Below are 141,917 nucleotides of genomic sequence, written 5' to 3' on the forward strand. Positions count from 1 at the left end.
TTTTGAACGATGAATTTGACTATTCGTCGGGAGATGACATTGATGTGGAAGCATCTACAGTTACCAGGCACCCCATGGCCTATGCTTATGAACCGATTCGGTCGAATAGAGTGGCATACGATCCGGAATACATTTTTTTAAAAAACACAATGCTAACAGTGAGCCTCTGAATTAGCCCCGAGCGAAAATACTAACCTATTACTGCACCGAAAATCACTCCTAGCTCCCTTATTACTTATCCTAGCCGCACATCCAACACATCGTTTATGATCGCAAGGAGACACAGAATCTAACGGTGCCCACCTCAACACTGAAAGATACAAACTCGCGAGGTTATCCACAAAAACGTACATCAAAACAAGTGGCGCTAGGTACTAACATACGCCAGGCTAACGGCTTACCTTCCTCATTGTCTGGTCTAAACTGGTCTTCAATGGCATTACAACGATAAAAACGATGATGTAGTTAATCCATAGGTTAATATCCAATGGGGCTGTGTCCCCTTTGAAATGTTCTGATAATCTATAAGCAATAAAACTGCAATTCCGTTATCTGCTGTCCGCTCTGTGCTCCGTGCGCTCTGGGTCCTGCAATACCATCCATCAATAGCAATACTAGCCTTTTTAGGGCTGTTTTCGACAGATGAGCGTGTGTATGCCAGTTTAATTAGTTGAGCTATAGAACACCCCCAATTCTCTATTGTGCGTCATAATAATAGCTACCATTTAGTTTGGACGCGATTGCGTTAATTAATAAGGTCACACTGTGTCAGTAAATACATGTGTGAGCTAGTAATCTGGTAGTGCTGCAATATTTACCTCTCTCTCGGCAGCTGAAGCAACTCGTTTGGTGGCTCAAACTTCACGTTTGTTGACACTGTCATTGTCTTGCGCGGCCGACGTGCTGGGACGGTCGGTGTTCCCGACTGCATACGTTGAGAAATCGAATATTGTGGGAACAGATCCTGGCTTCAAATCCAATGTTTTGTATTGAACCAGGCATCCAGACTGGACTTTGAGCAGCTTCTCATCCTTTAGTGGCAGCCTATGGAAATGTACTTCTTCCTTCTTTGTATAAAATCCATTTGTGCAGCCTGGGGCAATACAATAAACTCCTGACGACGACCGTTTTCTTGTAATGTAAACTACTGGTGCATTGCACGCCATGTTGTTTGTTATTGAGCTTTGGCCCAGGAAGCCGTACCCAGTCAGTGACGTCACTGGAAAAGTCCCGGAGCAATGGAAGCGCCCATGGTCATTAGGCACGTATTTCAAAAAGTAAATTCGCGTATCTCGATCGTTTACATTGGAAATAGACTAGATAAATACATTTCCTAATGGTAATATTGTCGCATGGAAAGCAGTTTGAAAAGTGTTTCCATTTCCCTTTAATGTCATTTCGTCCAACATGTTGAATTAGAGAAGAGGGGCTTCTAAACGGGATTGTATGCGGGGGTGGAGGGAGTTAAATATTAGATAAATATAAATTTGGTGCGTGTAAGAGTGAGTGTTTTTAGCAGAGCCATATTGTGTCCTTGTGATTCTGTTAATTATTACCTGTCTGTATAATGTTGCAGCTCAGCTGATTCTGGATTGGTGGCAAAGGGAGAGGGACTTAAGTGAGAGTGAAAACACAAGGTAAGTTTAATACTGTTTTATATAAGTAAACACCTTATCTCCCCAAGGCATTTCCCATCCAATAGGTGTGCTGTGTGTGTATAACCCTTTCTCCTGTCTGTTACTCCCTCTTTCAGCACAAGAACCAGAGGGGGATTCAATGGAGCCTGAATACCTGCACTGAGACCCTCACCCTGCACCATGAGTCTCAACTCTCAGTGTTTTTCAAGCCTTTCCCTGTTTTTTTGTATTAAACAAAACATTAAGTTTTCCCAATGGTGTGGTTTTCGTTTTGTGAAAAAGTGCAAATGCAGTGTTTGTATATAATTACATCACATATTTTGTTGCTGTTGGTCGTGAAATTGCTCCTGCTGACTTGAGCCAGACATTTTTTCCTCCGCTCTGTGTCAGTGGGGAAGCCGTACATTCGTACTCCTTTTTCTGAGCGATTTGAGCATCCCCAGGCAGCACAGCAAACCATGGTGGCTACTAGGAGGCAGCACAGCAAACCAGGACAACACTGAGGAAAAGGCACCGACAAACTGCATGATATGCTATTCAATGTTTATTGAATTCCATGTATTTGCAATGGATGTTCCTAAAACAACACATTTAACATCATCATTATCATCATATGCTGCTAGTCCTGCTGCTGCTGCTAGTCCTTTGATAGTCACCTGTCGGTCTCCTGTCCTTTCTGAAAGCCATAAAGATGACATTAGTCATTTAGATAACTTGTGTCCCCAATTACCAGGGGATTACTGAAACTACCATGAATTTAAGAAAATGGTAGAAATTAATCCAATCTGAATTTTAAAGCATTACTTTAGATCCCCTCCCTCTAAATGTATCAATAAACATTAGAAAGTGATGCTCCTGACTACCATACAAGTTTAAGAAGATAATATTGGTTTGAAAGAATTCAAAGCTATAAATAAACAGCAACAGGCTCTTTAACAAGGCACTGTTAGTAACATGTAAACTAGTTGTTCACACTAATCCTAATATTATCACTTAATATTAGCAAATTCGATTTTATTTTTTAAAACATATTGATGTAAATACATACACATATCGATTTGTTGTATAAATATTGCAAATCAAAACCTTTATTCACTAATAATTAACAAAAATCGTAGTTCTATCTCCTGTTATCAATGCATTCACATTGCCCGCCATGAACTTCCGGGGAACAATCCTCGTCTACATGAACCACGTGACGATAACCGTTTTTGGACTTCCGGTGTCGTAACTCTTCTATCTATATGGCGCTGGGCCGTCCCAAAGCTTGCCGCTGTATTTACTCCCTCCATCTGACAGGAGGGAGCCTCGTTGAGCTGCGAGTGTGGCTACAGGGCTACAGACGGAGTTCCCTCCGTCACGGAGGGGTAGGATCGAGGGAGTGGTTTGGGATTGGGCCTTACTTGCGATTTACTCCAATAGTATGAAGCTGCAGCGTCGGAGACAGCAGCATGACGTAGGACGCTGTCAAAGTGCACAAGTTATCACGCCAAACTCCAATCTAAAATGGGGTAATGACGTTGACAACAGGACCACTTAATGAAGAACTATATTTACTTTTTTGAAATGTAGGGATTCATTTTGAACTTTGGTGAAATCAAATTGAAGACTTAGCTAACAATGTAACACTTGAAAATGTCAAAAGTTGTCGTTGGTAAGTTGGTCATGTGCCATTTAAAGTCACAAATAAACCAAAACAAAAATATATATGTAAACATTGAGTTGTAGGACCCCTATGACCAGGGCCGCTTTAATGCACGGGCTGAAGCCCAGGGGCCTACGGAGATCAGGGGCCTATCATGAGCCAATACAAAAGTTTAAAAAAAAAAGTTAATTTAAAAAAATTTTTTTTTTTTATTTCTGACGTTTTTAAAAAACATTTAAATAAACAAAGTCTTGGCTTTCAGAATATGAAACTTTTATTTCCAAAATCACACGATAAATACATTTTTGAAGCTTGTAAAGGGAAGATGACAGATCTCACTCGCCACTCACTTACATTATGAATGTAAGGCGTTTAGTAATCATAGATAACACGGCAGGGTCCGTTACAGTTTGTTTTAATCTGGTTTCAAATAAACAAAGTCTTGGCTTTCAGAATATTAAAATTGTTTCGGCAAATTCAGATGATATCCGGGGTTTCTCGTGAGTGTTTTCCCCGAGAAACAAACACACACACTCGCGGGCTTCCCCCAGACCAGTAATCCAAACGAAAATATCTTCCCTCCGTAGTATTTTGATCATTTGCTCCGCTAATCAATCAGATCGATGGATTCCAGAGATGACTCCGAAACAGTCAGTGGGCACCACTTCACAGCCAATCAGAATGAGAATATGTTTCACATGTGACGTATTCAAATTGTGAGTGATTGAGTGACAGATGAAGGTTGTTTAGAAGAAAAAGTTTGAGAAGAAAAAGTTTGAGAGTGACGCTCGGGAAAAGAAATTGTTGAGGGAAAAGGAGTTTCGAGACAAGCAGCTATTACAAAAAATGCCGAAGTTTACAGGTTATTTAAAACCTGTAGGCCAGGATGAGGAGGAAGGACAGATGAGTTCTGTACCGAGCAGTAGCGGTGCCGGCCGTGGGGCCTCGGAGCCAAGTAGGCCGTCTGGTTCTGATAGCGATGGACTAGCGGCAGAGGAAAAACAGACAGGAGGGAGGGAGGGGAGGAGATGGAGAGGACAACGAGGACTTGCTACGTGGAGGGGAGCCAACGGCAACCCGACAAATACATGAGGGAGGCCCGATACGTCACTCATCTGGAGGAGAGGACCAGGCGCAGAGCAGAGTGGAGAAGTGCGATCACAGAGCCTGCCGAGGCTATACATGACTTTCATTTGTTGTTTAAATAGGGGGCCTACAAAACCTATCAGCCCCAGGGCCTGATGGCAGGATAAGGTGGGCCTGCCTATGACCCTAGTTTCAGGTCCTATGTGGTGCCAATGGAGGTCACAGTGGTTGTAAACCTAAACCAGACATCACAATGTAAGCTGGCGCACATCAGCAGGCTAGCCACAAGGTGGTGCTATTCGCATTGGTTTAGAACACTCCACAGACATGCATGCGTATTGACAGCCTGATATGACTGGGCATAATGACTCAAACGGCAATTTTCGGGAATTAAACACTGAAGTTATTGCTATATAAAAAAAACCCTTTTTTTCTGACATGTCGGTTGGTTGTTTTCTATGCGTCCTAACATAAGGATTCTGATCAACTGACCTGTGGAGTGTGGTCATGTGACAGAATGGAGGCGTCGCTGAAAACATTCACCCGTTCACCACATCCACACACCAACAGGAACCCATTTCACAATAAACGGATAAGGCGACACTTTTCAACTCAGTGAACAACGTTTATTTCCCCAACATCACAATGAAATGAGGGGAGCATGGGGGCCAAAGAGTCAAGGATAGGATTCCTGTCGTATGACGAGGCCGTCAAGAGAGGTAAGCCGAAAAGCAACGGGCTAAATCTATCTCAGTGGCGCTAGCTAAGCTAACTGTCAGCTCTGAGGCTAGTCCGGTACACAAGAGGACCAGACCTCCTATTAAAGTCTAGCGTTTAAGTGGCCCTGGTTATTGGATAAGGTAGACACCTGTCAAGAAATAACAAAGGGTCTCTACGGAACCGCTTGGATCCCTAAGTCATTTCGGCATATCAATATATCACTGAATCTAATGTATGTTAGGTTTAACAATAGCTAAGCCAATATGTTCTACAGTCGTATTCCTCCAAAATACACAACGTCGGGAGGCAGTTGGTCAGCGTTTCCTTGTAATCAAAGCATACATAATTCTGAGCTAAACGTCGTTGTACGGATTGTGTCCCTCCCGAACTGGGTTATTCTTCTTAGAAATATGGAATTATGTCTGACTGGTGTTTAAAGACACGCGTATCTTGTTTATAATCAAGGCCACGTTAAAAGTACAGATGTTTAGACGAGGCTTGGCGTGACTCTCTCCATAGCTACCAAAGCGTTGGTTATGGGGCTAATGTTGGCTAACGAGGAGGGATGGGCTGGCTTGACAGTATTTGGCAAAACAGTTGTGAAGACCGCTTTGAATGTCTGCTAACGTTTTTGCTGACAATACAGTGTGTCATATAGCCTAGCTTTTACCACCATATATCTAACGTTGAGTATGTATTTACTGCTACTAGCTTAATAGCTAGACAGTTGGGTTGCTAACGTTTACCGCTAGACCCAGAGGGAAATGCCTCTAGACTGTTTGATTTAGCCTTCATTCTTGCGGATTTGTAAGCCTAGCCATGTGGTATGGTCAACGTTAATTGTCAGTGTTTGTGCTTGAGGACTGTCAGTTTGCTAAAGTAACTGTATGCTAGGCTAGCTATGCAATTAGGGCGTTTGGCGGAACAACAAACGGTTTACGTTGCTGCTGCTGCATTTACTCCTTTAGCAATTAGCCTGTTGGTGTTTATTCGTGAACTGTGCGAGCCATTCATTGATTTATGATAAACCATGATTGTAGGCCAGATACAGCAACATGGAATCATAGTCGGCTTTCTAAAATAATTTGCTGTCAGATCTAGTATGGAAGATTATATCTAGATTTAACAAGCAAATTACAAAGCTGGTGAAAGCTGTTTTATAACTGATACACATTCTGAGTGTTAGTGTACGTGGTGTAGCTGAGCATGTATCAGGAAGCACATTAATCTCTTTCCTGATGGCCTTTTTCTTGCACTTTGCTCCCTGGCTTAGCTTAATTTTGCATGTGTTAATTCCAGGCTATGAGAGGTTGTTACACATCCATCCAGGGCATGACCATGTCTTAACCAGGGATCTACACGGAAGTTAAACAGATCTGTCTTTTGCATGAATATGTAAATGATTAAGTTCTGTTACTTATTTTCTACCAGGATTTTTCACAATTCCATCACTATTTGTGGGGTTTCTTTTGGGGTGTTTTTCCTTGTCTGCTAAGGACAGAAGATGACATTTTAGGTTATAGAGATTATAAAGCCCCATGAGACAAATGTGGGGGCTATACAAATAACATGTCATACTATTTTACACTGTTTAATCAAACCGTGACACAATGTTCCCTATTCTATCGTCTAAATTGATTTTTTTTTCAGCTCCTTGTGAGGTGGTTTGCATTCCTCAAGCTGATTGCCATTCCCACTCTGATCACATGTGACCACACACATGCATACACACACACACACACACACACACACACACACACACACACACACACACACACACACACACACACACACACACACACACACACACACACACACACACACACACACACACACACACACACACACACACACACACACACACACACACACACACACACACACACACACACACACTCTGTGGAATTATCCAGCCTTATCTGACCAGTCACATGGCAGCATTCCTAATTCCCACAGCAAGCTCGACTGCCGCAATTATGAGGTCAGTTTTCATGGATGTTCACTGTAGTAGTGCACCAGCGGGATAATGTTCCGCTTGGAAATGTTAGGCTTTGAAGTGTTCCTGTAGTAAATCCAGGATCATTCAGACTTTTCTCTAGAGTAATTCTGCAGGGTTGATAATGCACTCTGTCCACTTTGTTTACAGTTTTAAACCACAACACTTGGATAGAGTTGAACTAGTATTTTTTAAATTTGAGATATGCATTGACTCGAGACTTAAAGTAGGTTACTCAACTGTCTGATGCATACATATTTGCATCTCTTATCTTCTGCTATATGAGCATATTCTTAAATTGGAAATTGGACTTGGAACATGGCTGCATAAGATTTTAAAGAGTTAAATGGAAAAGAGATAAGAAAATGGTCCAAATCGGCTTCCGGGAAAAAAATGTATGACAGAATTACAAAAAAAAACGTTTAATCTCGTGGAAAGGAAACTGTCCAGGTTGATGATTTGAATGAAAAATTAGTAGGTGTGGTTACAATTATTTTGAAAACAAATCAAAAGCCCAAGAGTACTATGTACATTAAAAAGTAATCCCATATCCAAATATTGAATCAGCTGGGTCGCCTTCAAGGGTAAGTGGAGTATAGAGGTAGAGATTAAGCTGTGTAAAGGTCCTTACACACCACACACGTCGATGGATGTCGGGCCATCGATGAGCGTCGTGTCGCCCTACTCAGATTGGTGTGTACTGTACCGTTGTGTCTTTTCGGCCGTGCCGATTCGACATGTTGAATCGGTAGGCTGTCGGCCAAAGGCCAAATAAATCACTCTGATTGGCTGTTCAGCTTAGCGAATCAGTGCATGAGAAGCTAAACGGAAAAACAACCAAAAATAAATTACCAGATTGCGTTTTATTTAGTTTGGGTGCTGTTTATGGAGAGAAAGAAAGCTTAGGTTAGATGTTTTGTTTTTATTTATTTGTTTTCACCTTCTGCCGCCGATTCGACATGTTGATTCGACATGTTTTGTTTTTATTTATTTGTTTTGGTGTTTTCATGAGGCTAAACTGATTTACATCTGTCCTATAAAATGACACATCAGACGCTATGTGAAATGTGTGTTAGTATTAGGGCTGTCCCGAATACCATTTTTCGGGCTCCGGATATTCGGTAGTAATCAGCAGTGAATATTCGGTGCGGAGAGATGTTATTTTATTTCAAAAGGTTTCATAACACGCTCCGAATCCGAGACACCTGACAACACGCTGTTAAGCAGAAGCGCAGAAAGAGCATACTATTACGATTTATATGTATGTATTGTCTCAGTACTCGCATACATTAAAACTAAACGTGTCCTCTGCGTTTAACCCAGCCGCAGTGCAGCGCCCGTGGACCAAATCTTGTTCCAAATTCCGTCTAACGTTTTACAACCTGAAGATACAAAACACATATTTCTGTTATTACAACAATACTTTTAATAAAATAGCCGTAACAGTAGGCCTAACAGTGTAATACTTGTTACCGATACAGTAAACAGTATTTAAATAAATGAAGAACGAAAAATAAATGAACGAACTGTATGCCAATAATTGCCTTAGCCCCAGATGTTCCCACATTGCACCTATTATTTTCACTATTCGGATAAAATTTAAAAACTAATATAAAAAAACTATTTGGTTGCTTGCTTGCAACTATTTTCCAAGCAAATAAAGTGCACGATTTTATCATGTGTAACGTTACTGTTTAAACGGCGGATATAGCAGCTTCATCATGGCAACTTGACAACAGCTAAGCTAGGCTACTACTTACAGCATCCAGGTGACTTTTCAGAGTTGTTGTGCCACCGTGGTAGGCCAGTTTCTTGTCGCATATTTGGCACACTGCCTTCTTCTTACCGTCGTCCAATTTAAAATGGTCCCACACAGCTGAAGTCTTCGGCATTTTGTGTTCAGGTGTGTGAAGCGAGGTGAAGCGTGCTGTTTGCGTTCGTGACTGAGTGAACGCGATGTCAGGAGCACAGGCTGAGATTGTATATATTTCCGCATTTTAACAGTGCAATTCAAAAGTATAAATATAGTATAAGAATATGGAAATTCTCCTTTATTGATGGCATACATTTAGGAAAAAATAAATATGTTTTTGAAAAAAAATAAAAAAACGAATATCCGAATAATGAAATTGAAACCCGAATAGTTAGCCCTAGTTAGTATGCACTTGTTATTACCAATTAAAGGCCCCTGTGTGTGAGAGAAACTCCCTCTGGAGGGAACTTTTTGAGAATTCATCCTTTTTATCATTTACATGCACACAAATCTATACAACACACTACATGAAAGGGGAAACCCCAAAAAGCACAATAGGGCCTCTTTAAGATGACCTGGGTGTCCTGATATAAAATTGGATCATATTGCCAAGCCACTTCATTTTACCCTGATATTACTTTTGCTTGACGTTAAAGCCTATGCTAGCTTATGCTAAATAAATGTATATCAATATAAAGACTTGTAGAATGAGTTCATAATTGGATCTAAAAATAGCAATAATATTTTGTAGTTTTATGTGGATTTTCTCTTGTGGTCTAAGCAGCCGTCTCACGCTGAATGTTTGGTGTTACGCCTGCAGGATTAAACAAACTATTAAGAAGACAAATCTGAGATTTCATTTAACTCCAGCTCTCGACACAGGTTCGGGAAAGCCCCATGAGCTTCTCGACTGAAAATTGAACGCACACGCTATTTGTTGTTTGTTTATATCACGCAGTCTGTTCTTCTTCTCTCGGTGTATCACGCAGTCTGTCTTCCGGTTGTTGCCTCTTTTGAATGACGAATACACACTACTGCCGCCTGCTGGTAAGGAGAGTTATTGCCACTCATGCATGCACAGTTCGTACGTGCAACTTGGCCGTCGGCTGAAGTTTTTGCGGTGTGTTCCAGTCTATGGTTCCAGTGCGAAACATGGCCAAGACGCAGGAGACGTGAGGCAACGTGAGCCTGACGGGACGTGTTCTTTGGTGTGTAAGGAGCTTTAAAATGAAATACATTTAGCACTTTGAAAACATAGCGTTTTTAATGTTGGATCAGTTCTGGTGCAGAATTTGTTCCTGATTGAATGTTAAAGGTTTAATACAACTGAGTTTTATGCAACTGAATAAAGTTATTGTCAAAAAGGGAGATTTATTTTCTTTTTTGCTCTGTAGTCTGGAGGTTCCACAGCAGAAACCTCTGCATCTCTTTCTAGATGGCCTTATCCCATGCCAAGTTGTAATATTTCCTGTCACAATACTATGTATTGTTCTTCTTTAAAAGTTAACACTAACTGTGCTGGGAAATGTAGCTTTCTTAAGTTTTCTCCTTTTGAAAAAGTTGTGTTTACAACCATGTCAGGTTGTTTGTGATGCTGATTCCCAGGAACTGATTTCCAGGAACAAAACTGTTGACTTGCTTTACCACAGCTCCATTGGTGTAGACAACAGTATGTGTACCTCCCTTTTTCTAAAATACAAGATCTGTTTCTTGGTTTTAGTGACATTGAGAAGGAAGTTGTTTTCTGAGCTCCACTCACCAAATTTGCTTGCCAGTGGTGTTGAATTACCTTGAAGATATTTGTTAAGCAATGTATTAGATAGCTATTGTTAAGAGTGGTGCAGGAATGAGTCCTAAAACCCAGAATTAGTTATCATTTAGCACTTCCGTTTCGCTCGTCTCAAATTCATCGTTTTTTTGAAATTGTTTTCGTGAAGATGCCTGCGGTTATCTCAAGCTTACAAGTTATTCACGTTTTAGTTTTACAACATAAAGTATGTCAGTAAACACCCCAGTGTTTATTGTCTGAAGCTTGTATGTGTCCTAAATCAATTACTAAATGACACTTCTAGACTGAGACTACCCCAAATACAAGTTAACCTTTAGCTCAATGATGGTGACAGGAACTCATGTGATGTCATGTAGTTCATTTAAAGCATAACATTAGCTCTGTCGATTTGCATAAACACTATTATTATTACTAATACATTGCATTTAGCTGACGCTTTTATCCAAAGCGACTTACAATAAGTGCGTTCGACCAACGAAATACAAACTTGAAGAAAACAGAATCATATAAGTACATCAGGTTTCATAGAGCAAAAACATTTCAAGCGCTACTCAACTGGCTATAGATAAGCCAGTCCTTTATTAGTATATAAGTGCTTTGTTAATAGTTCTTTGCTCGAAGTGGAGTCGAAAGAGATGAGTTTTCAGTTTGCGCCGGAAGGTGTGTAAGCTTTCTGCTGTCCTGATGTCAATGGGGAGCTCATTCCACCATCTTGGAGCCAGGATAGCAAACCCACGTGTTTTTGCTGATGGGAACTTGGGTCCCCTTCGCAGCGAGGGTGCAGCGAGCCGTTTGGTTGATGCAGAGCGGAGTGCACGCGCTGGGGTGTACGGTTTAACCATGTCCTGGATGTAGGAAGGGCCAGATCCATTCGCAGCATGGTATGCAAGTACCAGTGTCTTGAAGTGGATTCTAGCAGTTACCGGAAGCCAGTGAAGTGAGCGGAGGAGCGGAGTGGTGTGGGAACATTTAGGAATGTTGAAGACCAGACGAGCCGCTGCATTCTGGATGAGCTGCAGAGGTCGGATGGCACATGCAGGTAGACCAGCCAGGAGGGAGTTGCAGTAGTCTAGGCGTGAGGTGATGAGAGCCTGGACCAGAACCTGCGTCGCTTTCTGGGTCAGCTGGGGACGCATCCTCCTGATGTTGTAAAGCGTGTATCTGCAGCAGCGGGTTGTAGCAGCGATGTTTGCAGTGAAGGACAGGTTGTTATCTAGGGTCACATCCAGATTCCTTGCAGTCTGAGTCGGGGAAACAACAGAGGTGCCGACACTACTATTATCATAGACATTTGTTTGCCAACGTTTTTTTTTAGCAATCATCTAAAAGCCCATTGAAAAATCCCTTTGGCTTTTTGTCGAGATAGCCATTGCGATGCTGATTTCCGGGTCCGCATACAACAATACTTGATCACTGCACCAATATATTGCATTGCTGAAACACCTTGCTATGGTACCCCTGTGTTCCATGTAAACATGCTCATAAAAAATCCCTCATGATGCTACATAACTGAAACATAGCCTTACTATATTTTATCAGGTTTGTAGGTTTTCTCGCAGAGTGTTGAATACCTTCACTGTCCATTTGAACCTTTGTGGTTGACCAACATAGTTTGGTAATGCAACAACCAGGGTCAGCGCTCTAACCACTCTGACACACAGCCTTACGGTCACCTGAGAACTACAATACCTCTGGTCCACGTCAGCAGGCCTTATCTGCCAAGGTGATAGACTGCTGCTTTACATTCTCACTTTGCTCCCTGGTTTGTCGATGTCGTTTATTCTCATGCTGCCACAAAGTCTTCCAGTAGGCCTATGGTGTTTTCATGAGGCACATCAGACGCTATGTGAAATGTGTGTTAGTCTGCACTTGTTATTACCAATTAAAGGCCCCTGTGTGTGAGAGAAACTCCCTCTGGAGGGAACTTTTTGAGAATGCATCCTTTTTACCATTTACATGCACACAAATCTATACAACACACTACATGAAAGGGGAAACCCCAAAAAGCACAATAGGGCCTCTTTAAGATGACCTGTGTGTCCTGATGTAAAATTGGATCATATTGCCAAGCCACTTCATTTTACCCTGATATTACTTTTGCTTGACGTTAAAGCCTATGCTAGCTTATGCTAAATAAATGTATATCAATATAAAGATTTGTAGAATGAGTTCATAATTGGATCTAAAAATAGCAATAATATATTGTAGTTTTATGTGGATTTTCTCTTGTGGTCTAAGCAGCCGTCTCACTCTGAATGTTTGGTGTTACGCCTGCAGGATTAATGGGCTTTTTAAGAACAGCACTCCCTGTATGTTTCTTCCTGCTTGTGTTTCTATTGACAGTTTATCATGACTGAAAGGTCACTTGCGCTCATGTGTGTTCAGTATTTGCATGCTGTTCATGACACCTTTCTGCTCCCTGTCTGGCTGTTTTCAGTCTTGCTGGTAGTACCAGGCAAGCCATACACTGCTTATTTCACAGGATGGCAAACATTAAGTCACAGCAAGAGGTTTTTCTGCCTGCAGTGCTATGTATCTTAAAAAGTATTGTATTTTATGTTCCTAGGCTTTGTCTGAAGACTGTGTCTGGATGGAAAGTGTGTGGGCAGTGGGAGAAATCAGACCCATTGTTTTCTCTGCATTGAATGGTAACAAGGTCCAGTTAATGCAGCCCAGTGTCTAAGAATACACCCATTGCATCACAGCATCAACAATACACAGTGTTCTGTATCATATGGACGGCTTTGTTTTCCTTTCCCATTTGTCGATCTAATTGTTACAATTTTGCTATTATCTGGTAGTACCACAAGTTGGGTCGGTAGTATAACAGAACATTTCTTGTTCTAATTTACTAGACATTTTCTCTACGTATTATTTGGATTGTCAGTATCAATGCCTTGACATGTTGCCGCCTAATTAAAATGTTAGACCAGATAAGACCCTCATATGAGAAGAAATGAGAGCCAGCTTAGATTGGAGTTCCAGTCGATTTCAGAAAATGTTGTTCAGCAGGATAATCTATACATATTAACACCAATTGTATGATTTTTGGAGCTTATATGCAATTGTCGGAACTTCTCGGAAGAAAAAGTAACATGACAAACGGTCGCATGGCTACGAATCACCACCATTAAACTAAAGACTTGTATTTGGCGTGATGACATTCAGAGGTCTTATTTGGTCACTTTTTAGCAACGGCCATTTAATGACACATGGAAGCTTTGGACATTCACCAGTGGGTTATTTACAGATTTTGTAGAAGAAAATGAGAAAAACTCCTAATCTTGTGTTTACCATATACGTCAAATATGTCATAAAATACATATTTTGTTTGTTAAGCCCTTTTTGTATGTGGTAGGCAGGCACTCATCAGTTACATCCACTGATGATGTTGCGACTGGGCTGATCCTTTCAAGGGCCATGACAGGTGGAACACGCATTGCATTTATCTTGATGTAAAGATAATCAGTGGGCCCGATTATTTTGAATTACATATATGTTTTCAACAGTGGCATGACCAATCAAAATGTTCAATCGTACTTGACAGATTGAAAAGGTTTAGTTGTACTTGACCGATCGATAATTTCACCAAGGATAAAAAAAAATCTTAAGCTATACTCCTTATTTCGATACCATGGCAATCAAACATATTCAGGATAGAAGTAAAATGGAGGTAGAGCTTCTTGGTCTTTTCAGCTTCTTCAAATGGAGCTTCACTGATTGACAGCCTGCTCTGGCTGAACCGTCAGCAGGCTGTACAATAACCACCGTGTCACTGGAGTGAGTCAGGCTTCATTGGAGTAAAAGGTTCAACATGCAGTCTAGATAAAGAGCACCTCACAACCACCACTGGGCTTCTGGTTATTTATGATACCTGTGTATGCGTGAGTCAGATGCTTGATCAGAAAGCTGCCACAGTAAATGATTAATGTTTGCAATGTGATTTCTATGATGATAAACTAGAGTATCTTGCTCTTCATCAAATCATATTAACATACTGTGTGCGTCACTGATTGTACAGGTGTTAACATTATTATGTTGGCGTGAAGGCTGCAAAGCGCTAGTGAGCACACTCATGGACTGTTCACCAGTTACTGTGCGGAGTGCAAAGCAGACCCTTCACGCGATAGCGAGGGGTAGAGCGAGGGATCGCAGATGCCGTCGTGCTCGCGGACTGATTAAATTAAACCTAAAGGGCTCGCAAATTATACTTTGGCGGACGTTAATATACCTGGGCGGCCCGCCCAAGTAAAGTCTGTGTGGGAAACCCTGCTATCTTACAAGTTTTTATGCAACTCGCAAATATATCTCTCTTCTCTCTCTCTCTCTCTCTCTCTCTCTCTCTCTCTCTCTCTCTCTCTCTCTCTCTCTCTCTCTCTCTCTCTCTCTCTCTCTCTATGTTGGTGCGCAAATGCGTCTTTTTTCAAATGATACGGTGCTCCTTTTTTGGCGGGGCATGCGCACCTGCACACCAGTTATGTGCATGTTATGGGCAGTACATGAGGATGGGTTCGACAATGCTTTGGTACAGTAGTAGGAGAAGAGGGGGGGGGGGGGGGAAACGTACAGTCCTTTGAGTTTACGGATGACGGATAATTTTTGTTAGCTCCTTTTGAAGATGTCGGTAGTATGTTGGTTGAAATTAAGTTTATTGTCCTGTGTTACTCCAAGGTATTTAAAGCTGTAGTGTCGACTGTTTCCACTGTTTGGTTTTGATAATAATGGGGTGCTGTGTTGTGGGGAGACCAAACATGATTTGTTTTGTTTTACTGACATTGAGGTGGAGATGGTTGTTCTCACACCATTTGGTGAAGTGTGTGATGGTGTTTTGGTAATCCAGGCTGGAGTGGTTTTCTGCGTGCAGGGCAAGAATGTCGTCTGAATACTTGAGGTAGATGGTGGTCGGTGACGACTGGTGCAGTCATTTGTGTAGAGTGTGTACAGGAATGGGCTCAGCACACAACCCTGGGGTGCTCCGGTGTTGAGTGCTGGTGATATCGTTTTGCCAACTCGCACTGTTTGCTGTAATTAATGCAACTTGTAAGTTAGCATTCAACAGTTTCTATGTGCTGGGGACCCCTACTATACATTTCTATCATAAATCTTTAGTGTACTCAGCATTTATAGGTTCAGTATAGGACTCTATGAGCTGGCAACTAGACTCAATTGTAATACAAACACCGAGCAGTTAGAAAGCATAGCCTCATACACTATTATCAAGGATGTTCTCATGTTTAATTAAGCTATGAAAGATGAGGTTTTTATTGCAGAAAATGTGGCATTAGAGAGGAAGGAGACGTGCTGCTGTCTCTGTTCGGAATTGTCTCTCTAGTCTCTATAGACGATTTCATGCCCATTGTCTTGTGAATACCAGCTCCTACCTTACATTACACACAAGGGGTGCTCTGATTTCTGCTGGTGGTGCTTTGGCACTCTGCTGATCCACATGTATGATTGGCTGCCTGTTGGGTTGCTAAAGCCTGTGATTCAGCACTCTGGGACTAATCAGTTCTGCACTCACTGGGTGGCCTTTTCCCCTCGCTCATAGATAAGTTAAACTTGGAATACATATTTTGTACTAGGGCTGCACGATCTAGAAACATTATTTTGACTTATATGATTCGCGATATTGGAGGGATTGAAAACGTTTTATTTCACATTATCATTCAAATATATATAAAATGATTATGAATGTTGTTGTTTTTTTAGAGGATCTGTACCAAATAAACATGTTTTGTTTGTTTGAAGAATACACTTTGTAGGATATGATATCCTGCAGTGCCACAAAACTTTAATAAAATAAATGGTATTTTAACATATCTCGACAAATAATTTGCCTCAGATTATTGTATTGGTCCATATTGCGATTTCAAACTAATTTGATTAATTTTCCAGCACTTTTTGGTATGGTTTAGGACAAAAACTTGCTGTTCTGGGACCAATTTCCTTTGGGTCTCTTAAAGTTAAACAATTACTCACACAGTTACACACAGATAACCTACACTGGCCCACAAAAGCGTATTGGCATACACAATTATGACAAAAGCCACTGCCAATACAATACAATTCCAAAAAAAATGAAAATTTAGAAAACTTGTATCAGTTAATAATAGTTATGCCATCTGGATATCATTTTACAACCTCTCTATATATCCAGGAAATACTGAACTTCAAATGCACCTGTAAACCGACAATAATATTCCAGAACCTGTCTGATACCTAAAAAATGTAGACAAATAGAAAAAGTGACCTCTTTGAATAAACAAACAAAAGCAGTTTACATCATTAGAGTGGATATAATTTATTAGGATCAATAAATCAGTTGCTTTGTGTCTCAGGAAAATGGAAAATTGGAAAATGCTCCTTTATTTTTAATGCAGCGCAGTGGGGATTTTTACAGCAGCTCCAATAAACAAAAGACTCAACATAGATGTGGCCGTAAATAACTGACATCTTCCGAGAAAAACACCTTATTTTATAATGATGGACATCTCGGAATTATTCATTGTTATTCTATGAGTTTGTCTCCTCAGTCCTTAACTTATTTGAATGAAAATGAAAAACAACTTTATTTCCAAATAGTGTTCATTTCAGTTTTGTTCGGGTGGTCTCTATTCCCTCATAATTCCACTTCATTAATATATCACCAAATTATCCTCGGTACCAAGTTGTGTCAGTCTGCTCCTGCTTTCCTTAGTTTTTGAGTCTTTTTTGAAGATTTTTCTTTTTTCTTCGTTTGTCTTTCCCTGTCATTCATTTTTCGCTTTTTGGACAACACCCCCTTTTCATAAATTGTTAAATAACCACTAACGGAGGGAAACAGCTAGGCTTGCTCTGTCCAAACTAGCTAAAACCCTACCATCATCTGTTAGGCTCACCATTTGAACAGGTCACCTTTGTTAAATTGGGAGAAAAACTTAAGTGTTAAAACAACACATGGCTGCATGCACGACTATTTTCTCACTGGGTCATGTCGTCACTTTGAGGTTGCCAGGCAGCCTATGGAAACTCCATAAAGTCACTGAAATAGTCCTTCACATAACCCCTGTAAAACCACACATTTGCATTTCTTATGCTGGTTCATTTGTAATAAAAACCTCCCACATACAGCACATTTAGGCAAATAAGAGAACCTGTAGATCTTAAATATAGCCCTTGTGTAAAATAAGTTAACTATCAGATTTTATTTTAAAGGCTGATTTATAATTCCCACCAATTCCCCATGAATAACCAAGCACATACATTCTGACACCAGCATCCTGTTATTGTTTGTTTCCTTTTGATTTATTTGCATAATTTGCTTCCTCATATCACATTGTTTGTATGGTAGGCAGTACATAAGGTAAGGATGACGTGTTTGGAAGAGAAAGAAGAAAAATACAAGTTGCGGATTGGTTTTTGAATGAATAAAATTCAGCCAAGGCTGTTCTTAAGGACATTTGCTTTTCCTTTTTGAAGCCAACTAACAGCAGTCAAAGTGAAACTGTATGAGTTGTTAATATTTACTATGGGCATTTTGTTTGACCTTCTCCTGCTTTGTTAAAGTCAGCAGTGAAGGAAGAGACAATTATTTTAATCCAGGTAAAACTAAACCCCTATGTTTTGCCATACACTGCGTGTGTGGGAGGTGTGCATGTCTGTACCAGCAGGGTAGTATAAACCTACAGTAAGGCCAGATGGACTCTATTGCCTCCTACAGGTTGGTGTCAAAAGAGCCTATAACCAGATGTAAACATCTTTTAAAATCAAAGACCAATGCATTTTTTTCCAATACCTGCTGGGGTGGTCATGCCTTCAGTGGAAGAAAGACTAACTTCAGCCCCACATGAAGTGATTGCTGCCTCTGGCTATTAGACTGTTAAACTTCTCCCTCATAGCATAAAGACAGCTTACACCCTAACTGTGCATTTCTGCTCTAAGATCTTATTAATACACCACTGTATAGCTTGTAATATTCTCATTTAACACATGTATTATTATTTATTTTACAATGTACTCCATTTTTTTATTAAACATTTTGTTTACCTTTTATTGCACAATTTTACTTTGACTTCATATGGTCATTTTCTAATATTCTTATTCCTTTTTTATTGTATTTTCTAAATCTTTTTATTGCACCTTTTTACTTGTTTATGTTTGTATACATACCTTTTATTACATTTAATAAATAAAAAAAGTTGTATTCTTAACTTATGCAACTGTCATGAAACACAATTATTCCCCTGGATGAATAAACTATTCTATAAACATAGTAAATACACTATTTTTACTTATTCCAAAGATTCAAAGGCTTTTTCTGTCGTATAGCTACAGGGGTTTTGGCTTTAGGAATGTTAAGTCCCAGTAGGATAAACTACTGCTTATTGAAATAAAATATGAATATGTGAACTGTAAACATATGTACTATTAATGCATTAGTTTAATTATAAATCCAGTGTCAATTGTATCAATGTTAAATCATTGGACATATTAACTTATCAAGGGATGGTGGCTGTAGCAGCTGTGTCACCTCTTCTCTACTGGTGAGTGGTGATGGTCCAGTTGAACAACAGCATGCTGCACACACTGCACAGTGTGAACTGGATGTAGTGACGATACAGCAACATGTTTCATTGTATCACACAAAAGCAGGCTTATATTAGCTGCTGGGACTCGTTGCATCCCAGCACTGTGACATGGCTTTGACCTGAAGTGGAAGCCTTTAGCAGAGGGCAGCAGAGGACAATAGAGTGTGTGTGTCGTATCAAGTGAGGCTAGCTCTGCACAAATACCAGGGTCCGTACGGTCATTAAAGACCTGGAAAAGTCATGGAAATGCAAAATGCAAATTCCAGGCCCTGGAAAAGTTTTGGAAAACAATATTTTTCCCAAAGTTTTGGAAAAGTCATGGAAATATAACTAAAGTTGCATCAAATATAATTGATATGTTATCTAATCGCCTAAATAGTAATACTATAATGATATTAAATACTGTATCGTAATGAAACGTAAAATGGCAACTGTCGCAGTATTTAGCTGGTCAGAGATGTTTACAATCACGCCCTCTAGTCTACAGTTCTTGCATTGATGCATTTGGCTTGGAGTTACTGTACTGTATTGTTGTGGTTGTCTTTGCCCCCGTGTGTGTGTGTAAGCGTATACAATGTAAGATGTGAGTATGTGTACCAGACTGTCAAAGTAAACTGTTACAGTGTTGTTCCGCAAATACCCTGGTTTAGGCAGCTTGTCCATTTTAGGCGGCAATCTATCCGGTTTTCTTTTTTAGGCTGTTTCAGCCAAACATCAAAGATCAGATCATTCTTCCCTCTTTCGCTGGTCAAATGCAGTGTTGAATATAGTCCGGATCGAATCATAGAAAGTTACACTCATCATTGATCATTCGAACTCCACATCAAATTGTATCTCTTGATAGAATGTTCTGGTAACTCAGGATAATCTAAATCTATAATCTAACATTGCTAAAGTTCAACAACTAGTATGGATTATTATATACTCTTGTTTTGGTTGTTGCTGTTATTACTGCAGGCCCTTTTAGAGTTTGATTTGAATGACATTTCTTGTCCTTTCTTTGTCTCTCCAGTCACTGATGTGGAATTGAAGCGGCTGAAAGATGCCTTCAAAAGAACCAGCGGCATCACCTATTACATGACCCAGCAGTGCTTCTACAGGGAAGTGCTGGGAGATGGAGTTCCCCATAAAGTTGCAGAGGTAAGAGTAATGTCGCACCATGGATCATTTACAATGATGGCTATAGTTACTGTGAAATGGTGGCTGGTGGCAAGGTGACCACCAAAATAGCCTAGTTAACGTCCGCAGAGCATCTAGTGTTCACTGAGATATAGATGGCTGATCTTGTAGAAAGATGAGAGATGATATCTGAATCAAAATAAAATAGATTTAAAACATATAAATCCTAAAAAGATACACATTGTACTACAATATATAACTTATACAACATATTATGTTCACCTACATATTTGCATTTTGTGTCTCTACTGTGACATGTCTCTGTGCTTTAATGTTCAAAAAGCTCTTTCTTGTTCTCATACTGCCTGTGCTGCAGCACCTCTTTCCACCCTCTGTCTGAAACCAGAGCCCAGCCTGCTCTGATTGGTTTGTTGGCCAGCTCTGTTGTGATTGATCAACAGCTTAGAGATGTCCGTCCTCTGATCACGTGCAATGGAATGTTGGACCAAAAGAATAGCAAGTGTTACTTAGTGGTGTCACCATGTTACAGAAGTAAACAAAGGAGTGTTTGGGGGAGAAACTCCCTCTGGAGGGATCCTTGGGACGTTGTCTTTGCAGCCCATTTACATGCACACAAACCTATACAACACACTAAAGGAAAGGGAAACTTCTTTAAGTTCATTCAAATTGAAAAGGACCTTGGTGGTTTACTTGAGTTTGTTGTGGGATGTACAGATCGATGCAGGCCCTTGATAGCATTACAGCTAGAGGCTCACTGGCAAAGGGGATATTGACAAGGAGGTAGCTGGAGCCCAGTGTCCTCCTCCCTAAATGAAATGACACACACACACACACACACACACACACACACACACACACACACACACACACACACACACACACACACACACACACACACACACACACACACACACACACCGGAGAAGGGATCCAGCACAGTACTATTTCTTAGCTGCAATCCTTCTTCTAAATGTCTTACCCAGCATAAAGTCCACCCCTACATACCACCAGAGGGTTTATAGGTCCCATGAAGGCATAATTACTTCCTTAATGTTATGTATTTCCTGTTTAAAGACAATGATGAGGCCCAACATTAGACAGCACAAATCAATCTTCGTTTACAATCAGTTTGTTATCACCAACACAGAAGCAGTCATAAAGAGGGTGCATTTGACAAAGAGTGCATTGGTTCAGAACTGCTATGAGGCAATATGAATGCTGTATAAACACAGTTGATTTACCATTGAACACTACATCACGTGTCGCCTTTCTTCTTTCTCCCAGCATCTCTGCTTCCTCTTTTCTTTGTCACCATGGCAGCAGTTTCCTGGGGTGAAAGCGGTGCAGATCTAAGGTTACTGCTGGTCTCTTCAAACGGTAACATGGCTGCTGCCTAATCTCACAGTTCAGAGGAAAATCCCGAGCCTAATCAGTCAGTCAGGACACAGAAATATTCTTTTTGATATTCAGTCATTTAAAGTCTAGCTTGCGTTTGAACAAATTCTTCTTTTAAACATTTGATTGTACGCTCGTTCTCTCTCCCTGCATCGATGGTAAATCGTGATAGACTCTCCTCAGTGAGTAGCATGATGGCGGAACATTTCATTCTCATATAGAACATGCTGTATGCATCAGCAGCAAGCAGAAGCACACTTCCTACAGCCTTAATAATAACTGAAAAGTTTGAATGTGTGTTGGACATTTCCATTAAATAAAACCCTTCCTATAAAAAAACACTCTACATTTTTATAAGTATAAATTAGGGATGGGAACGATTAATCGAATGTTCGAAATGATTCAGGTATGAGAATATGAGTTATGAATATTTTTATTGTAATTTTTCTTTTTTTGGAGGGGGGCCTAAGTTGATTACATATTATCAAATGGAATAATTCAATGTATACGACAGTGCCATAGCAAAGTGTGTTGGGTCTAAAGGTGTGTTTTTAAAAAAAAAAATGTAATAGGATATGTACATTTCGGTTAATCAGTTAACCGTTTTTGGGGGGTGGAATATTCGAATATACCTTTGCTTTCAAATTCCCATCCCTAGTATAAATACAAGTTTATTAGATAGTTGAAGCAATATAAACATTGTTCCTGCCTTGAAGAAGTGTGACAGACCGTAGCCTAATTCATGGTGTGAATATGTTTTTTTACCTCTGGAATTCAAATCCGTTAGAAATAATTGTATACTGATGAGGAATGAAATTAGGAAGACAAATATATATTTTGTAGTTTTTAGCACTACGAACACTGGCCCAGAAGCAACCTGAAATTAGAATTTAAAGGTGGGGTAGGTAAGAATGGAGAAACCAGCTCGAGTGCGCTAGAATATGAAAGTAGAAGAAAATCTGCCCCTTCCTTCAGACTTCCTCACAGAGCCCCTCCTCCAACACACACGAACGTGCACATGACCAATGAGGGCACGAGATAAGTTTGTGCACAGATGGAAGGCTGACAGGCAGGTAGGCCATCCAGTTATTTTAGCCGGGCCGGCTCAGATGATTGGTCGTGCTTTTTACAGAGCCACGGCTTCTACAGATGACATTTTTTTATGGATTTATTGTCAAAGCATTTCATGTATTCATTTCTACCGGGATGTTAAGAGCATTCCATGCAATATAACAAAAAGTGTTTCTGAAGTGAATTACCTACCCTACATTTAAGGATGACTTTAAATGTACATAACACTCCTAATGTTGGAAACATTTTAAAACATGTTTTTATATTTTGATATTGGCCTGTTGAAAATCCTTCTATATGTAAATTACCCAATTACATGTAGTGGAAATGAGAAAATGCTTTGATCAGCTGATCTATTCTGGGCCATGCATTTCCCTGCTGACGTTGTGAACATGACCACGTTGTTGTTTATGTGTTTTAGGTGATTTACTCCTCGTTTGGAGGCTCGTCTAAAGGGCTGCACTTCAACAATCTGATCGTTGGTCTGGTGCTTCTGACCAGAGGACGAGATGAGGAGAAGGCCAAGTGTAAGTCCTTTCTGATGAATAAAAGAATGTTTTTCTTTGATCTCTGACATTTCAAATATGTCAAAGTGTATAGATGTTTCCATCCAACAACAATCAAAACATTTTGTGAAAATAGAATCTGACATGTATGTACACAACTTACTCATGAACTGCAGGAGAACTGGTTTACAGTAAGATTTTTTTTTTCTTACTCAGTAAGCGACAAGCCTTTAGCAGCAATTTCGGGTTAGGTATCTTTCCCGAGGATACTTTAACATGTTGACTATTATTAGGATATTCCTTGTCCTCGCGTCCAGGAGAGAAACTTAAAATAAGGAGAAGGTTCAAATGGGTACTTTAATTAAGTAACGTGGTAATAGAACAAGCAGAAGGTGAAGAAGAGACAAATGCCGCTGTTGTCTCGGTGTTGTCTCGGTGTGGCAGCTGCGAAGGAAGAAGGGCAGAGCTGTGCTCAGCAGCCTCCTTATATGCTCTCGTGCTGTGATGAAAGGGGGGGCCCCCGCCTTAGTCTTCAATGTCCGACATCGCGTCAAACAGAGGATTTCGACATTTTACATTCATTGCTTACATCCACACGCCTTTTCTCCTCCTTATCTCTTTCATAACTTTTTATTTAATACATTATAACGGCTTTAAATAGTTACTTTAATAATACTGGAAGTACTTTATCATTTACGGTAGCCCCGGATGTCGTCATGAAGGATTTTCAGAATAAAAGCTTGCCATTAAGACTGTGCGAGAACTCCATTTTTTTCCAGAATAAAATAGCTTTTAAGCTGACGGTACGTCCAAACCAAGTCATGCCATAAAACATTGATTTGAATTTCTAACACTATATATTGTGGTTAGAAAAGGTTGTCAAATAAACTGCTGTTCCACTGGAGCCACGTTTTATTGCAGTTTGAATAGAGAGTTAGGAAGTACTTTCACCCGCTGTTATAGTCCCTAATTAATGATATCCTCAATGATCCCAATTTAAAAACGGAAGAGTCTTGGATAGTTGTATGATTTCAATTCATGTCATTTCAGCAAATCAGAGCTGCAGTCAATTCATACACTTTGATGTTCAAAGTCGTCCCACAATTTATCTTAATAGATTTATTATTAGATTTCCAGAAAATATGCACTCCATATGTCTTTCTCTCAGATTAAGATTCAAAAAGCTTTAATTTTTAATTAAAATTACAAATACAACCAGCATCCTTGCTTAAGCATATCATTTGGAAAATCTTGTGTTTTAATGCATTTCGAACAAAAAAAGCAGTATTACCGTGTGTTTTTCAGAGGGAACACATTGTACTTTTGAAAATGACCAAGAAAATCGAACTAAAAACATAAATTTCAGCAACTTTCCTTAAACCTGCCCCCGTTTTCCAAAAAAAGAACAGCAGGAATAATTGATTATTGTGCAGTACAACTGATAATATATACATACATGAAAAAAAAGAGGTTTGAGATGTGAGATCTTCCCCTCTCCCTCTTTCCTCTCCCAATGGCTGTGGTTCATGTGTTGCAGTGGGCTCATCCATCAGGACTTACTGCTGCTACTGGCAAGAAGCCTGCCTTCCTGCGATAAAGCTGAACTTGCCTTTTTGACACTGTGTGTGTGTGTGTTTCTGTGTGTGTGTTCACAGACCTCTTCAGCCTGTTTGCCAGTGATCTGGGTGGATATGCTGCCAGGGAAGATATAGAAGCAGTCCTGCAGGTCCTGGATGGAGAAATCCCAACCTCCCTCAAGAAGTGTTTCAGTGAGGTAGGCCAATATAGCAGCCTGTCCATCACCAAACGGATATGAATAATTATAGTGGAATCAGAGGTCGCGTTAACCGAATATATTCTGTCTATGACGGAATTCTTTTGACAATGACGGAAAAATCTGAAAGCAGTCCGCCCGGCTTCGGTGTTATGCCCTTATGTCGTTTCCAGACCTAACTATGCCGTACAAATCATTGAAATGTCTGGGAGTTTATGCTTTAGGCTGTGGCGCGCTCCCGCGAGGTGCAGTGGGCATGCACAACACGGCATAACACCAGCGCGCTAACATTTCACAAGGCCCCCCCCCCCCCCCGTTGACAGTTCACGAGCGTGCTCTCCCCCCCCCCCCCGCCCCCCGTCAGTTGTGTACAGATCGACGGGTAATAATGGATTTTGACAGAAATGTTACGATCCTGCAAATGACGGGCAGCGAAAAAGTGTAGCGCATCCTCTGAGTGGAATAGAATCAGTTGCAATATGTTTTATTTTAAAGTTATAAATCCAAACAAAATGAGAATTAATTCACAAAAACAAGTAAGAACACACATTTCCCAAAAATGTTTTGTCTCGGAACATTTACATTTTGTGAAATATATGTGCGTAATAAGGAGTTTATTTCTGGGGCACAATACAGTTGTCTTGCTATAGTTAGAACTTTATTATTTATTTTGATTTTATTTTGTTATTTATTTATACATTCATTTTATAAATGTTAATACTTAAATCATTTTCCGTCATCTGTAGCCTTGTAAGTGTTTTTCAGTGCACAAACATTCCATTTGAGCCAATTCGAATGGTGTCTATGAAAGTAACCAACTTTTCACTTGATTCATTATCTCAGAAATCCTTTTCCTGACAAGTTTATGCTCTTAATTTCTCAAACATCTGCCTTCTACTACAACTTCTAACAATAGATGGATACAAATCTCATACCTGGTCCCATCAACATTAAAAAGCCTGTTTCAAATGCATCAAGATTTCAGACAGGAACACATATAGAAGGTCGCATGTTGATACAGACTTTTGACAATGGAATGGTCAAGTGTGGCATCTTTTGCTTTTGACACACCAACAGATGAATTGTGTGTGTTGTGTTGTGGCAGGGTGACAAGGTGAACTATGAGCACTTCAGGTTCTGGCTCCTGCAGAACAAGGAGGCCTTCACTTTATCCAGATGGCTCCTGTCCGGAGGAGTGTGTGTCACGCTCACAGACGACAGCGACACCCCCACCTTCTACCAGACCCTGGCCGGAGTCACACACTGTAAGTCCAGAAAACACTCTGAATCAGTGTGTTACATTGCATCTCCATATAAGGCCAAGGGGATTTAGTGTCAAATGTACCTATGCTATTCCATATAAATACAAAATGGAAATTCAGAAAATGGACAGTCACTGATAAACGCTTGGCATACCTGTTATTAGGCTGTACGATTTGTTAAACAAGAACATATCATCATTATTTTGACCGGTATGGCAGTTGTGCTATGATTTAAAATTTAAAAAGGATTGAATGATTTTATATCATAACTAGCATTAGCATTTCTGTACAAAACACATATTATTTGTCACATGTTTAGCCTTTAACAATTATTGTGCTTCATGTAATTTGAATACTGCACTAGTCCATATTGCGATTTTCATACAATTGTAAATATTGTACAGCCCTACCTGTAATTAATATTACAAATAATAATCCTGTAATCGAAGTCAACAAAACCCAAACATTTTTGCAGTTCAAATGATTTGCAGTTGCTTTTAGTGATACATATCTGCAATAGTGTTGAGTCTTGTTTAGTAGCTTAAACAAAGTATGTACCGTATGTATTAATAATTATAGACAGCAGTAGCTTGTGAAACTAAGAGCAGAATGGTGATGGCTCTGTTGTTATACTGGGGGAATTATTGCTGTGGAAATGCACATGTTATTGAGTTATTCTGATTGGTTCCACACATTGAGATGGAGAGGTTTTAAACATGGGAAAAAGAGAGCACTATTGTCAGATACTTGCTATTAGCAGATGTGAATGACCAAATAGGTATATTGGAAGATCAAAGGTAAGTCTTTGCATCTGTACTCTAGTTTTAATTTTTATATAAAATAATAAGAATTAATTGAAACAAATCAAACAATACCAAGCTCCAGAAATGATATGGTTTTAGGTTGCACATATCATTACCTTAAACAATGTTTTCGGTTTTTCAAATAAGAAATGATATATGTGAATTTAGTCTTTCACAGTCTTGGTATTTTTGTTAAATTTTGTATGAAAAAATGTGTAGTTTCAAAAGAAGTTCTATTCTGCAGGGTTATACATCAACATTTACGTCTTTGTGATACCATAACCTTTAAAGATGGTAAACGAAAAATAAAAAATGTAGTTATACAGTTCTTTTAAGTTGCATACCGTGTAAATATAGTCAGGCTTTATCTTGCCAATTAAGGGCAGAGGGCTGGAAAAACCTGTCTTGTCCGGAGAACCTGGACGCCTTCTTTAATCTGCCTGCTCCTTCTTTATCCTCTTAACTAATGTGTGTGTGTGTGTGTGTGTGTGTGTGTGTGTGTGTGTGTGTGTGTGTGTGTGTGTGTGTGTGTGTGTGTGTGTGTGTGCTGGGGAGAGAGTGACACACTCCTGGTTCTAGCAGAGTAACACTTGACTCATGACAGAGCGTGGATCCTTTGCTAGCATGTCACAATATAATCAGTGTAAATGTGCTGGAGTACTGTAGCGGCCTTCAGGACAGGATGTTGTAGTTTCTGTGAGCGTTTGTCTCGGGGCAGTTTGCTATGGTTCACGCTGGCTGTGGCAGCACCTGTCTAAGGATGTTCCCTGGATAATGGTATGGTATCTCTGCTGTCACTCGGAGAGAGTCACACCTCTAGGTGGGTATCAGGCCGACACGGCACCTGCCATAGAGACAGATTAGAATCAGTAAATAGAGAGAATAATTAGTGTACAGTATTGCTGTATAATGTCGATAGATTGTTACATTTGTTCATTGTCACTGCTAGAAGAACTTCTTTTGAGATCTGAGTCCAACAGCACTAGTTTTTAAATATTTCAATTGAAATTCATCCCTACTCGTGAGTCATATTGATCTTTTCAAGAAATCCATATTAGCAGTGTTAGTATAAACAAACACTCTGATGATATGCTGGTCTTATGTATCATGAGGTTGGCCGTACTGCAAGATGTTGGGCTTATTTCCTACTACACATTTAAGATCCTTCAACATTTGCCAGAGCAAACAGCTAAACTCCAATTTGAATTCTGCCATCATAACAAAGATTCTAAATCCCACAAAGAAAGACTCGGTATAACCTCGAGTGCTACTTTGATGTTTGTAGAAGCAGGGAGCAACCCTGAGACGGAGATGGGCAGGAGGCGATCCATATTCCGGGTAATGAGTTTTATGGATTAGCAGTCGGATGGTAGAACAGCTTTGAATGAATAATGTTAAGCATGACAAACACAAGAATGTATTTTCCTTCTTGCCAGTCCTAATTATTTATGTTTTAACAAAATGAAACATGTTTTCTACATTTCACTTATGTTCAGAGCTAGATCGATGTGCTTTTTATAATCCTAACTTTGTTGTTTGGGACCACCATGTATTGTTTTATCATTATTACCTAGGAAGTGTTCTGTCCTGTTTTTGTTGAGTAAGCTTCACCTTTGAGAAAGGAAAGGTAGTCATGCCTTGCTCAGACCGTATAACGCTTAATTATTTATAAATCCCATGTATTTTCCTTCATGCCAGCTCCATTTAGCCCCCTTTATGATCCAAATCATTGATTTTGAACTCGGTGCTTCCTTTTAGTCTGTTACATTTGAAATATCTTGGACAGGAAGCAGAATTGAACATGACAGTAAAAAGAGGATTGATCGCTTTCAAGAAGGTTTTTATAGCCTGACTTGGAAGCCACAATCCAATTTCTACCAGGAAACAATTCCTATCTATGTGTCTGTGTTTTGACACCTGTCATATGTTTTGGATCCATGCCAAAGGCTAGCTTGCTAGCTGCCAAATCCTATTAGCTTAAGCTGCGGATAAGCATGTTGTAAGACAGAGGCTGGTTCATTGACCCTGGCAGAGCTTCATATGCTATATTGGTCTGATCTGTATCACTTTTTTGTTTTCGAGTCAAATTTCATTAAACCCACTGACCATTACCTCATCCCAACTTAACTCTGCTCCTCTCTGTCACAACATGTGTTATGACCTTGTGTATCTTTTAACTTGGTTGTTTCCATAATGGCAGCATGAGACAATTATTTTACGCATCTATTACTTTATTTATTACTTTGGTTTCTTCGATTTGTGGTTTGGTTTTTTAAATAAGTGAATGAAGCTTATAACAATATCCTAGTGCTTCACACTGCTTGTTTGGTATGACCAACATTTTAAAACCTGATCTATATTAGCAAATATTCACATTCGAAAAGCTGCTACCAGATTATTTCAGCTAAAAAGTCAATTTAGATGCCTTAGATCTACGTGCAAATCCAATAAATCATGGTTCTATAGCCCGAGTTTCTACCTTGGTTAAGCAGTTTTCTTTGCATCCTTTACCTATTTTAGGACAACACAAACATATTATATGATATTTTATCTTAAAAACACCAGATGTAGCCTTTTGTCAGCCGACTAATGTTAGGCTTCACATGGTTTGACACAAATTGATTTATTAAAATAATAAGAGAAATGTAAAATACAGTCTTAGTTGGAAAGCATTTAGGTTATGATGTTGCTTGAGTTATTGACTTGCTTTTAGCAAAATTGTCAGATTTTAACATTGCTGTTCATAGTTGTTATAAACTGAAAATTGCAGTTTTCTTGTATCTACCTATCGTGCAATGTACAGCTTTCTACACTAACTATATTTGTTATTAACACAGTTTACAGAGCCTTCTCTCTCACTACAAAAACTCACTTTTTCTCCTAAATCACGAACCACACACCTTTATGTTTTTATTTTTAGCACTGCAGTGTTGTATATATTTATTCCATGGACACGTGTGTTATATTATTATTCCTTTCCTTTACTGGTTACCTATTGTTTGTGTGTGTAAAACTATGCTGGTATGATAAAGATGTTGATATCCAATATAACCACCAACGAGTGTTCTTCATTGGTATGGGTAACACCAAAGAAGTTCAAACCTAAAGCTTAACACAGCTTTAAGCTAGGGTAATGAATACAGAAATGACACTTCCCATTGTTCTTCCTATACTAAACAAGAATATATCCCTATGAACAGTTTTGCCATGCTTGTATTTTTGACTTTGTCTCTTCTGTTTCCTATCGTGCAGTGGAGGAGTCAGACATTATAGACTTGGAGAAACGCTACTGGCTACTGAAAGCTCAGTCCAGAACCGGCCGCTTTGACTTGGAAACCTTTGTCCCACTGGTCTCTCCTCCTATCCATGCCTCACTGAGTGAAGGTAAGACAATATTCACCTATGTTTTTTGTAAGTCTCATAGGGGTATCAAGTTCATACACGTACCTCTATATATTAGATCATCATGGAGCTATTCAGGTCTTTAAACTAATCCCTCAGCAGAGATTAAACCCTCTTCACTTTCACTTTTTATTTGGATCCCTAGCACTAGCATTAGCATTGGCTATTCTTCCTGGGCTCTATACAGTCAAAGACACATTTACTCACCATTGCCATGGTTACACAACTACTATAAACAAACAACTGATCTCATGTAATCAACAATCAAGGATGGAACTGAAAGAAAATAATCATAAATAATTATTAACAATCCATCAATTAATCAATTATTAGTAACACACTTCTACCGCAAATTATAACTAGTTTATAACAAACTTAGTCCTCGTCGGGAATAACCTTAAAGGGCCCTATTATGCTAATGTTCAGGTTAATATTTGTATTTTGTGCCTCTACTGTGAAGTGTCTCCATGCTTTAATGTTCAAAAAGTCCTTTATGTTTCTGATACTGCCTGTGCTGCAGCACCTCTTTTCACCCTCTGTCTGAAACCAGAGCCCAGTCTGCTCTGATTGCTTAGCTGGCCGGCTCTGTTGTGATTGGTCAACGGCTTAGAGACTTCCCGCCCCTTAGCCTATCACATACAATGTGTTGGAAAGCTAGCCAATAGATGCGAGAGTGTCTCATAAGTCTTCACTATGTTACATAAGTTAACAAAGGAGAAAGATAAAACACTTTTAACATTCAAGTACATTAAACATGTCACAGTAGAGGCCCAAAACACAAATATGAGCTTGAAAATGTGTTAATAGGGCCTAGAAATAAAACATTTAATATTGCAAAAATGTAATCAAATTCTCTGCCATGGGTGATTTCTACTGTCACCCTTGTTAACATGTTGTTTCTTACACCATAACTCATAGATAATAGTATACATACACACAGACAGATTTCAGTTATAATTCCTGAAATGAAGATATTGTTTTAAATCAAATCAAATCAAAGAGCCCAGAATATCAACCTGGGAGGCTGGAGGTTGAGGTCCAAAAAAGATAACCTCAGTCTTGCTCTCATTGAGGTTGAGGACATTTTGGCTCAGCCAGGATTTGATCTCTGCTAAGCAGTCCATCAACTGCTGTAGTGAGTTGACATTTCGATTGAGTGGCAGATAGATCAGTACATCGTCGGCGTAGCAGTGGAAGGGGATGTGTTTTGTGAGAATTGAACCTCGGGGCAGTATGTACAGTAGAAAAAGGATGGGGCCCAGAATCGAGCCTTGGGGAACCCCACTCAGCTGCACTGAGAAGCTACGGTCTGTCAGGTAGGACCTGAACCATGCAAGGGCAGAGCCTGTGATGCCAGCGGACTGTTCAAGCCGTGACAACAGGATGCTATGGTCCACAGTGTCGAAGGCAGCTGTCAGGTCTAACAGCACCAGGACAGCTGGGCTACTTGAGTCGGCGGCTAGGAGTAGATCATTAAAAACTCTTAAAAGGGCTGTTTCAGTGCTGTGCATAGGTTTGAAGCCAGACTGAAACTTTTCATGGATGCCATGTGTGGTTAAGAACGACTGTAGCTGGAAGTAGACTACTCGCTCCAGGGCTTTAGATAAAAAAGGTAGCTGGGAGATGGGCCTAAAATCTGCGAGAATGGAAGGGTCGAGATTTTTTAAGTAGTGGCTTGACCACGGCATGTTTGAAGGCAGCTGGGACACATCCTGAGCTAAGAGAGGTAGTTTATAAGTAATAAAATACTTGCTCCAACTGATTCGAAAACATCTCTGAGAAGGCGAGAGGGAATGCTGTCTGAGGTGCAGTTTGTCGGCCAGAGGTGCTTGACTACATCCGAGAGGGATACAGGCTCAAAGTGGTCGAGGACAGCAGGGCACAGAAAAGGAGCAGGGTATCTGGGGTAGCACTAGTGTGGGCTAGCCTAAGAGCAGATACTTTTTCAATAAAAAATGTAAGAAACTTATCACAGAGAGTAGTCGATGGCACAATTGGAGAAACATCACAGGGATTAATGATCGAGTTGAGGACATTAAAAAGAACCTGAGGTTTATGGCTGTTTTTGGAGATTAACAGAAAAATGTGCTCCGTTTTGGCTGCTTTGACTGCCATCTGGTAATCGGAAAGGCAAGCACGAAGGATCTTCTTTAACAAAAGTTAGAAGCGATCTCTAGTATTCTCTTGAACAATATGTAATGAATTCCAACTGACTATGGCTCTGTACATGTTTAGATGTTTTTCTGTATCTTCAAAGACCTGCTCGGAGTAAATACTCTTTGTGTTTTAATCTTGTTTTCCAGGCTTGTTTCACGCCTTTGATGAGAATCGGGACAATCACATTGACTTTAAAGAGATATCATGCGGACTCTCTGCGTGCTGCAGGGGGCCCGTAGCTGAAAGGCAGAAATGTAAGCCATCATAGAATTACACTTCACATGACCTTACAGAGCTTTTTCATCAAAAGGAGTGCAAAATATTTCTTTTTTATTGCTGTTATCTGGAACTTTGAAGGTGTTGAAGTGTGCATCAATAACAATCATTGTTGTGATTGGAGTTTCAATTGGTCAGAAATGGATATTAATTGTAATTTTTGCTAAAGTACTAAACAGCACGATATTTGCTTCCCGGCACTGTGTTTAATAACTTTATTTGTATTCCACCACTCCATCCCTCTCTTTCACTACCAGTTTGCTTCAAAGTGTTTGATGTGGACCGCGATGGGGTTCTGTCTCGAAATGAACTTCATGAAATGGTGGTGGCCTTGCTGGAGGTGTGGAAGGACAATCGCACAGACACACTCCCTGTACGTATGCACACACACACACACACACACACACACACACACACACACACACACACACACACACACACACACACACACACACACACACACACACACACACACACACACACACACACACACACACACACAAGGTTGTACTAAACATCAAACGTTCCCTCATTCAGTATGTGGTCTGGTTGAGTCATGACTTTTTCCATGTATCACAGTTATATATATTTTTTGATGTATTTTATAATGTCAGGAACATCATAGGCAATCAAAACAATGATTGTTTTGTATTCCTCTGAAAGCACACTTGTACTGTTTATAGTTGTAGTTAGGATTTCTCTATTTAGTAAAAGTGCATTATGATGTTGGCCGAGGCGGTCTTTATCTCAGCCTGACCTATTTACACTGTGCAATCATCTGTTTGATCTGTACTTTTATAGATAGCAAATAACACAATGTGTGGTTGAAGGTGGAGTTAAGTGTTTTTGACAAACTGCATGTCTGGCTGGAGCTACGTTTTTGTTCTTTTTGCAGACACAATTAGATCAGACATTAGATTGATTTTAATCTTCTGATCTTATTCTGGAATACATATGTATTTTCTTAAATGTTGAACTAATAGTTTGAAGCCAAGATAGTTTGCTTTAGCTTATCAGATATATTTATGTGTTCGATAAACCATTCTAAATTAATGAATCTTACAATTAGTTTCAGATTTTGCCCCAAAGACCAGCATCAGGGAACAAGAAAAATACATTATACATGACCCACACCGGACATTTGATCAGTTGCTTAAATAATGCATTCCAAAATTGTATTTGAATAAGGATTTTCTCTTTTGCAGCCATTATTGACATCATGAATAGTGATTATCTTTTATAAATCATTAGATTTCTGGCAAGGTAATGTGATTTGTGACTATATTTGTTCAAGGCAAGCCTTTTCTTAAATGGGCCCTATGATGCAAATGTTCATGTTTGTATGCTGTGTCTCTACTGAGACATGTTTTCATGCTTTAATGTTCAAAAAGCTCTTTATTTGTCTCATACTGCCTGTGCTGCAGCACCTCTTTTCACCCTCTGTCTGAAACCAGAGCCCAGTCTGCTCTGATTGGTTAGCTGGCCGGTTCTGTTGTAATTGGTCAACCCAAGGAGATGTTCCGTCCCTTAGGCTGCATCTACACAGAGACGAAACGGAGAAAAAAACAAATTCGATATCAAAAAAATCTTCCGTTCACAAGGCATCGCCTCATGAAACGTGTCCAGATCGCTCTACCTCTGGAGACGCTGTAGTACATATGCCGGGCCTGTAAGTGGCGCTGTAGTACAAAATACACCAAAAGCAGCGAATAAGACCTCCAGAGTATGGTTGCCATGGTTGCCTGGTTGACGTTCTCCCCGGTAGTCCACCAGCAGATGAAAAACACCCACTTCTCCGCCTCTTCAAAGGGACGAGGGAACCGTGTGGGGGGGTCTGCTGGAGGTTCCTGCTGGGTACACTGTCCTGCGAGATACCGGGACCTGGCTCGAAACGTTAACAATTTTTTTTTTTCAACAAAGTTTTCACCGGACAAATAATTGGATTACTTCACAACCGACACCGTCATTCCGGTTCAGCTGCCTGGACAACACGACACAATCAACTGGAGATTGTCCCCACCTGCGCTCATCAAGACGGCGAATGGAGACGCAGAGAGCCAAGGCTGGGAAAGCAGCCGGGTATGTGCAGCATTACAACTAGATTGTATATTGGATACATTAAGCTGTATTGTACAATGGCATAGTAAATGGATTTAATGCTGCAATAATGCCAGCTGTTTGAAACAGCGCGCTGTCGGCAAACGGACAACTAGAAAACGAAACAGTGAACATTATGCCTGTCAATTCTGACGTTACGTCACAAGATGGCGCTGTTGGATTGGGATCTGTAATGGAAAAAAGGATTACCCAACGCATGGCCAAGAGATGGGAATTGTTTATTGTAAACTGTGAAAAAGCAAGAAACTTTAAATGCAAACAAGCTAAGAAGTTAATGGAAAGACTGAAAGAGCTTATGAATTCAAAGGACAATGCAAAAAGAAATACAGTTAAATCTGGTTGCATTGATTAAGTTCTGTAAAAGGAAAATCATGAGGCATTGGTGAACCTTCCACTTCCTGAAGAAGTTCCTCAGGAACCTGAGGAACATCAACCCGGACACCATGACCCTGGACCTCCAGCATCTTTCTTCCGCCAACTTCTCATCAGTAAATGAGTCAGTGGCATATTACAACCAGTCCCTTAACAGTCTCCTTGATCTGCACGCCCCACTCAAAACCAGGATGGTCACCTTCTCGCGCTCAGCCCCTTGGTACACCGCCGAGCTGCGGAGAATGAAGACAGCTGGGCGTGTCCTTGAGCGGTGGCTCAAGGCCTCAGGACTCACTGTTCACCGGTTAGCCTATCGTGAACACCAGAAGGCCTACGCACAGTCCCTCAGAGATGCACGGTCCCAGTACTACTCCTCCATCATCAACAACAGTGCTGGAAACTCCAAGCAACTCTTCTCCACCATAAACCACCTCCTAAAACCCCAAAGTCCTCTACACTCCGACTCCACTGAGAAGCAGTGTAGCATCTTCACCGCCTTCTTCATAAACAAAGTTGACACCATCCGCTCCATCCTCTCTAGCCCCTCTGCACCTCCATTTCCAACTGCTGATCCACAGCCTGGGACAACCCAGTCTCTTTGCTGTTTCACGGACATCTCTCAGCGAGAGGTTGAGGGCATTGATAGGAGGATGAAGCCCTCCATCTGTGTCCTGGACCCCCTTCCGTCAGCTCTGGTGAAATCGTACATCAGTACCATGAGCCCCATGATCACTAAGATCGTAAACCTCTCTCTCCAGGCTGGCCATGTCCCCTCTGCCCTAAAAACCGCTGTCATCAAACCTCGTCTCAAAAACTCTCCCTTGACCCGGGAGTCCTGGCCAACTACAGACAGATTTCCAACCTTCCTTTTCTATCAAAGGTGCTGGAAAAACTAGTTGCTGCTCAGCTCCAGGACCACCTAAACTCCAACAACCTATTTGAGAAGTTCCAGTCTGGTTTCCGCTCAGGCCACAGCACAGAAACGGCCCTGGTCAGGCTCACCAACGACCTGCTGATGACGGCTGATGCTGGCTCTCCCTCTCTCCTCATACTCCTCGATCTCACTGCAGCTTTCGACACCGTCAATCACAGCATCCTCCTCCATCGTCTGCACTCCACCATCTGACTCTCTGACTCTCCCCTTGACTGGTTCAGATCATAGCTCACCGGGAGAACAGAGTACGTCTCCTTGGGCGAGGCAGAGTCGACGTCACCTGTGGTGTCCCTCAAGGGTCAGTTCTCGGCCCCACCCTCTTCAAACTTCCTGAAACTCAACAGCTCCAAGACCGAAGCCATTATAGTTGGCACCCCACACCAGGTTCGGTCATCCACCATCACCACCATCACCTTCTCCGGCCAGGACATTACCCTCTCCTTAATAGTCACCAACCTGGGTGTGAAAATGGACGCCCACCTGACCTTTGAGGCTCACATTAAACAGCTGTGCAAGAACTCCTTTTATCACCTAAGGAACATCGCCAAACTCCGCCCCACACTCACTCTGTCTGACGCCGAAAAGCTAGTCCACGGCTTTGTCTCCTCCAGGTTGGACTACTGCAATGCACTCCTCATCGGGATCCCTAACAAAAGCATCCAGAAGCTCCAATACATTCAGAACAGCGCTGCTAGGATCCTGATAAGGGTGCGCAAATATGATCGCATCACCCCCATCCTTAAATCACTACACTGGCTCCCCGTGGAACTGAGGATCGAATTCAAGGTCTCCGTCCTCACCCACCAGTGTATCCATGGAACTGCCCCTCCCTACCTCAAGGAACTTACCTCCTTGCGTACCACCCGCTCCAGCAACTCCAACTTCCTCAAACCCCCCAGGACTAAGCTCCGTACTATGGGAGACCGGGCCTTCTGCTCGGCTGCTCCCAGACTGTGGAACGCTCTCCCCGACCACATGAGAGCACCACAGACCGTGGAGGCTTTTAAAAAAGGCCTCAAAACCCATCTTTCCAATAGAGCCTTTTCCTAGACCTTTTATTTATTCCCACCCTTTTATTTTATTTTTATTGTCTGTTTTTTATTGCTTTTTATTAATTCTACCGTGTTGTGTAATGTTTTTATACTGTTCATGCTCACTGCTTGTAGCATTACATTACATTGCATTTAGCTGACGCTTTTATCCAAAGCGACTTACAATAAGCACTTCGGGAATTGAAGTCAAATATGAAGTGCTTTATAAATGAAACCCATTATTATCATTATTATTATTATTATTATTAAGAAATGGAAAAAGCAAAAGCGGTGGCTGCAACAAAAGATGGAAATATTTGATGGATTCATACAAGATTTAAATGTGTGGTTATCTGAAGGTGGAGAGTCAAACACACACTATTATGGGAAGTGCCATAAAACCAAGTGTTAACTCGGATAACATCGGACCTGATAACAGTGTTTCAAAACCTCAGTCAAAACACAAAACTAGCTATGCATCATCTGTATCATCTGCTCGAATGAAAGCTCAGGCAGAAAGGGCTGCTTTAATTGAAAGGGCTGCAGCACTGAATATGCAACAGGAACTTGATGCCCAACTAGAACAGTTAAAACGAAAGAAGAACCATTGGAATTACCAACTATTACTATTACATGTCATTTGTTAGACGCTTTTATCCAAAGCGACTTACATACATTGAATACTGTGGACAATCCCCACAGGAACAATTTGGGGTGAAGTGTCTTGTCCAGGGACACAACGACATGCTGACTGCAGTGGGACTCGAACTTGCTACCCCCTGATTAGAAGTCCAGCACTCTACCCACTGAGCCACAGCCGCTCCACCTAACTGAACTGGCAGCAGCCAATGCCAGAATAAAAGTGCTCAGGATTGGATCAAGAAACACCTCCAGAGTATCAGATGGGATGAACTCTTACTTCAGAAACACAACAGCAAGATGCAATCCACATGCAACTGAATACTTACCTCATCAAACCCAAACCTCTATTCCAGGACAGAAGACAAATATTCCTTTGAGGACAATAAACAAAGTGAAGCTGGCAACCAGTCATCACATTTCAAGTTTGGAAGTATCTACTCTCGACAAAGACAATTTCAACCAACAACCTGATGTGTTCACACACAAGACCATGCCTGTTTCCGAGCACAACATTCCTGCTCAAGATGACCTGACACATAGGCCTTACTTGAAAGACAACAATATTCAATCAATTGACTCTGGCATTGACCTACTCATTGGGACAAATGCACCTTGGAACCTTGGAAGCTAGTCAACAGCCAGGGAGATGGACTATACGCTGTAAGGACCCTACTGGGGTGGGTCATTGATGGTCCACTGAGAAGAAACAACATTATCATCAGGGATAAGAATGGCTGCCCTGCTGCTGTAAATCCAGTATCCATAGTAAACAAAGAGGATCCAAAGGTCATCCAACACAATACCAACCCGAGTAAAAACAACAACAAGGAAACAGAGGAAATGCCCAGAAAAGATAAACCATTCTTGAACATTATGAATCACTCTGCAAAAATGTCAGATGGACACTACTGCCTAGACTTACCATTCAGACAAGAAAATCCCAGCTTGCCCAACAACAAACACGTTACCGAGCAGCTCATCTGCGATTTCGCTGTTATGGTACCAGGGCACCGGCTGAATCCAAGTGACAGACCTGAAGAAGTGAGGAGCCCTATAAGGAAAGGCTAGGAATTGGGTGAAAATATAACCCACAGGTTCTCTCAGCGCTGGATGGGATGGCAACACGACTGTTTCAACCTAAGAAGGTTTTTTAGCTGCACCGGCTGTATAAAAAGGGTCATTGGTGACAGGAGAGGACGAGGACAAGGACACAGGAGGAAGAGAGCATACCGATTTCATCAGCCCGGCAGATGCTCACCACAACTATTGACACGGTATACTTAAACCTTCGTATGTAAAGCAAAATAAACATCATTCTAAACTGCAGCAAAAGACCGGAGATTCATCTGTTTGTGTCTGCGTCTGGATCACTCCAAACCCTCCTGTGAAGTAATGGCAATAGGATATAGGACATTGGAACATTAAAAATTGCCATTACTTCACAGGAGGGTTTGGAGTGATCCAGACGCAGACACAGAGTGTGGTTGCTACAGGAATTGAAACAGTCTATTGTTATGGTATTTATGGCTTTGCGAACAGACAGATAACACTCATCCCACATTTCTAGACCCCGAGGTGTTAGGATCTTTTTCCACTGCATTCTTTTAGTATGCCGCTTAGTGTTTGCTACTTCATGCTAAAATATTCTGTCTCCCCTTGCAGGAGCTGCACAGTAGCGTGTCGGACATAGTCGAGGACATCCTGAAGATGCACGACACAACCAAGGTGAGACACAACTCTGGGTGACAGAAGCACCATTGATGCAGCTGTCAGGAAGTCATTCCTTTACCGCTAAGAATATTTTATAACCTTATTTTGCAGAGAAAGTCAACACCATTATACTCCAGCTACACATACTGATTTCTGTGCCCAGTAGACACACATGGCAACAGTACTGTACTTGTCTCTACTACTGAAAACTAATTTCACCCTCAATCACCAAAGAAAATAAATATATTTGTTTATTTTCTTTTAACGTTTTAAAGCAGTCTATATTTGAATGTGATGACATGGGCTGTATGTTTTATAGCCAAAATTCAAATTGCGATCATTTGGTTTATTTAAAAAAGAACCGATCTATCTCTCTGTTATTTTAGTTGAGTCTGTACTGGGCTCAGACAATTCTAAACCCATCTCTACCGACTTGTCCTCACTGTATAGATGCTGTAAATTATAAATGTCCTCTGTATTTTCTATATTTGCCCTCTGTTAACAACTGTACAATGTATGTTTTTTTGTTGTGAAGCAGTTTGTAACTCTATAATCTTACTTACATACTTTATACCGTGCATCTCCTACAAGCAAATAGAATAAAATAATATTGGGGGGTCGAAAAATATAGCAAAAGATATGGGCATATTTATACATATATTTAATACTAATATATTTGGGCATATATAATATACAGCAGATCTTTATTACTCGTATACTCAGTTCTGCATCCGCAACAACCAAGAAAAAGTAAAAAGAAAATGAATGTTGGCCAGACAGATCCCCTAATTTAAATCCATAACATCTCTACGCCCCCTGGTGGCTGGTTTTCAGTTTAAGAAACTCAATACCATCATTTTGAATGTAGTGAAGTTTTCAAAGAGTGTAATGAGCTTATGTAGCCTCAGTATCCTAATAGATAATGTTACTTTAACTGTGGGAAGCCAATTTCATAAAGGAGTATTTAAATAATTGTGCTGCCTTAATGCTGACCTGTGTGTTTTTTTACTCTTCCCCAGCTGGGTCACCTGACCCTGGAAGACTACCAGATCTGGAGTGTGAAGAGCGCTTTGGCCAATGAGTTCTTAAATCTGCTCTTCCAGGTCAGTGGATCAGCACACTGTGCACTGGTATTACAACTTATTGTTGTAAAAGTGTGTATTGATCCATGTGATTTAGCATCTTTGTGTATTTCTCTTCTTCCAGGTCTGCCACATAGTGCTGGGGCTCAGGCCTGGCAGTCCTGAGGAGGAAGGGCAGATCATAAGGTACATACCCGTCTTATTTGTCTGTTTTGTTATTATTTATAACTCTAAGGAATAAGCTGTTGGACCCCATTTATCTGTGTGTAGGGGCTGGTTGGAGAGGGAGAGCAGACATGGGCTGCAGCAGAGTCAGAACTGGTTCCTCATCTCCATGCTGTGGTGGCAGCAGTGGAAGGACTACGTTAAATATGTAAGTCAATTTTGGATTACATTATGAATTCACAAGTCGTATTTTTTCCCTCTGGCAGGACAAGTCCGGCAGTGGCTCAGTCAGAAGGGGCTTGGACTGTGATTGTGGACTGTGTGCCGGTTCAAGTCCCCGCACAGGTTTAAAATATGGAGTGTGGACTGCTACTTGGAGAGGTCCCAGTTCACCTCCTGCCCTGTCGTGGTGCCCTTGAGCAAGGCACCGAATACCCCCCCACTCCCATTGCTCCCCGGGCGCTGTACAATAGCTGCCCACTGTACTAGACTCCAGTTACTAGGATGGGTTAAATGCAGAGGACACATTTCACTGTGTGTGCTATGTGCTCTGCATGTGTGACCATTAAAGAGGGTTCTATTTCATCCTTACTGACCGCCAGAGGCGGTGCTTAGCACTGAATATCTTCTGTCTCGCGCATGTGCAGGTCGAATATTTATATCAACTAAGTCACGTGTGACCTCGTATGACCCCGGAAGGCATAAGTTCCGGTGTTGTCATCGAGTTCAGTCCTTTTTCATCTTCTCGCTGCACAGGTTACTACTTTATGAGTAGCAGCCAAGCTAGCTTATTGAAAAAATTCGCTACCTGTAGCCTTGTGATCGTCTCGATCGGAGCTGCGGGCTAAAATGCTCACCCTCCAAAGGCTGTGACGAGCTGTCCCCCTCCCAAGGGAGGGGACCGCGGTATTCACCGCTCTGACTCGCAGGAGCTCCGGACCGGTAAAGAGCGGACGCTCCTGCACGTCAGTCGGTGAGATTGCTGCCATTTCTTTCTGATTGTGCTATCTATTCGCAAGCTAATAGATAATTGTGTCCCCAAGTTAGCCGAGTGCTCTCGCTCAGGCTAACTCGCTATGGCGCTAGTGGAGAGAGTATCCCCGCTCTCCTCTCACGGCATATACACCGTTAACTGACTTCATTTTTTACCCCAGTTAACAGAGCGCTAACGCTAACTACTATTGTGCTCACTCCCCTCTCACTACATATATTGTTTCCTCGCCCGGTTATTTACAGTCAGCTGAGTGCTCTCGCTCAGACTGACTTAAGCTGCCAGCAGCAATTAGTGTGGAGTTTTCGTTGGTGCTGTCGCTATGTTTAACGGCTGTAACACCTGTATGGCTCCTCTTCAACCAGAGGATGGCCATGACCTTTGCCTCTCTTGTCTTGGCCTCGAGCATCTGAGGGAGGGCCTTTCCGAGGACCCGTGCATGAATTGCACCATCATACCTCGTGCGGTAAGAGCTGCTAGAATAGCCGAGGTAGAACTACTGGCTGATGGTGGCCTGCCCCCTGCACAGTCGAATCCAGCCCAACCTACCTAGTACCCATCCTAGGCGTTGGGCCGCAGAGGCTGTGGGTGCCCCGCCCAAGAAGAGGACTAAGCCTGATGGGCTCCCTGACGAAGCTCTGAGGTCGGAGGCCAGGTGCCCTCGACCCCAATGTCGAGTTACTACAGCGGCACGCATGGGCCGTCAGGCAATTCCCTCTCTCACATCATGCTCTCCCTCTCAGCTTCCCTGCAGCAGGATGCTCTCAGCGCTTCCTCTACCAGCCTCAGTGACGCCTCATTACAAGCGTTTGCTCTGATGTCTAGAGAGCTTGGGCGCCTGATGTCCACTCTTGTCCAGACTCGTCGCCGGGTTTGGCTGGCACAGTCACCCTTGTCAGAGGCATGTAGGAGGACCCTCCGTGCTGTCCCAGTGGAGCCGGGGGAGCTGTTCGGTTCAGCTGCCTGTACGGACTGTCCAAGCTAGTCAGACCAGGCAACAGTTCTCAGCTCTTCGCAGAGACATGCCCCCCCCCGGTAGGCCTAGACTAGCTTCCGTGTCTGCCTCCCGAGGCCGCTCTAATCTACCGGCTCACCCCAGTGCCCACCATGGGCCTCAGCGTCCCACGAGGGGGCCGGCCCACTACCAGCGTGGTCCTGCTAACTCGCCCCCAAGGCAGCCTCGGCATCCGGTGCCTAACCGTCGCCCCCACAGAGCCTCCAGAGGCCGGGGGGCAAGGTACTGAGGGTCTAGGGCCGAGTGTCGGTTATTTCTCCCAGCAGCAGCTCGACTACTGGGTAGCTCAAACTTCAGACCCCTGGGTGGTTTCCACCTTAACCCAAGGGTACAAGCTTCAGTTCCGACGCCGGCCCCCAGCCTTCAGCCGGGTCAAAATGACGACCATAAGCGACCTGGCAAAAGAAGTAGCCCTAAACCAGGAGCTGTCAGTCCTCCTTGCCAAGGGTGCAATCGAGCCGGTGGACCCCATCTCACAGCCGGGGGCTTCTACTCGACCTACTTCCTGGTAAGGAAGAAAGGCGGTGGACTTCGCCCAATCCTCGATCTGAGGGGACTCAACAAGTTCCTAAAGATTTTACCTTTCCATATGCTGAGCACAGCGGACGTTCTTCGTACCGTTGCCAGGGGGGAATGGTTCACGTCCGTTGACTTGAAGGACGCTTATTTTCATGTACTTATTGTGCCTCATCACAGGCAGTTTCTTCGTTTTGCCTTCAGAGGCTGTCATTTCCAGTTCAGGGTGCTCCCATTCAGACTCTCCCTCTCCCCAAGGGTGTTCACCAGGTGTGTCGCGGCAGCCCTCTCGCCCCTGCAGTCAGGGTATGAAGATTCTGCCATGCTTAGACGACTGGTTGATCTGTGCACCATCCAGGTTGCAGTCAACCCAGGACACGGCTCTCCTTCTCTCTCATGTCGCCCGGCTAGGCCTCAAGGCGAACATGGAGAAGAATTGTCTGAACCCCTCTCAGAGCCTCTTCATTGGTGTGGAAAAATCTCCACTCTATCCCCATGGAGGGAGAGGTCGTATATGTCAAGGGGCGTGGCCATGGGCTCCGTCCCTTTCCGCAGAGAGACCGTTACGACGGATGCCAGCCTCTCGGGGTGGGGTGTGGTGTGGCAGAACAGGACAGCTTGTGGGCAGTGGTCTGTTCAGGACTGCACAGAACACACCAACGTGCTTGAGCTACAAGCTGTGCACCTAGCACTCCTGCCACTTCCTGCCATTCCTGAGGGGGAGGCATGTGCTTGTCCGCTCGGACAACACTACCACAATGTATCACATAAACCACCAGGGGGGCTCCAAATCTTCACACTTGCTAGAGGTGTCCCAGACTCTCCTGACCTGGGCAGCTCCTTGCCTGTTCAGCCTAAGGTCACCACGTAGCCGACTTCCTCTCCCGTCACAAGCCTCCACCTTGGGAGTGGCGGCTTCATCCAGAGGTGTTGACCAGCATCTGGGGTCTCTTCGGCAGGGCAGAGGTAGATCTCTTTGCCTCGAAGATGTCGACCCACTGCCCCCTATGGTTCTCCTTGACAGAGAAGACCAGCCCTATGGGTCAGGACGCCCTGGCTCATTCATGGCCAATGTGTCTCCTCTATGCCTATCCCTTCCTTTGATTCTACTAACACTCCTCAGAGTGCTTCATCAGGGCCACAGGCTTCTTCTGGTGGCCCCCTTCTGGCCAGCCAGGACTTGGTTCTCCCTGCTGCGGAACGCCTTGGCGTCTCCCCAACAGGAAGGACCTCTTATCTCAGCTGGAGGGTCGGATGTGGCACCCCCCGACCCCTGCCGCCTCCAGCTGTGGGTCTGGCCACTGGAGGTCCCGACCCGCTGCTGAGCGACTGCATAATGCCTGTCAGGAGGACTATTCTCAATGCAAGGGCACCATCTACTCGTAGGCAGTACGAAAACAGGTGAAAACAGTTTTCTGACTGGTGCCAAGGGCAAAATGAGGACCCAGTACATTGCTCGGTGCCTACTATCCTTGAGTTCCTGCAGTCCCTCCTGGACGACGGCCGGTGTCCTGCTACCGTCAGGGTGTATGTGGCTGCTATAATCAGCTCAACACGCAAGGGTTGACAACAACACAGTGGGGAGCCATAGGCTGGTATCCCTCTTCCTAAGGGGAGCTCTGAGGCTTCGCCCCCCGAACGAAATTATAATATTAACCTGAGTACTGTAAATCCACACTCCATGTCGCTTCTAAATTAAAAGTATTACAACAAATATATATATACTTTTTTGTATTAATCTATCCTGGGTACTATAGCTTGTAAATAAAGGAAATAAAGGTTATTTAAAAAATAATAATTTATTTCTATATCTTGGGTACTCTAAATGCACCCTCCAAATAGTTCCTAGTATAGAGGTGGAAGGAGTGCTCAGATCCTTTACTTTAGTAAAAGTAGAAATACTATGATCTCAAAATACATTATTTCAAGTAAAAGTCTTAAATTGAAAAGGTTACTTAAGTACAGAACCTGATATGCTTTTTAAAATAAGTAAAATGAATCAAGCAAAAAAGTACTTGTTATGCAGAATGGCTCTTTCCACAGTATTCTACAACAGCATTATTCTGTTTTTATCATCAACAAATACATCATGATTTTATTGTTGTAGTTTGTCAAAGTTTAGAAAATGTGAGAGACAGAATGGGGGGAAAGAATCCAGGAAATCACATTGTAGGATTTTTAATGAATTAATTGGTAAATTCCTCTGTAAAATAAGTATTTGGTCACCTACAAACAAACAAGATTTCTGGCTCTCACAGACCTGTAACTTCTTCTTTAAGAGCCTCCTCTGTCCTCCACTCGTTAACTGTATTAATGGCACCTGTTTGAACTCGTTATCAGTATAAAAGACACCTGTCCACAACCTCAAACAGTCACACTCCAAACTCCACTATGGCCAGACCAAAGAGCTGTCAAAGGACACCAGAAACAAAATTGTAGACCTGCACCAGGCTGGGAAGACTGAATCTGCAATAGGTAAGCAGCTTGGTGTGAAGAAATCAACTGTGGGAGCAATTATTAGAAAATGGAAGACATACAAGACCACTGCTAATCTCCCTCGATCTGGGGCTCCTCGCAAGATCTCACCCCGTGGGGTCAAAATGATCACAAGAACGGTGAGCAAAAATCTCAGAACCACACGGGGGGACCGAGTCCATGACCTGCAGAGAGCTGGGACCAAAGTAAGAAAGGCTACCATCAGTAACACACTACGCCGCCAGGGACTCAAATCCTGCAGTGCCAGACGTGTCCCCCTGCTTAAGCCAGTACATGTCCAGGCCCGTCTGAAGTTTGCTAGAGAGCATTTAGATGATCCAGAAGAGGATTGGGAGAATGTCATATGGTCAGATGAAACCAAAATAGAAGTTTTTGGTAAAAACTCAACTAGACGTGTTTTGAGAAGAAAGAATGCTGAGTTGAATCCAAAGAACACCATACCTACTGTGAAACATGGGGGTGGAAACATCATGCTTTGGGGCTGTTTTTCTGCTAAGGGACCAGGACGACTGATCCGTGTAAAGGAAAGAATGAATGGGGCCATTTATCGTGAGATTTTGAGTGACAACCTCCTTCCATCAGCAAGGGCATTGAAGATGAAACGTGGCCGGGTCTTTCAGCATGACAATGATCCCAAACACACCGCCCGGGCAACGAAGGAGTGGCTTCGTAAGAAGCATTTAAGGTCCTGGAGTGGCCTAGCCAGTCTCCAGATCTCAACCCCATAGAAAGTCTTTGGAGGGAGTTGAAAGTCTGTGTTGCCCAGCGACAGCCCCAAAACATCACTGCTCTAGAGGAGATCTGCATGGAGGAATGGGCCAAAATACCAGCAACAGTGTGTGAAAACCTTGTGAAGACTTACAGAAAACGTTTGACCTCTGTCATTGCCAACAAAGGGTATATAACAAAGTATTGAGATGAACTTTTGTTATTGACCAAATACTTATTTTCCACCATAATTTGCAAATAAATTCTTTAAAAATCAGACAATGTGATTTTCTTGATTTTTTTTTTTTTCTTCTCATTTTGTCTCTCATAGAGGTATACCTAGGATGAAAATTACAGGCTTCTCATCTTTTTAAGTGGAAGAACTTGCACAATTGGTGGCTGACTAAATACTTTTTTGCCCCACTGTATGCAATACATGTAGTGTAGTAAAAACACAAAATAGAAATTAGTGAAGTAAGTCAAAAAAAGTACCTAAGTAAACGGTTACTTTCCACCACAGTAAAATAGTGTGCTCCCTCTTTACAGATTTCTCTAAGTATCACATTTGACTGACCCCGTTTGTGTTACAGTTTTGTTTAATATAAATATCAGTTTATGAGACCGGGTTATTACTGCATCTCGCACAACACCATCCCACTGGGACAGTAGCAGTGGCTGTCACTGAAGCCATCGGCAAATTAATCACAGATATCACTTTCAACAATGACAGGGCAGTCCCTGCTGTTGTCTCCCTGTCCAGGAGCATAAAGGCATCGTGGTGGAGCAGCCGTCCATCCTGAGCTCACTGCGGACTCCGATGGCCACAGCCACCATAGTGCTCCCCCCACTGGACAGACTGGTAGGACTGGGAACCTTCGGCCCCGTCAGCCCCACGGAGGAGAGGTCACTTGACGCTGTGTCCAGCTCCTCGGAGGCCACTGAGATCGGTCAGTCAGCACTTAGGAAAAAAATCATACCAAGTTCCCTATAGTGTTTACTTCCCGTCTGTTTTCTTCTCCTGTTCTCATTAGTGTTTACTTACTGTCTGTCTTCTTCTGCTGATTTCTCTGTCCTCCAGCTCAGTGTCTTTGACCTATTTCCTTCTTTTGTGCTGTTTTCTTCGTATCTTGTTTTCTTTAATTGGGAAAGTTTAGACATCATGATTCCAATGTACTCTTCAGAAATAGAAATATGGATTTTCTAAAACTAATGTTTTTTTGGCCACAGCTGGAATTCATTTGACCAGACTTCTTTCTGTGGATTGATATGACTGCACAAAGTCCCTTGATCAGAGCGCCCTTAGCAACGTTCCGCTACCAGAAAAAAATGAAAATCTAAATTGAGCAATCACAATTAAGTATTCCATTAAGCTGTGAAATAAACTGATTTGATTCAGGTATACATTACAAAATGCTTCTTTCCAAGCATTCTGCCCAAATTAAAAGAGAATCTCAGAGCAGTCAATTGATGACTGTTGCTGTACTGAATCTAATTGTTGCCATGGAGATAACGCTATTACAGTGAAACATTACAGTACATGTATGCTCTCCCCCCTTGTGTCCAAGCAGCCCTGAGCCCCCAGGTCACTCCCTCTGCGACAGAGAGCTGCTTCGCCCGTCAGCACAACGTGTCAGACAACAACAATCAGTGTTTCTCTGGAGCCAATGGCCACCTTCCCTCCCAGCTGATAGCACAGAGACCCGGAGCCATCGACAACCAGCCTCTGGTCAACACCGACCCCATGAAGGCAAGGATGTGTGTGTGTTTGTGTGGATGTGTGGGTGAAAGCAGGAGATGGATTGATGCTTGGATATTTATTAGAAGAAGAGTAAAAGTGTAGTTATGAATAGGGCTGCAGGATTAATCAAAATGTTATCCTATTCGCAATAATAAGTAAATGCTAAATATGTGAAAATATCATTCTAAATTATTTGTTGTGGTCCTGCAGAGTCCTGGATTTATAACGGTATTTTACAGACTTATTACAAATACTTGTTTTGGTACAGATACTGTACAGAAAAAGACACACCATGATCATTAAAATATGTATTTTAAACATGATAATGTGAATAATGTTTCAAAAATGATCCTTCTCTCAAATATAGCAAATTATATAGCAAATGGTATCGCAATTGCAATATCAGTCCAAATAATTGCAATAATCTTTCCAAATCGAACAGCCCTACAATGTATTCTATGTTAAAAATACAAATTAAAGTATCCCAACAATTATTTAACGGAATAGTTTCTCATTGGGAAATACATTTGTTATCTTTATTCCTGAGAGTGAGACAAGAAATCAACTGCAGAGTTTGTCAGAATATAGTTAGCCTAGCTCAGCTTAAAGAGTAAAACATGGGTAAAAAGCAAGTCACATTACTGTAAGTTCCCCAGTTTCTGTGTGTTATCTAGTTAATTAACAAATACACCAGTAGTACGAAAAAACAATACAGTTAGCCATTAGCCTAGCTAAGCTTGAAGAGTGAAAACATGGTTGAGGTTCTGTTTAAAGTTTGAAAAACATCTACAATACCTCTAAAGCTCACTAGTTACTGTATGTTTATGTAGTTAATTAACAAATGCAGTAATAGAAAGAAAAACAACAACAATTTATGGCTAGCTATTTCTCTTAAAATAATGACTGAATGGAAAAAGTGTATGCAAGTATAACCATATTTATTTCTCTTTTATTTTGATGACACATCAGCCCTCAAGTCTTGCATACACTCACTTTCCAAAATTAACTTTCCTTTAGAAATACTAATGGTATTGAAAGCGTTACGATATAAACATTAGAGTTCAGCTAAAGGGACACTTTTGTAGAACACTTGTAATTAGGAGCTCATTATGTCTTCCATGCTTCATGAATCAGAAAAAGAGATTACAAATAATTGGATTAACAGATGACAACATATTACCAAAATAGAAGAAGAGTGTGGCATGAGATTTTAGCTTCATTACACACTGTGAGTCTTCAAAACAGTCTTTTTTTGTGATCTTGACAACCAGCTGGTTACATCAGTGTGTCCTTTGTTAGACAGCAGAGATGATCTGAGATTCCTAATTAGGAGGCACTGGAGTAGTGCCACTCCCCTGCTGGCGAAGGCTCCCAGGGACCAGATGGTGCTTCCCTTTTACTCTGTTTTACGTCTTCATCATGCTGTACTGATAGCAGGCTGCCAGCCAGTGCACAGCATTAGGATTCTGTCTCTGTGTATTATCTGTAATTCAAGCAGGCAGAAGAGGGTCTTTTGTCCCCTTGTAGAAATGCTGATGTGTGTGCTGTGTCCCTGCAGGCCCCCACGTTAACCATGGAGGGGGGGCGGCTGAGGCGCTCCCTGCAGCTGGTGCCTGGCAGGGACTTTGAGACGGTGCCAGAGCCGGTGTGGAGGGCACTCTACCACTGGTACGGTGCCAACCTCAGCCTGCCGCGGCCGGTGAGTGAATACAGTCTGGAATACACACACACATACACTCAACAGCTGATGAACCTCACTCGATGTGAGGCAACACTGGTCAACATTAACATCACAGCGTCTCAGACCTGCTGGAATATTACAACTAGTGTCTTAAGTTTCACAGGGACCCTATTATGCTTTTTGGAGGAAGTTAGCAACAGGAAGTCGGTCTACAGAAGAAAGAATGCACACCGTTTTTCATTCATCTAGGGAAAATGATATATTTTTTACTTAGATTGTATATCAGGCTCAAATAAAAACCTATGGAACATCGTTTAATAACTGGTTACAAGTTCTTTCTCTCAAGTATTAGAACATGAATGTGTTTTATTTTGTGTCCAATATATATTTAGTTAGTTCCTTTCAGTCCCTATAAATCTGAATATTGTATTTCAGGGGGAATTTGGTTTTGTAACATAAGCTGTTTGAGTAAAAATGTCCTATTTTTAAGATCAAATCAAATAGTTTTTAACATATTAAGTTAAAGTAAGTAAAAATATATTTATAGAAACATAAGCAGTTCAAGTAAAATGTCCAATTATAGATCAAATAAAATACATTTAAAATATGAATATAAACATAAGAAGTTACATTTAAAAATGCACACTGTGCTACAAAAAACAACATATATATATCACAATAGATACGGCAATGTACAAGTATTAATAGGTACAAATAATGAGTCCACGCTTTCAGCAAATAAAGACAATAATGTACTTTCTTTTTTTGATCTGTTCTGAACTGATCTACAGGAGTAAACGTAGCCTTGATCAATTTTTTATTTTATTTGTAACCTTTATTTATCCAGGTGTATCCCATTGAGATCATTGATCTCTTTTTCAAGGGAGACCTGCTCAATAACCCGTATTTTTCTAGACTGATCAAGCTGTGGTTTCAATGAAGGCAAAGTATAAACGTTTCCCCTCCACCGCTGCAGGTTATCCTGGAGAGCAAGTCAGGCAGTGCGGAGCTGGAGCTCTTCCCTCGGTACCTCCTCTTCCTCCGCCAGCAGCCGGCCACGCGCTCCCCCCAGTCCAACATCTGGGTCAACATGGGTATGAGCAGCCTGCGAATGTTCCCACCGTATTTACCCCCACCAAGAGGTAACGTAAGCCTGCAGCAAGACCAGAGCAAGCCGTCGACAAATGCTTCATTGAGCCGCCCCGCATCCCCCTCCCCTCCCCCTTTTAATCCTCCCGCAGTGGACTGATCCAGCTCGGGCAGTTCTCTGGAGTGGGCAGTGGAATGAACCAATGGCCCATGATTGGGAAAGAATGCTGATCACTTTAAAAGTTGCATAATTCAAACGTTTTTCATCTTCACAGACCTTGCAATTCAATTGTTAGTTTTGATAACACTTGTTCAAGTGCTCTACACTCTTAATCATATGAAAATAACAAATCATAGCAACTTCAAGTTATTAAAAGGAATATATTTGAAACACTTTAGGCCTTGAAAATAATGTCAGGCATATCTGTACCCTCATATTTACATTTGGGCTTTGGAAGGTCACTTATTAACACCTGAAGAATGATCAAAGACATACATTTTCTCTTTAGCTGATTGCTTCACAAAATGTTCAGGAGTAATTTATCATATCAATAATTCAAATGTATAAACTTTATATTTCTGAACTGGTATCTCCTGATTTTTTAAGAAGTAGCTCCTAAAAAATAAAGTGTGTCGGATTAAGTACTTTGTTTGTGTTTGCCAATTACAAAGAAACATCATCTTACATTTTAATTGTTAAAAAAAACATTTTGGAAGATTTCTAAAACAGCAATGTTTGTAGTAGGGCTGCACAATCTAAGTGTAATTGCAATATTAAAAACGCTTGTTTAAGGCTGAATATGTGTTAATATTGCACTCCCTTGTTTACTTTCGTTACATAGTAACATCACTATGTAACACTAGCGCTTGTATTTGCTAGCGATCCAACACATTATGTATGATAGGCTTAGAGGCGGGACTTCTCTTAACCAAATACAACAGAGCCGACCAGCCTAACCAATCAGAAATGTATTCTCTCTCCAATATTGTGAATCATATCGCAATTGCAACATCAGTCAAAATAATTGCAAATAGGTTGTGTTTGTGTGCAGCCCTCGTGTGTGCTTGATTATGCAGCCATTACATCAGCAACATCATTGAGATTTGACACGTTAATGATTGTATAGGATTGAGCTTTTTCCCTTTGGTACATGTAGTTGTTTCATATCAAGTTATCTTAGTGCAGTCTTTGTCACTATTATCTTCATAATGTAAACTCACGCACGATCAAGCTTGATTTGACTCCAGTTTTTATCCCTTTGCATGATGTATATGAAGATATGATGGATAAACTGAAAAGGCCTCATTGCTAAAAGAAGCCGATGACAAAGCATGAAATGAAGAAGTGGCTCCTGGGTAATCAGGCATCAGCACTCAGCATGCGAGCGCTTTTTCAAATCAAGTCATCTTATCAGGTTTCAGTCCCGAGTGGAGCTTCGGGTTCCATCATGACTCATAATGTGTCTTGAGCAGCTGCTTGTCGTCATTGCCTGCCATTAAAGCCCTCTCTCGGGGATGTGGCTAAATATCTCAAATTGATTCAAATACAACACAAAGTCTTCCTGACAACAGTAGAGCATTCAAACAAGTGTAGAGGATGGTTCATTGAAAAGCAAATCTGTGAAGGTTGAAAACATAACACTCTAAAATCACTAGTTTATTAATCATTTTCAAATCAATATCAGTTAGGTGAATATTAATTGAAAGAAACAGGACTGATATTGATTGGTTTGTCTTTGATTTGATCCAATCTGAGTCCACTAAATCCACTAAGATGATTGACCAATCAAGTCTGCGCTGATTGATTATAAAATTTAAAAAAGCCCTTTCTTGCTGCTTCCTTACAACTAATCCTCAGTCACCACAATGCTGTTGTTGGAATTGATCACTTGTTTGCACCTGTAAGCTTGTGCATTGACAATGTTAGTTGACTTTTTAATCACACAAGGATTTTAAAGTCACTGTTGGCTAAGAAATAATTATATTAACACACCGATTTGCTCTGATGATGTTTTTGTGAATTTTCCTGTCGTGCGCCTTAGCAGGAAGCGTGCCCTCGCCCAACGCTCCTCTGAAGAGGATGCTGGCCTACACCGGCTGCTTCAGCCGCATGGGCACTATCAAAGACATCCACCTGTACTTGTCCCAGAGACTGCGCATCAAGGAGGAGGACATGAGGCTCTGGCTCTACAACAGTGAGGTGGGCCAACGAGCTTTCACGGTTACTTTCATACATATGGATTTGAGACAATATCAGATATTGGTCAGCCAGTATATTACAAATCATACTATATTTATATAGCACTTTTTATACACACAAGTTAATGAAAAGTGCTTAATAAAACCCAAAACGTTTTTTATTTTAAGTTTCTAACACCCCCTCTTTTGCATGTAATCCATGGGGGATGTTCCACAATTTGGGGCCATAATAATAATCCGAACAGTGGAACTTTGTTTTTACTTTAATCGGTTAGGGTTCATAGGTTAAAAGCAAATCTGATAGCTAGGACCAAGACCATTAAGAGCGTTAAAAACCAATACAAATATTTTAAATCAATTCTGATCATAAGGATGAAGGTAGTTAATAATGTTGGCTGGATGTTCACTATAACACTTAAAAAACGTATAACTAAATCAAAATGTTGTCAAATGACCACACCAGCGAACAAGGGGACAGAAAAAGAAACTCAACTCACTCAAAGTGTGGAAGGAGCAATGGGATATTAGGAGCCCAGCAGCTTTCATAAGACCAAATGTAATGGTACATTTAAAATGCAGCGATGCAGAAGAGTAATAGTTCCATAGTCTGATGAATTAAAAGTATGTTTCTCCTCTCTTTGTCCTGCAGAACTACCTCACCCTCCTGGACGATGAAGACCACACACTGGAAAGCCTGAAGATTTATGACGAGCAGCAGCTAGTCATTGAAGGTTTGAATCACCTACCCGTTACAAATCCCGCCAAAAACATATAAAAGTGTGACAACAACAAACCATCTTATTGATAAAAGGTCATTCTAAACGATGAGTGAATTGGTTTAATCTCTTTCTTTCCCTCCACAGTCAGGAACAAAGACATGAGCTGGCCTGAGGAAATGTCTTTCATTGCCAACAGTAGTAAGATGGACAGACACAAAGGTAAGCTGGAAAACACTGGAGGAGCTTATTGTGCTTTTGTAAATGAGAAATTGTTAGTTTTTGTCAAATATTGACCTGCTCTGAATGGTGGATATGAACTCTAGATATGAAGGGACATCTTTCCACCCTCTACTCTGTGTATGATATAGTTGGGGGCAAGTTGGGTGACCAAGTGTCCCTTTTTGTGCTGGACTGCATAGCCTTTTAATCATTTGTTCCACACATTGAGCTAATGTTTCGCATTTGATTGACAGTCACCATTCTTAATCTTGGCTTTTATCCAAAGCCATTCCTCCTGAAACCCAAAAAAGGGTTACTAAACAGATAATATAAGAGCTGCTAAAAGAACAAACTCGCAATCATACAGGTCTGTGGAAGAAAGCTACCTCCCTTCATTTATCCAGAATCAAAGATTGCCAAATAAATATGCGTACGATTGTTGGTTGGAAAAATAATCCATTCAAACCAAATATATTTAATTCCTTTAACTGCATAGTTTGTGCAAACAATTAACCATTGTTATTAGTATTTGACGTAGTTAGTTTTAATATTAATGTTTACCTTTAAGGGTTACATAGACATCATATTTAAATCTATCCATCTCTTAGTGTTGCAGAAACATATCCCACACAAACACACTCGTTGTCTCACATGTGCCAACATAGTATACTGTAGAACAATATTGTCTCTGATTCCCTCTAGCAACAATTTTAACTTTATAGTATGAGGTCAGTATAGAAAGCTTGTCTTTGTTTCCCCTCCCAGTTCCCACAGAGAAAGGAGCCACAGGCCTCAGTAACCTTGGCAACACCTGCTTCATGAACTCCAGTATCCAGTGTGTGAGCAACACCAAGCCTCTGACAGACTACTTCATCTCAGGGAGACACCTCTACGAGCTCAACAGGTCGGTAGCACTCTGGTCTGAATGTTCCCATCATGATCCTGAACCTATCACCCTAACTGGCCCGCGTTGGTGCGTTTACAGGACCAACCCCATCGGGATGCGAGGTCACATGGCCAAGTGCTACGGTGACCTGGTGATGGAGCTGTGGAGCGGCACTCAGAAGAACATCGCTCCGCTCAAACTCAGGGTAAGAAGCTTCCCCACTGCTTTACCACAAAACATGACATTTGAAAGACTTGCGGGTCCACAATGAAGACTAAGAGATAAGGTGTAAGAACTAGAAACTAAACCAGGCTGAAAGTAGATATCTCCATTGACAGAGAATACGCTATTTTCTTGGAATTTAGTATGTCTGAAAGCGCAGGATAGATACAGTAAATACACAATTCAAGGTTATTTCAGACATGAAGTTAAGTTTGCCATTATTTACTATTTATTTCTAGTAGAAACGCGTTATTAATGCTTGAGGAATTGCTCATTTATTGAGGAATTTATCGTACATTTCGTGTTTGGCTTAATTGTTGTTTTGTTTGTTTATCTTCATGGTGTTCATGTGGCTAAAGTGTGTAAATGTGTGTTTGACTGTATGTGTGTGGTCCACTGAAAGAATGCTAATGCTAACGGGGATAAAGGGTTGTTATGTGTCTTAGTGTAGCATCTGTTTGATTTAAACTTAAGGTTCTGGGTCTGGTCAGGTATTGTAGTTTTTTTCCCTTCACATTTCTGCAGTTTTAAAGGCAATACTCAGATTGTATACTTCAGTAAAAGTAGAAAAGTCCCGCATTCAAAATATTTTCTGAAGCAACAGAACCCTAACCCTAACCCTTGTCATCACAGCAGTTAAAGGTGGAGCTCATTTAAATGACAGTGTATTGCAGCTAGATAACGTACCACGTACAATTGATTGATTTTTTTTGTTTTTTTTAGCTAATAATCTCAATCTGTAAAGAAGCTTTCAGATGAATGTAGCGGAGTAAAAAGTATAATATTGGCTTCCAAAATGTAGTGGAGTAGAAGTAAACAGTAGCATTAAATGAAAATTCTAAAGTAAAGTACAAGTACCTCGAAATTGTACTCAAGTATGATATTAAATGTACTACCAGCACCACTGTATGTGCTGATCCTACTTGCTACCGGAGCTATTTTAATAATTGTCTTTAAAAGGCTTTAACGGGTTTGTTTGTTGAAAAAAACATTGTGATGTCATCGCTTCCTCCCCAGTGGACAATAGCAAAGTACGCCCCGCGCTTTAACGGCTTCCAGCAGCAGGACTCCCAGGAGCTGCTGGCCTTCCTGCTGGACGGTCTCCATGAAGACCTGAACAGAGTCCATGAGAAGCCCTACGTGGAGCTGAAGGACAGCGACGGGCGGCCCGACTGGGAGGTGGCCTCTGAGGTCAGAGACACTGCTGATCAACTACTATGGTCCACAAATGAAAGGAATACTACTCCAATCACTGTAGTGTAACGGTTTTGGACAGAGTATCGTATCTCTGCATAGAAAGAAGGAAAAAATCACACCCATCACATCATTGACTGTGATAGTCAAAGGTTTCGGGGATAACTTAAAAAAAAGACATCTGTTAAAAAATAATGAAGGTTCAATATATTTTTCCATTTGACATAGCAAGCAATATCTTAAATTTGCTAATTTAATAAATTACTGTTACAATAACTAAATAATTACAATAAGCCTTATTCATTTATTTGTACATATCTTATATGGAGCTAAATCTGTTTTGATGATCATTCGAAAAAAGAAAACCCAGATTCAGCCCCATAATCTTGTACCTTGTTTTTTATTTAATTTTTAACTCGTGCAATGCCTTGTTTTCCATGCTGCTGCGACAAAAAAGAATCCCACAATTGGATCAATAAAACTACGCTTACATAAATAGAGTAAAAGCTATAAAACCGAATAGGCTAAGTACTGTATGACTTTATTATTTCAACTCTCTGAACACTTGATGCTACCGTTTCAATTGAGAGTGGAGCACTCCCCTCATTGGAGAGAGATTGATTTAATAAGCTGTCCTTTCCTCTGCAGTCCATTATAAGAGTCTAATCAGCCAAGCTCTACTTTAATTAGGTATTTTTGCTGAGGTAGGACTTGTGTGATCTGACTGTTCTGTGTGTGTGTCCATGCTCCTTCTCCCGGAAGGCGTGGGAGAACCACCTGCGCAGGAACCGCTCCATCGTGGTGGATCTGTTCCACGGTCAGCTCAAGTCCCAGGTGAAGTGCAAGACGTGCGGACACATCAGCGCTCGCTTCGACCCCTTCAACTTCTTGTCCCTGCCCCTGCCCATGGACAGCTCCATGCATCTGGAGATCACTGGTGAGGGGAGATTCTGAAAGTATCCTTCTTTGAAAATAACCTGAACAAGGTATAATGTGGTGTTTATGTTTGCAGTCATTAAACTGGACGGCTCCACCCCTGTGCGCTACGGCCTGCGGCTGAATATGGATGAGAAGTACACAGGGCTGAAGAAACAGCTGAGTGAGCTGTGCAGTCTGAAGCCTGAGCAGATCCTCCTGGCTGAGGTCCACACCTCCAACATCAAGGTACAACACCACACTGCAGGCCTCGTCTTAAACACTTCAAGGGCAGGAAGCAAGATTATGTTTAGGGTCCTTCAACACATTAAGATATCAGATTAAAGGCCCAGTTAACCCAACACTTCACAAACAAAATTCAACATAGATACTTTGTTTTGGGGTGTATGCAGAAGATGTAGGGCTGATGACATGCTAACTTGCGTTTGCAAAGCATCATTATATTAAAAAGGAAAGAAAGATCAAGCATTGAAGGCAGTTTCGAACAACGATGTCAACTAAACTTAATTTACTCTTTTGAGATTATTTTACTCTTGCAAATAAGATCAAAATCCAGTGAGCAAATAATCAGGTTTCATTTACAACCAACCTTGGCTTCATTGACCACTGTGCAGGCAACTGCATCATTGATATTATTTCCACCAACATAAAGGCAGCTGTATTGTACTTAATAAAGAAGTTTTTTTTGGTTGGGTTATTCTAAATATTATTCATCTAATTGCTATTGTTCTATATAAAGCATGTCCTTACTATTTTGGTTCAATGCCTTTATTTACACAGCAGAATATTGCTTCTAGGGTCTTGGTTTCTCATCACTGCAGCTTTTACAGATGTTAGCCTTTTGACTATTGGAGTTCACTTTAGTTGTTGCATTCTTATTTACGTAGTTAGACAAAGTTAACATAATGTTTTCTATGTTCCACTGTAATGATTGTGATACAAAATAATATTATGAAATACATACTGTGTCCTGTCCTTGTTCCTATTGATTTACTAAGATAAATATTAACACAACATTTAAATTTCGTTTTTATGTTATTGGATAACTACTTGTATAGGGGCAAGAAAAATGTGACCTGATCTCCTCTCAGGGCAAGTGAGCATGATGCTAATCTGCTACTGTCTGTCTTTGTGTCAAGACCTTTCCTCAGGACAACCACAAGGTGCGTCTGTCTGTGAACGGCTTCCTGTGTGCGTTTGAGATCCCGGTGCCAGGTTCCCCAACGTCTCTGTGCTCCCCCACGCTGACAGGTGAGCCTCACCCTCGGTCATTGCTCTCTCACGAACATCACTCTGTCTGAATCCACAGATTTCTCACCTCCTCGCTCTTCCCCTTCACTAGATGTAACCCTGACAGCCAACGGCTCGGCTCCAAACGGTGACCAAGGCAACAAGCCCGTCCTCATCCCCAACGGTGGGCCCAGCACTGTTGTGCCCTATAACCCAGAGACGCCCTTCGCCAACGGGATCTCCAACGGACACATCACACCCATGCAGGAGAGCCCCTTCATTGGATACATCATCGCCATGCACAGAAAGATGGTGGGAATACGAAAGCAGCGATGGAGGGAGGAATGGAAGATGGATGGATGGAAGGATGGGTGGAGGAATAGAAGATGGATGGATGGATGGAAGGATAGGTGGAGGAATGGAAGATGGATGGAGGGAGGAATGGAAGATGGATGGAGGAATGGAAGATGGATGGATGGATGGAGGAATGGAAGATGGATGGATGGATGGAGGAATGGAAGATGGATGGATGGAGGGAGGAATGGAAGATGGATGGATGGATGGAGGAATGGAAGATGGATGGATGGATGGATGGAGGAATGGATGGATGGAGGGAGGAATGGAAGATGGATGGATGGAGGGAGGAATGGAAGATGGATGGATGGATGGATGGAGGAATGGAAGATGGATGGATGGAGGAATGGAGGAATGGAAGATGGATGGATGGAAGATGGATGGAGGAATGGATGGATGGAGGGAGGAATGGGAGATGGATGGATGGAGGGAGGGAGGAATGGAAGATGGATGGATGGAGGGAGGAATGGAAGATGGATGGATGGAAGATGGATGGATGGATGGAGGAATTAAAGATGGATGGATAGAGGAATGGAAGATGGATGGATGGAGGAATGGAAGATGGATGGATGGATGTAGGAATGGAAGATGGATGGATGGAGGAATGGAAGATGGATGGATGGATGGAGGAATGGAAGATGGATGGATGGAGGGAGGAATGGAAGATGGATGGATGGATGGATGGATGGAGGAATGGAAGATGGATGGATGGAGGAATGGAAGATGGATGGATGGAAGGAAGAATGGAAGATGGATAGATGGATGGATGGATGGAGGAATGGAAGATGGATGGATGGAGGGAGGAATGGAAGATGGATGGATGGAAGATGGATGGATGGAGGAATGGAAGATGGATGGATGTAGGAATGGAAGATGGATGGATGGATGGAGGGAGGAATGGAGGGAGGAATGGAAGATGGATGGATGGATGGAGGGAGGAATGGAAGATGGATGGATGGATGGATGGAAGATGGATGGATGGAACGAAGGTTTCATATTATAGACATGCAAGGCCTGCTTCTTGATTTATTTGTACTTATATTCTGCTTGTTTGTGTTTCTACTTTGAGTGACCTATACAGTATATGGACAAACAGATTCAATAAATATAATGTTTATTTAGAAATGAATGATGTTAGGTATACTGTGTAAGTCCCAAATGATATAACTTCCTGTTTGTGTTATCCCTTCAGATGCGTACGGAGCTGTACTTCCTGTCCTCTCAGAAGAACCGGGCCAGTCTGTTTGGCATGCCGCTCATCGTTCCCTGCACTGTCCACACCAGTAAGAAGGATCTGTACGACGCCGTCTGGATCCAAGTGTCCCGCCTGGCCAGCCCCCTCCCCCCACAGGAGGCCAGCAACCACGCCCAGGACTGGTACGAACACACCCCTTCTCCATCTTCCTTCCAACATGTTTTAGTTTTCAGCAGACCTACATGTCGGTTGGCATTTATTCCCTCCTTCCACAGATCGAAGACAAAGATACCAATACAACTAAATCATAAGCCTTAACGTCATCTGCACAGCGTAATATCCTAATTCCCATTAGGTACCCTACACCATCACAAAAGCTATATTAAAAACAATACATCCTTGCATATACAACTTTTTCCCCTCTCATATCCATCTATCTTTATCTACAAAAAAAGGCCAAAAATAATCTTCTTTAAAATGTCTTCTATATACATACCAACAAATCTGCCACTTCTTTATGCTGTCATCTGAGCACACATACCTACATATTTACACTCACATACTACATTTCTAAGCTAGCTAAACACAATACAAGGCTAGTATCTTAGCCCTTAAATAACAGAGAGGAAATTGTCACAGACTTTTTGTAGCAGTGAAGATATTAGGAATGACCTGAGCCGATCCAGACAATAAGAATCAAGGGTTATTGATGAATAGAACTGTGAAAAAAGCAGAAGGCAGTTTCAAAATATTGACATCTGCACTAACAGTGTACTTGAATTGATTTGATCTTCTTCTAACCTGCAGTGACGACAGTATGGGCTACCAATACCCCTTCACTCTACGGGTGGTGGGAAAGGACGGCACCTCCTGTGCCTGGTGTCCTTGGTACAGGTAAGGCACCCAAACCATGGATCTGCTGGTTTAAGACCACTTTGTCTAGATTTTGATTTGAAATTATCCTATTTGAATTGATTAGAGCAAGCATGTAACATAAACATTTATCATAAAACATTTAATGTATAAAATACTGCAAAATGAATGCATAATATCTGTTTCCCCAGGTTCTGTCGAGGCTGTACAATAGAGTGTTCAGAGGACAGAGCCTCTGTAGGAAATGCTTACATAGCTGTGGACTGGGACCCAACCGCCCTGCACCTCCGCTACCAGACCTCCCAGGAGAGGGTAAAACACACACACACACACACACACATACACACACACACACACACACACACACACACACACACACACACACACACACACACACACACACACACACACACACACACACACACACACACTACTGTTTAAGCGTCCTTGGGTTTATTATAAGGCGCAATATAAACGTCAGTTATTATTATTATAATTATGATTATTATTCAAATTAAGCAGTCGAGGCATTTCCCATGAAACGTTAAAAACACAATTGTGTGTGTTAACTGTGAAGCTCTTTTTTTATGAACACATTCTGTTCATTATCAGCCACTTATCTTGTGACTCCTTATCCCATCATAATGAAAAGTGTAATGGCAATTACGGTGGCCCTGAAGTGCAAGACACCACAGCATTTCACAAAACACCACAGCATTTCACAAAACACCACAGCATTTCAGAAAACACCACAGCATTTCACATTGGACGGAAAGGGTATTCCTTTAGGGAGAACACTTCTTGTTTGTGATTGGACAGAGCCAGCCAGAGAAGCACTGCTGTGATTGGTTGTTTTTGCTGCCAGTCAAGAAATGACGCTTCGTGATTGGTCAACACCCGACAGCGAAATATGTCCCAACCATGGTCCCACAACGTATGGTCCCAACACATCAGCCGTTAGCACACACTCAGATCTCACAGCTCCTCATATCTGTTCAGAAACTGGACAAAAGTTAAACATGTACAAACCACAGACTGTCTATGTCATGGCGAATACAGTCGCTGCTTTATTTATGTCTGTATGATGTTGTTGTGAGTGTGGACGGAGCAGCTACAGGTTAGTTTAGCCTGATGGATCCGATTCAGAAAACACGCATTTTAAAAGCTTTTCGCCTGCCGTCTTGTTTGCAGACTTGTCAAAGCGTTAATTCATGGTTTTTACTAACTGTTATCAGTATGTAGTTACTTCGGCACCACTTTGAAACGTGTATTACAATTAAATCACGGTCAAATATGTTCATTTTGTTGTAGGATTTACATGGAGATACGCCCCGTCCCCTCTCCAGCGCCTCTTGTTTGAATGACAGCATTGACAGGAGCAAACACAGCTGACAGCCGCGGTGAAACTCGAGCGATTAGAGCGATGCGAATATTGGGTGGTCTACCATGGTATTTACATGGAGATAAGCCCCTTAAAAACCATGAGTTAATAAAGCATTAATTCTGTATTTACTCCTGTCATTCAAACAAGACGCTGGAGAGGGGGCGGGCCGTATCTCCACGTAAATCCTATCGGAATCGCATCCATCAGGCTAAACTAACCTGTAGCTGCTCCGTCCACACTCACAACAACATCATACAGACATAAATAAAGCAGCGACTGTATTCACCGTGACACAGACAGTCTGTGGTTTGTACATGTTTAACTTTTGTCCAGTTTCTGAACAGATATGAGGAGCTGTGAGCTCTGAGTGTGTGCTAACAGCTAACGGCTGATGTGTTGGGCTAATCACGAAGCGTCATTTCTTGACTGGCAGCAAAAACAACCAATCACAGCAGTGCTTCTCTGGCTGGCTCTGTCCAATCACAAACAAGAAGTGTTCTCCCTAAAGGAATACCCTTTCCGTCCAATGTGAAACGCTGTGGTGTTTTGTGAAATGCTGTGGTGTTTTGTGAAATGCTGTGGCGTTTTGTGAAATGCTGTGGTGTTTTGCACTTCAGGGCCACCGTAGGCAAAAGTTGCTTTCTCTGAAACATTATTTCATCTAGCACAGTTTTTCTTTCAGTCAGTCTCTGACATTCAAGAGTTGCATTTGAAAAAAAGAATAAAGATCAAATGTAGCCTCACCATACCGGCCTCTCCGCAGATTGTGGAGGAACACTGCAGTGTGGAGCAGTCGCGTCGGGCCCAGGCTGAGCCCATCAGCTTGGACAGCTGCCTGAAGGCCTTCACCAGCGAGGAGGAGCTGGGTGAGGACGAGCTCTACTACTGCTCCAAGTGCAAGACGCACCGGCTGGCCACTAAGAAGCTGGACCTCTGGAGGCTGCCGCCCATGCTGGTCAGTGGCTCACTCATACGTCTGACTCACTTTGAGTAGAACCCTACATGTTTTGTAATATTTACTGCTTGAAAATAGTTCAAGGATGTATGTTCTCTTATCCAGATTGTCCACCTGAAGCGCTTCCAGTTTGTAAATGGCCGTTGGATCAAATCACAGAAGATTGTCAAGTTCCCGAGGCAGAATTTTGACCCCAGCGCCTTCCTGGCCCCCAGAGACCTGGAGCAGCGCTGCCTTCACTCCCGCAGCCAGAGCGAGGATCTGCTGAGGGTCGGAGAGGACAACCTGTCCTCCATCTCTGCCCCCGCTGGCTTCTGCAACCTCCCCAAAGATACCACAGGTTAAAGACTATTATTTAGTTATGGCAAGCCACTCATGCAGCTCATATTTTTAAAGAGACCATTTGTGATGGTGTGTTTGATGACAAAGAGCATGATGGCTTGTGAAACCAAATGGACGGGCCAATGGAAGTTAGTAGTTGTAAGGGCTCCTTCGAAGCAATGGGATTTTTTCGCTGGATTTTTAAATGTTGCAGAAAGTAGGATCTTTGGCCAACACGCATTGATGATACTTACATGTTTTATTCAGCAGGATTACCTCCACATATTAATATCACTTTTATGATTTTTGATGCATAAATGCAATAGCCAGAAGTAGAAGGCTAACATAATGCTATAAACGAACTACATCACCGTCACATGACTTCAAATCAACACAAAATCTCCTAAGCTTGTATTAATCACAGACCTTATTTCAGGAATCCAACCCAAAACTCATTCAAACACTAGCTAAAAGGTTAGGCTATAAACAAACTACATGACTGTTTAGAACTTTACGTCACCACCGCTAAGCTAAAGGCAGCTAATGTTCCGCGTGCAGACATGGAGTGGGTATTCACCAGTGGGGTATTTACTGGCGTTTTTTTTATCTCATAGAAACAAACGTTTAAATCGTGTAAGCTTGTATTCAATCTAACCAAAAATCCTTCAAAAAAACCATTGACTTTGAGACAAGGAAGCTTGAAGTACCAAAACGCAAATTAATTAGCGGGTTCAGTACTCATTCCTGGATGAGCAGAGCAGAGGCCTAACAGCAGAGGAAGTGTATTTAACTATTGGTTTTCCCTACAGCTTCTCCCGCCTCGAGCAGGAAGTCGGCACCTTCTCTCAGCCGGACCAGCAGCCCCTCTGGCAGCCCAAAGAGCGGCAGCGGGGGCCGCAGGCCAGGCCGGCTACGCCTGCCCCAGCTGGGCAGCCGGCACCGTCTCTCCAACAGCAAAGAGAGCCTGGATGGAGCCGCTAATCCTGAGGCAGAGCATTCAGAGACTGAGGGGAGCACAGCAGGTCTTCCAGGTGTAGGAGATGTGATCGTGACGGACGCATCATGCGGTACTGCGGCGTCCAGGAGCCACTGTGACGTAGTCCTGATGAACGGAGAGAGCAACGGGCTGGGCTCAGACTGCAGCACGGAGAGCAGCATGGACCCTGACAACTCCCTGCTCCAGCACAGAGACAACATTTGTCTGGATGCCATCTACAACCTCTATGCAATATCTGTAAGAATCCCACATCAACAGTATCAAAGAGTATTTTTTAGCATCGCTCAATAAGCTTTTTCTTATAATGCATTTCTCCTTTCTCTCCTCAGTGCCATTCAGGAATCATGGGAGGAGGCCACTATGTGACATATGCCAAAAACCCCAAAGATAAATGGTACTGTTACAATGACAGCAGCTGTAAGGTAAGACACTGTATATTCTGTTCCCACAACTAATAGCATACTATTCATGTATTTTAACTATTGCCATGATTACCGGGCCAAACATATAGTACAACATCCACCGTCAGTGCCTATGAAGAGACTCTTTTTTTGTTTTGTACTATTTTGGAATTAGAGGAATTTCACTGTTTAACCCCCACCCACAAGCTGGCATTTCAGGGATATTCCACAGACTTTAGCTCCTTTTTAAGGCAGGGGAGCAAATTGTCAGGATGTCACAAGAACAAATACTTCGGTACCTTAGGTACCGGGGGCTCGAGACTAAGTAAAACTAAGTATTGCGTTAAATTATGATATTGTGAAATAATTGTTTCTTGGTGAAAGATTTAGAAAAAATACAGTTATTGAGATGGAGACATTTTCACAGCAATATGAAATAGATATTAGGGAGGGAATAGTGGAATTGCAATGGTATTGCTATTGACCACAAAATGTCTGGTACCGTGACTTTTGTAAGTCAATATCATAGCAATTTCTGTTTTCAAACCGATAGACAGAATCAAGAGTTTTCAGATGTAAACTAAATCTTTGCAAACTGAATATAAGGAGCATGTGTAAATTCTTGACTTTAGAGGCATCTAGTGGTGGATGCACACAACACCACATCTAAAATATGCCTGTAGGGTTTAACAGAATCGTCAAAGGGGTTGTTACAACAGTTAAATCAACCTAATCACTCACATTCTCTCTGCGTTCCCTACAGGAAGTGCACTCTGAGGAGATCGACACCGACTCGGCCTACATCCTCTTCTACGAGCAGCAGGGGGTCGACTACTCCCAGTTCCTGCCAAAGATCGATGGCAAGAAGATGGCCGACACCAGTAGCATGGATGAAGACTTTGAGTCCGACTACAAGAAATACTGTGTGCTCCAGTGATCGCACCTCGTCTTCCATCATCCGGCACTACACCGCTCTCCGCTCCCGCCTGCAGTGCTAATGACTGGAGTCGGATGTCCTGTGCACTCTGTCTTTAGAGATGCGCCTCAGCACTTTCGACACTTGATCGCATACATATTTCAGTGCAAAGGTTTGTCAAGACAACAGTGGAGCCCTGGCGAAAGCACTAAAACTGTCGCACTTTGCTGAGCCCGACGAAACAAACCCCCCCCCCCCCCCCCGCCCCTTCTCCTCAACCCCTGCCAGAACATACATGTAACACATACTTGCATACTAACACATCTCTGAATGTTTGCCGGTATGGCCAAGTCATGCAGTGATGTTGCTTTGTCATTGTGCATATTTCGCTCATGTCAGAATGAAAAAAAGAAAAACACCAGGGGTCCACATGTGATCTGAGCCTAGATATCTGACCAGTAGAAGGAAAACAATGAAGTGTAAGTGCAAAGCCAATGATTGGATACAGTTTAAATGCCAAAAGTACGGTGGCTGACACGTGCAAACGCGCTACATCAGCACTTTCAAAAACAATGTAAAGATCAGAACACAAATGTGCCAAAACACATGCAGATGAAGGAACATCTTCACCAACTTGACCCAACATGCGCAGCGTTTACTTATAGCGGTCGTAAATGAAACATTACAAATAAAAAGAGATCAAAACGGAAATTGGGACACTAAAAAGTGATGCACACAGCTGGGACCTTAGCGCTTGTGGACATTCGGATTAAAGTTGGCCAACAATCACTGTCACTGGAAACGTACCTAAAATGAAGGTTTTGTTGGCATATTTTATCAATGTGATCACATGATTCCTTCTGATATATATATATATATATATATATATATATGGTAATAATATCATTGGGTAGCTAGCTAGCGTAGCAAACCTAATAATTTCAAGGATACTGACGCGACACTTAAAATGATCAAACAGGCTAACTATGCCAACAGAGCCAACTTTATAATGTCGGAACATCAACAAGCACTCCGGTCCCAACTGTGTACATCACTTTTTAGTGTCCCCGTTTCCGTTGTGCTTAATTTTTTTAAATTTTCAGCGTTTCGATTATGCAGCGATTGTAGTAAACGCTGCGCTTGTGTTTTGAAGTTGGCATAGATGTTTCCTCATTTGCATGTGTTTTGGCACATTTGTGTTTTTTTATTTGCATCGTCTTTGAAACTGCAGCCCCCTATCCTAATGGATACAGCCACCGTACAAGTGTCAAATTTGATGCCACAGTTCAACATAATGTTGATGTGATACTCTGACAAGCTTTTAAAAAGTTTCAAAGGTTTTATTTGCAAAAATGTCACTAGGGTAAGTCACATGCTACCTCAACGCTTCCTGCAGTCTGTCAGCCAACTGTACCCTAAAACGTCTGTGACAGTATTAATTGTAATACACATAATGTAACTTTACAGTCATGGTACACACATTTCAGCTCCCCTCTTCTAGGACACTCACAGGTCCTGATGCGGACATAAAATTAGGCATTTTTGCCAAACTGTGTTCCATTCCACAGCTGCCAAATATCAGTGGTGATTTGTGCAATGTTGATCTGTTTGTCCCCATATCGTCTACTCTTGAAGTATCACTCTGGGTTTATTTAGGACAGGTGCCATGAATTCAAAATAGATACACTTAAAGATACAGTATATGTTTAATTTTTTCTTTCAATACGTTGTTTTATAAAATATTTATTTTTATTGTTTTGTTTTTTTCTTAAGGCAGGCTTCAGTAGCTACTTCAGGTTAGGAATGGATATTTGTCTCAAAGCTACACAAGGCTGGTCTTAACAGCGCTCTCGCAACATGAGCTTTCCATTCTCAACTGTTGACACTCATCTCGTATACTAATGTCCATATACCCTCCAGTAAGAAGCCAGAATATTTGGGACATTGGGAATCAATTGATTGTACTTACAAAAGGATTTAAAGATTTTATTTAACTTAAAATGCTACTCCATTGGTTTAGCATAGCACTCCTACAACATAGGCCAGTATAAAAAAAGGATACAAATGTATAGTTCAGAACATCTTATTTTTTATCCCACATATTACATTTTCTTGTCCATACTTGGCACCTACATTACCCACAGTGCAACTCAACCATCAAGAGTTTGGTCAATCCCACTTCTTTTTAACTTCACACTCCTAGATTTTTTCCGTTTTCAGACTTGCAGTCTTTAACCCCAACAAACACAAGTAATATCACATGAGGGCATTTATCATATCACATATGTAGAGGTTCTCGCCGATACCTGGCAGCAGACTTTGATGGGTGAACTCAATTTTCGTTTAACGCCAGAATGCCAGAAGTCTGTTAAGCACCCTCTCTGGTGGACTCGTTCACCTCTTTTTTGTGCTTAGTTGCTCCTGTAACCGCGCCAACTGTCATATCAGTATCCGGAAGTACAAGTGAAAACAACAAAGGTCACCAAAAAAAACCTTTTCATGCTTCTCACCCATATGAGAAATATTGGTGTGCAGTCAATGCTTACCTGCCCCTTTGTGGTAAACAAAATATCCATAAAACTAAAATCTGGATTACCATCTAGCTAAAGTGGGCCAACTCTATCATTGCCCGAAAGCCAATTGGATATATTTCCAATGTTTTCGGTGCACCTTTAAAACCTTCATTCATACCAAACATTAAGGCCCCAACACAGCAGGGTAGTCAAAATGTAGTTGTTGTGCTTTTAGTATTCTACATCTACCATATCGAACTTGTAATAGACAATGAAAACGAAGGGAGGTGCCCACTGCCCATCTTTGCCCAGACAAGGTAGACAAATAACAGCCAATGATTTCCTGTGAAAGAAGTGAGATAGAACTGCAAAGTAATTGGAACATTTCTAGAAAGGGTGACATCATTGGATACTAATTACATGGGACATAGACAGTGTTTAATTGATGCACTTCAAATCATTTACTTCCATTAAATTGCATGGCAAGCATGTATTTCAAATGCAGTTGATTTCATTTTTTATTTAGTTTGTTTTGAAATTCCTTTAGAAATCAACTCGATACATACTGTACAGAATGCAGCACACCAAGACTTCAGTCCCCATAAACCCACTGCCATCGGATGCTTTCAGTTTGATGTGCATTTATTCTTCAAAAGAAACATGGCCTGTGGAACCTGTTGAGAGCTGGTCAGATCTGTAAAAACTTCCCTCAACAATGGACCCAACATGAAAATTAGGTTTTACGTCTAAATACTGGTTTCAATTACGTTAAAATTCAGTCCCTTCTTTTTATCTGAAGCTTTGGCTTCTTAATGTGACTGGAGGTTGATTTGAAAGGTTTTGCAGTGTTGAGTCACGGTGGAGCTTTGTGTCTGGTGTGTAGCAGCGAGTGGAGCTCCTCCTGAGCTGGGCTTGGTCTAATCACTGTGAACAGACAGCGGCGGTTCCCCACTTTGTCTTCGAGGTCACAGGAGATGATTCTGTGTTTTTAGCTGCTGTATTTATGAGGAGAAGGCGTCTTTATGGATGTGTTTTGGAGAGATATATGTCACTGAGTTAAACTTTATTTTCCTTTGCCAAGTACGTTTGTTGAACAAATGGAAATGTACAGATGAGTGCTATTTATGTATGCTTGCTCAGCTCTTTTTGTCCTCCACCCACCTGCCTTTGCACCGAGCTGTAGATGATGTCCAGTTTGTGTCGGTGTTTTAAACGTCATCACATGACTCGAAGGGAAAACTTTCCTGAGGATTAGTCTCTTGAGAACCCTGTTTTTAATGTTCGCTTGACTTAAAGGTGCAATAGCTGACAAGTTTGTTTGTGGCTGTGAACATCCCCTTAAACTTGTGTGATGCTATAATGACCAAACCTGTAGCCTAAACTGTATTATCTCAAATAAAACTTAAGTTCATATCAGCAACAGCATTCTGTCATCCAGGAACTAAAAGATTTTCTGCCCAACGGAGCTCAACTTTGACATTTAAATTGGGTAAACACCAATTTTGCTAACTACGGAAATACTATCTTAAGCCCTTCCCCATCCCCAAAAGCCCCGCCCATCTCGCCCCGCCCCCCCAGAAGGCAGTGCAATCTACTACTGAGCTGTATGTCAGTGTCTGTAGCCTCTTTTTATTTAAGTTCACTTTTGTTGGATTTGAACAACACGTGTTAATTTAAATAACTTTTTTGTAAGGTGTTTGTTGAAAGAAAGTGACGTTGCACTGACATGAAAACGTGTACATAAAAAAATGTGTTTTGTAAATAAGCCAATGAAAACGATGTATTTGAATATGAACTGTACAAAATACTGTACTTGTAGTTGTATATGGAGTGATACTGTTCATCTGTAACAAAATACCCAAGCAACAAATTAAATTCTACAGAGGAAACGATGACGGCTAAATGAAATGTGTTTTTATTTGTGTGTGTGTCCTAAGCAAATACAGATTTAGCTTTTAAAGGAGGCAGGTTCAATATTTTATGTTCCTCACAGGGTGAATTTTTTACGTTTTGAACCACCATTAGGCTATCTACTTTTGAATATCATGAAGTAAATTTTTTACACCATTTGGAAGCTTTTTATATAGCTACTGTCATTTAATGTGCTAATTCTCAGGTTTTTCTAATAACTATTTACACCCCCCTTAGAAGTAGGTAGTAGGTTACAGAATAGGTAGGCTAACATTAATGATTTCTCCTTTTCATTCAGTATCATTATAAGCCTCTGAATGGACTGTAGCCATTAGGATTTTTTTAGTTAAGCATGTGGTTTACCTACCATGTCAATATGTCTGCTTTGATAATGGCAAACACCATGAATTTCAGCAGAAACCCTCAACAAGTTTACCTAATGGCAGTTATTTCCCTCCTCGCTGTACATTTAGCAGTTTAGCTATACTTTGACTGCAGAGCTCAGCGAACTAGCCAATTTTAGCATTCTAACACTGAAAACAAATTGTACAACGTGCTTCACTACACCATGTTAGCATGTTAGTGCTAACTAGCGAACGTTAGCATGCTAAGAAGACAAGATGTTACTATGTGTATCTTTCTTAGAGTACATCACAGCAGGAACACAATACCCACCACTCCAGTACAGTCGGATGTCAAACAGACCGTCCACAGACTGTTTGTGTGGGAACTCAGAGGGTTGAGACACGGTCTGTGGGAACAAAGACAGTGGAATGTAAAGTGTCCGCCATTTCTGTTGCTACACAGTTGGCCCGGGGAACACTGAAATCGGCACACGTGAGAAGCAAAGGTAGACTATAACACTGACAAATCACAGATACATTACCTTAATTGTGCTTTTATTACATGTACAGCACTTGGGCTCGACCAAAAATCTTTTTAAATGTGCTCTATAAATAAAACCTTATTTGATATTATTGTATATCACAGAAATACTGTTATGTTGACTACAAGAAATACAGTGCTGTTTGTAGTTTGTACATTTCTCATGAATTAATCTGTCAGATGTACACAAGTTGTTGGCCTTTTACAATGTATTAGTGTCTTATCTAATGTACATAGTATTTATGCACTTTTCCCTTTTTATTAACAGGCATCCAGGCCATGGTGTCTTTCAAAAGTGTTGGCACCAAAACTTCCACCTACACAGAAATCCCCTTGTCCTCTACAACAATAAAGGGCCCAGGATTGGGACCTCCAAGAGACCTCGACTGGAGTTGGAGGAGGAACAAGCAGAGACGTCGACAGAATTTGAGGAGACTCTGGGTTTGAGTTACCACCCTGATGATACTGTAGAAGAATGCGACGTATCGTAAGTTTGGTACATTTGGTACACATTACTATTACTGTTTTTCAGAGTTGAAATCTAAAACTTATTGTTAATTTTTTTTTCAAAAAAAAAGAAGGTATTTATCCCTATATGTTGTAATGGAAGAATACCAAATCAGAGGCACTGTCCTTTGTTAAGATATTCCTTTGTTTTACTATGCAATTTATCCTGAGCTTCTAATCAGCAGCAGACATGACATAATGTTTGAATACATTCATTATATCTCCTACAATTTGGCCTGCCAGACCACTTGCTCACAGCACCTTTTCTCATTGTAAATTACATTTCACTCACTAATCCTAGGATAATGTGAGTACTCTTTAGAATGGGAATGTACAGTGATATGAATATGTATGGAGCAGGGTTTCCGCTAGGATTTTTTCTCGCCGGTCAAATGTCCTGCCAGAATTTATTTTACCGGACACATTTGAAACTTACCGGTCATATTTCAATAATAATAAGAGTTGTGTAGCAGAGTTTCCGTAAGCAGGTAATTACCGGACTATGAGCGGATATGCTTCAGTTTAAAACTCAGTTCACGGGGCTCATTTTTATATTGCTTCAGTTTATAATCGTAACAGATCGAAAAATTCAGATTCATTTTTCAATAAATGATTCCACAAACAACATAATTATTACATTCAAACAAACTACTTGTAGTAGATAACGTACATTATTCAAAAGTGTACATCAACTTTGAATAATAACACGGGAGAAACGGAGCCTCTCTTTTCCTCCCTCTCTCTCTCTCTCTCTCTCTCTCTCTCTCCCTCTCTCTCTCCCTCTCTCTCCTGACAGCACGTCAGTTTCTCAAGCAGCTCCTGCAGCTCGCTAAACAGAGGGCGGGGCTTCAGGTTCTCATGCAGAGCTGCGTGTCTCGGTCAGACTCAACAGCTGATCTGATCTCTCTCTCGCGTCCGGTTACACTTCACTCGCGTTTCTGTCCATATCGATCAGATCCAGCTCTCCTGATCGGCCTTCATAGAGAGCACCGATCTAACTATTAAGAGTGAATATCGGCCGATAATGACCGGCGGCCGATCGATCGGAGCCTCCCTAATTATTACCAGACATTTTGACCGTCAGGTTTTGAATTTACCGGTTTTTAATACATTTTACCAGCTAAAAACCGGTAATTACCGGCTAACGGAAACCCTGGTATGGAGGTTTCCTGGCTATGAAATGTGTTCAGACAGAAGGGTGTTGCACTGACAGGCAATTATCATATGTATGTTATGGTTGAGGATATTTGAAGTGTGGAATTTCCACCACACCCTTGAATGTTGTCCATCACAGCACGTCATTTCCACACTATGGCTTGAATATTAACTTGTGCATGTGCTTTTTTTTTAAATCAGGTTTGTCCAAGAAACTTCTGAAACTTACACAGAACAAGGACTGTGACACGAAGTTGAAGAGGTGGCTGCGCAGCATAAAAAACCATGTCTACTGGAGTGCGACGAGCACAACCTCGGGGCCGGAGAAGGTGGCAAGGTGGACGTTACTGGTCAACCACCTACAAAACTGTTAGAGAATATTTTAATGATATCTGTGCAGGGGAGAATTTTAGTGTTTTCCTATGTGTCCTGCCTGCAACTTAGAGCAGGGCACAGGTCAAAGGTCCTGCCTTCCTTTGGGGGAGTGTGGACCATGCGCGCAGATGACTTTAACAGACTTTCTTTGTCCTTGACATGTGTGATATCGATTAGGATAGAAAGAGCGCAAATATAGGCCACTCTTATATTCTCTGTGTAGAATTGCGCTGTGTTCTGTGTAATCCTCAGTGTTGGCTTGGGATTTACATGAGGAAGTCGTGTGGAAACCTTGCCAATGCTCCGGCCGTATACTCTCAATAAACTCCGATGTTTGATGTAAAGTGGACTCCAGTCTTCTATTTCTTCCATTCACATTGCTGATCAGAACTTTCCTTCACAAATTGGCGTCACGGAACAGGATACCAAAAGATCTTCAGAGGCTGGTAAGTACATTTCTATTTTTAGATTGGCTTGCCAGTATCTGAGGTTGACGGTATCATAAAATTACCTGTAAAAATAACTGAGCTGCTGCAATTTTTGTTTGTTTCTCTACTCATTTACATTCGGAGGCTAATTATAACCTCGGGAATCGGTGTCAAGGGGGACGTTGTCCTGGCCGATTTCCCCGTGATTGTTGCTGGGGCAGCTGCCTATGAGCAAGCACGGCCCATGTGAAAACTATGAGAATATTTGGGGCTAATAAATAACCTCGGAATATCGAATTTCATCGATTTCCTCTGTGTGTGATTCTCGGAATTAAATCACCGGACAATTACACACAGCAAATATTCGGAGAAACTTTGAAAGAGAGCATCAGTAAAGTGCAGTTTCTGAATTAGAAGCAAATGTTGTAGATTTGTATTGAAACGAATCGCCGAATTTAGGAGATTTCAGAGGATAAATTGCCATGACTTTTCCAAAACTTTGGGAAAAACATTGTTTTCCATAACTTTTCCAGGGCCTGGAATTTGCATTTTGAATTTCCATGACTTTTCCAGGTTTTCAATGACCGTACGAACCCTGATGTAAGCTATCTATTTATCTATATAACTCTCTATCTATCTATCGATTCTCAAATCTAGTATTGCTATGTTGCTACAGTAAGTACCCGCTAAACCACTTTACGGCAGATGTCAACAGGGGCAGAGCCTCTCTGGTGGTTGACTAATCAGAACAGAGTGGCAGAGCTGACCAATCGGAGCACACTGGACGCACAGGAGGGTGGGGGCAGGAACTCCATCGAGCCGTTTAGCACAGGGAGTGAAAACTCATACTATACAGAGATAATGTATGAGAAACTAATCTGAGTTTGCAAAATTGCACAGTATTTTTCTATTGTAATATCCCTCAACAATGGTATTATGATCAGTATAAAGGACCATGCCATGGGACCTTTAACTGCTTTCATCGCTACGCGATGTTTACAGAGAGAACAGCTGTGAGGTCCGTGCAGAAAATGGACACCACCCCAAATTGATCATGTTGTTGATAGTGCTAAAGATGCGCTGCGAATAAAATTAGACTCTGTTGCTCCTTTGAAAAAGAAGAAAATAAAACAACATAGATTAGCTCCATGGCATAATGCCGAAACCCGCAAAATAAAGCAAAAGTCGAGACAACTTGAAAGGATATGGCGTTCCACTAAACTTGAAGAATCTCGTTTAATTTGGCATATTACTCTCAATGAATATAAGAAAGCACTGCGTAAAGCGAGAGCAGCCTACTACTCTTCATTAATAGATGAGAATAAGAATAATGCAAGATTTCTTTTCAGCACTGTAGCCAGGCTGACAGAGAGCCACAGCTCGATTGATCCTTCTATTCCCATAGCACTCAGTGGTAATGATTTTATGTGCTTTTTTAACGATAAAATTGTTACTCTTAGAAACAAAATTAATGACCTCTTGCCTTTGACCAGTATAGTGTTATCAACAGCTCCCGGAAACGTAAGTTCTAATATTACACTAGAAAGTAAACTAGAATGCTTTTCAGCCATTAACCTTGAACAATTAAATTCAATGATTCTCTCTTCTAAACCATCAATGTCCACGTAAGACCCAATTCCAACTAAGCTGTTGAAGGAAGTTTTTCCATTAATTAGCACTTCTTTATTAAATATTATGAATATGTCTTTATTATCAGGCTATGTTCCGCAATCATTCAAAGTAGCAGTGATAAAACCGCTTCTTAAAAAGCACAACCTCGATCCAGAGGTTTTAGCCAACTATAGACCTATTTCTAATCTTCCATTCCTCTCAAAAATTCTTGAGAAAGCAGTCGCAAAACAGCTGTGTGATTACTTAAAAAACAATGATTTATTTGAAGATTTTCAGTCTGGCTTTAGAACACATCATAGCACAGAGACAGCTCTGGTTAAAGTCACAAAGGACCTTCTAATAGCCTCAGACAAGGGACTTGTCTCTATTCTTGTCTTGCTCGATCTCAGTGCTGCATTTGATACTATCGACCATTATATCCTATTGCAAAGACTAGAGCACTTAGTTGGCATACAGGGAACTGCTTTAGGCTGGTTTAGTTCCTATCTATCTGAACGCTCTCAGTTTGTACGTGTTAACGATGAATCTTCCACGCAAACCAAAGATAGCCATGGAGTGCCACAGGGTTCAGTGCTTGGACCTATTTTGTTCACATTATATATGCTTTCGTTAGGCAATATTATAAGGAATCATTCTGTAAACTTTCATTGTTATACGGATGATACTCAACTATATTTATCAATCAAGCCTGATGAAATTAATCATCTAAATAAAATTCAAGACTGCCTTAAGGACTTAAAAACGTGGATGACCTTTAATGTGTTAAACACGACCAAAACTGAAGTTATTGTACTTGGCCCGAAGAATCTACGAAACAAATTATCTAAAGATATACTAACTATGGATGGCATTCATTTGGCCTCCAGTGAGACTGTAAGGAATCTTGGTGTTATATTTGTTCAGGATTTATCCTTTAACGCCCACATAAAATCAATTTCAATGACCACCTACTTCCATCTACGTAACATTGCAAAAATCAGGCATATCTTGCCTCAAAACGATGCAGAGAAACTAGTCCATGCATTTGTTACTTCAAGGCTGGATTATTGTAACTCCTTATTATCAGGGTGTACCAAGAAGTCAGTCAAGTCGCTTCAGCTGATTCAAAATGCTGCAGCTCGTGTACTAACCAAAGTTAGGAAAAGGGACCACATTACTCCCGTCCTGGCTGCCTTACACTGGCTCCCTATAGAACACAGGATAGAATTTAAAATTCTTCTTCTCGCCTACAAAGCCCTTAATGGGCAGGCGCCATCTTACCTTAAAGAACTCATTATACCCTACTGTCCTATTAGGGCATTGCGTTCCAAGAATGCAGGGTTGTTGGTCTGAGTGAGTGAATGAGAATGAGTCTCTAAAAGTACGATGGGAGCCAGAGCCTTTTCTTATCAAGCTCCACATTTGTGGAATCAGCTTCCAGTTTGTGTTCGGGCAGCAGACAGTGAGTGCGCTTAAGACCTTCCTTTTTGATAAAGCTTATAGTTAGGGCTGATTAGATTCAGCCCCTAGTTTTGCTGATATAGGCTTAGTTTGTTGGGCGACATCTTACTTCTTCCTTCTCTCTGTCTATACCTGTGTACTCTCATGTTCCGATTAACCCAGCTTCCCCAAATGTCTTTCTTTTTGGTGTCTATATACGCTGGGATCCGGAGTCATGGATGATCCTGCGGTCCTGTGTCCTGGATCGCGAGCCCTGGATCTTGAGTCGTGGCTGTGGTCCTGGATCATAGGTCCTGGATGGATATCCTTGTGGATTCATCTTCCTATTACAGACACATGCATTTCCAAACATTTGGACTACCTATGTTGCAAATGTATTATCTTTTCAATTTACACACGGCATCTATTGCACATCTGTCCGTCCTGGGAGAGGGATCCCTCCTCTGTTGCTCTCCCTGAAGTTTCTCCCATTTTTCCCTTTAAACTGTGGGTTTTCTCCGGAAGTTTTTCCTTGTACGATGTGAGGGTCTAAGGACAGAGGGTGTCGTATTGTCATACTGATATTCTGTACACACTGTGAAGACCACTGAGACAAATGTAACATTTGTGATATTGGGCTATATAAATAAACATTGATTGATTGATTGATTGATTGATTGATTGATTGATTGATTGATTTTCAATATGAGCATATTAGCATGCTAACATGACCACTAGCGCACTGTGCCATACTACCTACAGAACTGCTAGTTTGCCTGAACTCTTGTTTGTCATTCAGTATATCAGGGTTGCCAACTCTCACGCATCTGGCGTGTGACACACGCTTTCACCCTCAATCTCACGCTCTCACTCTGCCCAAACTATTCTCACGCCAAAAACAAGAATACCGAAGACTAGAAACGGTTTTGAAAACTTTTGTCAGGTAGTGATCGTCTTCTCAATAGAACATCGTTGATAATGTCTTCTGGCCAATCAGAATCAAGATAACGGCGTGGTGTTGTTGCACGAAGTCCCGACAGAGAATACTTTTGCTGTAGTACATCTCTACATCGATACAACATTTCGTGTTGATAGAAATCAACACGTAATGAAATAAGACCCCACGGTTTGATGATTGATAGGTGTGTGGGCTGTCTTTCATGTTGACACACAGAACAATGGGGGCTATCAACCCTTATCCACAATGTAAAGTAATTAACACAGCTTCTTCCCTCTTCTCTCTGTGAGGAGCAACAGGTTCAGCTTTCAGAACAAAGTAACAAAAAACTGAAATGGCATTCATTTGTTTAAATATGTCGGGTAGTAATAGATGTATTTATTTTTCTTCTCAAGAGAGTACCAGAATGTGTATTTTATGTTAGTATTTCAAAAAATCTCCTGAGGTTGGGCTTTCAGCATGTCAACTCTTTCACCTGTGGGTAAATTGCAGGATTGGCTCCAGGTCGCCCTTTTTATTTACTACAAGACAAATGTGCCTTTTTATTTCATACAGTTCAATTTGGATTGAGACAGGGAAATAATCTAAACCTCACGCGTGGCGTTTCACTGTGAAGGGGGAGCGTGTATGTAATTACATTGCAAATACTGACTTCACCCCACCACTGTATGGGTTAGCCCTACCATAGATTACCCAACAAAAATACTCTCTGGCAACTGCCAACCCGTATTGCGCAAGCGCAGATCTAAGATCCAGTAGAAATGATAAAAAAGTAAAAGTATGCTGCTTATTGTTCTACTAGGCCAAAAATAATAATAGTTAATTAATATATTTGGCAGTTTGGAGTAAGTCTGTAAATTTGTTTGTGTGTGTGTTTCATGTATAGGCCTCTCACGATAATTAATTTTGTTGGATACTTTTTCCAGGAAATTATTGCGATAGACAATAATATTGTCGGCACCGTTGTATGACCATTTTAGACCCCTGACATAATGATAATATATAATAATAATTGAAGTACATCCTTTCGAACTGCTAGTCACATCCTCATGTAAATGGAAATGTATCGAGTTCATTTTTATTTATCGTACGATAAGTCAATTAATTGCTTATCGCGACAGGCACACAATAAAACAGTGGAAACAAACATGTGTTTGACTTTCATTAGTGAATGAAACGTTGTGCCCTTTATAGTCTGTGTCCAATTTTGTGTATTTGTATATATTGTATATCCTATATCCTATATATATGCTAAGGTCCCGCTGCTGACACGATAGCAGTCATTTAGTGCGCATATGTGTAATTAAACCCATGATATCAAAATCTCACTCCAGCCAGGTACCCAAAGTTGGCAACCCTGCAGTATATGAAATATGAATATATGAAATTGTTTATTCCAGAATAAATTTTACAATAGGTTCTTAACCCTCAAATTAGAACCAGTGCACTTGACACCGAAACATTGCCTTCTACACATTGTGTTTCACACAGGCTACAGGTAGGCAGTGTTGGGACTAACGCGTTACAAAGTAACGCGTTACTGTAACGCCGTTATTTTTGGCAGTAACTAGTACTCTAATGCATTACTTTTTAAATTCAGTAACTCAGTTACCGTTACTACATGGTGCGTTACTCCGTTACTGCGTTAGTTTTTTTATATAGTCACAGCCAGGTGAACAGAGATGAGAACTGTACTCGAGTAAATGTACTTAAATACTTCCTGTGTCACATGCGGAGACGGGCTGTGGGCGTGTTTGTGTTGTTTACTAACGAGACTATCATGGCGGCGGTGGAGCTCAAGTCTAGTTTCTCCACCTGGAGATATTCTCACTATTTCACTTTTGTCGAGCACAAAGAAAATAACGTTTTAGTTAAATATAAGTTGTGTCCTGGCGGGTCAAAGAGCCTATCTACTGCCCAAACCAGTCATTCAAATCTCTTAAAACATCTGCAAAAAACAACATGCTGGGACGAAGCTAGTAGCTAAGACCACAGAGACTCAGCCGACGCCACTCCACCTGCACCTAAGCAACAGCGGCTGGATTTTAACCAAGGGACTGCTAGCCAGGGAAAAGTCGATAAAGCCATTGCACGGTATGTTGTAGAACACATGCAGGCTATTGCTACAGTGGAGTCACCCGCTTTCAGGGAGCTAGTTAGCATGATAGCATGTCCGGGCGGCACACGGCATATGGGACGGAAAACTTTTTCCAACTACCTGGAGAAAGAATTAGGGCTGTCAGTCGATTAAAAATATTTAATCGCGATTAATCGCATGATTGTCCATAGTTAATCGCGTTTAATCGCAAATTAATCGCACATTTTTTATCTCTTCTAAATGTACCTTAGAGGAATATTTTTCAAGTTTTTAATACTCTTATCAACATATGAGTGGACAAATATGCTTTATGCTAATGTTTATTATCATTTGAACAATGACAAATATTCTCATGAATATTAAACACAACAACCTCTGAACATTACAAATATTCGCCTCAATTCAACCTGGAACCTCTCTCATACAATACAAATGGTGTGTGTGTGTGTGTGTGTGTGTGTGCAACACGTTCTCACTCCCATCCCGTCACATATTGACGGACGGTCAGGGCCCCTCCCCGTCATTTTCTACGGGCAGGGCGTCCCATAGACCTTCATTGCGGACAGCGGACCCCTTGACCGTCAGGTTTCTACGGGAAGGGCGTCCCATGGACCTTCATTGCGGACAGCGGACCCCTTGACCGTCAGGCTTCTACGGGAAGGGCGTCCCATAGACCTTCATAATGCCTATTTTAAGGTTCATTTGGCCATTAAAATGCGTTTTGATGTCATTGTATACGAGTAATGAGTTTTTATTTCGGATTATTTGTGCAGTACATGTACATGATGTTTAGTTTGCTAGTTATGACGAAGATTACTTCATGAATGTGTACACATTCATGGTTGCTAAGGTGGTTGCTATGGACGCTGCAACAGCTCCCAGACCACGTGATCAACAACAATGGCTGTCCTTCGTGTTATTCTCGGTGGAAAAATGCCTATTTTATGGTTCATTTGGCCATTAAAATGCGTTTTGATGTCATTGTATGCGAGTAATGAGTTTTTATTTCTGATTATTTGTGCAGTACATGTACATGATGTTTAGTTTGCTAGTTATGACGAAGATTACCTTACATCTGTGAGGAAAATGCATGGGGCTCAGAGCCTCGTATTTTTAAATATTTTTTTCCTTCTAATTTGTTATTCTTTTCAAAATAACACACTGTTATTTACTCACCAATAACATACAATTATCCTTGCTTTTATTTATTGGTTTAATTCCATAATCTCGGTCTTTTTTGGCGTTCGTCAGGAACTGAATTTAAAAATAAAAATAACCGGAAACAGACGTGGGCATTTCGAGCGATTACCCAAGATTCTCAGCTACGCTGATTGGATGTTTTAGCCGCAATGCATGCTGGGATTTGGTGTTTATATTATATGAAATCCGGAAAACATTTGAAAAGACTAAAATAATACTTAATTCCGAGTGCTCTTGCTTTTCTCTTTGAAAGTCATCACATAACGGCATTGTAATACACGGTTCGGCTGCATTAAATATTACAGATCTGCCGTAGTTCTTTATTTATAGCGCCCTGATGATGAGACCTATGGAAAAACTGAAGAAATGCCGCCGAAACTGAATACTTGACGTGAATCATAAATATATCAACAATTAAAAAACTTCTCAATTTCTCTTCACACAATACGTCTCCTTGCAGTATCAACACTAATTCGGCTGACTTTTACATTTGATGTAATTCATAGATAGGTTATATTTACACCATAACGGTGCACAGCTGATAAAAAAGGACTGTAGTTTTTAAAGATATTACTGATTTGAATTGGATTGCATTTTGAATGTAAGAATGTAAATACTGATTCTGAAATAGTATAGCAATATGCTGTAAAACTATGTGAAAGCATGAATAAAACTACACATCTTCAGATGTTGTACATAAGTGTCTGTGTGTACCTTGTGTGCCTAGTGGTTAAAGCACGTTATTGAATTATTGTTTTTATGTGTTATATTTGATTAAAAAAATATTAAGAGTACATATACTTTCATAGGGGGAAATTAGAAGGTCTGTGATAGAAATATAGAATATAAAAAATCAAGAAGATACTATAAGTGATCTCTTCAATAAAACAGTTTAGTGCAGGATGTACAAAGATATTAATAGGAGGAGGTGCAAAACAGAAAAACGAATTAACCTTTATTTAAACATTAAATAACAGATTACGGTCTTCTTTTAAATAAGAAAAAAACGTTGGGGGTATCTATCTACAGATAAATACAAAGTACTTAACGTCTAATATATTGCTTTCCTGCAATGTTAACTATGTTGAAGCACTTATTTTAACTGATATTATACATATGGATTATACTCTTATGTATGTAGATAGAATAAGAAATGTGCAGAATATGACAGTTTAATGGTGGAGGTACACACATATTGATAGATGTCTTGTACTGCACTGTTGAGGGACCTGTGACCCACGTTTTTCATTCATTTCATAACTACACCGTAAGTTGTGTAAATGATATGTCAATACACCTTTAAAATCTTGAAATCTTGAAAGGGATGTGCAAAATAGCCATAATATATAGTCTTTAATTAACTATTAGTAGAGAATAACGAGTAATTAATATACTTTATTACTCGTTTCCATTAATGTCAATTGCAGATACATGTTTAGTCTTCTCAAGCACAAGTATCAAATATCTCTCCTGATTGTTGGCACTTGACAATCACCTTATCTGAATTTTACTCAGGTGTAACTAAAGTCTGATTTAAGGGTTGTTTATATTTCACATCATTAATCAGAATCTGCAAAGTAACTCAAATAAATGCAGTGGAGTAAAAATACCAGGTTAACCTCTGAATTGTAGTGGAGTAGAATTACAAAGTATCAATGAGCTTTCATGTGGGTATATTAATGCTATATATTGATGCTGCGCATTATGGACAGCGATTTTTATCCATTTATTAATTATATGTTTTACATTTGATAACACCAATGTGTTTAATACTGGCAACTTCTAATTGTGGGAAAACGAAAAAGTTCAGTAGAGACGTCCCATAGAACATTTTGCGAAACACAATAGTGTAGTGTGTAGTTCTGGGGGGGCGTTCGATTCCAGTTTTGGATAGTCTGGCGTGGTTTCGTTCCATTTCACACAGCTGTTTGACGCTGTAACCTTGGCGCACTGCCACTCCAACATCCAATCCCAGACCTAGAAGAGTAATCACGGGGACTGTAGTCCTCAACGATAGCTGGGGATTCTGGGTAGTGTAGTGTCTTCGGCCGTCCTAAACTCAAACATTTTGACAATCGCAATGATGCTCGAACTGTCCCTTATAGGCCTACGTCTGTTTCAGGTTATTTTTATTTTGAAATTCAGTTCCTGACGAACACCAAAAAAGACCGAGATTATGGAATTAAACCAATAAATAAAAGCAAGGATAATTGTATGTTATTGGTGAGTAAATAACAGTGTGTTATTTTGAAAAGAATAACAAATTAGAAGGAAAAAAAGATTTTAAAAATACGAGGCTCTGAGCCCCATGCATTTTCCTCACAGACGTAAGGTAATCTTCGTCATAACTAGCAAACTAAACATCATGTACATGTACTGCACAACTAATCAGAAATAAAAACTCATTACTCGCATACAATGACATCAAAACGCATTTTAATGGCCAAATGAACCATAAAATAGGCATTTTTCCACCGAGAATAACACGAAGGACAGCCATTGTTGTTGATCACGTGGTCTGGGAGCTGTTGCAGCGTCCATAGCAACCACCTTAGCAACCATGAATGTGTACACATTCATGAAGTAATCTTCGTCATAACTAGCAAACTAAACATCATGTACATGTACTGCACAAATAATCCGAAATAAAAACTCATTACTCGCATAAAATGAGATCAAAACGCATTTTAATGGCCAAATGAACCTTAAAATAGGCATTATGAAGGTCTATGGACGCCCTGCCCGTAGAAGCCTGACGGGCAAGGGGTCCGCTGTGTCCGCAATGAAGGTCTATGGGACGCCCTGCCCGTAGAAAATGACGGGAAAGGGGTACCCTGTACGTAATATAGCGACGGGGAGGGGCCCTGGCCGTCCGTCAATATGTGACGGGATGAGAGTGAGAACGTGTGTGTGTGTGTGTGTGTGTGTGTGTGTGTGTGTGTGTGTGTGTGTGTGTGTGTGTGTGTGTGTGTGTGTGTGTGTGTGTGTGTGTGTGTGTGTGTGTGTGTGTGTGTGTGTGTGTGTGTGTGTGTGTGTGAGATCGTCGGAGCTATGTGCAACTCAAGGCATATGCTTGAACGGGAGCTGCCTGGACGCTGCAATCATGAGTGTGCTGACTTCTCGTACAATGTCCCGCTGTCTGGCTTCCTGCATAAAGTCAAGTGCTCGGCGCAGTTGTGTGGATAGAGCCTCTCTGTTTTCATTTAAACAGCTCCTTATATCCGTTAGCGCAGCTAGCTAGCACCAGATGCTAACAACAACAATAGCCGCGTTCACACTGCGGTACGGTAATGCACGTAAGGTCTCTCTCTCGCTCGCTCGGGCCACACATACACACTGCCGGTGAGCGTGGAAGTGTGGTCTGCCACAAGCGGGCGGCAGGAGCGGGGCTGTCAGCAGCGGGGCTGTCAGAAGCATCAGCTTGTAGATGGTATTTTAAACTCGATGCGCTCTGAAACTACGGGGCGGCCGAGGAAAAAAAATACACATGCGTTAATCGCGTTAAAATAATTAGTGGCGTTAATTTTTTTTTGCGTTAACGCGTTATTAACGCGTTAACTTGACAGCCCTAGAAAGAATATACAAAAATGGAAAGCCAGCTAATATCGATGCTATCCAGATTGCATATAATGCATGTCAAGTTGATCAACAGATTGTATTATTCTCCAATGCAATAACAGTACTGAAATGAAGGCTATAAGGGCATTAATATAATGGGAGTCCTTTTTTAAGTAACTAAAACGTTACTTTTCACAGTAACGCATTACTTTTTGGTGTAAGTAATCAGTAAAGTAACTGAGTTACTTTTGAAATGAAGTAACTAGTAATGGTAACTAGTTACTGGTTTTCAGTAACTAGCACAACACTGCAGGTAGGCTACTTTAATTGCCCCCTGAAATTCATTACTACTTTGTGGGAATGCTCGTGCAAATCTTTGGAAAAAATATTTTAAAACTGCTCTCAGAGCCAAAATATACTCTCTATTCAAATAATTTCAAAAGATTTCAGGAGCATAATTAGTCTGGCCTGCTCAATTGCCTTCATCATATCAAACGGACCCACCGTTCTGGCCCAATAGTGATCTGAGTGTCAAAAAGTCCACCTAGCTTCAAATAGAGTCCATCTAGCTTCAAATAGATGTTAAATTTGTCCGGAACTTTCTTCAGAACAGAGAGAATTAAACTTTCGACAAACTGCTCCCATCTTCACATTTTACACACAAACCCCCCCCAAAAAACATACATCAGTTAATTGGGGTTTCCTGATGCTCACGGTCTGGTAATTTTTTGATAAGAGACATCGTTTTTTAACAGGTGGCAAAATTGTCAGATATAATCCTCAATGCATTCTTAATGGGACTCAGTGCTGCAGTTGGTAACCATGGTGTTGCTGGGCAGATCGGAGCCACACACCTGAGTGACATGATCTAAACAGAGCAGACACGCCCACAGACAGACGGTACATGCACACATAAACACTGGAGGTTTGTATTATTTTTTTTTCAACAAAAGTTAGAAATGCATGAGGTTTATCTCTCATCTCCATGGAAACCTTTTATCTCTGGGCTCACTTAAACAGGTGTTTGATAACATTAATTCACTACTTACATTTAATATCTATCTCCTTCAGCCTACGTTCAGCTGCAGAAACCATTCAACTATTAACTTATTCAGCTATTTCAGGACATTGAGGCTGTTTGGACATATTGTTGTTTATACCTTTTTTTAAACCTTTTCTTTTCAATATTAAGCTTCTTCACTATTTTTCCTACTCTTCCAGTTTAACATTTCACTTTCAAGTTTCCAACAAAGTCATTGCAATGCATTTTAGCTGTAACTATTTTGATTCAAATCATTTCACTTTTCTGCATTACTCCGCTAAATTCAGAAACACACTTACTTGGTTTTTGTAGCTAAAAGCAGCTAGAGAGACCATTCAACTAATACAATATTCAGCCACAAATGTTCACAGTTTACAGCACTCACACGCATTTTCTGCAGGAAATGCATTTTATAGTTAGTGCAAATGCTGTTTACTGAATGCACTGAACTTGTCATTCTGCTTCCTGCCTTTGAAGTATCATGTATCTCTGCAGATGGTAACCACAGGCAGGGTCTCTGCAGAAACGTCCCAGAAGTAAACTGCTACTGAAACAAAGATGCCTATACTTTTCCTCTATGCCTCTTACGTAGTGCTGGTTTACATGTTAAAATGTTCTAGGCCCTCATAGCAAGCATTATGGATCGACTATGGCTGCTTTATCAGTTAAAGTGTTCATGTGTTATCAGCTGGTGGATTGTCATCATCCTGCAATAGTCTCTGGTTTCAACTGCTATACTAAACTCTACACTCGCAACTCCATCCCACTTAGTTTTACTTACATTTAAGTGGCAACTATAGCTTGTTACTCTACTGATTATATTTTATTTGACTTGTTAATATTGTTATACAGTATATTAAACCAACAACAGTATATAAAAGCAGGTCAATTAGCTACATGTCAACATTAAAATGCTGCGCACACATTATGATTACACTATACAAATCCAGTAATAACATAAATACCTTTACCACTAATGGTGACACTTATTATAATATAAGTGTAATAGTATTGAGGGTCTGGAAAACATTTAATTTTCTCTCCACATTTTTTCTCAGAAATTCAATTAATCCGCAAATATTTTAGAGTTTTTGTTGGAAATAATCTGTTAAACTGACAGATGGAGGTTTCAAGGCAACACAATTAAACTGGTATATTTATTGTTGTTTCATCTCATACCTAATAATCTAATCAGTGATTCAATCACTTTACTGTCCCCAGTCACCCCCATTTAAAAATAATTTGAGATGTCTTGAAAAGTTGATTTGACAATAGTTAAAGGTTTAGTGTTCAGCGTATGGATACAGATGCTGAGCATCAGGCACATTAAGCATGTGCTATGCAGCTCAAACAACCTTTCGCTACTTCATTTCCTCTGCTCATGTTGTGGTTGACAGACAATGAGCGCTTTTCCTGGTGACAATATAGACGGGCAGGAGGGTTAACTCAACACATGGTGGAATTTTAAGCTCCAGAGACAGACAGACAGACAGACAGCTTCGGTTTCAGCTGGGTTCTAATCAGCATCAAACTGGTGTTCATCAAAAAACACAGGTACAGCTTTTAAGAATCATAATAGAGCATTTCATATGATTGTATGAGCTCAATGTGTCTTTTGGTGCGTTCTTCAGGTTTGAAAGAATGTTCTCACAGCAAACTCCTAAAACGATTGTATCGTACCTCCTCTTGTTATTAATGACATAAAAGATAGTTTGTTTGATTTGTGATTATGTATACATCATGAATATAGTCCCTGTTTATTCTTTTTGACTGTTCTTTTAAATGCTATAATATTACCTTTCAGAATGTGGTGACATTCTGTTATAGCCATAGAAGAAGAAACAATGAATTATACCAGCAGTTCAGGTGAGCTCTGAGGTTTCACAAATAACATTTACATCTATTTGTGTTGACCGCCACATTGTGAGAGCACGGTAGAGTTAACTGTTTGTGTATTGTTGGATCTTTCAGGCCAGCAATTGGGACCACCTGTCTTCATCCTCACAGGGGCCCTCTCCGTCACGGTCCTGGTGTTCACAGTGCTGGGGATCGTGTGTCTCAGAAAGTAAAGCAGGCTGAAATGATTTCACAAGCAATTTACTGGATGATTTGTCCTCATGTTTCCTTTGATTAATCTGAGCTAGGTTTGACTAGGGATTTCATTTCAATCTTTATTTCAAACAGATTAAAAAAGAAAAATTTAAAAACAAAATACCAAATTGTTAAAATAGCCTACAGTATTTATTAATATTCATAATGATATTTATATATTCAACAACAAAGTCATAATATGTGTATATTCAACAAAAAGATTCATAATAATGATAATAATGTGTCCGAAAGGGAGCATTTTCTTTTTCAAAAGTATAACATATTGGAACATATCAACAAGTGCAGGTGCCCTTGATTAAGTACTTGTAGATCCTATTACCTGGTTCAGGTGAAAGGAAAACTAATGGTGTTAGTTTTCACAATAATAGTACTTTTTTATAACAGTATAACCATGTCAACGTAGGTAACAGCACAGATAACTCACAACATGAAGGATGTCTCCTTTTCATTTAAGTGTAAGCCAAGGCATGTGGTTTTCCTACCATGTAAATATGTCTGCTGTGAAAATGTCCAACACCATGAATTACAACCTCTATGATTACAACAGAAACCCATAACAAGTTAACCTAATGGTAGTTATTTCGCTCCAACACTTTACTTGCTGTACGTTTACCTTTAGGTCTACTTTAACTGCAGAGCTAACGAGCAAATGTTAACTTAGCATGCTAATACAGAAAGATGAGATTACCTGGTAAACATCAGCATGTTGGAATTGATTTACAGCTTATGTTAGCTTCCTAAAAAAGAAGACAATACAAGTTAAAAACCTGCTTAATTTAAGCCTGTTAGCATTGTCAATCTAGCTATTAGCATGCTAACATGACCAGTTGTGCCATAAGTACAGAACTGTTTTGCTAGGCGCTTGTTTTTTTTCATTCAGTTTAAGAAATATTTAATTAATTCCAGATTTGTTTGTGTAATATGTTTTGAGGCCTTGAATTGGAAACAGTGCAGCACCCATGGCCTAGTCCAAATGTTGTTTCACATACAGTCATGCTATTTTATTTCTCTGTAGCTTCTTTTTTTCAACTCCCCTGGCACAGCTTCATTTGATTTCTGATGGAATCAGAGGCAAACCATGTGACGCACAGTGTTCTGTGTTTTGCACTTTTTTTTCTTGCAGATATCGTTCTTTGGTCCGGACCATTCGAGAGCTGCGGGCCAGCAGGTTGTTGATGACTGCAGTTCCTCGGCTGGAAACTCTGATCGCGCCAGTAGTGGTGGAAGAAGAAGATCAGCTTACCCAGATCCCCCAGCAGAGCAGGACAGTCAGGCTCTCCTCTCGGAGGCTATGGAGAAGCTTTCAGCAGGTATATTACTGTCTTCATGTCATCACATGATTCCCAGATATTTTGCAGTCAGATATTTGAACTATTTTTGTAGTACTAACTAAAGTTAGTCATCTGAAGCCACAGCAGAGGAAATCTCAGATGCAAGAACAACTAACCGGAGTGTTCTCTGTAGCCTACATGTCACACATCTATGTCATCTCACTGTCGATTTACAGTATCATTTCTGATCATCTCTCTTTGGTTTCAATATATGTTATTAGTTACTGTTGCTTAAGCTCCGGTACAATGTGGACAAAATATGTTTGTGACTGACCAGTATGATGTTGTTTGTCCTCTCAGTGTCCTGTACTTACCCATTGCTGTTCTGCCCTGATTTGATACTGCAACATTACCTCCTATGGCATTTGTTTAAGGGTCCTCGTGTTACCAAGTCAGACCTGAACCTGTTGCAGCTGATCAAAGCAGGAAAGGAGGGTGTCTTCTACCAAGCCAGGATGACCAGGGGGACATGTAAAGGCCACAGCATGTTCACCTGCAAGATCAGCAAGGAAGGTACACATTTCTCTGACTGGAGGTTTGGACCTACAAGCATTTCTTTGAAATGGAAGCAGTGATAATCAATCCGTTTTGAGGTTAAGGTGCAGAGACAAAGATCAAAACTTTATCAGTTCTCATTCATAACACTCCGTTCGATGTCTCACTATGGGATGCGCCTCAACGCGTAAGCAAACAGAAGCATCAATCTCATTACGCCAATCCTGATTGGCTGGTGATCTTGACGTCAACGTCAGGGAATCCACCCACCCTTTAAGTAGATTGCGCTACGACGCAGCATCATTCAAACACCTCTTCTCGCTTCAGAGCACATCTCGATTTATCAGTAACCGGGCTAGCTTAACGGTCCACAGACTGAACCCAAGCTAACATTCGGTCGACGGGCGCTTGCCGGTTACTTTTTTGCTTTGCAAGAAGACTGAGCAATATTAACACACCAGTTCATATTGTAATCTGCCTCGCCGTTTCTTTCTGTCGAAATAACGGTAAGGTTTAATTTTTTCTTCAAGCTAGTTTGTTCTTCCCTCCACACCGACACCACTGTAAAGAGGACGTTCTCTTTTCTCTCTCACACCAGAGGAGACAGATAAAAAAAGGTATTAACACACCAGTTAATATTCTTTAAAGAATAAAATCTACACCGTCGCCTTTTTTCCTTTCGGAATAACGGCAAGTATGGATTTTTTTCCCAGTAACGTACCTGTTACTAGCGTGTCCACTCCACGCCGACACCCCGGCGATCGAAGATGAACCCTTCTCTCCCTCACACCAGAGGAGTCAGGGACTCGGAGGCTCGGCTATGCGGTTGCGGGTTTAAGATTTCACGCACAGACTCACACCAGGTCTGCTCGTCCTGCCTCGGGCTGGAACACGCCCGGGAGGCTATCAATAACCCCGGCTCGTGCGGGCATTGTACCCGCTTCACCATGAAGAGCCTCCGCCGACGGTTAGCACGCCAAGCTAGCTTGTCGGGACAGGACCCCCTCATGTCCGCTGATTCGCCGGCCGGCAATAAAGACATGATGGCGTCCGCCGCAGAGATTGAGCCCCGTGCTGTGTCAGACTGGGGCTCAACAACAGCGATAGCCGCTGAACCGGAGCTCCACACCGTTTCAGGCTGGGACCCGGTGGCGGCAAGAGCCGCGAGAGCGGAGCCCCGCGCTGTGTCAAGCTGGGGCTCCCAATTGGACCTCACCATGGTTCCACCCGCGGAGGATGTCCTGGAGTTGGACTATATGGAGGACGAAGAGGATACCTCTGAGTTCCTCCTGTCTGACTCGGATGAGGATGACATCTTCGTTTCATCGGCTCAGGCTGCAAAGCCGGGCGAGAGCACACCAGCTTCGCCCGTCCTAAGCATGGACTTGCAGGCCGTGTGTCAACGCGCTGCGTCCAGGCTGGACATCCCATGGCCTGAAGTGGCCAAGGAGACCTCCAGATCTCGCTACGAGGGGAAGAACTTGCCCCAAGCAGCGAGGACGAAGAGGCAGCTCCTTGCAGTCTTTCCGGAGATGCTGGACGAGGTGTCGGTCTCGTGGAGAGACCGTCTCTTTAGCAACAAGGCCCCAATCCAGGGTGCCTCCTCCCTGGACTGTGACGGTATGGAGAGGCTCGGCCTGCTCCGCATGCCGCCCATGGAACCGCTGGTGGCAGCCCACCTCCAACCGAGGCTGGCTTCGACACCGAGCAGGAACCCCATGCTACCGGCAAAGGCAGACCGGTTCCAGTCAGCGATGACCGAACGGACCTATAAAGCCGCAGCTTTGTCCGCCAGGGCACTCAACGTCTCCTCGCTGCTGACCGCCTACCAGGCGGAGCTCTGCGAAGACATGTCGAGCAAACCTGAGCCTGCCGTGTGGGAAGAGATCGCAGCAATCACGGACATTTTCCTCCTTGTGCAGCGCGGTGCAGTCCAAGCCACGGGCAAAGCATTGGGAATAATGGTGGTACAGGAGAGAGCCAGGTGGCTCAACCTGACGAACCTTCCAGACCGGGAAAAAGAGGATGTTCTGGACATGCCTATTGTTCCCGAGGGCATATTTGGCTCCGCTCTAGCTTCAATGCAGCTGAGATGCGAGTCAAAAAGGAAGGGAGACGAGGCTCTCCAGCTCTGTCTCCCCCGAAGGGTCCAGCCGCCAACTCCAATGGTCCCGTGGCAGGCCTTCAGTCAAGCTGTCTCACCCGGTTCAAAATACCGAAGCAGCAGAGACCGCAGCCCGTCCCGGGTCCCCAGCCCAGGCACGAGGCAAGAGGGAGCTGGCCAAGAAAATCTCCGGTCCCGGCAGCTGCCGCTCAGGCGCAGCCGACCCAGGTTTTCAGCCACCAGGCGAGCAAGAAGCGGGCGGCCTGACAGCCTCCTCTCCTCTCCTCGATGAAGGAGCTGGAAGTTCCCTGTTCCCCAGCTCCAGAGCACGTTCCAGTGTTCACAGTGCTCATGTGTTTTCGGGGTGCCACCATGCCGCCTCGAGTGATGCCAGAACGTCATCCTCAAGTTCGTGCCATCAGGGAAATGGACTTAACATCAAAGACAGCAAGTTCCACTGCCTGTTTAACTCACAAACACATGTCATCATTGTTGTTTAAGAATAAATCATTTTCCACTGTCATTTCCAGGCTTGAAGCCAAGGGCGCAGTCAATAAAAATTAAAAGAAAAACAATAAAAACAATAAACAGTCTGTCGTCTGCCCCTCTTTTGAGAGCGGCTACGGCCTCTCTCAAAAGGCGGACAATAGACGGGTACGAGTACAGAGTACTTCCCTTCGGTCTGTCTCTCAGCCCGCGAGTGTTTGTACGGTGTACGGAAGCCGCGATAGCCCCGTTAAGACAACAGGGTATTCGCCTGGCAACTTATCTGGACGATTGGCTCCTTCTCGCACAGTCGGAGCAAGAGGCTATTACGCAGACGAATGTCCTCGTAAAACACCTGCTCGACCTGGGTTTCGTAATAAACACAGAAAAGAGCATGTTGTCTCCAGTGCAGACTGTACTCTTCCTGGGCCTACGCCTGAATTCGGTGCCCTTTACAGTCCGCTTGTCAGCGGAGAGAGTGAAAGCCTTCAGGGCTTGCCTCGCTCATTTCCAGCCACGCAAATATGTTCTCTTCAGATCATGTCTGCGGTTGCTGGGGCTCATGGCGTCAGCCATTCTGGTGGTACGACTGGGACGCTTACACATGAGGGAGTTTCAGTGCTGGGTAGCTGCCCTCAGATTGGACCCCGCGCGTCATGGCGCGCGGAGAGTGATGGTCACTATGAAATGCGTAATGGCACTGCGCCACTGGCTACACCCGACTTTTCTAGTACGCGGCAGCCTATGGGTGCTGTCTTATCGCGGAAGGTGGTCACCACAGACGCATGTCTGACGGGCTGGGGGGGTATATACGAAGGTCGACCTGTGAGGGGTCTCTGGAGCAGAGACCTCCAACGGTCACACATAAATTATCTGGAGCTTTTAGAGGTGTTCCTCACCCTGAAACGCTTTCTGCCTTTTCTCAGAGGACATCATGTCCTCGTGAGGACAGACAACACGACCACAATATCGTATATAAACCACCAAGGGGGTTTGCGTTCTCTCCAGTTGCACATGCTGGCACCCAAACTGATCTTATGGAGCTGCGGACGTCTCCTCTCTCTGGGAGCGACGCACGTACCAGGAGTGATGAACCTCGGGGCGGATCTGCTGTCCAGAGGTGCACCACTATATGCAGACTGGACTCTACATCCAATGATCGTGAGTCAGCTGTGGGTGCGTTATGGCCGAGATAGATCTGTTCGCATCAAAAGAAAACGCTCAATGTCAGCTGTTCTTTTCAATGCGCGATTTAAACGCACCGTTAGGCGTGGACGCACTCGCGCACGTTTGGCCTCCGATCCTTCTGTACGCGTTCCCACCCCTGGCTCTGATACCCCCAACTCTGGCCAGAGTGAGGGAACAACGCCACACACTTATCCTGATAGCTCCGCACTGGCCTGCAATGTACTGGCTGGCGGAGATATATCAGCTGCTGTGCGGGCAGCCATGGCAGCTCCCACTACGCAGGGACATACTGTCTCAGGCGGGGGGGACGATCTTTCACCCACACCCAGAGCGCTTGGCACTATGGGCCTGGCCTGTGAGTGGTACAATCTGAATACAGTGGGGCTCCCTCAGAAGGTGATAAACACTATTCAGAGTGCGAGAGCTTCCTCCACCAGGTCTCTCTATGACTGTAAGTGGAGGGTGTTTGAGGAGTGGTGCCTTCAAGAAGGACACATCTCTTTTCAATGTCCCGTCGGGGTGATTCTATCATTTCTACAGGACTTAATTGATAAACACAGAGCTTTCTCTAAGATCAAAGTGTACCTGGCTGCTATTGCTGCATGCCATGTGGGCTTTGAGGGAAAGACGGCTAGCCAACATCCCTTGGTCTGCCGTTTTATGAAAGGGGCTTGCAGGCTCCTCCCTGTTTCCAGGTCACTGGTGCCCTTATGGGACCTGGCAGTGGTTTTAGATGGGCTCACTCGACCTCCATTTGAACCCCTGGAAGAAGCTGACATGAAACACCTGTCACTGAAGACAGCACTGTTACTGGCTCTGGCATCTGCCAAGCGAGTCAGTGACATTCATGCGCTCTCTGTACATCCTTCATGCACTCAGTTTGCCCCGGGGCAAACGAGAGTGTTGCTGAAGCCCAACCCTGCCTTTATACCTAAGGTGGTTGGCTCATGTACCCCCATTGACATTGTGGCATTTCCTCCGCCGCTGTGTTCCTCTGAGGAACAGCGGCCGAATTTGCTGTGTCCAGTTCGTGATTTACGCATCTATATGGACAGGTCAAAAGAGTTTCGTTGTAATGACCAACTCTTTATATCCTGGGCTAACCCTCAGAAGGGCAAGCCTGTTACCAGGCAACGGCTCTCCCACTGGATTGTGGAAGCGATTGCTCTGGCTTATACGAGTCAGGGTTTGTAGGCACCAACGGGCCTGCGTGCTCATTCTACTCGTGGACTGGCTACATCCTGGGCTTTGTTCAAGGGTGTTTCCATCCAAGACATTTGTGCAGCAGCGAGCTGGTCCTCACCGCTCACTTTTATCCACTTTTACAGGCTAGATGTTTCTGCTCCAAGTGTGGCCCGCGCAGTGCTGGGCCCCGTGTTGAGACAGAGTTCTACCTGTTGTCTAGCAATACGGGAGTTTCAATATACCATAGTGAGACATCGAACGGAGTGTTATGAATGAGAACTATAGGTTACTTACGTAACCCCAGACCTCAGAGTAACATGAAGTGAGATGTCTCACCAGACGGCCCTTCTTGCTAAGGCGAAGCGAGAAGAGGTGCTTATGTTGAATGACGCTGCGTCGTAGCGCAAGCTACTTAAAGGGTGGGTGGATTCCCTGACGTTGACGTCATGATCACCAGCCAATCAGGATTGGCGTAATGAGATTGATGCTTCTGTTTGCATACGCGTTGAGGCGCATCCCATAGTGCAGTGGTGGCCAACCCGCGGCTCTCGAGCCGCATGCGGCTCTTTGCCTAGTTTCATGTGGCTCTTCAGTTCATATCGAATTGTATATGTGTGAGTTTGGGGGAGAGACACTGACTCCTGACTAGTGTTGCACGGTGTACCGATACTTGAAAGGTACCGCGATACCCTGCCGTTAAAAACGTTACGATTTCTCCATTTCATTAGTATCGGTACTTTAAGAATGACGGGGAAAAGTACTCCGGTGAGAAAGTGCCGTTTTAATAAGAGCCGTGTGTGTTCAGCGCTCTGCTTCCACTCCCTGCACTGCAGCCATGCCTGCAGTCCCTCCCTCTCAAGCACGCTCTAAGTCCCTCCCCTCTCTCGTGCACGCGCTAGCTGCCAGAGCATGTGAGAAAACGAGTGCAACTGCCGCTGCGCCTCGGCTTGTTGACAAAAAAGACGCCAGAAGCGAAATTTGGAAGTATTTTAGCGATATCTCTGACAGTGAGGGCAAGCCTACGGACACCACAAGGCCTGTCTGTAAGAAATGTATTTTATTTAATATGAATTCTTGTCATTTATTGTTCTCATTGTTTAAAAGTTTGTGTTATGGTTCTGGTGTGAAATAAAGCACAATAATTACATTTAAGACTCTTTCCCTTTTTAAAGAAAAGTATCGAAAAAGAATCGGAATCGCAATTCTTGACTTGGTATCGAAACCAAAATGTTGGTACCGTGACAACACTAGCTACTCCTGACAGTTAAACCTGATATTTAGTCGTTCTGTTAAGTACTGGATGCTGATAATTTTGACATTGTTTGGGCTCGGATAAAATTGCTCCGTTACTTTCATCCCTTGTTACTTTCATCACTTGTTACCTTCGTCCCGGCTCCCGGTGTGTATGTGTGGTGTCAGGTGTCAGTATGAGAGGATGACAGCGCGTCTAATTTTGATGTGGCCCAAGAGCCAATCACAATAATACCTGCGATGCAGTGAACCAATCACCTTTGAGGGGGGGGGGAACCTATCGTTGATTAAACACTATCCAGTGTTTCCCCTACCATTGTCTTGGAGGGGCGCTGCGCCCCGCCAACGGAGCCCCCTGAAATTCAAGGTGTTTAAAAAATATATATAATTTCTTTTTTTAAAAATATATATATAGCACCAAATTGCAAGTAATCTATAACTACTGTCACTTTTCAAATTGAACATGTGCTCTTTTATTAAATAAACTAAACACTTTCATTTTAAGTTGTGAGTTTAGTGTTTTTGACCCTAAGAAACACTGATGCATTAATCAATAACAATAATCCACAGCTCCTCTCTCTGCTCCAGAGGATTTAAAAAAAATATATCCCAATGCCACAAAAACGCATCAGTGACGTGGTTTCAAATCTTGTCTCCAGAAAACAAAAAACTGAAACAAGCGGTATCAGTGACTGTGTGTTTGATGTGGCTCTTTGCAGTAACAGAGAAAAAATGTGGCTCTTAACCTCTGACTGGTTGGCCACCCCTGCCATAGTGAGACATCTCACTTCATGTTACTCTGAAAACTGGGGTTACGTAAGTAACCTATAGTTTTCAATGATAATAGAAGTGTACGGCCATCCTTAATAGATCCGCAAACCACCTCAACTAGTTCGCTCTACGCAAAAGAGCAGCGGCTCTACTCCGAGTCCGTCCCGGATGCGGATGACTGAACTTCTCATTTTATCCCCAAGGGTGATGGCAGCCACACTTTAGTTGCAAGTATTCGCAATCTCGTTCTTTCAGTCATGACACCTCCTTCATGACCATAGGTGAGAGTAGCAACAAAGATAGGCCTGTAGCTTGAGAGCTTTGCCTTCTGGCCCCGCTCTCATCTCACACTTTATGGTTCCCTCACTCGAGTACAAGACCCCGAGATACTTTAACTCCTTCCCTTGGGGTAAGGACTCATTCCCGACTTGGACAGCCCAACGATTTCCTGCTGAAAACCATGGCCTCAGATTTAGAGGTGCTGATCCTCGGCTATCAAACCGAACCACTGAGTGCTGAAGGGCGCCGACCGAAGGCATCATCAGAACCAAATTATCTGCAAAGATTTGTGATGGAATTCTTAGCCCAACAAACAGCAGTCCCCCTCCCCATGACTTTGCCTTGAAAACCTGTCCTTTTAAGGTTTTAACTTTGGCAAAATGATTTGTAACTGTAATTGATAATAATCAGTATCAGTGTGTTTAAGACATGTTATCTTTAGTTTAATTTTGGAGAAGGTTCCTTAACAATTGATTAAATTATGCCACGTTTCTTCTGCCTAAAAGATTAAAAAATGATAACCAGGACTTAAAGTGGCTACACTAAAACAGCTAAGTTGAAAGACCAGCTACACTCGCAATGTATCATAATATTCGCTACAGTAACATCATTTTTTTTCTTAACATTGGTTTATATGTTAATGAATAAGGTAGTCAAGGGACATGAAACTGACACTGTTTAGGATGTCAATGCTGTGGTGAGAAAGCGTGAAGGAAAATATAAAGATAAAACACTCAGCCCACCTTCTTCCTCTCCTACACAAAGTGAGTGCTGTGGGTTGTCCTCACACCTAAACAGTGTCTAAAATGTGTCACAATGTACCTTGAAAACCACCAAGACTTCAGAGGTGCTCTCAGTAATTCCATTATATTGACATTTCATCTAATAGTCAAGTGAATGTATGTATTTTGATAGGTCAGTCCACCCAAATGATAGATAAAAACACTTTGTCACTCATCCTTGGTGGAATTTGATGCTATGGTTATAAGATAACCGTGGTCTATTTAAAGAAGTTGCATTTCCCAAGATATATAACACTAATAAGAACTTAGAGCTATACAAATGAATTGTGGGGTTCTGCAAGGCTCAATTTTAGGTTCTACACTTTGTTTGCTATACTTTTAAATGAGACATAGCATTATTTCCATACTTATGTTACATTGCCAAGGACTTCATTAACTGAAATGAAGATGTTAAGATATGGATGGCTGAGAATGTTCTTCATCTCAATTTGGACATAAACAAACTCTTTGAAAAATGGGTTCAAAACTTTAAAAACTGTTTTGTTTTTTGTGAAGCACTTTGTTTACCTTTATTACTTTTTTTGATTGATTCATGTCTTAGATTTCAATGGAGATGAAATTGAGAAGTCTCACTCATTTCCTAGATGTAGATATTGTTTGGCCCAGTGACAGAGCTATAGTTAAATGTTCTCTCTTTTTTTTCTTCAAGGTGTCCGTCTTAAGCATGTGGACACGGAGGTTTCCATCATGAGAAAACTGGTGCACCACAAGAACATCCTCCAGTTACTGGACTGGAACACCACTGAGGGTGAGGGGCATTTTGTCAGGAAATTGGAGGATCCAAACGCAGTACAAAAGGGAATCAAGAAGTATTAACTAAAAGGGAATCAAGAAGTATTAACTAAAAGGGAATCAAGAAGTATTAACTAAAAGGGAATCAAGAAGTATTAACAAAAAGGGAATCAAGAAGTATTAACAAAAAGGGAATCAAGAAGTATTAACAAAAAGCGAGCTTTATTCAATAGCTGAAAACAAACAAAGAAAAACAAAGAAACACTAACCAGGAGCATACGAGGGGCAGGAACAGGCACGAACAAACTCACGGACAGGAACATGCAGGTAAAATTGACGACGATCAGACAAAGCGCTCAAGGAAAGATAGGACTAAATACACACAAGGGTAATCACAGGACAAGACACAGCTGGGAAGGGGAGGTGAAACACAGGGGCAGCAGGTGGACACCATAAGACAATCAGGCACAGGAGGGAAACTAAACACAGGAAGGCAAACACAGGAAGTAAGACCAGCCAAGACACAAGGAGGAAAACATTTCAAAATGAAGGTGGAAAATAGCAACAAACCCAAAGCCATGACACATTTATCTTCACACTGTATCCCTCTGTCTGGATGATGTTCCTCCCTGTAAGTCCCCTTCCTCTCTCCATGTTTTGATTTGTGCAGAACCTTACATTCTGATCATGGAGTATGTGACATATGGCACTCTGAGGACCTTCCTTCAGACCAACAGAGCTCATTTAAGTGAAGACCCTGAGCTGCAGAGCCTCCTCACCATCACCTCCTACCACATCGCTCTGGCCCTGCAACACCTGCGCTCCAAAATGGTAGCAACATAACCGGCTCTTATGAAGTTGTCAGGTTCCATCTATCCATGCTAAGCAGTGTGTGTGGGCTCTTTTCTGCAGATTGTGCACTGTGACCTGGCTCTGAGGAACATCATGGTCAATAAGTTTCCCTGGGAGGTAAAGGTGGCGGAGTTCGGACTGGCCCGAGATTTAACGCGCATGACAAGCCGCCGCAGCAGCAGCAGCCGCTGGAGGAACCCAAGGGTAACACACACACACACACACACACACACACACACACACACACACACACACACACACACACACACACACACACACACACACACACACACACACACACACACACACACACACACACACACACACACACACACACACACACACACACACACACACACACACACACACACACACACACACACACACACACACACACACACACACACACACACACACAAAATGCCAATTTTAGTCAAACCTTACATCAGACCCTTTTTGTCACATTTTATACCACATTAACACATTTGACACAACGTGTGACACTGGTCACACCTTGTATCATTGCCATATACATTTGTTGCACATGTCACCGTTTGGTGAAATGCGAGCATGCTTGTGTGAAAATGAGGACAAGTGGTTGTCAAAAGAGAGAAAATATACAATAGCAGCCCTTATGCTGCAAACAGACAGCGCAAGGTTAGCTTGCAGCCACATGAGACTAACATGTAACACACACATTTTTCAAACTGATGTCTTAGTCTCAGTTGTACCTCCATGAAACCATATTAACTGTCCCTAAGTGTATGTTTGTCTGTGTGTTTGTGTTAAGGGGGGTTAGCAGCATCCTCTGCCACAGGAAACAACCGTTTCAGAGAGATGTGGTCTTGATTTAGAGCAGTAACGTGTCATTCAGTCAACACAGCGGTTATTCATCATGTCCACATGAGCTCCCTTGTGTTCGAAAGCTGTTACCGTTCATGGTGATTTATCTCAGTCCAAAACACTCAATAATAATGACTATCATCCCATATTCTTTTAACTACATCATAACTAACTTATTATGCATTCATAACCGTACAATCCTGTTGTAATTTTATTTTATGGCTCCAAAAAACACAACACCACATATTTAAGTAAAACATGTGATTCAATCCACTCAAAGATGACAGTGATCATTACGTTATCTGACTATAATAGACTAATATTAGAATACAATCTCCCCAAAGAAAGTTTGAAATGATTGTTACAGTGTATGAAGGGGGTGGGGTGTCTAAGGTCAAAGATGAATCTTGATTGGGCCAAATTTGACCCGAGTCACCCACAAACAACAATGCTGCTGGGTCTCCCCAGACCCGAACACCAAAATATACACTTTTTTAGAGACCTTCAGACTTGGCTAAAATGGTAAAAATCAGTTTTTTTGTGTTTATATAGCTGCTGTGGAGGATATCATGACGCGTAGTCATTATATAATTTTAACTTGAAACGGGTCACGGGAGACCCGAACACAACATTAGGGTTAAGTCTACTAAAATGATATCAATATATTAAAGTTAGCAGTGACACTGTATAGAATACTGATGTCTCAAATATTATTAAATGTCATCTTTATTTCTGCTGGTCTATGGTGTGAGTTGAGGTGCTGGTCACACCCTTCTTACAGGTCACATTTCATCACATTTTCCATTGTCTGTAACTTGACAGCAGCGTGTGCCGCTGCGGTGGTACCCACCTGAGTACTTCAAGAACAACTATTACAGCTTCAAAGGAGACGTGTGGGCCTTCGGCATCGTGCTGTGGGAGATGCAGACATTTGGTGAGGTGGTTGTTAGTGTAATAGCACAAATGATGTGGCAAAGAATGATTTATATACAAGGTTAGACCAAAGTCCAAAGTGATTCACCTCCTGTTTGACTGCCTTGTTTAGTTGTATTTGTATTAACATATTTTGAAGGGAAGAACCACATTTCGTACAACCCTAACACCATGTTATTGTGGGAAACATTGTCAGAGACAGCAGTTAACTAAAGACCTTGAACTTGTTTCATTGCTATACAGGTAGGTTTGTTTTCCTTTGGAATACATCTCATATGTTATCACATTTTCAGGTACACTGCCATACCCAAACCTCGAGACATCAGAAGCGGTCATGTATCACATCTGTGTTGGTCATAAGAACACAAACCCTGAAGGCTGCAGACCAGAGATGTAAGAAGAAACTCACAATTACAAAAACATGTTTGGTCTTTTCAAAAGCTACATTAAATAAGCAGTTTTTGGCCGCTAGTGAATAGTCTCAATACGCCAAAATCATTGTTAAATAAATTGGTTGCATCTTTGAGTACCATCAATCCAAAGTAATAATATGCAGCTCAGGAAATAAGATGTCTTAACTACAGCCACAGTGTGGGAAAAGCATCTGTCTTATCAGAGGCAGAGCTCATGACAAAACAGTTAATACAATCAATCAAATGTATTTACCAAAACTATTGCTATATGTGAATCTGGTATCTGATTCTCATTGAGTCATGATCCAAGTTTGCACTATAACATTGTGTTTTAATATTATGTATGATACTTCAGTAGTTTATTGCGTGACGATACTTATGTTTAATTCCACAGACTTCATATCATGAAAGACTGTTGGCTGGAGCCCTACACTCTGAGACCCTCGTTCACAGACATCGTCCGCATGCTGGAGAACATCATGGAAAGCGATGCGGTAAAGAGCAGCTGGTTCACCACTTTTTTAATGATTTACAATAGTGATTGATCTTGGAAAGGCCATTCATTATCTATCTTTTGTATCCTTACAATAATTATTGTTATTTGTAAAAATGAACAAATCATGTATCTTTCATTCTTTAAAAAAATACTCAACCTTGATTAAATGTAGACTACATGCAAATGACTTTACATACTTAAAATATTGTTTTTTTATATTGCAGGATTATGTGGATGTTGAAAGCCCACTTTTGCTGAAAGAGGAGGCTGAATATCATGAAGCTCGATGTCTACGGGCAGCCAGCATCATCTTGGAAGATGCAAATACCGTCTAAGTATCAGAGAGATGTTTTCTGAACAATTTAATGTATTTAAAACAAATCTAAATGGGTTTGTTTGCTTTGATAAGGCTGCATTGATCTACTAAGCCTTTCAAGCGCTTTCTAAAATATAGCAACTGTAAAATGATCACACATCAACAAATCAACAGAGAGCATGGTCAAAATGATGTACTTATATATTCTTGTTAAGAACTGTAAACTATGTTTTATGTTGTATTTTTCCATTATAAATGTGTTTATATTTATTTTTGTATCGATCCTGTTTATAACTCATCTATAATGTTGATTTTCTGTGATGTTAAATTCTCTTTTTTGCCGTGAGCTCTGTTCATGTTTACTTTCAGAAATACACTTTCTTATATAGTAATAATACATTTGTATTGCTTACTTTTGTATTTAAATTCCAGCTTTTAGGTTTACGATTGATTTTTAATCACACCGTTAATCATTAATTATTATTTTCCTCAAACTTTAATGAATCAATTGCATATAAGTTGCACATTATTGCTGTTATTTTATTAGGCATTGTAGTATTCTATTATATAAACATATGACCATACCAACAATTAAATTAACAGATAATACTGAACAGAAAAAATAACTAGCTAAATAAACGTTAAAAAAAACAACGTTATTTGATGTTTCCATACATTTTTAGGAGCATTTCCGACACTAACGAGGAGCACCTGAAGCGGCCGTGTGCGTTAAGGCCCGCCCCCTTCTCCTGCGGAAGCCAATGGGATTCTTCCTGGGAACACGCGTTTCTATGACACTCTGCTGCTGCGAACTTGGTCCCAGTTTCTTATCTGTCATTTGCGCTGAATAAGATTTCGAAATGTCTATCCGCGTGTTTGAAATCCTCTTCTTCTTTTATTTCGCCTCTCATATTCCTATAACATTGTTTATTGATTTACAAGCCCTGCTACCGGGACATGTGTACCCTCAGCCGGTAAGTGACAGGACAGGAGGAAATATAATCCACATTTCAACACGAGATACTTAAAGTGACTGAAACTTGGTGGCTATATGACAACATTACTCTTTCTCTCCCCCAGCTGAAGGATCTTATCAGGTGGTATGCAGAGGAGTTCAAAGACCCCATGGTGCTGGACCCTCCACAGTGGTTCACATCTTTTATTTTCTGCGAGGCTTTGTTTCAAACGCCTTTCTTTCCCGTTGCAGCTTATGCTTTCCTTAAAGGTCAGTAAATGGCATGCTAAATGTGGTTACAGAAATAAATATGTATTTACTGTTTTATTGATTTATTCCTGTATTGATCTCAGAATGTATATATTATTTTTTTGTTTATTCTTGTTTGTATTTATTTATTTACGTTTTTGTTCATTTAATTCTATATTAATTTAGTTTATTCCTGTGCGTATTTATTTATGTTTTTATTTTAGTATTTTTTTTATTATTAATTAGAATTTACGTATTTATTCATATATTTATTTCAGCATTTTTTTGTTGTTTATTTTTATATGTATTTATTTATTTACGTATTTTTGATTAAATTAATTATACTTTTGTTATTTTTCGTCAACCATAAATCCCTGCGCGGTGTCTATTTGAAGTTCATGTAAATTATTTTAAATAGGTTTTTTTTTTTCGTCGCCTCCCCAAATAAATTCAGACAAATGGTATTTTGCTTCCGCAGCATTGAACATGATATTTAAAAAATCCCTAGTCTGGAGGATCCAAAAACGTACCTGTAGTTACTTATGAATGAAGCTTCTTGTATTGTGCAGCATGAAGACTCTTCCTATATCTCTGTGTGTTTCTTGTCTTTCAGGTGGCTGTAAGTGGATCAGGACTCCTGCCATCGTGTACGCCACACATGTAGCCACCACTCTGGTCCCCATCCTCACTCACATCCTCTTCTATCAGTTCCCGATGAAGCCCCACCCCGGTCCCCAGACCCCACAGGAGCGCTGGCTGCTGTTCTCCATATACGTTCCCTACCTGCTGGTTCCTGTGCTGCTGCTCCTCACCATGCTGCTGTCCTCCACTTACAACTCCACCCTTAAGCCTGCACACACACCGGCCAAATCTAAGAAGAGGAACTAAGAAAGAATCACACTACAGTTGTCTAATTCACTCTGATTTTACAAGTTAAACTCTGCCACTCTGCCACTCTGTGTGTGTTGGTGTTCTTTTAAATAAATGTCATTTAAAGACTTGAGTGAAAAAACAAGCAGTGTGTTATTGCTGCACACGCATTGTATTGTCCACCAATATAGACTTTTAAGAAACACCTCTGCTTTCCATTTGAACTTACATTGTGGATTGGCAGATCCATGTCTGCATTAATACTGCCCTCTACAACATGTAAGAGATTCAAGATTGAAATATGTATTGTCTACGGTGTAGTTGCAATAAATGAAAAACTTACATTTACAAGATATGCATTTTGATATAGTCAGAAAAAATAGTCAGAAAATAAAATAAAATGGTGCTAGCTCAGGTGTTTAATAGTGTTATGCCCTCTAGGATGAAACTGTCCCTGAGTCTAGTGGTTTTAGTCCGGATGCTGCGGTACCGCCTGCCAGACGGCAGCAGACAGAACAGTTTGTGGCTGGGGTGATGGGGTCTTTTATAATGCTGAGGGCTTTCTTTCTGAGCCGCTGGCAGTAAAGGTCCTCCATGGATGGCAGCTCTGTCCTGGTGATGTGCTGTGCAGTTTTCACCACCCTCAAAAGAGATAGCCTTGGAGTTTAACCTTTTAGTATTTTATATAACACAGAGAGATTAGACTCTAGATGTTAGGTACAAATCACGCGTGTTTGCAGAGGCTATTGAATGCTTTGTCAGATTCCCAGTTTTGTTCACTTTTATTAATGAATTAGGATATTTTCTGACTTGAGGTAATATTTGATTCATTATTACCCATGCTTTGAGCAGTTTCATATCTGTTGTTCAATTACAGATTACTGACATCTTTATATTCCCCAAAGAAAGATATTATATATGAACCAGTGTCCACACCAAATCCTTATTTAGTGTTAGTATACATCTTAACATTTTCGAGTTTGTCAGCAAAATAATACTTTTAAGTTAAATAATTGAAACCCCCCTAAATAACCCTATTGTCCTCAATACGGGTCTTTCTATATGAGTTCAGCCAGGGGCATGAAGACAAAGCGGTACTGTTTCCAGCCACCAGAGGGAGTCAGACCTAAACAGAGCAGGTATTGTAGGCTATGGTAAACTACTGTATAGACTTGTCATTTGTCAAATGTTTCTCCTAGTCGCAATTCAACATTTTCTAATGACACGTTTTCTGTTGTCATGTACAGTAGACCTCCCCCGCTTGAAATAATGCTACTGTATATGTAGTCATAATTGAGCAACATTTAGAACGTGATTAATCTGTAAATTATTGTTATTGTTTTTTAATTATTTGATGGATAACATGTTACATATTAAAAATAAAAATGATATATATCTATGATTATGTATTAATAATTCATCAACATTTGAAATATATATTTTACAAATGACATTTTATCAAATGTAATATGTAACAAACCAATCACTTGTTCAGTGATAATGATTTGAACCTGTACCTCTCAACAATCCGTGTATTTGTATATATTTCATATATATGTTATCCAAATATAAATATAGTTAAAGTAATTTATGATCTGTAAGTTAGTGCAAATACCAAATGACTTTGGTTCTATGAGTCCTTTAGATTCTCAGTAGACGGACTAACTCTTGCAGCGGAAGGACATGTCTCAAACAGCCCTCCGCGGACTGATAGGGTATAAAGACAGAACATGGGACTAGTTTCCAGTATTGTTAAAATCAGCGTCAGGACGAGAGGACTTCCCTCCTGTCATGGTGTGACAGAGATGTACAGAGATGAAAACAGTACAATTTACATTAGCAGTTTAACGTACTGTACTTTAACGTGAAAATACAGTTAAGTGAAGGCGACAGCTTACTGCTCTCACTGCTAACACCAACGTTTCTTGACGACGGAGAAACAACGAAGTGTTCTTTGATGTGACACGGATAACATTAACTCTCACTGGGGAAACGTCAGTGTTTATCAAGAGGAGAAACATATTTCTTGTGGACTAATTGTGGAAGAAGACGGACCATAAGGACTTCAGAAAAACAACAGCTCTGTGTTGACATTGTGTTGCATTCTTCAGATTTTGTATGCTAACTAGTTCCCGGGTGTCGGCTATCTTTACAGGTTGCTACATTAATACAGATAGAAGCAGGTTGAATTATTCAGTATCACAAGACAATGTATTTCAATTGTTAGCATGTTAGCATTGACCTGCTATGGGCAGCAGCTATGACGCTAGGTGTAGCCACAGGGTTATGTCACTGTCAGGCTAACAGATAGCTCGTTGTCTGCAGCTGTTCTCAGTGTTTGCATGGTCATGTCCAGCAGCATCATGTAGACTGTCCTCGTGAACCAGGTTACTGGGGACACACAGTGAGATAGTGAGCCTCTTAAGAGAGTAATGTAAAGCTGGTTTGCATCTATCAAACTGGACAGCTGGCACTGAAATACCAAGCTCAGGATTGTTGTTGGCCATGCTCAAAGCCGTCTGTTCTTTGTGATATTGCAAACATCCCAACCTACTTAGAGGACGTGTCCTATCATGTCCTGAATGCATCTCTTATTTATGCACATCAGAGCAGTCTGTCATGGAGTAAATCCGCAGTGCAAGAAGCAGCATCACTAAGACTGAGAGCATCGTTTGCTCCAGGATTATTTTCTGAAGAGGAGAGCAACATATAAAAGGAGCAGCTGGACCATCATCCCACCACAATGGAGACTGTGGGAGATTTTGAGTACAGCAGGAAAGACCTGGTTGGACATGGAGCCTTCGCTGTGGTGTTCAAAGGAAGACACAGGAAGGTAAATAAATAACTCACCTGCAGTGTTGTCTTCCCCATCTCTCTCCCTCTTCTTCCTCAGGGCTTCATTTGGAAATCTGGGTCAGTCAGTGCAGCATGCAGTTCTGCAGCAACATATGTGGACTGTCACCTTTTTGCAGGGTTCTAAAACTAGACTGCTTTCATGACTAAACATCCTGTCTGTTGTGTACAGTCATGCTACACAGGTGATTTCAGTGCTATTTCATCAGCCGCACGTCTTTTACAAGTGTGCTTTTATACCGCTTGGTTCATTCATGAAACGGATGAGTCAGGCAGCAGTGAATGACTTGCTGACGTACTGTGGGAGGATGGGGGTGCAGGGTTTTTCCTGGGCCTTTTTAAGGAGCTTATGTAAGAGCTGCGTATTCATACTGAAGCATTGACATCATATTCACAAATCTCAGCAATCAATACATTATTTCTGTGTTCTTTCATCAGCAGGATACACTGAAACAAACGGAACCATTGACTTGAATGTCAACAGATTTAATGTATTCGGTTAGTTGAAAGCAATAATATTACATTTAAATAATAAAATATTAGCATCAACTTAAAATGATTGCTTTCAACTAACTAACCTAATACAGTTATGTGACATTTTTGACACGAGTCAACGGTTCAGTTTTTTCAGTGTACAGGAACAGTGAGTTTGTTTTGACAGAGATGCAGGAGATGACATCATAGTGCCCCCATGCTACCAGTGTGAAGCATATGGTCCTGAATACCTCAATGAAAGCCACATTAGAGCTTCTCCACACTCCCTACTGTGAGCTGAGCAGAGCGGCCATCGATAACTAGTCCTCGCCCCGGAGAGACCCCATTTACACACATACGAAACGCAAACAAACCGAGTACGATATAATAAAAGTCTTCCGTTCACACGAGACCGCTCTGGAGGCCTGTAGTACATATGTAGTACATATGCCGGGCCTGTAAGTGGCGCTGTACTTTCGGCACAAAATACACCAAAAGCAACGAAGAAGACCCCCGAGCATGGTTGCCCTTCTGTTTATGCCCCGCGGTGGATTTGGCAACATGTAGTTCATGTAATTCTCCATGTCCACTTGTTGCTGATGGTTGTGGTAGAGGAGCTGTAGATTTTGCACTAACATCTGTAGCATGGTCAGCAGTGATAAGCAGAGGCGGGGGCTATGACTTCATCGTTATCAGGAAATGATCGTATAGGGCGTACGTACACACGGAGCCGTTTGGCCCCCCAGAGCGTTCCGTTTGTAGATCTATCCACCTTGGGACCGGTTATCGTTTGCGGGGTCCGTTCCCGCGTTTCCGTTACGGCCTCGTGTGGACGAACGGGCTATACGCAAGAGAAAAGTAGCGGATACAACCGTTTGCGTTCTCGTGTAAACGGCACATGAGCTGAGTGTAGGCCTGCAAGCAATCCCCTAATCATCACTGGAAGCTGAGTGTCCAGCACATCCGTCCAGCGCTCACATGCCTTCCTGTCTCGGTAACACCGTCCTGGCATGTGATCAGTGCATTAACTGTTTAAGTCCAATCATCCACATGCCAATTAGTCTATTTATAGGATTATTACCACCTTGGAGGAACAGGAAGGTTAGAGCCACATGGCTGCAATAAGTGTGATGGGTTGCTTCAGTGCCCAGGCAGTGTTGGATGGTACATATTGGCTCCTGTCGCACTGTCATATCAAGACATTATTCATCAGAGATAAGGCGGGACAGTCTGATCATGGCTGTAGAAAAAGGGTTGCCGAAAAGGAAACCAATCGAATGAAGATGCAATTTGATGTTATGTTGATTGCAAGTTAATTCTCTGCAACTCTTCAAAATTAATCAAATTTCACAACTTCTAAGAGACAAGTTGCAACATGGCATAGCAGCCAACAGTCTCATTTTTCAAACAATATGAAACAAACCTGAAACCCATAGAACAACTGTACAAGAGAGCTATCAAGGTTTTTAACAGAAAGCCAAATTCATACCACCACTGTACCATCCTTGAGAATCACAATTTCTTGAGTTTTGACAATTTTAAGTCTTTTAAAAGTATGTGTTTTTTTTATAAATGTTTACATGGACTGCTGCCCCCCCCCCCCCCTTAAGGGAATTCATCCACAAAAAGCACACTGGACGCTTCACTAGGTCAGAAACCAGAGGAGACTGTGAAGTCTACCGTAGACGGACCACTTTTAGGACAAAATGTCCTCTCCATTAAAGGCGGCTCGTTGTGGAATAGCCTCCCAACTGAGATACGGGATTGTCCCACTCTCAATAGTTTTAAAGGTCAACTAAAATAATGGTTTTGCAACAACCAGACGTGTAATCACCGCTAAATGCACTTTAACACAGGGGTATCTCCTCTTGCACTTTAGGTAGCTCTTGTATCCTCTCTTGCACTTTATATGTCGTATTGTATTACCATGTCATAAATACTTGTGTATGCTGCTCTTGCACCTTTTGCATATCATGTATTTTGTTTGTGCTATGTTTGTAAAATGTAAACGTCTTAAATGTTTTATGTGAGGGACTGTGGATGAGAATTAGCTCAAAGCTAAATCTGGCACTGTTACGCTTGATACATTTGAATGTTTTAAGTGTTCATTACTGTGCATTGTCCCTGCTAAATAAACGATTAAATAAATGAATAATCAAGAGTTAAAAACAATGCACAGTGGAGCTGTTACTATCTTGAATGTAATTAATCTGTTTCTTAGTTGCTGTTTACACGAGAAAGAAACGGGTTGTATCCACTACTTTTCTCTTGCCTATAGCCCGTTCGTTCACACGAGGCCGTAACGGAACCGCGGAAACGGTCCCCGCAAACGATAACAGGTCCCAAGTAGGGATGGGTATCGTTTGAAATGTATCGATTACGATTCCGGTTCTGCTTATCGATTCCGGTTCTTATCGATTCCGGTTCTGCTTATCAATTCCGGTTCTTATCGATTCCCCGTTTCGATTCCAAAATTGTAAAAGAAAGACGTCAAACGTTTAGATAACAAAAATATCTTTATTCTTTTAAGCCTTAACTGACATTTTTACAAATAAAAAATATACTGTGCTTTATTTTAACTGAGCTATGTCTGTGGCAAGCTATTAACAGGCATTACACTGTACCTTGTCTTTTTCTTTTTTTAGTGTAGTGGAGCCTCACTTTAGAGCGTTTACCGCGATCCATCTTTGGTGTTATGAAGTGACTGAGCTCGTGAACTGTCTACGGGAGAGCGGGGGGAGCCTCGCTGCGGGGCAACTGTGGACCTCTGTCGCCGCAACTCACATGATGCCGTTGCAAAAAAATGAAGGGCCGTGCCGGCCGTCAACGGCCCGCTGACGACCGGCCGTTCTGTGATTCTCCAGAACACACAGATGGCCAGTCCACCCTTACCCTGGCTGTATTCCACCGGGTCACCGCCGCGCCGCGCCGCAGACAGACCCGGTGGAATACAGGGTCTACCGCGTTTAGGAACCGTTAAGCAGAACCAAAATTGTGTATTTTGTATGGGTAACCGGTACCCGGCATTTTCTTATCGGAAGACTTTTTTGTTATCGATTTCGTTTCGTTTGCACTTGCGTTTCCGTGTAAATGGGGTCTTAATCTATTAGCGTTAGCCAATTAATCTAAGACACTTAGTAAATAAGTACTTTTGAGGTAGTTAAGTAGTTATGGCTTCTTTCCAGATTTGGGGCAGCTGTAGGGACTTTGCTCTGGAACTGAAGGGTTGCCGGTTCAAGTCCTGAAGCTGACCAATAGTGTGTTGACTGGTAGCTGGAGAGATGCCAGTTCCACTCCCCTGGCACTGCCGAGGTGTCCTTTAGCAAGGCACTAAACCACAAACTGCTCCCTGGCCTCTTCGACCATTATAAAAAGGCATTTGTAATGTGTGTACAATAACAGAGTGGAAAACTGAATTCATTTTAGGGATTAATAAAGCGTCATCTTATCTGAATTTATAAGAGGTTAAAGGCTAATAAATTCTTTCAACACTTTTCCAAAGAAGTTTCTCTTTATTTTAAAAATATTTCAAGCCTTTTTTGAATTAATGTAAAAAACTACTTATTTATTAAAGATTACATGAATTCCTGTTCTGTTATTGACATGCAGAGATTATTACATTGCTCTGTCAAACTTGTATGGCCTTTCCTTGATGTGCCACCTCTCCTTGTTGGTATTTTTTTTAGGTATTGCCCAAGTTGATACTCCTTTTGTGTAAAGTCCTCCTCTCTGTCTACACCATCGCCCAACATCCATCTGCAGTGTTGCTGACGCTAATCCCTTTTGCCCACACCTCTATAATTGTCTGTGATTCAGAAATGAGATCATGCTATATTCTGGAAAATGAAAGCCTGCTTCTGTCTTTGCAGCATGACTCGTCCTGCGTACTCTGCACTGCTTAGCTCGCCATTATGCGGTGCATTACTGAGCCATTAGTTCAGTTGATATAATGTCTCTCCCCCACATCGCCTCACCCTCACATGATCGGCCAGTGGGGTCACTCCTCTTTTTCTTCTATGGTGTAGTGTCAGAGGCTCAGTCCCACTTGGCTTGGCAGGCTGTCAGGGAGCTGGGTATGGATGCAGTTCAGTTGGCAGTCGGCTAAAAAACACACACACATGCACGCACTCACTCACTCACTCACTCACTCACTCACTCACTCACTCACATGTCAGTCTCTTGTGTGTGCTAGATTCTATGCCAGGCTATAGGCAGAACATCTCCTTTGAGCCTAGATTCATTCGGAAAGCATGTATTTTTATTCATAGAATCTCTGCAGTCGAACTGACAAGGTTGATTCCATTTGTCCATACTATCCGTGTCTCAAGGGCAGAGAATCAGACAGACACCCCTGGCCGGGTCTATTTCTGTGCGCCTTTGAGCTCACGTGAGATCCTAAAGTCTTTTTAAACCTGCTCACGGAGCTCTTTTGGAAATATTATCTCAGCCACAGTCTCTTTTAGCTTTTAGTGTGAGTAGTCTGGCTCGCGTTCTAGATGTCATCGGAGTGGCTCGTCATTCAGTGTGTCATTCAGTGTGTCATTCAGCGCTATGGGCTGGCCCAGCAGTCAGAAACCCAAGTGGTGCCATTGGGATGGCTAGAATTTCCTCCATCCCTTTAGTCTGGCACACACACGCACACAATCATGTATTATTGTCCCATTTTCAAACATCTCGTGCATTAGGGCTGTGTTATATGATTATGTGCATGGTATTGATATGTATATTTTTCTATAGTGTTAAATGGATTATACCATTTTCTATGTGATTCATATTTTGCTCAATTTGAAGAAAATAGTTGGAAATGTACAGATCAAGAAGCTATAGATGGGTGTCTGAACTGAAGACTGTAATTATACAGTGGTTCAAAAATAAATAGTCCTGCCCAATTACTCAAAATGTTGTCAAAATCTCAACACAGCAGTATTTGGTTAGAGCTTATTTTATCATATTTAAAAATATAATGTAAATAATCTCATAAATCATAATAAAATAAATCTCTCTTTACATCATAAATCATATCTCAACTGCAATATCAGTCAATATATGCCAAACTAAATAATTTCTTGTTTTAGTTTTTTGGAGGAAAAATGTCCAAAGTGAATGTCTTATATCCTCAGAAAGTGACAACCATTAACAGGACATTTCACAGGGGCTTTAAAATATATATTTAATTTTCTCCTTCCTGCCCTTTGTTTCTTATAGAAGACTGATTGGGAGGTGGCCATCAAGAGCATTAATAAGAAGAACCTGTCCAAGTCCCAGATCCTTCTTGGCAAGGAAATCAAAATCCTGAAGGTGAGCATGACACTAATTGCCTCTCAATTATCTCCTTGATGTATTTAAAGAATGATCCAACATTGACCTTCTCTGCACCTTTGACTTTGACCTGGGAAAGTGACTCCATTAGCTGCTGGTTAATCCTTCTGCTAACGCTTCTTGTTTTTGTCTTCTATATTTACTCAGGAGCTGCAGCATGAAAACATTGTGGCACTTTACGATGTCCAGGTAAGTTATTTTTATATCAATTTTATAAAAAGTGAATAGTACTTCAATATTTATTTCTTTTGAGTGGAGTTTACTATGAGACCTTTGTTGTGTCTCAATGTGTGTCCTACTCTACTTGCATGTGCTGCTTTGAGTGTATAAATGCGTCCAATTGCAAAATGATCCTTAAGTTCCCGGATGGTGCTATTAACGTTATGCGATTAATTGAGCAGTCCGTTATGATTTGCTACAGCGAACGTTTCTAACAAGCTAGCTAGCTAACAGGGCCTGGACAGGACATAGCAGCTGTTTGCATTTTATGAAAAAAACTCAACACGGTCAGAATTCAAAGTTCTCTGTGTCCAAATTGAGACACTTGAGCACTTTTCTGAACCAATATCTATGGAGTCAATGAATGTCTAGTCAGATGAATGTCCTCAAATGCTTTGTGTAAAGAGGATCAATGTTGCAATCGGCTAGTAGCACTGCCCGTCTTCTAGTGATTTGAGGTTGCATCTATTTTTGTTCTGCGTGCCATGGATGATTCACATCAAAAGTAAAAATGAAAAGGATTTTTTGAGTATATTGACATCAGTACATTACTACAGTTTCAATGTCAAATGTGTCGCAGCATATCGTGCATATCATCGGTCTTTGCCGACTCAGCTGGCTGATTCAGCGTCGAACTACTGCGGCTCCATCAGTCCATTTTGGCGTTGGAGTTGTGATGTATAGATTTTACAAAGTGAGGCTTCAGCTTCTATTACAAATATGAAAATGTGGGGTCTGTGCTGGAAGTAGGACTGTGTATTGGCGAGAATCTGGTGATGAAATACGTGTCATGATGATACAGCATTTAGCAGGAATTTTAGATATGATACGTTTTTCGTGAGAAAGACAAACCACAACATGAAACGGTTAACGGTAGATTTAAAGCTGCATTGTCAGAAGAAACCACACCAATATGGACTTTGGATGTTTAAAAAGATAGTCAATATTTGCTGCTAAGAAGCACCACCCAAACAGACCTGTTTTTAATGGTTTTTCGTAAAACTGTGAGGCTGATGGAAAACATGAAGTATGACTCAATGGAAAATGAGATGCATTGTGCTGAATCTGAATGGCCATACTGTCAGTACACGGTCACTTACAGTACACTGATTGATGGCCATCTATAGGGCTCTTGAACTCCATTTGTGCTTAAATTAGCACAAATGCCTCGGATCCCCTCTGGTCCCTGGCTGAGAGACCCTGTTATTGCATCTAGCAGACTGCTATATCACACATTCCTGACGCGTCCCTTTTAAGATCCCTTTGGATAAAATAAATGGTTTTAAAAATAAAAATGTGTTGCAAGAGGCCCAGTATTAGTGTATTTTTCATAGCTTACAGTTTCCTGCATTTATCAACGGTTCTTGTTATTCATCCTGTATAGTGCATTACTGATGTTATTTGTTGCAGGGTTGCTCTCTCTTGACTTATTGTGGGTGGTGTGATAGACTCCCACTTACTTTTAGGCAGGAGTTTGCAGCCACACAGCTTAAGCAGATGTTTGTATTTGTAATTCAGTATTTTCTATTCACTCCGACTTCAAATTATTTTTCTATCTGTGTGCATACATGAAACATGGCTATTAAGCCTATAGCATTGGTCATTTCTCCAAATTTCTGCAAACTATTGTCCTCTTTATATCACAAAAGTCCTTACCAGCCGATAGTAGACATGTTTGTTATAGTGTCCCTAATTGGCCCTTACATTAGAGTGTCCTTCCAATGAGGAGATACACAGGGAGGAAAGGGGAGAGGAGGCAGATAAAGTGATGATGAAGCACTTCCCACATAGGAATGGTACTTCCTGTGTTTACGTAAGCCTCCCACAGGGACTTGATCAGTCCATTCACCCTCTTACTCCTCTATCCGTCTCCTTATTCCTCCATCAGTCCCCCTGATGTAATAAACTCTGAGGCAGACGGCTGAGGAGTCCAATCATTACTCAGCAGGCAGAATAAAGTACAATAGTTCCATCAGTGATGATACTGTATATACGTACATAACTGTGATTTTAAGAATTGGTTCATGATTTTCATATTCGAAAAAAACAACCGTCTGTTCCTTTTGAAAAAAAAAGGAAACGATAACCTTAAAGAAAATGTTCATTTAGGTATTTATTTAGTAAGCATGCAGGAAAGCTATGTCTGGCTCAAATAAGATTGTCTTTAGAGATAATTGCAGTAAGGAAATGAATGGCCCAAGACATTAGGACACTATAGATCAGTGGTCACCAATCTTTTTAAGCCCAAGATCACCGACGTCGGCCTAGGTGAAAGGTGAGATCTACTTATTGCAGAATTGAGTGAAAAAGACGGCTCAGACAGTGCTTCCAATTTGAGGCCTTTTTTATATAGGCTAATTGCATCTGAATTACTGTTACAATGAAGGCTCCATAATCAGCTCACGGCATATAGGCAGGGGTAAAGTGCTATTTTTTATGAGTGGGGGGCGGACCTCACCTCCTCTAGGGGGGTCCTCACCTCCTCTAGGTCCTCACCTCCTCTAGGTCTTCATCTCCTTTAGGGGGTCCGGGGGGATGCTCCCCCGGGAAGATTTTTTTTTTAAATATTGAAGTTGAAAGCTCCAATCTGGGGCACTTTGAGAGCAACATGAAGAGATCTATGGATACCTCTCTCAGCACCCAGATGAAACAGAACTGTAAACAGATTTTCTTTTTCTTTATGGATATTTTACAAACCACTCTCCTTTTAAACTGTATTCTTGTTTTACTGCCATAGTATTTCATACCTGTTTTTCATTTATTCTCTTATTGTTTGTATAACTATAATGATCATATGAAGGTGTGCCGCGGAAATAATCTTTTGAATAATATGTGACAAAACCGTTCTAAACACTCAGAGAGTCCTTTAGCTCACGTGAGCCCCTCACCCCCAGTTTCCACCGGGTCCGTCTGCGCCGCGTTACGGCTGCGCCGCGGCGGTCATAAGGATCGCGGCCACTCTAGTCAATGGGTGCTATTCCACCACACTCTCCGCGTTACGGCTCAGACGCGTCCCAGAAGCGGCTCGGCGCAGCGCTTCTCTAAAATTAGGATGAATCCTATTTTTGCCGCGGCGCAGCCGTAACGTAAGGTCGGGCAGGCAGGCAGCCCCCCCTCGCAGGAAGTGGAAAGGTGAGCATCCGGGCCAGGCCCATCCCCCACATATACTAATTTAGCAGACCCCCCTCCTTCATCACAACACCTCCACTACGATACGCACAATGGACGACGAGGTTTTCATCATGGTAGTGGACTATTACAATTATTATTAACTGTGTCTGTAGACTACAACACAACAAAATAGGAAATGTATAACAACAATAAACACAATTTAAACAGACACAAAAATAAAACATTTAACTACGTAGCCTATTTACTTTCTTGTAGAAGTACAAATGTCCAGGATGCCTGAATCAATAACAAAACTGCGAGCCTGCACGCACGACGCTACGCTTCTGAAACGCTTCTGGGACGCGTCCGGTGGGTTATGGCGCTAGAGGAGGTCGGACCAAAACCGCGGCGCAGCCGTGACGCAGCGCAGCCGTGACGCAGCGCAGCGCGGCGCAGACGGACCCAGTGGAAACTGGGGGTCAGTCTGACAGGGGAGGACTCTTCTCCAACTTGTTGTGGAAACAGCTCCTTATGTCCGTTAGTGCAGCTAGCTAACCAGATGCTAACATCACGGTCCCCGCTAGCACCGGTCCCTCTCTCTCTCTCTCTCTCTCTCTCTTGGCTGCATGGTGGCTCAGCTAAATAAAGTCCCGCCCTTGCCTGCATGGATTCACAGCAAGAGATGCAGCAGCTTAAGATTCTGCTCTCCTCGACGGGAGTCTGCTCTTCTAGCGGCATCTCGCGATCGGCGTGTTGGAGACCTCTGAATTAAATTATCAAGTCACCTCAAGTCAGAAGACTCAAGTCCAAGTCAAGTCCCGAGTCATTGGTGTTCAAGTCCAAGTCGAGTCGCAAGTGTTTTGTGATTTTATCGAGTCCAAAGTCATCAAATTGGTGACTCGAGTCTGACTGGAGTCCAAGTCATGTGACTCGAGTCCACACCTCTGGTAGCTACTGTCAGTAGCTATAGCTACTGCTACTGACCATGCTACAGATGTTAGTGCAAAATCTACAGCTCCTCTACCACAACCATCAGCAACAAGTGGACATGGAGAATTACATGAACTACATGTTGCTAAATCCACTGCGTGGCATGAACAGAAGGGCAACCATGCTCGGGGGTCTTCTTCGCTGCTTTTGGTCTATTTTGTGGCGGGAGTACAGCACCACTTACAGGCCCGGCATATGTACTACAGCGTCTCCAGCGCTTTCGAGCGGTCTCGTGTGAACGGAATACTTTTTTGATCTTATTCGGTTCGTTTGCATTTCGTATGCGTTTGCGTGTAAATGGGGTCTGAGTCAACAGAAGACCATGAAAGGGGATGACGGTCAGAGTGTTTGACCTTTTTGAAAAGAGTCACGCTGCTTATGCAGTAATTCACCTGGTTCAGGACTGCAGGTACTGACACACAGAAGGACCAGGAAATGGAGTTCAAGCTAGATATTACGTGCAGTTTGGAGACTAGAGGAAGAAATGCTTAGTTTCAGAATAGTGGAACCTTGTTAAAAAGCAAGACTTTATTACTTTGTGGGCAGTAAGAATGTCTCAAACATGTCTCTTCGTGCCTTAATTTCCTTTTTTGCCTATGATGATTGAGAATAAAACCCTACCTAAGATATGTCTTGGTCCATGATGGATGCATTAACACATACAATACATTTTTAGCTCCTCTAGTATATTGGCAATGTCTGTTGTTGTAGTGTTGGTCGTTTTTGCAATATGGCTCAATCCTTTAATTTGAGGATAAATACTGTTAACCATGGTGTTCTCCTGAATTACCTCAAGCTCCACAATAAGGTTTACTTTTGCGTTTATGTGAATTATCCCCTCAACTAGTTTCATTTCATTTCAAACCTTTATTTAATCAGATTGGTCCCATTGAGATCATAGATCTCTTTTTCAAGGGAGACCTGCAGCATATAGGTTCCACATGAAACATAAAACAATAAAGGACATCATACATTATATTTACAGGATACATAGTTACAGACATTTACAAGTGCCCATAGTATCAACAAGCATTCCATTAAGCCTAGCTTTAAAAACATGCAGAGGAATGAGATTGCTCAGTTTCAATTCTTGCTGAAGATTGTTCCAAGCAAGTGGAGCTGCGCACATAAAAGCTGTCTTACCTAAGACAGTCCTTGCTCTTGGCACATCTAACAAGACTACATCATGCGATCTCAGACAATAGCTGCTTGCAACTCTGTGTTATCAGAGAGCAGATATAATACGGGAGTTTACCCAACAAAGCTTTATAAATAAACGTGTACCAATGACTAAGCCTCCGTACAGTAAGTGATGGCAAACCTGCCTTGGTATACAGGGTACAGTGATGTGTAAGTGCTTTACAATTTGTGACAAATCTCAGTGCGCTGTGATAGGCGGCATCTAACTTGTTCAGGCAATAGGCAGGTGCATTCATATACAACAAATCACCATAGTCCAGCACAGGTAAAAAGTGACTAGCCTTTTCCTGGCCTCAAGTGAGAAACAGGACTTGTTTCTGAAAAATAAACCTAGTCTAACCCTCAGCTTTTTAAGAAGGTTATTGACATGAAGTTTAAAAGTAAGACAATCATCAAGCCAGATACAAAGGTATTTATAACAGGTAACCACTTCAAGTACTTGTCCTTGCATAGTAACAATATACAAAACAGGCTCTGGTGTCTTTTTAACTTTTGAAAATAGCAAATAGTGGATGGACTGTCATTGAATTTGGTGCAGATATGCATGTTCCCCAGAGGATGTAATGTAATATGTCAAGCGCATTCGCTGGGTGAGAATTGTAATATAATAATTGTCTTGCTTGACCTTTTATACCAAATAGCTGTCAATTGAATAACATCGTCATTAACCTTATCTCTCCTTTTTGTGTTAATTGCTATTAAGCAAACACAAGATGGCCTCTAGGCAGATGTAAGTTAGCATTGTCATTGTGAGCTTGTTAGCATTCTGATGTTAGCCTTTGCCACAAAGCACCTCTGTCCTCGCACAAACTCACACAGCTGCTAGCTCGGCTGTAGCATCAGGTGTAGCTAACAGGATGGTAGCAAACATTTGACAGATGGCAATATGCAGGAGGAGAAGTTCAACCCAAACAAGCAGTGGAGTTTTGAAATAATGTAAGATATATTAGTCATAATAGGCTGGTAATGTTTTATGTAGAAGCTTTATAGTCGGGTTTACAAACATTAAACCGGGGTCAGCCATTTTTCAGATGTTGTATTGTTGTACCTTAACTCAATCTTACTTTTAAATGTTGACCCTAAACCCACTGCTGTTGCCTGTGTGTCCGAGCACGTATAGACTAGACCAGTGGTTCCCAACCTGGGGGGCGCCAAAGATCGTAGGGGGGGGGCGCCAGGCCTCAGATGATTTGAGGCCAAATATCATATTTAGACTTGTTTTTTTTTTTTTTACACATATAATTGTAAAGCAATACATGATTGTCACTAAGAGCCTCGTCTCTACATTACAATAAAATATATTTATAATTATTTATTTAATAGAAATGTTTCTTCTGCCCGTAAAGTGTCCAAACCAGGCTTTTCTGGATAAGCGCATTTTTAAAACAGTCATTGTCCATGCCGGTTTCAGTTGGATTATTTGTCATTTGACAGATCTGATCTGATATCAGATCATTCTCTTCCATGTTGTAGATTATTTACGACTTTTGAATTCACATAAACACATCGGCAAAATCCGGCTTAATTTGAACATGTGTTTTACACAGTTTAATGCCTTTGTGAATTGTTTCCACCTGCGCCGTCCTTTAATTTCTTCATACAGCGGGAATCCAAATGAATTAATCCTGAGTCCAATAACCATCAAAGTCACTCCAATAGTGCTCCTTAATTACGCTTTCATCCTCCTTTAACAAAATACATAATTCATCCAGTTTGTGACAGTAGTTGTAGCATTTTTGAGACTTTTAAACTTTAATTACCGCTGCAACTTCCAACAGGAGTCATTTGGGGGGGCTCTTGGGAAAAAAGGTTGGGAACCACTGGACTAGACTGCATTGTGTTGTTCTGTGAATTGAATTAAAACAGATTTACTCCCCTCATCCCCATTTTTCTATGTTTGATTTGGTTTCACAATGGAGGTGTTTGTTTAATCGACATTACATTGTGAAACAATGTGTTAACACCCTACTACCTCAGATTAGATTAGATATACTTTAATGATTACAAATTGGGAAAATATTTTGTAACAGCGACATTGGGTTAACAAGGCATTGCACAAACCAGTAAATATATACATATCAGTAGGGACTGGGAGATGTATATCTATAGAGTATCTTTAGAATACACAAGATATAATTAATAGAATAAGTGAGTACTCCACACATGTGTTCTTTGCTGAATGCACAAACAAAAAACACACTTCATTCTCAGGACTTAGTGCTGAATATGTTCAGTGTATCTAGGGTCAATGAGTATAAAGTTAGTAATATTTGGCTGAAAAAGAGAACAATGAGCATAAGCGGTTTGTTTAATCCAAAGATATAACCAGTAGGATAAAGCATTAAAACCTTTAAATGTTTGAAATTTCACATTGTAAAAAGGAACTGGCCTCCACCAGCTTTTATAAATGCAGTTGACCTAAGACTGTGAATCAGCAGCTGCCTCAATGGGTAAAGAAGTGCCAGCTACCTGCCTCTCAGAATAGCCTTGTGTTAACAAAAGTCTGCAGGGCTGGAGAGTGGGAGTCAGACTGCAGGTCCTTGTTCGCTGTAGTTTTGAGGAGTTCTGCTTGTTTGCTTCCTTTAATGACAGTCTGAAGCACACGGCTGAGCTCCTTCATGGAGAGGTTAACGTTAAGCAAGCTGCAGCAGTGTGAGGTACATGTAGATGGGATAATTGTAAGGTTGCCCATGTCAAGCTCTTTCTTTCTCCTCATGCTGTACACTGTGCAAGCATAACAAAGCTCCACAAAAAAGGGAAATAATTTACTAAGGATTCAACTGAGGTGGCCAGCATTTGAATTACCCCTCCTCACTGCAGAACAGTGCAACATTTTGCCTTTACAGGGCCACTTTCTAGTTCATTGGTTAGAGCTGGCAACCCATGTACGGGACTCTTTATACGGTTACATCATAACGGATGGCCTACTGAACATAACCTTTAATTATTTAATCCATAAATGAGCAATCAAAAACCTTTTTTAAACAATTGATTGCCATTTTCTACATTACACCCATAACAAATATTTTTTCACAATTATTACACCCGTATGACGCAATTGTTACACCCATATTACATTACATTTAGCTGACGCTTTTATCCAAAGCGACTTACAATAAGTACATTCGACCAGGAAGACACAACCTTGAAGAAAACAGAATCATATAAGTACATCAGGTTTCATAGAGCCAAACATTTCAAGTGCTACTCAACTGGCTTTAGATAAGCCCGTCCTTTATTAGTATATAAGTGCTTTGTTAGTAATTCTATCGCTCGAAGTGGAGTTTTCAGTCTGCGCCGGAAGATGTGTAAGCTTTCTGCTGTCCTGATGTCAATGGGGAGCTCATTCCACCATTTTGGAGCCAGGATAGCAAACCCACGTGTTTTTGCTGATGGGAACTTGGGTCCCCCTCGCAGCGAGGGTGCAGCGAGTCGTTTGGCTGATGCAGAGTGTAGTGCACGCGCTGGGATGTACAGTTTAACCATGTCCTGGATGCAAGAAGGGCCAGATCCATTCGCAGCATGGTATGCAAGTACCATTGTCTTGAAGTGGATTCTAGCAGTTACCGGAAGCCAGTGAAGTGAGCGGAGGAGCGGAGTGGTGTGGGAACATTTTGGAAGGTTGAAGACCAGACGAGCCGCTGCATTCTGGATGAGCTGCAGAGGTCGGATGGCACATGCAGGTAGACCAGCCAGGAGGGAGTTGCAGTAGTCTAGGCGTGAGATGACGAGAGCCTGGACCAGAATCTACGTTGTTTTCTGGGTCAGCTGGGGACATATTCTCCTGATGTTGTAAAGCGTGTATCTGCAGCAGCGGGTTGTAGCAGCGATGTTTGCAGTGAAGGACAGGTTGTTATCTAGGATCACACCCAGATTCCTTGCAGTCTGAGGCTGCGGCCACACGAGGACGAATTCGGTCACTAAACGATAACAAGTTGGATAGAAAGGCATACGCAACTCTCTGGGGGGTCAAACGGCTCCGTGTGTATGCCCTATCCGAACATTTTCAGATCACTGATAGTGATTGCGCAATAGCCCCACCTATTCTGCTCACCTCCGCTTACCCCGCGCCATTGCTGAAGTGTTTCGCCACCAACAACAACAACAATGGCGGATCGCAGAGTTGCTATCGTGCTCCGGACGCTATTGACCATGCTACAGTTGTTTGTGCAACATCTACACAGCAATAATGATGAGGCAATAGCCCCGCCTCTCCCCACCTCTGCTGCTCACCCCCGCGTCAAAGTAAACTGCACCCTGAATTCAGATTATTTATCTTTCTCTCGATATGGACCTAAACGCGAGTGAAGTCTAATCTGACAGGACGGAGACACGCAGCTCTGCTCACCTGCAGCTCCTCCCGCTGCAGCAAAACACACACTTCAAGTCAGATCATCACCCTTAGCTATTTTAATTACCTCTCAAACTACCTAAACTAGTTATAAATAGGTTTATTTTTTTACTGTCGGCCGGGTCACTCATTACTGGATCAGCTGCTGCATGAGACAGACACTGACGCTGTCCGAAGAGAAGGAGGAAAAAGAGAGTCTCTGTGTATTTTATTATTACAATATATAGAGTCGTTATTCATTTGTTTTAAAGCTCAATAAATAACAAAGAAGACCTTTGACCGGCACTTTTATAATTTTGTCCGGAAGATATTAAAGAACTTTAATACACGTTGACTGGCGAAAAACGCTGCCCGGTTCCCTCGGCCCCCACCGCGGAGAATAAACAGAAGGGCAACCATGACAACCATGCTTCTTCGCTGCTTTTGTGGAGGAAGTTACAGCGCCACGTACAGGCTCCTGCATATGTACTGCAGCTTCTCCAGCGGTTGGAGTTAAACGGAGCGGTCTCGTGTGGACAGACACTATCCGGATAACTATTGCGTGTGGACGGAAGCTTGTTTGTGATTGCGTTTGCGTTAATCCTATGCGTTTAGCCGTTTTCGTCCTTGTGTGGCCGCAGCCTCAGTCGGGGAAACAACAGAGGTGCCGATGTTGATTGTTAGGTCAAGAGTGGGACAATCTTTTCCCGGAAAGAAAAGTAGTTCAGTCTTGTCAAGGTTGAGCTTGAGGTGATGAGCGGACATCCACTGAGAGATGTCCGCCAGAGACCTGGGTCTCTGAAGGGGGAAAGGACAGAATTAATTGGGTGTCGTCAGCGTAGCAGTGGTATGAAAAACCGTGCGGGCTAATGACTGATCCGAGCGAGTTTGTGTACAAGGAGAAGAGGAGGGGACCAAGACCAGAGCCCTGAGGGACCCCTGTAGTTAATTGACAAGGGTCAGACTCGGACCCTCTCCAAGTTACCCTGTAGGTACGGTCTTTGAGGTATGAGGTGAGGAGGGAAAGTGCAGAGCCTGAAACTCCAAGTTTTTGGAGAGTGCGAAGAAGGATCTGATGGTTCACCGTGTCGAATGCAGCAGACAGGTCCAACAGGATGATGACAGAGGAGAGGGAGGCTGCTTTAGCCATGTGCAGTTCCTCAGAGACAGCAAGGAGGGCAGTTTCTGTTGAGTGGCCTGCCTTGAAACCAGACTGGTGCGGATCCAGAAGGTTGTTCTGATGGAGATAACAGGAGAGTTGTTTAAAGACAGCGCGTTCAAGTGTTTTAGACAGGAACGGGAGGAGAGAGACAGGCCTGTAGTTTATAACATCAGACGGGTTGAGAGTGGGTTTCTTTAGGAGAGGGTTTACTCTTGCCTCCTTGAGACTGTTTGGAAAGTGACCAGAAGTTAGAGAAGTGTTGATGAAATGGGTGAGAAACGGTAGAATATCAGGAGCGATAGTCTGAAGGAGGTTTGAAGGGATAGGGTCCAGAGGACAAGTGGTAGGACGGGCAGAGGTAATGAGTAATGAGTAATGGTAAGAACCTCACTTGGAGAGAGAGGGGGAAAAGGAGGTCAGTGTGTGGGTGAAAGGAGGGTCTGGTGACCCAGCAGTGGGTAAAGGTGAGTCAGAAAAAGAAGAGCGAATATCATCAACCTTTTTTTCAAAGTGGTTAACAAAGTCGCTTGACAGAAGGGAGGAGGGGGGAGGGGGGAGGGTCCAAGAGGGTGGAGAAGATGGAAAATAGTTTTTGGGATTGGAATAGGAAGATTGGAACTTATCTTGAAAGAAAGTGCTTTTTGCCTGAGATCGAAGCAGAGAAAGAGGAGAGGAGAGCCTGATATGTTAGGAGGTCGTCATGTTGTTTGGATTTCCACCGTTTCCGCTCTGCTGCCCTAAGGACGGTTCTATTAGCACGCAGTGCGTCATTTAGCCAGGGAGCAGGAGGGGACTGACGAGCCTGCCGAGATGTGAGAGGACAGAGAGAGTCCAGAGAGGATGAGAGAGTAGAGAGGAGAGTTTCTGCAGCAGAGTTTGGAGGCAGAAGTTGGAACGAGTCAGAGGAAGGGAGGGCTGAGAGCACCGATGAGGCAAAGGTAGAGGGGGAGAGGGAACGAAGGTTACGGCGGACAGGTGTAGGATGAGAAGAGATTAGTTTATGTTTGGAAAGGGGTAGAGAGAATGAAATGAAGAAGTTATCGGATGTGTGGAGCGGGTTTACAGAGAGGTTAGAAGTAGTGCAGTTCCTTGAGAATATGAGATCAAGGACATTGCCAGCTTTATGAGTTGGTGGGGATGGAGACAGTGAGAAGGCAAAGGTGGTTAACAGAGATGTTAGTTCGTCTATCTTCCCTGTCTGGAGGTTGAAGTCTCCGAGAAGTACAGCGGGAGGGCCAGTTTCAGGGATGTGTGAGAGGAGATTATCTAATTCCTCCAAGAAGTCCCCCAAGGCGCCTGGTGGACGGTAGAGAACAACAATGGTTAGTTGTATAGGATGGGTTACTGTGACGGCATGGAATTCAAAAGGTGGAAGGAGTGAAGTTAGGTAGCTTGAAGAGGGAAAAGCTCCATTTGGGAGAGAGCAAGAGACCAGTGCCACCTCCTCTGCCAGTGGGTCTGGGTGTATGGGAGAAGGAATATGCTGTGGAGAGAGCTGCTGGGGTGGATGTGTTGGATGGAGTGATCCAGGTCTCAGTGAGAGCAAGGAAATCCAGGGTCTGCAGGGAGGCGTAGCCAGAGATGAAGTCAGCCTTAGGAACAGCTGACTGGCAGTTCCACAGGCCCCCTGAAACTAGATGTTGGATCTCAGTGGAGCATGTGGGATAGACGAGAGCAGGCCGGTTATATCGATTACGAGATACACAGGGCCAGTGATAATTGCGAGAAGACACATGAACAGGAATGGAGAAAATACACATGATTATAGCATGAGGGGCTAGAAAGCTAAATACAATAAAATAAAACACCAGCGATACTTAGCTCAATCAGAGTAGGATTTGCCTCCTCTTTGCCACCCGCGTGACTCCCGTAGGACTCCGATGTCTTTGTCAGTCTTCGTCTGATGCTGAAGCTGACTCTCCAGGAAAGAGCTACCTAAAATGGATGCCTGATTGCTGATTTCTCACAGCTGTGGGGCCACCCCCCTCTAATTAGTTAACTCTCTACAGCTGATGGGCGACAGCAGAGTGTCCCTGCCTATTGTAATGCAGGGTTGAGACGCGTGACCCACTGAGACCTGTGTAACAGGTTCAGTTGAGCAGATCTGAGATTTAAAATCTTTCAAAAGCGCAGTTTTACCTACAATAACTACAGAACAATTATACAGAGTAGAATAAATGAAACCGAGAAGTCTATTTAAACAAGAATATAACTTACAGTTTTACAGCGTATTTTACAGCGTATTACACTGTTATTAGACCCATATTACACAGATGTTACTCCAATATTACACCCATATAACACCATAATTACACTGTTATTACATCCATTTTACACATTGACACAGCCTGTCAAATAACTTTAACTCCAAGGATACAAAATATATTTAAGGGTTAAAATCTACCTATACAGTTATTATGCTCCAAATATCTGGAACAAACTCCCAGAAACCTGCAGGTCCGCTGCAACTCTTACTACTTTTAAATCCAGGCTGAAGACTTTTCTTTTTGTCGCTGCTTTTAATTGAACTATTCATATCTTAAACTGCACTGTAACTTTTATCCATGTACTTTTTCTTGTAATGTTTAATTGAACTATTCATATTTTAGACTGCACTGTAACTTTTATCCATGTATTTTTCCTTAATGTTTATTTTATTAGCTTTTCTTTTTTAATGCTTAATGTCTTTCATTTTTTTTTTGTAAAGCACTTTGAATTACCCTGCGTCAAAAAGTGCTATATAGATAAACTTGCCTTGCCTATACATAGATACAGTAAGTGGTAATATTTATTATTTGGGTTTGTGTCTACATAAGATCAAAATAACTTCATCAAAGAAGGTGTATATTTCAAGAAGCCAACCTATTTCTTTTTGTGCTCTTTCGTTGACACAAACAAAAACATTCTGTGCAAATTGCTGTGAGTAAAGGGTGGTGTAACGGTAACTAAAGGAAGCAGGGGGGGTAGAGGTTTGTTTCTCAAGTGATTGGTTTGTGAGCCAATCTTCACAAAAGCTGATGTTTTACCCAAGGAACATTGTGTTCTGGTCTGCAGAGGGCCCCCCCCTGTGTGTGTGTGTGTGTGTGTGTGTGTGTGTGTGTGTGTGTGTGTGTGTGTGTGTGTGTGTGTGTGTGTGTGTGTGTGTGTGTGTGTGTGTGTGTGTGTGTGTGTGTGTGTGTGTGTGTGTGTGTGTGTGTGTGTGTGTGTGTGTGTGTGTGTGTGTGTGTGTGTGTGTGTGTGTGTGTGTGTGTGTGTGTGTGTGTGTGTGTGTGTGTGTGTGTGTGTGTGTGTGTGTGTGTGTGTGTGTGTGTGTGTGTGTGTGTGTGTGTGTGTGTGTGTGTGTGTGTGTGTGTGTGTGTGTGTGTGTGTGTGTGTGTGTGTGTGTGTGTGTGTGTGTGTGTATTTTTGGGAGTTCACTGAGTTTTCCTAGAAAATCTGCATTACGAATAACCCTCCCTTTCCCTGCTTGCTCCACATTCCTTAACACAGCTTTGCTTTCCAGTCATGTAACAGGCCGGGACAGGAGCTCAGAGAGAAAAAACACTGTTACTGCTCACTGAGGCACACACAAACACACTCTCAGTCATCTCACTTTGTTGAACTCAGGTTGTAGCACATATGATCAGCACATGTGCATTAGCAAACACACTCACATGATCACTAGTAGGCTACATGTCTTGGTTGCATAACAGATTTCCCTTCAAGACCATAAATCCTTTCTTGGCCTAGGCCTTAAGAACTTTGGAATAGAGTCATACTTGCCAACCCTTCCGATTTTCGCGGGAGACTCCCGATTTCACTGCCCTCTCCCGGTTTCCTCCCGGGGTCATATTTCTCCCGATTTCTGACAAAATCAGATTTACTCAGGACTGTTTCCACTGGACTTTAATACAGCTACACCATTGTTTGGTTTCCATGGTAGCGCGTCTCTTTAGTAGCGTGCACAACTGAAAGTCTGAGAGGGTGAGGCAGATAGTCACATAAAACAGAACAAGAATCGACAACTCTACCCTCTGCTCACTCCTTTCCTGTCCAGCCCACACATATGCTCCATCAAGGATGGTGCTACAGGCCGCAAGGCAGTGCACTTACCACTACAATAAGCATGTTAATGTTAATCTAATACAGCTCCGGCCACCCACTACCCCCCCCCCGCGGTGGTTTTGAAATGCTCCCGATTTCTGAGGTCTCAAGGTTGGCAAGTATGAATAGAGTGGTACATTAAGTATGATGGGACATATTTTTTTAGGTTGTTTTGTTCAGCAGGGTAGTCTTCACATATTAACACAGGGTGTCCGCGGGGTCTTAAAAAGTATTAAAAGTTGATAAATCAATTTAGCGAAAATTAAGGCTATTAAAAAGTATTAAACGGCATTTTCCAAGGTATTAAGAAGGTCCACAGCAACGACAACATGAAACACCCTTTAATTTACTGAAACAACATGTCGGGAAACCCCCTCAAGGTGGCACCATGCATAGCGTGCCATACAATGCTGCTTCTTATTTTAAGTTTCGTTGCCTTGCTCTGTGGGGGGGGTTTATCTGCTGGTGGACTACCTGAGAGATATACAGCAGGAGAACACGCCGTCCACCGCGGAGAATAAACAGAAGGGCAACCATGACAACCATGCTCCGGGGTCTTCTTCGCTGCTTTTGGTGTATTTTGTGGCGGCAGCAGCGCCACTTACAGGCCTGGCATATGTACTAGAGCGTTTCCAGCATTTCCAGCGGTCTAGTGTGAACGGACACGTTAATGAATCGAATGCGTGTGAACGGAAGACTTTTTTGCGTTTGCGTATGCGTTTTACTGTATGCGTCCTCGTGGGGCCGGGGTCTAAGCCAAACTATATCCGGTCACAGAGATCTGCTATTTTAAAGTAAGGTCAACACATATCGACCCTAAATATAGTCTATATTTAGAACGAGAAAAGTCTTAACATATCGTTTTTTGTAAACATATGACAAATGTGTGAGGGTGATGACGTCAGAGCATCGTCCTATGTGCCGGGCTTAGCCCCGGACAGCCCCAGCCCAATTTAACCCCTGGGTATTTGTGAGGGAGCTCCTATATGGCATTACCCCGCTGAAGCTCACCAAAGTTTAATATATTTAATAGTTCAAAGTTTTGTTTATTGGTCAAATACTGGTTTCTAATACTGGAGTTGTACTGGAATGAAAGAGCACAGAGTACAGAAGCAACAAAGCAGCATACTGCATTAAACCTGACCTTCACAGAGAGGTTGAAGTTCATGTGGAGAGGAGGCTTCAGTAGTCTGTCTGCACTCTGTTTAGTTGTGCTATCTTACAATCACTATAGTAAATGTGAGGTAAAGTGTGTCGCCAATGTAACCGGTTAGAACTCGAAATTGCGATGAGGTCTTAAAATGTATGGAAAGGGTCTTAAAAAAGGTCTTAAAAGGTATTCAATTTGACTTCAGGATTCCTGCATATACCCTGTAACTAGTGCTGCGTACCTGGACTCACATTCAGGTTCAGGTCCGGACTCAAGTCCAGAGGTTCAGGTTCAGGTCCGGACTTATAAATCCGGACCTGAACCCATGGCTTGTGTCAAGTTGTGTGAGTAACTAAGGTGAACTTATTGTGAGCTAATTATCAATTGAAAATAAACTCATAATCAACTCAAATTCAAACTCGTCAGGTTTATTGTGCTACTTCCAACTTGTGTCTACATTTCTCCACAAAGTACAAATGTAAAAAAATAACTTTTTGCCACTTAGTCTACAAATGACTTATGACAGCAACTACAGTGAACTACTACAAAGTTCAAACATTTATTTCATTTACCAAATTAAAGTAACCAAACAGTCCCTGAGCTGACTGAGCCTAAATCCCTAAAACGTTGCTGAAAGGTAGAGTGTAGAGTAGACTATACGCATTACACTGTTACACACCTACTATACAGTATAGGCTACACTGTAGTGACTGTACAGTCAGAGTGTACTGTACTGTCTGTACACCATGTCTTTTCTACAACTCTACATGTGTACATTATACAGTATACTACACACATAGTGATGTACATACATACTGTTAGAAATGAAAATCAATGTTGATATGGCTTCATTTTTATTAAATACACTATTTAATTTAAATCGGTTTTATTCTGAAAAAACCGGAAGTTCACACTATTGACTTAATACTTTTATTCTGAAAAGTATTCACTTCCGGTTAGCATTAGCATGTGGCGAAATGCTACGTTTTCAAACCGTGAATCAAAGGTGAAATGACATGTGATGTTGTACACTGAGCACACTGGGATTAGCACTCATTTATTGACGCTGAATAACATTTATCAGGGAATGTTTAAATAACCACAGACACCAGAATATACGTAAGTGCTAGTTTTTTTGCGAGTCCAAGTACCGGTTCCCGACGTTCCGGTTTTAACCGGACTTGAACCGAAACTTTTTACAAGTCCAGTACCGATTCGGCGTACCGGTACGCAGCACTACCTGTAACAAAATTTTGCTAATAATCTAAGCGTAATTGCTATGCCAGAAGCTAAAGGAGTACTTGTGTTTGGCGTAATGATATTTATGGCGCATTTCCACTGCAGCACGGTTTAAGCGTGCCGTGCCAAACCCAGCACGTTTTTTTTGCTTTTGCACTAGGGGTAGTTCCGGCTCAGGGCTACTTTTTCACCTTTATTCTGGCCCTCAAAAAATCGAGGTTCTTACCGTGACAACAACCGGGCTGAATATGCTAAACTAGTGATGTAAACACTCTCGACTGCTGAATGGTCAGAGAGAATCGCTGGCAACGGGGCTACAACTACAACAAAATGAACATATTTTACCGTGATTTAATTGTAATACGCGTTTCAAAATAATGCCGAAGTAACAACATATTGATGCCGGTTAGTAAAAACCATGAATGAATGCTTTGACAAGTCTGCAGACAGACGGCAGGCGAAAAACCTTTTTAAAATAATAATAATAATAATAAATTGGATTTATATAGCGCTTTTATAATACCCAAAGACGCTTTACAATATGAGGGGGGGGGGGGGTAGATAGACTGGGGAAGGTAGACAACAGACTAAGAAAAAACAACAAAAACGACAAAACAAAACACAGTGGCAGTCAGGAGGAGGTCGAAAATTAGTGGGGGGGTGTTTTTACGGATAGAGAGAGGTGAAAAGATGGGTTTTGAGGCGGGACTGGAACAGAGTAAGGGACTCGGACTCACGGAGGTCTTGGGGGAGGGAGTTCCAGAGTTTTGGGGCGGCCACAGAGAAGGCTCTGTCTCCAAAGCTCCGGAGATTGGCAGTGGGGGTGGAAAGCAGGCCGGCCGAGGTGGATCTGAGGGTCCGGGGAGGATGGTAGGGGATGAGAAGGTCAGTGAGGTACGGGGGGGCCAGATGGTGGAGGGCTTTATAGGTAAGGACCAGGAGTTTGTAATTGATGCGGTGAGTAACGGGAAGCCAGTGTAGTTCTTTGAGGACCGGGGTGATATGGTGCCATGATTTAGTGTGGGTGAGAAGTCTGGCGGCTGCGTTCTGAACACGCTGGAGTCTACTGAGGGAGGTGGAGCTGATGCCGTATAGGAGGGAGTTACAGTAGTCGAGGCGGGAGGAGATGAAGGCGTGAATGAGTCGCTCAGCTGTGGGGCGGGTGAGATAGGGACGGATTTTGGCAATGTTGCGGAGATGGAAAAATGAGATTTTGACAACTTGGCGGATGTGGGAGTCAAGGGAGAGGGTGGGATCGAATATAACCCCGAGGTTGCGTGCCTGGGTTGAGGGGGAAACAGGGATGCCAAAATGCGTGTTTTCTGAATGGAGATCAGCTAAGCTAACGTTGTATATGCTCCGACCGTCCACACTCACAACAACGGCCTATACAGACATAAATAAAGCAGCGACTGTATTCGCCATGACACAGACAGTCTGTGGTTTGTACTCGTTTAACTTTTGTCTAGTTTCTGAACAGATATGAGGAGCTGTGAGCTCTGAGTGCTAACAGCTAACTGCTGATGTTGGTTTTGTGGTTCGCATTGAAGATGACGTCATGGCTCCGCCTACACTGCGTTACTATAGTTACTGCCCCAGCTACTAAACTGTAATGGAAACGCATTAAGCCTGGCCTACCAAGGCCTAACTATACCGTACTAAGCCGTGCTAGGTCCTGCAGTGGAAATGCGCCATTAGTAGTCCCCTTTAGCTGCTTCTTGTTTTTATGACAAGTAAAAGCTACAGACATTCACAATTGGGGTGTAGAGTGGTGAAGTAATGAATCCTATAAACTAGAAAAGACTTGGCATTTTACTCCTTCTGGTTCTCTTGTCTCAAAGTGAACTGTATTTTCAACGTGTTTGGGGTAAGAAGCCTGAAATAATTGAACAAGATTTGCACGGCAAATAATATACGGCAGTAAAAACTCCACTGTCATAAAAACAGAGGATGCTAAAAAGTGACTTAAAGGTCACATGGCCATTTCCACTGATCATAATTCCATTGTTGTGGTCTACTAGAATAGATTTATACTGTGCAATTTTCCAAACTCACATTGGTTTCGCATACAGCATCTCTGTAAAGTATGTGTATTCACTCTCTCCACTAAACGGCTCGTTGCAGCTCTTGCCCCCCCCTCCCTGTGAGCCCAGTGTGCTCTGATTGGTCGGGACCAGTCGGGACGTTGTGAATCGCGCTAAGCTCCGTGGAGGTGTGATTTCCTTGTTTAGCGATACACAGCGAAACACAGCCAAACTCACCCTGAGCACACACAAAGTCACAGCCGAAGTAAAAACAATAAGTGTGGCTTGATATTGAGTAAGAAAAAGGTTGATAAACGCTGTGAGAATGGGTCTGCAGAGAGAATTTCGCCGCGATCCCAACTGTCTGTTATCAGCCTGCAGCCAGGGAGGAGAAATCAGCAGAGCTGCCTGCACTGAGTGTGTGAGGAAGTCCGTGGATTGGTCAATTTGGACCAATCAGCGGGGGCTTAACGTAACGGCTCCGCGGACGTAACGTAACGGCTCCACGGATTGGTCCATTTCGTTCCGGGGACGACATGACATCATGATGTACCCGGAAGAATCAAATGGGCAGTGACGTATCTCCAACGAGGCGTTTTGGGGAGGTATTTTCTGTTTTAGAGTTTTACTCCCTACATGGTGTACTTTGAGGGTTTTGACTCTGCAGACCGTTTACATGCATAAAAACCTTCATAACACACAAGGGGACGGACAATAACCGGAAAAGCATGACATGTCACCTTTAATGAAACTACTTACGACATCACGCCAACACAAGTCCGCCTTTAGCTTGGCAGTGGTGATGCACGGCCACGCGACCACGATGTAGTTGGTTTAAAGCATTAAGTTAGCTTTTATATTTCTACTAATTGCATTATTAATTCCGCTTAAAAAAAAATCACAAATTGGTGTTAATATGTTGATATTATCCTTCTGAATAAGACCTGTTAAGTATCATGAATATGTGTTGGCCACAAAGCTTATTTTCTTTGATATAACGAAATCCAATTGGGAAATCCCATTTATTTTTCGTCGTGGGATCCCTTGCTTTGCTAACTTCCGGGTCTGGCCTAAAAAAAAAACTTATTTTTTTATGTTGTAAAATTGCAAAAGTTAGGCTTGTATAGACCTTGTTTCAGGCATCTAACCAAAAACTCTTTCCAAAAAACATTTAACTTTGAGATGAGGGAGCGCAGAAGTGCTAAAATGGTAACTTATTTCCTGCTTATTCCCGCACCGCTCTGAACAGTACTCAGCATTTGACTATCTTGGCACAGTGGACTATCATAGGATGTGCTGTTCCTTTTTATGCAAAGTGTTTTGTGTGTGTACTGTATGTGGTCACATCAGCACATATGTGTAATACCCCATCATACACCTATAAAATAATAAACATACTCCCCTTTGCACTGAAGGTTGAGCCCCACTGAACACCAACAAGCGATGATCATTATGTCCTCGGCTCATAATGACTGTTCTGTCCTGCTCACTGACAGTCATCCGTCACTCCGTGTTCTTCTGTCAAAGCAAATACTTAACTCTTAATTGACACCAGTTTACCCAGAATACCCCAGATTACTCTCGTCGCTTGCGTGACAAAAATACACTGGCTCACTGCAAATGCTTAACTTCCCCATCCCCAGTAATAACACGCTACTCTCCACTTCCACCTGCTCCAGTTTGGTCATATCTCATCCCCCACTTTGTTACATAACCACTGGAGCTGGAGTGTGACGCTGGAACTGAACGCTGCTGATTTGGCTCACATTGACTCCTGGCAGTCCGGAGTGTTTTTGTGTGTTTCTTGTTATCAGTTGTCATATCTCAGGATAATAAAATCCTTTCATCCTTCTGGCCAGTGCCGGCAGATTGTGTGTGTTGTGAAACAGCATCTAACACGAGTGTGACAGACGTATGATGAAAGAGGAACTATTTATATCACAGTTGTTTTGGAATATTTTGCACTGGAAGGGAATATTTTGGAGCGCAGCCCTCATCCGATAACGCTAGAACGTCCAAAGTTCAACAACTTTTATTTCAACAGTAATTTCTAGAAAACATTAGTTTGGGTAAACAGTTAAAACGGTCATCACTTTCATAACTGCGAGCTGCTACTTCCTCCAAGGCTTCACAAACAAAGGCTGCCTTATGTGCTGCTGTCACCACCTGCCTCTTGAAATGCATATCACTTCACGGCAAACAAGCCAGGCGGAGGCAACAACAGCAGGAAAGTGACAATACACACACTGAATGAAATGTCTCCAGGCGACAGCTTTTCTTAGAAGTACACAGTGTCCACATTGTGTTGTTTTCATTTTTCTCTGACGTTGGCTAATTGTGTGTGATTGTGTAACAAAGTTCTTCATTGAAAACGAGTCATCACTAGCATTTAGCAGATGACTCAGCATAACTCGGCTCTTGGATACCGTCTATTTCTTTATCTGACATGTGTACATTTTATTATTGTTTTTAACACTTTTTCAATAATTTTTTTACTATTGCTGAATTTCTCCACTGGGGATCTATAAAGATTTATCTGAGCCTATGCTGTTATGTTGTAGGCCCTCGTTATATGTTCATTTCGATGCGATTACATCACTAAGCTAAGCATATTCATTTCTACTGCTCAATATAATCATGCATCTGTTATGAGCAAGTTACATTGTTTAATATGAATACCAATAATATACGTTTTAAAATTACACAGTAAGATGGTTTTATTCTGCTGTATCTTCATTGGCTTGGTTAAAACATTTTTAAATATGGTGTTTGACTGGGTATTAAACAAGAGTGTAATGATTTTTTTTTTCAATATCGACTGTTCTTCTCTCTTTTTTTATAGTTAAAATTGGAAAAAATAAACATGATTTGTAAGGAGGATGGTTCAAATTCCTCATTATCTGGTCCAAATCTCAACAATATTCAGTTAAATGTTATTCTATTTCATTTAATCAGCCGGAATCAGTATCGGCCGATACCGATCGCCGATCCGATCGAGTGGGCGGGGCCTATGGGGATTTTCCATTTAAAGTGATGTTTAAAACTCAGTTAATGGGGCTCATTCACTGGCACTTCCACAAACAACAACCAACATAATTATTACATTCAAAGGAAGTACATTATTCAAGTTTACATTAACTTTGGATAATAACACGGGAGAAATGAGCGGAAGCGCTCTCTTTTCCTCTCTCCTGACAGCCTGTCAGTATCGTCTCATGCAGCTCACTGATCCAGTAATGACTGAGTGACCCGACAGTGAAGAATAAATATATTTATAACTAGTTTAGCTTGTTCCAGAGGTAGATAAAATTGCTAAGTGTGTTTGGTCTAACTCTTAGTGTGTGTTTTGCTCCGCTCACCGGTCCGTCACAGCGGGCGGAGGTGCAGGATTTCTGCTTCACACACGTTGCTTACCGCCATTTTATTGTCTTTTTCGGTCACCTTAAAATACTGCCAGACTGGTGAAGCCATTTTGGCGAGCTTGTTTTGTCGCACACAGAGAACAGTGTCAAGTATTTTACGTCATCATTTTACGTCATGCCGATCGGCTCTCGCGATTGGCATTTTTAGAGAGCCCCAATCGATCCGCAGTGATTATCGGCCGATATCGTTCGGCGGACGATCGATCGGAGCATCCCTAGTTCTTCGTAATGTTCACTGATTAATTTTCTGATAATCGACAAAAAGTTTAAGGCCTAACAACTCTTTAGCAGAAACCTTTCTCCAATGTGACTTCTATCAAGAACAATCTAAATGTTGTTGTTTTGGAACCTGAGTACCTAGGGTTAGGGTTAGTGTTAAGCTTAGGCTACAACTTGTGGAATCCTTGAATTGAAGGTTTGTTGTCGAAGTGATTTAAAAAATGCTACAATTATGTTCACATTTGGATTAATTTTAATTGGATTTTCCGACGTATCTGTTGACCTCCTTCTGAAACTAAAACAAGTTCCAACATGTTTGTCTTGCCAGTTTGTGCGATTTCTTTACAACTTTAATGAGTCATAAGTATTTAATAGGTTTTTCAGAAGTCAAAAAGTGTATGTGTGTTGCGCTGTTGACAGCATGTTGATCTTGCAGTGGTAGTCAGTTTCTGTAACTGATTCTGTGTCTCTTCTTTTCCAGGAAACGCCCAACGCTGTTTTCCTGGTCATGGAGGTAAGTTTAGAAACGTGACTGTCTGCTCTTCTGATGATTCAGAGCTCATATCCTCTCCTGTGTTGTCACTTGTGTTGGGAAAAACCATACTTTTTTTTACTCTAGAAAGTAGTTGGTTAATCTTCAATGCTACAGTATGATGAGATTTTTTTTTAATGAAAAAGTTAATTAAAGACAAATCATTTATAAGTTTCCTTTAACATTGCAAATATCGAGGTTGAAAGTCTGAATGTACCCATTAACCAGAAGCACAACAGCTATTTGCATAGAATATTTACTGTTGGAGATACATTTGTCCCATATCATGTTGAGTTTTTTTTTTTAAAGAAATTGGCTTCACAATGTATTATTTAGACACCTCTAATTCAGATATCTTCTTAATTTAGCTTAAAATATTGTATTTTACCCAACAAAACATTTTTATTTAATATCTGTGGACAATTTTCATCCAGAACTCAGTACAAGGCGTATATTTTCATACATATTTCTTAACAAAAAATGAAATGATAAATGATGTAACTGTTTACCCCACAGTCTGGCTGTCAGCATTTGTTCTTTTTTTGGCATGCTGACGCCCCCCTCCCTGTCATTTCCTTCCTCTCTTGTTTTTCTTCATATTGTTTCTATACAGTCTCTCCGAGCTGGCTGACAGCCTCTGCATGCTCCCCAACTTTCCCTGGTTGTTGCAACTCTGCTGGCTGCAGGGGAGAAAACAAACCTCAAGTTACTCTCTGAAAACACACCCCTCTGCTTTCTAGGAATCCCATTCCCTGAATGCCTTTGCTTCAAGTCTTGTTTTCATCTATGTTCACACAGCTTTAGAGTATACTCCATCAATAATCCTTAGGAATTATAGCGTGTTTGGATCAGCAGTCATACCAAGAGGTTACATTCATTTATAGAAAACAGTGTTTAATATGTTGTTTTTAAAGCTGACAGAAGAAAGTCAAGTCAGTTATTATAGAAAAATAACTTTTTATTACAGCTATTAAATGCTTTCCAGAGTATTCTTGTAGCCATACCCTTTCTGCAGTTCTAGGCATGGACTTCAGCCTGGTTAAATCAATACTGATGAAAAAGCTCGGTTAACTTCTATGTAAACTGTAAGCGATCCAAACAGAATGACCACTTGATCGATGGCTAACTGCATAGCTCCCTCTGGTCTGAAGCTCTATACATTCTTACCATTAAAGGGTAAAGCTTTGCTAAGCCTCAACTGAACCCTCAATTCGAAGGTGACGTCAACCAAAGACGTATTACTCCGCAATTAGATCAGCAAAAACTACATTAGATTAAACCTTATCAGAGGCTACAATCAGGGAGTTAAGAGCTTTTTTTGCAAGCTTGACAAAGGGAGAAAGGTTTTATTATGTTGCTTTTAGTGGATCATTCAGTGTTTACTTTTTCATCTCCTAGTCTTTTAAAGTACGATGTTGTTTCAGACCACACTTTCACAGCTTGTTTAATATCTTTACACTTTCTGCCAGAGGTGGAAAATAAAATGAAACCCAGAATAATAGAAACATACCAGTAGTAGTAGTAATAATAATTCATTCTATTTAGAGGCGCCTTTCAAAGCACCCAAGGACACCTGACAATTCATAAAATAAAGAATGAATATGCTTCTGTACAAGAACCAAGGGCTAACTGAATGGTTTGATGAGTTTAAAAATAATGTAAATAAGCTGTAGCTGTCACCAGATTTCAGCATCAGGAGTCAGAAATGTTGTCTCTGTCCCAAAGCGGAGAAATGTACATTGTTACAATAAAGGGGACAGTGCAGATAAACACAAGAGTAGACGTATGAAATAAAGAGGCTAGACGGTGTTACACATTAAATTGAAACGAGTGCACAGCAAATGTTAAAAAGAAAAGTAACAGCAGTATAAAAGTAAGTGAACATATGAAAGTAATTAAGTAGAAGCCAGTAATAACACTAGCAAAACGTATTTATTGCCTGGTGTCATTTTCCAACAGTGTGTTAACAGCCTTTATTAAGTGGTGGTCTCCCAGGGACTGGGTGATGTAAAGCATAATTGAATGAACACCTAAGGCTCATAGTCGAGTGCACATTTAGAAAGTGCTCTCCACCACCACCATCAACACTTTAACAAGGTTGTATATTTGTTAAGGATTCTGGCTTTCCCTCCAATAGAATTCAGAGAACATATGCGCAGAAGCACTAAAGCCCTTGGTGGGCTTTATGTTCCTATTATGTCAACCATCTGTTCATGAAGTTCACTTGAGAAGCAAGAATGGGTGAAGCAATCAGGGTCCCACTGAGGATTCCTATGCAATGGAAGTAAAATATAACATAATCCAGTCTTGCTTGTATATGAGTAGTGCAGGAATGAGTTAGCATTTTACCACCTCTGATTCCCTTGTCTCAAAGTCAGTATTTCTTTTAACTTGTTTGGGGTTAGATGCCTGAAATATGATCTGTGTTTAACACAAATTTAGGAGATTTTGTTTCAGGACCTAACATTTCTGAGTAAACAGTCAACACCCAACTAGTGAATCTCTGAAGCTGCTATGTGTCATCAAAATGGCGGTTTCCTAAAAGTGACTGAATAAATTACTTAATGTCATCACGGCATTAGCTTAGCGGTAGTGATGCCCAGCCATGCTACCGTGATATCGTTATTTCATAGCCTAGCATTAGCTTTTTACTTCTAGCGATAGGATTTCCGCTTCAAAAAGTTATGTTATGGTATGTGGCAATTATTTATCTGAACCGAACATGTTAAGTATCATAAATGTCTGTTGGCAAAAGATGCAATGCTAACTTCTGAGTCGCCCTACAAAAATACGTCAACCCTGCACCGCTCTACCCTATTGCTCATCCCTCAGTCAGCAGTTAACTTTATTTACAATTTCCACACCAACCTTATCCGTCTGTCCCTCTTGAGAACCAAGCAGAGGTTGTCAGCCCAGATAAAGCTCCAGTCTGTCAGCAGATTCATTAATGATCCTGCCATTATCTGGGCTAGGATTTGAACAAACATTGTTACTCATATACACGCCGAAACATATTTGCATGCCTAATACCATAATTATGGTTCACAACTTGACATTGCTGAGCCTGAATTTGCTGATGTTGATTGTTTCCTCTCCCCACACAGTACTGTAATGGCGGTGATCTCGCCGACTATCTGCAAGGTAAGCATCACACTAATCTGTCTGACACACACACAGATTATTATTATTATTCATCAAAACAAAATAATGCAGAGGAGGAAAAGCCATGTGACGGCATCTATCCTGAGTGTAGGTGTGGGAATGAGTGCACGCGATTGTGCAGTTATTATCTGTCTATGGAACAACTCTGGATCATGGGGGGATGTTAAAGACTGTTTGTGTGTGTGTGTGTCTATGAGGGAGGATTTGTATGTCTTCATTTTTCTATGTGGGGGATGTGCGTGTGGGAACCACTACAGTTTTGCACAAAGGGTTCCTTCTTTATTCTGGAGTCAGCACAGTGTGTATCCCCGATGTGATGGTTACTAATGAAGGTCAGACTTTCTGGTCAATCCTGATAGTCAACAAGATTAGAAATAAGTGAGTGAGTACCTACTTCTCAAACACATGCAGTTCATTGGACAGATTTGACACAGAATAAAAGAGAAGTTACTAAAAAGAAAGAAATAACTTAAAGTAAATACTTGCTGTTCAAGGATTGTTTGTACTTGTAGTTTAAAGAAAAGACGCCATCTGGACAACACATAACTGCCAGTTAATTGAATTTGGGTTAAGAGTTTCCAGAAAATCTAAAGTCAAGTTCCATTTACTAGATTTCTTCTAGAGCTTTTAGCTGCATCCATTTCTAGCCTTGTCGTGATCTAGTTAGTAGACTTTGAGTTAAACAGTTTTCTGTCAAATCGTCATAATTGATGTACAATGACACAACACAAGTTCTCCTAAACATCATCTGTACATTTTGCACATTTATGTTCAATGCAACCCTTTTTTTGTACAACTTCCTCTTACTGTGTTTATGTACCATTATAAGCCAAAGTAAAATCCTTGTATGTGTAAAACCTTCTTGGCATACAACCTGATTCTGCTCCGTTACCAAATCTGCTTTCATAACATTTGAGCTTCAGAATGGGGAACTCACAACATTTGACATAGATGTTAACAGAAGCTCACTGCGTTTATACAAATAACTAGTTTAAAATCAGGGCAGCTTGAGAATTCTCAAATCCCTCCAAATCACCAGTTGTTTTCCAATCCATCAGTTAGATAACCACAGGTGCTCACACCTCTGTTCCATAAAAACACTGATTGTGTTGCAGGAACAGCTCCCTTATCACTGTACTTTACAAAGTGTACCTGTCCCATATTGGCACATGTTCCAAAGTGGGTCAGGGTCAGCTCTCCGCTTGAGTAACACAGGTGGTTGTGAAACCTGTGGGGTCATGTTTTAGTGGTTGTTCAGAGTGTTGCTGTTCAGATGGTTGTGCCTGTGGTTCAGTGGAGGGCTTCTATGTTCACTTAAGTATAGGTAACTGCCATCTTCCAAAATCAGTGGTTTGAGCCTACATGCCTACACTGTAGTCAAATGGTTTTATACAGACAAAAGGGGAGGGTGAGGAATCCTTTTAGCCTAACATCGGATTAGATTAATTTCACTACCAACTGCCTCACTTTACACTGTTTACTTCACGAGTATTACTATAAGATGCTAATTAGCTTTAATCAAGCGCGGCTGATAAGCAGTTTTGTGAAGTGCTTAATACATGTCTTTTGAATTATATAATGTATTGATTCCTCATCTTGCCAAGGAAAGCAATCATTAATGTTTTTCGTTGGGCAGCAGGAAGCACCTGAATAAAATCAATAGGTCAGCCTTTGAATGACTATCCAGGATAATATTAAACGAGATGAATCTTTGTGAGCAGATGTGTTTAAAGGTGTCCTTTTGAGTTTCCTTTGAAACAAAAAAGTTGATCATTCAGTAATCGTCATTTCTTCTTCTTCTTCTTCTTCTTCTTC

General features: G+C 41.7%; 4 protein-coding genes across 10 annotated transcripts in view; all 4 read left to right on the plus strand.

Moving 5' to 3' along the window:
- The first annotated feature begins 4,924 nt into the window (after positions 1-4,924).
- Positions 4,925-66,514, plus strand: usp32 (ubiquitin specific peptidase 32). 6 transcript variants are annotated; one of them, XM_034097005.2, is made up of 34 exons: positions 4,925-5,087; positions 20,206-20,333; positions 23,221-23,326; positions 24,961-25,079; positions 26,185-26,344; positions 30,397-30,528; positions 32,850-32,957; positions 33,237-33,352; positions 39,739-39,801; positions 40,806-40,889; positions 40,993-41,054; positions 41,139-41,241; positions 47,490-47,706; positions 48,328-48,506; positions 50,056-50,196; positions 51,155-51,320; positions 53,310-53,467; positions 54,116-54,197; positions 54,330-54,404; positions 55,170-55,308; positions 55,390-55,495; positions 56,530-56,703; positions 57,469-57,643; positions 57,719-57,870; positions 58,782-58,893; positions 58,985-59,184; positions 60,419-60,603; positions 61,229-61,315; positions 61,486-61,606; positions 63,442-63,633; positions 63,739-63,973; positions 64,764-65,188; positions 65,281-65,373; positions 66,116-66,514. In XM_034097005.2, the coding sequence occupies exons 1-34, from the start codon at positions 5,030-5,032 to the stop codon at positions 66,287-66,289; spliced, it is 4,827 nt and encodes a 1,608-aa protein (XP_033952896.1). In that variant the 5' UTR covers positions 4,925-5,029; the 3' UTR covers positions 66,290-66,514. The 6 variants fall into 6 exon arrangements, with proteins under 6 accessions (XP_033952896.1, XP_033952898.1, XP_033952900.1 ...); XM_034097007.2 differs by having other exon boundaries at positions 53,313-53,467; XM_034097009.2 differs by having other exon boundaries at positions 51,155-51,272.
- A 20,824-nt stretch (positions 66,515-87,338) lies between these two features.
- On the plus strand, positions 87,339-102,917 carry LOC117457202 (tyrosine kinase receptor Cad96Ca). 2 transcript variants are annotated; one of them, XM_034097130.1, is made up of 12 exons: positions 87,339-87,503; positions 87,754-87,815; positions 87,921-88,014; positions 89,185-89,371; positions 89,767-89,905; positions 98,604-98,702; positions 99,357-99,517; positions 99,599-99,742; positions 101,204-101,315; positions 101,608-101,707; positions 102,122-102,221; positions 102,448-102,917. In XM_034097130.1, the coding sequence occupies exons 2-12, from the start codon at positions 87,794-87,796 to the stop codon at positions 102,556-102,558; spliced, it is 1,269 nt and encodes a 422-aa protein (XP_033953021.1). In that variant the 5' UTR covers positions 87,339-87,503; positions 87,754-87,793; the 3' UTR covers positions 102,559-102,917. The 2 variants fall into 2 exon arrangements, with proteins under 2 accessions (XP_033953021.1, XP_033953022.1); XM_034097131.1 differs by having other exon boundaries at positions 101,207-101,315.
- A 373-nt stretch (positions 102,918-103,290) lies between these two features.
- Positions 103,291-104,964, plus strand: tmem97 (transmembrane protein 97). The gene is made up of 3 exons (XM_034097132.2): positions 103,291-103,513; positions 103,620-103,764; positions 104,357-104,964. The coding sequence occupies exons 1-3, from the start codon at positions 103,400-103,402 to the stop codon at positions 104,629-104,631; spliced, it is 534 nt and encodes a 177-aa protein (XP_033953023.1). The 5' UTR covers positions 103,291-103,399; the 3' UTR covers positions 104,632-104,964.
- Positions 104,965-106,382: 1,418 nt separating this feature from the next.
- ulk2 (unc-51 like autophagy activating kinase 2) overlaps positions 106,383-141,917 on the plus strand; it is a 56,111-nt gene continuing 20,576 nt past the window's right edge. The window contains exons 1-6 of the mRNA XM_034097705.2: positions 106,383-107,446; positions 113,146-113,238; positions 113,407-113,448; positions 136,890-136,922; positions 140,045-140,081; positions 141,218-141,291. Coding sequence (XP_033953596.1) covers positions 107,357-107,446; positions 113,146-113,238; positions 113,407-113,448; positions 136,890-136,922; positions 140,045-140,081; positions 141,218-141,291 — 369 coding nt within the window. The 5' untranslated portion in view covers positions 106,383-107,356. The remainder of the gene's footprint in view (positions 107,447-113,145; positions 113,239-113,406; positions 113,449-136,889; positions 136,923-140,044; positions 140,082-141,217; positions 141,292-141,917) is intronic.

The sequence above is a fragment of the Pseudochaenichthys georgianus genome, chromosome 13 (assembly GCF_902827115.2).
Source record: "Pseudochaenichthys georgianus chromosome 13, fPseGeo1.2, whole genome shotgun sequence".
In the NCBI taxonomy this organism is placed as follows: domain Eukaryota; kingdom Metazoa; phylum Chordata; class Actinopteri; order Perciformes; family Channichthyidae; genus Pseudochaenichthys; species Pseudochaenichthys georgianus.

Coding starts and splice junctions, on each gene's coding strand:
- LOC117457202 (XM_034097130.1), top strand. CDS start 87,794: ATGAATTATACCAGCAGTTCAG. Junction 89,906..98,603: donor CTGCAAGATCAGCAAGGAAG/GTACACATTTCT, acceptor TTTTTCTTCAAG/GTGTCCGTCTTAAGCATGTG. Junction 98,703..99,356: donor GGACTGGAACACCACTGAGG/GTGAGGGGCATT, acceptor TGATTTGTGCAG/AACCTTACATTCTGATCATG.
- tmem97 (XM_034097132.2), top strand. CDS start 103,400: ATGTCTATCCGCGTGTTTGAAATCCTCTTCTTCTTTTATTTCGCCTCT. Junction 103,514..103,619: donor GACATGTGTACCCTCAGCCG/GTAAGTGACAGG, acceptor TCTCTCCCCCAG/CTGAAGGATCTTATCAGGTG. Junction 103,765..104,356: donor AGCTTATGCTTTCCTTAAAG/GTCAGTAAATGG, acceptor CTTGTCTTTCAG/GTGGCTGTAAGTGGATCAGG.
- usp32 (XM_034097005.2), top strand. CDS start 5,030: ATGGGGGCCAAAGAGTCAAGGATAGGATTCCTGTCGTATGACGAGGCC. Junction 55,309..55,389: donor CACCTCTACGAGCTCAACAG/GTCGGTAGCACT, acceptor GTGCGTTTACAG/GACCAACCCCATCGGGATGC. Junction 57,871..58,781: donor TCCACACCTCCAACATCAAG/GTACAACACCAC, acceptor CTTTGTGTCAAG/ACCTTTCCTCAGGACAACCA.